At 31.1% G+C, this 130,164-nt stretch overlaps 10 protein-coding genes and 3 pseudogenes across 15 annotated transcripts; 10 read left to right on the forward strand and 3 right to left on the reverse strand.

Annotated features, from left to right (window-relative positions):
• Positions 1-1,739: 1,739 nt before the first annotated feature.
• On the forward strand, positions 1,740-19,492 carry LOC100816356 (seed linoleate 9S-lipoxygenase-2-like; annotated as a pseudogene).
• On the forward strand, positions 4,034-9,272 carry LOC100802685 (seed linoleate 9S-lipoxygenase). Its single transcript, XM_006585437.3, has 9 exons — positions 4,034-4,251; positions 5,033-5,337; positions 5,421-5,673; positions 6,112-6,396; positions 6,500-6,585; positions 7,081-7,185; positions 7,317-7,666; positions 7,840-8,103; positions 8,247-9,272. The coding sequence occupies exons 1-9, from the start codon at positions 4,065-4,067 to the stop codon at positions 8,995-8,997; spliced, it is 2,586 nt and encodes an 861-aa protein (XP_006585500.1). The 5' UTR covers positions 4,034-4,064; the 3' UTR covers positions 8,998-9,272.
• Positions 19,493-24,374: 4,882 nt separating the features above from the next.
• LOC100815477 (seed linoleate 9S-lipoxygenase) lies at positions 24,375-30,202 on the forward strand. The gene is made up of 9 exons (XM_003531549.5): positions 24,375-24,769; positions 25,621-25,910; positions 26,000-26,240; positions 26,889-27,209; positions 27,464-27,549; positions 27,669-27,776; positions 28,122-28,429; positions 28,710-28,973; positions 29,313-30,202. Exons 1-9 carry the CDS (start codon positions 24,538-24,540, stop codon positions 30,064-30,066), a joined length of 2,604 nt encoding a protein of 867 aa, XP_003531597.1. The 5' UTR covers positions 24,375-24,537; the 3' UTR covers positions 30,067-30,202.
• A 23,013-nt stretch (positions 30,203-53,215) lies between these two features.
• On the forward strand, positions 53,216-57,854 carry LOX10 (lipoxygenase-10). The gene is made up of 9 exons (NM_001250409.3): positions 53,216-53,526; positions 54,361-54,647; positions 54,763-54,997; positions 55,267-55,587; positions 55,689-55,774; positions 55,882-55,989; positions 56,135-56,439; positions 56,527-56,790; positions 56,904-57,854. The coding sequence occupies exons 1-9, from the start codon at positions 53,289-53,291 to the stop codon at positions 57,658-57,660; spliced, it is 2,601 nt and encodes an 866-aa protein (NP_001237338.2). The 5' UTR covers positions 53,216-53,288; the 3' UTR covers positions 57,661-57,854.
• Positions 57,855-60,439: 2,585 nt separating this feature from the next.
• On the forward strand, positions 60,440-63,903 carry LOC106799750 (linoleate 9S-lipoxygenase-like; annotated as a pseudogene).
• Positions 63,904-67,069: 3,166 nt separating this feature from the next.
• LOC100816880 (linoleate 9S-lipoxygenase) lies at positions 67,070-72,116 on the forward strand. Its single transcript, XM_014779098.2, has 9 exons — positions 67,070-67,387; positions 68,711-68,997; positions 69,110-69,350; positions 69,594-69,914; positions 70,001-70,086; positions 70,199-70,306; positions 70,434-70,738; positions 70,827-71,090; positions 71,225-72,116. Exons 1-9 carry the CDS (start codon positions 67,150-67,152, stop codon positions 71,979-71,981), a joined length of 2,607 nt encoding a protein of 868 aa, XP_014634584.1. The 5' UTR covers positions 67,070-67,149; the 3' UTR covers positions 71,982-72,116.
• Positions 72,117-73,085: 969 nt separating this feature from the next.
• Positions 73,086-75,627, forward strand: LOC102668933 (linoleate 9S-lipoxygenase-4-like; annotated as a pseudogene).
• Positions 75,628-77,833: 2,206 nt separating this feature from the next.
• On the forward strand, positions 77,834-83,168 carry MYB107 (MYB transcription factor MYB107). Its single transcript, NM_001250815.1, is given in 6 exon segments — positions 77,834-78,026; positions 78,118-78,320; positions 81,193-81,277; positions 81,830-81,916; positions 82,686-82,974; positions 83,077-83,168. Coding segments are annotated over 6 exon segments (846 nt in total). The 5' UTR covers positions 77,834-77,876; the 3' UTR covers positions 83,109-83,168.
• A 2,757-nt stretch (positions 83,169-85,925) lies between these two features.
• Positions 85,926-89,542, reverse strand: LOC100817419 (glycylpeptide N-tetradecanoyltransferase 1-like). 2 transcript variants are annotated; one of them, NM_001317422.2, is made up of 2 exons: positions 89,497-89,542; positions 85,926-87,486 (listed from the first exon to the last, which is right to left on the reverse strand). In NM_001317422.2, the coding sequence occupies exon 2, from the start codon at positions 87,460-87,462 to the stop codon at positions 86,158-86,160; it is 1,305 nt and encodes a 434-aa protein (NP_001304351.2). In that variant the 5' UTR covers positions 87,463-87,486; positions 89,497-89,542; the 3' UTR covers positions 85,926-86,157. The 2 variants fall into 2 exon arrangements, with proteins under 2 accessions (NP_001304351.2, XP_025985174.1); XM_026129389.2 differs by lacking the exon at positions 89,497-89,542 and adding an exon at positions 88,542-88,689 and having other exon boundaries at positions 85,940-87,486.
• Positions 89,543-90,160: 618 nt separating this feature from the next.
• On the forward strand, positions 90,161-93,489 carry LOC100817948 (eukaryotic initiation factor 4A-10). Its single transcript, XM_003531554.5, has 5 exons — positions 90,161-90,333; positions 91,040-91,109; positions 91,204-91,310; positions 91,826-92,256; positions 92,662-93,489. Exons 2-5 carry the CDS (start codon positions 91,042-91,044, stop codon positions 93,295-93,297), a joined length of 1,242 nt encoding a protein of 413 aa, XP_003531602.1. The 5' UTR covers positions 90,161-90,333; positions 91,040-91,041; the 3' UTR covers positions 93,298-93,489.
• Positions 93,490-96,353: 2,864 nt separating this feature from the next.
• On the forward strand, positions 96,354-100,819 carry LOC100818486 (uncharacterized). The gene is made up of 2 exons (NM_001252988.2): positions 96,354-96,866; positions 100,525-100,819. The coding sequence occupies exon 1, from the start codon at positions 96,487-96,489 to the stop codon at positions 96,850-96,852; it is 366 nt and encodes a 121-aa protein (NP_001239917.1). The 5' UTR covers positions 96,354-96,486; the 3' UTR covers positions 96,853-96,866; positions 100,525-100,819.
• A 4,196-nt stretch (positions 100,820-105,015) lies between these two features.
• On the reverse strand, positions 105,016-109,315 carry LOC100819017 (casein kinase 1-like protein 2). 3 transcript variants are annotated; one of them, XM_006585440.4, is made up of 14 exons: positions 108,770-109,315; positions 108,628-108,668; positions 108,180-108,249; positions 107,911-108,059; positions 107,729-107,824; positions 107,534-107,604; positions 106,922-106,983; positions 106,761-106,824; positions 106,600-106,684; positions 106,379-106,505; positions 106,162-106,244; positions 106,017-106,080; positions 105,661-105,809; positions 105,016-105,532 (listed from the first exon to the last, which is right to left on the reverse strand). In XM_006585440.4, the coding sequence occupies exons 1-14, from the start codon at positions 108,843-108,845 to the stop codon at positions 105,239-105,241; spliced, it is 1,431 nt and encodes a 476-aa protein (XP_006585503.1). In that variant the 5' UTR covers positions 108,846-109,315; the 3' UTR covers positions 105,016-105,238. The 3 variants fall into 3 exon arrangements, with proteins under 3 accessions (XP_006585503.1, XP_006585502.1, XP_040874228.1); XM_006585439.4 differs by having other exon boundaries at positions 105,655-105,809; XM_041018294.1 differs by lacking the exons at positions 108,180-108,249; positions 108,628-108,668; positions 108,770-109,315 and adding an exon at positions 108,154-108,171 and having other exon boundaries at positions 105,655-105,809.
• Positions 109,316-109,732: 417 nt separating this feature from the next.
• LOC100819559 (probable phospholipid-transporting ATPase 4) lies at positions 109,733-116,622 on the reverse strand. Of its 3 annotated transcripts, none has more exons than XM_014779100.3 (11): positions 116,337-116,622; positions 113,699-115,642; positions 113,444-113,554; positions 112,845-113,121; positions 112,667-112,755; positions 112,455-112,542; positions 112,149-112,379; positions 111,713-111,838; positions 111,067-111,165; positions 110,691-110,882; positions 109,733-110,610 (listed from the first exon to the last, which is right to left on the reverse strand). In XM_014779100.3, the coding sequence occupies exons 2-11, from the start codon at positions 115,516-115,518 to the stop codon at positions 109,948-109,950; spliced, it is 3,696 nt and encodes a 1,231-aa protein (XP_014634586.1). In that variant the 5' UTR covers positions 115,519-115,642; positions 116,337-116,622; the 3' UTR covers positions 109,733-109,947. The 3 variants fall into 3 exon arrangements, with proteins under 3 accessions (XP_014634586.1, XP_003531605.1, XP_014634588.1); XM_003531557.5 differs by having other exon boundaries at positions 112,149-112,358; positions 116,337-116,621; XM_014779102.3 differs by lacking the exon at positions 116,337-116,622 and adding an exon at positions 115,966-116,309.
• Positions 116,623-130,164: the final 13,542 nt, after the last annotated feature.

Genomic DNA, 130,164 nt, shown 5'->3' on the forward strand with positions numbered 1-130,164 from the left:
CGTCCAATGGAAGAAACGAAAGGAAGAAGATGGAGTAAGGGTAAATTTGCAAAAAGGGGTAAAGGATAAAAAAAAGAAAAATCGATTAATTTAAAACATTCATTATCAATGTTCCATGCCACATTTTTTTTTAAGGAAAAAAGATAGCAAGAACTAAAAATATAACAACTAACTTGCAGATTCAAGTTACACATCAAGGCATTAATTGATAATTAGATTTGGCTACTATATATATCTAACCGCTCGGTTGCTTGAAAATGCAGGGATTTTTTTTATTTTTATTTTGTTGGAGTTACATAAATTAAATGCATGGATTAATGAATAAGAAGTTTGTTGTGAGCTGATACATGTGCACGTGATCATAAGAAATTAAGCACATTTTTTATTCAAGTTGATATAGTATCAAATCAAATCAATGCAACATTTTAAACAATTTGATGTTAATTACTGCTTCATTGTATAATTTCATTTTATTAATAACAGTTTCTGAAAAATAAATAAATACTTAATTAATTATACGAATTGCAAATTTTTATATGCTTAAATTATTTTAAATTCTCTTTTAATTAATAATTGCTTAAGTAATATTACATATATCCCTGCTTACATTCATTGTTTTTTTATTATTTGAAAAAAAATACTGAATAATATAAATATCTAAATGTACAATAATTAAAATAAGTAAAATATCTCATGTATGTACGTATTTAGGTTATGTATGGCCATACCTTTTTTAGTTTAAAAGCTACCTTTAAAGTTAAAGCTCAAAATAAAGAGCTTTAAAAATAAACTGTTTGATAATTTTATTTTTATTACTTTTTAGTTTTAAAGTCCCTTTAGGTTAAAAGCTGGTTGGTAATTTTTATTTATTTTTAAAATAAATTAAGAGTTTACAATAAATAAATAAAATTAAAATAAACTAATATATGCGAGCATTATTTAATGGGAAAGTTTGTGAAGACACTCAAATTGGGAAATCAATGGAAAATTCAGAAAATGTATTTTTTGTTGCATTGGAATTCGAATAAAGAATTGCTTGAATAAACTTCTTCACTTAAGCTATAAAAAAGCCCCCCTACCAACTTAATTTTGAGCTATTTGTTTTCAAATTTTGTTCTATAAAAATTAGTAACTTTATTTTTTTTCTAATTATTCAATGACCAAAATTAAATGAGGTCTTTCAAGTGGCAAGTTGTTTTTTTATCACTTCGTTCCAAACTAAATTTTACAATAACATTCCTTTAACTTGGATCCAGAAAAGTTTTTCATGAAAAGTGTTTGACATAAATGACTTAAACACTTTTGGCTGCTACTGGTATATTAGACATAAAATTAATTTAGTTAGTTACTAAAAGTTATTTGAGTAAGTTAATTGGTTACTTAAGTTATAGTTACTAGAAGTTATTTGAGTAAGTTAGTTATTTTCTATCTTTGTATAAATACATCAACTTTGTAATACTTTGATCAATGAATGAATTCGAAAATTATCGTTCATTTCTTTCATTCCTAATATGGTATAAGAAGTTTTTGCTTCCGAGTCTCTTGCTTCCTATTGAAGCTATTTATGGTTCTACCCGGTGGTGTAGATAGTGCTGTTAGCCCTTGCTTTGTGGCGTCGAGCCCTGACTCGATGGGGCGTGTTGCGAGTCCCACATCGGGTGATTCACATTGATGATTAAGTTCTTATATGTCTGGGTAGGCCACCCCCTTATGAATTGTTTTTTAAGGGGACCTTTCGGATGGCTAGTTGGTTCTTTTTTTTCTCTCATGGCCATGGATGTCATTGATGATTAAGTTCTTATATAACTGGGTAGGCCACCCCCTTATGAATCATTTTTTTTAAGGGGACCTTTCGGATGCCTAATTGGTGATTAAGTTCTTATATAGCTGGGTATGTCACCCCCTTATGAATTATTTTTTAAGGGGACCTTTCGGATGCCTAGTTGGTTCTTTTTTTTCTCTCATGGCCATGGATGCCATTGATGATTAAGTTCTTATATAACTGGGTAGGTCACCCCTTTATGAATCATTTTTTTAAGGGGACCTTTCGGATGCCTGATTGGTTCTTTTTTTTTTCTCTCATGGTCATGGATGCCATTGATGATTAAGTTCTTATATAACTGGTTTCTCATCCTTTCATCGTGTTTTCGACAAAGGCTTAGTTGCTGATGTGGTATTGTGGATGAATTGGCGTGGAGCGGTTGCGGTGCTCATTTATGCTACCGCATTGTGATACCTCTTCGAGCGTGTTGGTTACAATTTCTTGTCATTCGTCATCCAAGTTTTTTGCCAACAAACTTTGATGCTTGCTTTGGACTCTTGGAAGCCGTCGAAGTTGATCGAAGATTTCTCGAAGTTTTTATTTTGATCAATGTATTTCCGACATGTTTCGCTTTATTTCCTGTTTTCAATTTTTTTTCTTTTTTCTTTTATCTTTCTTCTTTAATGTTGATGTATTGTATTCTTCAAGCTACAAGTGTTTTCAACATATTCCAGCTTGTGGGGGGTATTAGACATAAAATTAATTTAGTTAGTTACTAAAAGTTATTTGAGTAAGTTAGTTGGTTACTCAAGTTATAGTTACTAGAAGTTATTTGAGTAAGTTAGTGTTAGTTACTATCTTTATATAGATACATCAACTTTGTAATACTTTGATCAATGAATGAATTGAATGAATTCGAAAATTATCGTTCATTTCTTTCATTCCTAATATGGTACTCTGGTAGTCGCTTTACTAGTTTTCTTGTTCCATATGCAAGCAACTCCTCTCCATTTTAAAAATAAAAAAAATAAAAATAAAATAGCATTCTCTGAATTCATCTTAAAATATTTTTTAAATAAATTTCAAACAGAAAATTGATTTTAATTATAATGTTAATAAAACATTCAATTTTTAAGGAAATAACCTAATTATTTATGTTCAAGCTTCAATAGTTCAACTTGATCGGGTGACTTTAAATATTTTTTTAATAATTCTCTTGATTGAATTTCACGTTCCCTTTTTTCTATTTTAATTTAAATATTTCTTTAAAATTCTCTTAATTTTTTTTCTCTTCTACAAACCAAACATACACCAGGGGTGGTCTGGATCGGGTGATTTTAAAGCTGAACTGCTAAAAGTGCTAATAGGAGGTGGATATTAACGTTTGACATTGTATCTGTTATGGACAAAGAGACATATATTTAAGAGCAGGGCAAAGTAGTTTATTGCATGAGTGGGGAAGTAGTTAGCTGCATGTAATACTTCCTCAGTACGTAATTGGAAGCTTTTTCTTTTTAGAAATTGATTTATTTTTATAAGATATTTTTAAATTTTTAGATGTATTAATTATTTTTTTATATTCTTATTTAATTTAATTATTTTTTCTCTAAACTCTAATAAAAACGATTAAGTGAATAAAAACATAAAAAAATGATAATTTTAGAATGATAATATAAATAATTAACAAATTTAATATAATTAACTAAATTAATCATTTTTTAGGAGATATAAATTAATTGAAATAGTCTTCTAATTAAAAACAAACGAAGTATAATGTTATGAGAAACTTAAAACTTGGTGGTTGTCGCTTCCTGTGACAAACGAAGTATAATGTTATTGCATTTAATTGATTTTAAGTGTTAGTCATATTCTACTTCCTACATCGTTTATAAAAAAAATTAATATAAAAATTGAATATGATTAACACTTGGAGGCGTCCATTAGAATGACGTGTTCCGTTACAAGACAAATTTGTATTTGAAATCACTTTTAACATGTAAATATTTTTTTCAAATCACCTATTTTGATATTTGCTCTTACCAAATTATTATATTCGTACAAGAGTCTATTTAATTAGACACTCTAACAAGTAAATAAATAAATAAATGAATAGACGCTCAAACAGCACTTCTGGATCTTAACATCTTAATCTCATGATTTATCATATTTATGACAGATGTATTCTTTAGAGTGGTATGTACTAAGACATGCATCATTTTGGTATCTATAAATATTACCTTAGATTGTATTATTGCTCACAACTCACTAGTCATATTCCGATCCGTAAGAAAAGATCGTTGCAATGTCTTCAATGATGGTGAAGGGGAAGGTGGTGTTGATTCGGAAGTATGTGCTTCAAACCATATCCAATGCCAAGGAGCTTGTTGGCAATGGCTTCAACCTAATTGGCTCATCAGTCGAATATGATATTACTAAATCTGTGTTTTTCAACTTGATTAGCCGCACCAAGTCATCCAAGGATAATTATTGTTAGTCCTCTCTCTCTCACTTCAAATCTTCAAAACAAATTACCAAATATATAAAAAAACATTTTTTCTTAATCTTAAATATAAGAAAATTGTTTTTCCACGTGAATTACATGCATCTACAGTCATTCCCACGCGAGAACTGTATTTTTTATATATGTGATATTTTTCAAAACTTTTTCTTTCTTTAGTTTTCTTTTTAAATTTTTTTCTTATGTTTCAAAAGTTATCCTATATATCATTATTTATAAATTTTTATATAATTAAAAACATTTTTTGAATAATTATTTTGAAAATCATATTTTAAAAAAATTCAACCAGTTGATACTTTAAAAAGTTTTTTTTACAAACAATAGGCTAAAATTCATTAATTAAATCATATCAAAGTAATGGATAATATTCTCATTGAAGTGATAGAATATGTAATTGAATATCACATGGTTAACATAGATTGCTACTAGCTTAATCGAAGAGATAAAATAAGTTGGAGTGTCAATGACTTTTTATATTAGTATTTTAATTTGTAGACAAATAGGAAAGTAATTTATGTTGATAATGATTTTTTTATTTTTGTTTTAGAAATGTTAAATAAGCATTTTTTATATATTTTGTATTGTAGATTACAATTATATATTTATTATGTTTTATAGATTTGTACATGCATATCATCTTAAACATATTGTATCTAATATAAATTTTAAAGATCGGATATGTATTATATTGTATCATAGCTTTATTTTTTTTGGAATTTTAATTATTTCATTTATTTGTATGGTTTTTGTAGCAAAAGATGGAAAGGAGGCCTGTTTAGAGAATAATGCTTCGGTGTTACGAAGCTTGGGAGGGAAAGAGGAGGAATTCGACATTTATTTTGAATGGGATGCTACTGAGATGGGAATTCCAGGAGCATTTTACGTAAAAAACCATATGAAAGATGAGTTCTTCCTTGTGAGTATGACTCTTGAATATCCACTTCCAACATGTGACCGCCACAAGGACAAAAACAGTATCATTCACTTTCTTTGTAACTCATGGGTTCACAATCATGGATGCTACAAAACGCATCATCGCATTTTCTTTGACAATAATGTAAGTCAAACGATTAATTATAGTCATGATGTACAATTAATAATTAATTAGATTCATGAAATTTATATGAACATATATTGCAGCCATATCTCCCTGGTAATCAAACACCAGAGGCATTACGAAAGTATAGAGAAGAAGAGTTGGATAATTTAAGAGGAGATGGAACAGGAGAACGCAAGGAATGGGATAGGATCTATGATTATGATGTCTATAATGATTTGGGCTATCTAGATAGTGATGAAAAGGATGATCACCCAATCCTTGGAGGCACCCTCTATCCCTACCCTCGTAGGGTTAGAACTGGCAGAAAACTCCTCAATGACAAAAATATTAATGGTACATTTAGACTCTTTTTTCCCCTTTTGTTTATCATGTTTTAATTAGTGAGGCTTAAATATTTTCGGGTCCTTCAATTCTGTTTTTGGTTTTTTAAATCTAAAAGTAATTATTTTTGTCTTATAATTAAATGATAGTCCATTGTTCATCTTTAAAGTTTTTTTTTTCTTAAAAAAAAATCATCTTACCATTTTAATTAGTCTTCTAATAAGACAAAAAGTTGGTTTTCTTCGAATTGGGAAGACAAAAATAATCAAATTTAAATTTAAAGAACCAAATATGAAAATTAGATTAATTAAAATGAGGTGAAAAAAGATAAATTTATGCATTACTTTAACAAAGAAATCGATTTTTTGCAGTGCTTCAAGAAATTTTGCTTTCTTGGCCACGCAATCTATGTTCTGAATGTTAATATTATTGATTTGAAATTCTTGAAAGGTGGTAAATACGAGAAACCTGCAGACAATGTTATTTATGTGCCAAGGGATGAAAATTTCAGTCTGGAGAAGACAACAGATTTCCTTGAATTTGGAAAGAAATCTTTATCTGGAAAAGTGGAACCCTTGCTCCTATCTTTATATTTAAAGCTCACACCGAACGAGTTTAATGGCTTTGAAGAAGTGCAGAGACTGTATGATCAAGAAGGTGGCATAAAGCTGCCTATATCGACCACTATGGGTACTGAAAATGTCCTTAAGTTTCCAACACCTCATGTAATCCAAGGTACCTTAATTATACATCTTAATTATAATTTGGCGGGCACTCCAACGTAACTATTTCCAAATGATCCAATTTACAAATTATCGTTTTCTTTTTGTATATATAGCTAGCACATTTGCATGGATGACTGACGAAGAATTTGCAAGAGAGATGATTGCCGGTGTAAACCCAAATGTAATTCGCCTTCTAAAAGTAAGTCCAAATTTTAATTTTATTGTTAATCTTTTTTTTATTATTATTTGAAAGGAAAAAGATTAAAAATTTCCTTAATAAAACGTTTCAGCACAAGGTGTACTCAACTAATCCTAAAAAATACATCAGTCCACTGAATGTAAAAATGGCGTAAAAATAACATCTAGCTAATGATATAAAAATTCATGCTAGACATCTACCCATAATTTTATTGTTAATGCATCATCTATTGAATTGTTTTTATTGTTATTGTCTCTTTATCTGATTATTGGACATGTTTAATTTCAAGAAAGATACACGTATAACGATTTGTATAATAATTTATACAATATTATATTTTTTTTTATTTATCTTTCTCTTTCATTCTATTATTTATTACATTTTAAATTTAAATTTATTTTTTTATCTTTTTTTTCTCTTAATTATATATTTTATTGTATAATTTATTTTACAAGTATAATTTCTCTTTAATTTCCTCATCTTTATCAATGGCAGAGGGAGGATCTCGCACCGCGAAGGAGGCTAGATTGCAAATGTAATCATAGTACAATAACAAAAGAAAAATTGGAGATTAACATGGGTGGGGTCACAGTAGATGAGGTAATGATTGATCATATACATGCATGTGCTTCACGTAAGATAATTGAAATGCATATTGAATGAGTTTTGCATTAATAATTACATAGATTTGGAATGATTCGATCTTTGTAAATTTGTGGAATAATTAACAGGCATTTTGTAATAAGAGATTATTCATATTGGATTACTATGATGCATTCATGCCATATTTGAGGAAGATAAACGAGCTAGATTCTGCAAAGGCTTATGCCACGAGGACATTCTTGTTCTTGAAAGATGATGGAACTTTGAAGCCACTTGCTATTGAATTAAGCAAGCCGCATCAATGTGTATATGTCCTGCCACATCCACCACATATGCGTCCATCTCCATTTCTACATTATTATTTTCCGAGCCAAGTGGTGTTGCCTGCAGACAAAGGTGATGATGGTACAATTTGGCTATTGGCCAAGGCTTATGTTGTTGTAAATGACACCAACTATCATCAGCTCATAAGCCACTGGTATATATGTATATGAACTCCGCTCCTATTTAGAGTTTCTTTCGATAAACTTTTTCATAAAAGACAACATGAAATAAGTATTTATGCATAATTTATATTTTTTTAGAAATTTATTTGTTTTTTTATAAGATCATTTTTTTAATTTTCAATATTTCTGGGGTCGGTGTTCACAGGTTGCATACTCATGCAGTGATGGAGCCATTTTCCATAGCAACACACAGACAACTCAGTGTGCTTCACCCTATTTATAAACTTCTTCATCCTCACTTTCGTGACACCATCAATATCAATGCACTTGCTAGGCAATCGCTGATTAATGCAGGCAGCATTATAGAGCAAACATTTTTGCCCGGGAAGTACTCTATGGAGATGTCTTCAGCTGTATACAAGAATTGGGTTTTCACTGACCAAGCATTACCAACTGATCTCATCAAGAGGTAACCAATCTTATTAAATTAGAAATATGAACTTGTTCAATTATGGGAATATATATAAGAAAACAAAATTATTCCATGCCCTTTTAATGATGACACAATTAAAATGTTAACATTTTGTTTATTTTTTCCTTTGCTTGATTTAGAGGATTGGCAGTTAAGGATCACACTTCCCCACATGGCCTTCGCCTTATGATAAAGGACTATCCTTATGCTGTTGATGGATTAGAAATATGGGATGCTATTAAGACATGGGTCCAAGAGTATGTCAACTTGTATTACTCTAATGATAAGGCAGTTGAAGAAGATACTGAACTGCAAGCATGGTGGAAGGAAGTTGTGGAGAAGGGTCACGGTGACTTAAAAGATAACGAATGGCCTAAAATGAAGACATGTCAAGAGCTTATAGACTCTTGCACTATAATTATATGGATTGGTTCAGCTCTACATGCAGCTGTTAATTTTGGACAGTACCCTTATGGAGGCTATATCCTAAACCGTCCAACTCAAAGCAGAAGATTGCTCCCAGAACCAAAAACCAAAGAGTATGATGAGATGGTCAAGAATCCTCAAGAGGCTTTTTTGAGAACAATTACACCAAAGTTCCAGACAGTTATTGATCTTACAGTGATGGAGATATTGTCAAGCCATTCCTCTGATGAGATCTACCTTGGACAGAGGGACACTCCAAATTGGACCTCTGATCAGAATGCAAAAGATGTATTTGAAACATTTACAAAAACACTTGCAGAGATTGAGAAAAAAATCTCAGAAAGGAACAACAACCAAGAGCTTAAAAACCGAACTGGGCCAGCCAAATTTCCCTACACTGTGCTTCTTCCTACCAGTGAACCAGGGTTGACTTTTAGGGGAATCCCTAATAGTGTCTCTATCTAAAGGAGTGTGTGTGGCGGCTTCCTTTAGTATTGTACTTGCATCTTCCAATAAAATATGCATGCTTATGAGCATGCATCGTTGTGTCTGTGTTTGTTTTAAGTTATGTTATATGTATTGCTTCAGCTTTCCATTCCACTGTACGTTAAGCCGGAATAAATAAGCTCAGTGGCAGATTTCCTGTTATGACCGGGAATTCTTTTTATTTGAGCTTTGAGTTTTCTTTTGTTCAAAACTTATTATTATTATTATTATTATTTACTTTTTCTTCTATTTTATTTTTATTACTTTTTTTTAAGGCAAACATATTTTATTAAGGAAATGAAAAAGACTTAAAATAGACTTGTACAGTCCTGCACAACTATACCAAAAAATCTTCCCAAATAGAAAGCCTTTCAATGTTGAGGGATTTGAAACAAAAAATATCATATTCCCTCAAAAGATATACCCCCAAAAACTACACTATCTTTTAGAATTGTTATAAGCATCCTAATGGATTAGTGCATCAAATGAAATCAAATGAAATTGTTCAATAACTTAAAAGAAAAATTGTTCAATAAAATATGTACATCAAATGAAATCATTCTTATTATTAATAATTATAGATAATTTTTTTACTTGCTCTTTTTACTCTTTCTTTTTTTTTTCTTTTTTTTTTTATTGTGCTATGCACGCTAGTTGCACTAAAGTCTCTTAAGTTCGATCATCATGGCTTTCCAAAATTTTGTAGCGGTTTACAGCATAACCTCAAAAGTTCAATTTTGAAACAAAGGTTTATCTTTGCTAGAAAATAGTGATTGGCTTCTGATGATGTTTTCCCTTGTTGCATTTAAACTCCTTTTTCGTACGTATGCATGGTGTGACGTTAAGGGTGTGACGTGTGCGGGTAAGTTGCAAAGTGGTGAATTATTCTTTAGCTTGTCTGAGAGAAAGCGGATACATTTTATTCTTTTTTATTTGGTTTATTTGTAACTTTAAAGTTTAAACTACAAGTATAATTCAATTCTTTGCTGAAAGTGATGACTTGTTCTTTCGCTTGTATGAGAGAAGGGGATACATTTTATTCCTTTTATTTATTTATTTGGTTTAATTGTAACTTAGCCTACACGTACAATTCTATTCTTTTCTCCCATTTACAAGTACTTTCATCCTTACAATATTTATATTTAATGAAATTTACTAATGCAAAAAATTAGGTATAACATCATATAGGAATTAGTGAAGGAAGAAAAGAAAAAAGAGAGATAGCAAATTTAAAACCTCCAACTGATATTTCAAGAAAACTATATAATAAATTAATATTTGTTCATAAAAAATATAACATGAAATTAAATAAATAATTAAATTTAGGGTATCAACTAAAAGTAATAATACTCTTTGAATTACAATGACCTAAAAAGATATTACATATATCAACCTAATTATTGTATTGAATTATTTGTGAGTAAGTAGTAATAATAATAGTAGTAAAAAAATAGATGAAATTAGAACAGAGACACTTTATTATAACAATAGATTCACTTTCAAACAAAAATAATAAATATAATGTACCAATTAAAAACATATAATATTTGAACTAAATGTCCTAAAAATGTACCCTTACTCTCTATTGACTTAATTGTGGTGTTGACGTTTTTATTTGCTGATAAATAGAGTATTATTTTTACAATAACAATGGAAAAATAAAAAATATCTTTCATTTTGTGTAAATTAATGACTTAAATATTACTGGATGAATTCAAAATGAAAAGCCTAATAGGAAATGAGAAGAAACTTTAAAAACTCAATTAAGGTAATTAGAACATAAAATACAAAAATCAACTATATATCTTATGTGTGTTATCAAGAATCAAGAATGTGAACCTTCCATTTCCCACGGAACATCTGATTCATTAATACTTTATCCTGACTGTTGTAAAATACTTGAACATTTCTCTCACGGAACATTTCTTCCGTACATATTTGTGGTCCATAAATAGGTTACATTTCTTTCTTGTGTTATCCTCACAACTCTCAAGAAAATATCCTTCCTACACAGCTTGAATTGAAGTAACTAATTAAAAATGTTTCCAGAGTGCTTGAAAAGGTTGTTCAGCAGAAGCCAGAAGGTGAAGGGGAGGGTGGTGTTGATGCGTAAGAATGTGCTTGACTTCAACAACTTAACGAGTGTGGTAGGGATTGTTGGCACTAGCAAAAGCCTAATTGGCTCAGCAGTTGATGGTGTTACTTCCTTAATGGGCAAATCTGTGTGTATCCAGTTGATTAGTGCTACCAAGGCTGATGGTTAGCTATCTCTCTCTCATGCATTAATTGTTCACTACTCTAATGGTTACTATATATATAGTCAAGGAAAACTTTTCACTCAAGTGATATTATTTTTTTTTTAATCTCTGTATACATTCTTTTAGCAAAGTACTATTACACATACACGTTAATGCATCAACATGTGATTGATTTTTGTGTTGTTTTTTTCCAACTATTCACTTAGATAAGGTTATCAAATTCAAAAATTTATGTAAATTAATGAGAGTTTCATAAACTTGACTTATAAACTCGTAAAAGTCTACTTGATATAAAAATAATAATAAAATATATATAAATAACATACTAATTAAACATTTCAACAATATAATAAAATAAATCAATAAATCATAAAATTGAGAATATTTAAATAATCAAGTCTAGTAATAATAAATCACTATTAGACAATAATTTACAGATGTTATAGTAGTAGTAGATCATTCTCATCGAGGGTTGATGTTATCATAGAAGAAAAATTTGATATTTTAAAAGTGAGAATTTTATATTTGAGAATAGCACGCTAAATGAAGGTATGTTGAATGTTAAACAAACAAAAAATAATAAAAAATAACTTACATTTTGACCTAATTTTTTTAACTTGTTAATTGGTTGACTTGATAATAAATTCGAGAGTTTATCGAATTTACTTAGAATTTATAAAATTTATCTAGAGTTTACTATAAAAAGAATTTACTCAAGAGTAAACTCGTCGATGAAAAATGGACTCATAAACTACTAAGAGTTAATTCTAGAGTCGAGTTTATTTTAAAACAAAGTTATATGTATAGAGTTATTGAATGAGTCTCATTAAAGGATGGATCGAAGACTACTATCTATTATATATGGAACACGCACACATAGAGCATTACATTCAACAGATCAATAATAATAACAGCTAAGAAACTTACCACCAATATTGTGACAAAACTGCCAAGAAAACAGATAATAATAACAAACTAGTGTTGTGACAAAACCACCAGAAAACGAACTTTTTTTGAAGTTTTAAAATTGTCAAAAAAAGACCACCATATTGAAAACAAAGCCATTTTGGTAATTAGTTGCGAAAAAAATACCACAATATTCATCAATCATCTCTCCTCCAAACTTTAAGTAAACTATGCACTTGAGCTCGTGTCTTGTGTTATATTGACCAATTTGATGTTTTTCTTACTAACTACTATTAACTAAAATTATTTGGTTTTAAAACAATCTACAAGGCACAAGGGACTTTTTGCAAAGATAGTATAGTTATATGTTAAAGTTACGAAACTACTATACTTACAAAATAAATTATTCAAGGATGTAAACTGACTTCTCACTTCTTGAGAGTTGATTTTGCTTTGGTAAAGCCAATTTCTGTAGTTTTTTATTGCCAAAAAAATTGTGGAATTTTAGCATCCTCAAAAAATTGTAAATATCACTAAAAACTGATTTCACAAAAACAAAATCATCTTATGAAAGTCAATTTACATCCTGCATGTATTTCAAGAAGTGAAGTTTGATAATTTCAAAACCAAACTACACTATTTTTTACAGAAGTTGTCATGGAGAAATTTTGACCCACTGGTCATCCTCTGACAGTTTTAAAATTACCAGAAATTATGAATTTTTTGGCGGTTTTTTATCACAGTATTGTATACTATTATCTGTTATTTTCTCATATAGTACCACTGGTTCATTTTCTATAAAAACTGCCACAAATTCACAATAGTTAAAAACAGCTCCATGTTAATAGTTTGTTTCAAAACAAACTAATTTCAGCAAATAGTTGGTAAGAAAAACTAGATTGATCAATATTGTGTCTAATTAACTGTTTTTAACCTAAAATAGAATCGATCACGGCGTTTAAAAAAATGTGTTCACGTTTAAAGAATTATTTCTTAAAAACTACTAAATACCTTTAAATTATTAAAAATTTCACACATAGATGAAAAACAAATGTCAAACATATTTTTTATTAGAATGAATTTTATCCAAGGAAAATATACTAATATAGATATTATAGGTAAACTCTAAGACGTGACCTTATGTATTTGATGAGAAACTGAAATCCTTTAATTTCTGGTTTTTTTCTTGAATAAGATATTGCGGGTATTTTGAGACTAATTAGATCAAAGATCAATGTGCGTGATTATCACTGATTTAAGAAGATCTTAAATATGATGAAAATTAAATATAATTTTTTTAATAAATAGATTGTTCTCTATGAATATAAAATATCTTATACCATTATACTAACTTTTTTGGATTTTTTTTCTAGCCTATTTATTAAAAAAAATTATTCTATGACACACATGTACACATTCAAGCATAAAATCAATTAAATCATACATCTTAATATACTAAAGTTCATACTATTTTAATAATCGTTACAATTTTACATGTCATGCATCATCGATAAATTTAAAAATTTTACATTAATATGATATGTTTTATTACACTGTTACCATTAAACAAATATTGCTAAATCACAGAACAATGTTAAATAATTTTGAATTTTTTGTAGCAAATGGAAATGGGATAGTCGGAAAGAAGGCCTATTTGGAAGGTATTATTGCCTCGATACCAACTTTGGGAGCTGGCCAATCTGCATTTAATATTAATTTTAAATGGGACAGTGACATGGGAATTCCTGGAGCATTTATAATAACAAATCATATGAATGTTGAGTTCTTCCTAGTGAGTTTGACTCTTGAAGACATTCCTAATCAAGGAACCATGCACTTTGTTTGCAACTCATGGGTTTACAACTATGAAGATTACAAACAGAATCGAATTTTCTTTGTCAACGAGGTAAAACTATTTACACCTAGCTAGCAAGTATCCACACACACACATATCATAAAATGAAAACATTACTGTTTTTGAATGTTTGTTTGAAAGCATTTCAAGGTTTTCAATCGTCATATGCACCACTTCAAAGAAATTTGTTTGTCTGTTTTGATACGTCTTGCTAATTTGTTTCTTGCATTAATTGTTATTTTATCTCAAATTATTTAATTAAATTACAATTTTTGCAGTCAATAAACAACAAATGCTATAACTTGGTATGAAAAACTGATTCTCTTTCTTGTGTGAATAGGAGAAAATGACTAACACAATTAACTAATTGGGTAAAATATTCAAATTAAAAGAGTGAAACGAGTTCGAATAACTTTAAGGATAATTTTGAAAATAATATAAATTATATATTAATAAATATAAAGTTATAACCTATATCTACCAACTTTTTAAATTCTTGTAAAATAATTAAAAATGTCTTATAGAGAGACAAAAGTAGTAAATAGTACTCCATTCATTTCAAATATTGATACTTTAGCATTAAAAAAAATTCCATATTAATTATTTTTTTAAAAAGTATTAAAACATCTATTTCTATTTTTCCTTCTAATAAATATTATTTTCTTAAAATACTTAATTATATATTTATTTAAATTAAGAAAGATAATAAGAATATTTTAATAAAAATGGTTCTAAATAAATATTATTGTCTTGAAAAGCTTTTTTTTAATTCGTGTGCAAAAATCATAAATATCAATGAAAATGGAATACAGGAAATAGTGTTGTTGGATTTGCTAGATCTTTTATTTAATAATGAACATTAAATAAATATATTGCAGACATATGTTCCAAGTGAAACACCTGGTCCATTAGTGACATATAGAGAAGCAGAATTGCAGGCTCTAAGAGGAAATGGAACAGGGAAGCGCAAGGAATGGGACAGAGTTTATGATTATGATGTTTACAATGATTTGGGCAATCCTGACAGTGGTGAAAACTTTGCTCGTCCAGTTCTTGGAGGATCTCTCACTCATCCCTACCCTCGTAGGGGAAGAACCGGTAGAAAACCAACAAAGAAAGGTTACACAACCTCTATTTCTTATATATAATCCTAATTTGCTTCAGATTCTTTTATTAACAATATCTAAATAAAAGACTCCAAATTTGATAGGATTAATCAGTGTAATAATGATTTTTAAATTATTAACTAATAAGAAATTGTAAACAGTAAAGATTAAAATTTAATTACAAAATCATGAGTTTTTTTATAAAAAAAAGTCATATATATTACAGTTTTTTTAATAAAGGGAGTGCATTAAATTAAAATTTTAAAAGATTATTTTGATATTAAAAAATTATGAATTTTAAAATATTTTGTAAGGATATAATGATTTTAAGATTTTTTTAAAAGACTTTTATGATTAAATTTTTTTTTGTTTAGATTTTAATCAATTTAAAAAATATAAATTCATAAGATTTGAAAAATCATTATAGATTTTTAATATTTGAAAGTATTTCGTATATTTAAAAAAAATATTTAAAACTATTGTTAAAAATTAATAAATTTTTCTTACCTAACAATTTAAATAATAGTAATCTATTGTTAAAAATATTTCGTATACTTGAATTTATACAAGTAATTTTAAACTTATAACAAATTAATTTTTTTGACATATTTACAAATACAATAGATTACTTTCTCTTCAATTATTAATCATATTAATTATATAAAAAATATATATTACAATATCTATCAATAACATAAATATTTATAATTATCTCTATAATAACGATTTCATCAAATAAAAAATATACTCAACAATTATTTCAAACCTTATTTATATATTTATTTTTTTATACATAAGTTAATTTCTCACGTTTATTAAAATTAGATATTTTTTATATTATATATATATATATATATATATATATATATATATATATATATTTATGTGTGTATAAATACTTAATTTACAATGTTTTAAATTTAAAAAATTGAAAAGATCTCTCATATTATTAAATGATGACACTTCTAATTTGCATGAATATGAGAACATAATCGCTTTATATATTGAGAATTTGTATATCCACATAGGTCAATGTTTTCATCGATGCTTAAGAAATTTTGCCATTTGTAGTTGTTGTTGATATTATTTATAGTATTATTTGATTTTTTTGACAGATTCCAAAAGCGAGAAACCGGGACATGTTTATGTTCCAAGAGATGAAATTTTTGGTCACTTGAAGTCATCTGACTTCCTTAGTTATGGGATAAAATCTTTATCTCGAAGTTTCTTACCTGCAATCAAATCAATATTTGATTTAAAATTCACACCGAATGAGTTTGGTAGCTTTGAAGAAGTACGTGAACTCTGTGAAGGTGGAATTAAGCTGCCTACAGATATACTTAGCAAAATTAGCCCCTTACCAGTGCTCAAGGAAATCTTCCGCACTGATGGTGAAGATAATCTCCTCAAGTTTTCAATACCTCATTTAATTCAAGGTATATTATATATAAAGATTTATATATGGTTTTGAAAGTTTTGCGTACGATATTAATTAATCTAATCGTATATCTAGGGAGAGGATTTTTTTTATGTAAAGATGATAGAACATTAAATTTTAACTATAAATGTATAATCCAAATCTATTGCGTATCATTCTCGGATAAAAATAACCTTCTCATGCATGCGGCGGTGCCAAAAATTTGATGCATTTGTTGAATTATGTTATCCAATCTGACAATTATTGTCTTTATTACTTGGAGCAGTTAATAAATCTGCATGGATGACTGACGATGAATTTGCAAGAGAGATGATTGCTGGTGTAAACCCTTGCGTGATTCGCCTTCTACAAGTAGGTTCCATTGTTATAATCTTAAGTTTCCATGTTAATAACTTTGTATTTGTATCACATTGTTAAGGAAAAATCATTGTCTGACATCTTTGCTCATGATATTCATATTCTTTAATGAATGATAGGAGTTTCCACCACAGAGCAAGCTAGATCCGTCAGTCTACGGTGATCAAACGAGTAAACTGACTGAAGAACACTTGAAGATTAACCTTGAAGGACTAACAGTAGATAAGGCAATGATGAATATATATGTTTCATTCCAATAAAACACTGAGAATTTATGCACATTTCCAAATATATACTCTTTCTATAATACACATTTAATTTATTAAGACTTATAAAATAATGTGAGGCTGTCAACGGGAATTAGATCTACGAGTTAGTCTCACGTAACGTGACGAACTAATGTTCGAATTCCCGTTTAAGAGAGATATCTACATATCTAATGCTTGAAAGTTCTCCAACCAGGATTTGCCTGTGGAGGAAAAACATACATGATTTTGTTAGTCCTGACATAGTTGAGTCCCAGCAAAGAGTGTTTACGGAACATGTTGTTAGCATTTTTCCATTTGCTAAACTATTTTATTAAGCCATATTAATTATCTATTATTTGAATCCATTAATTAAACTTGATATGGTAACATTGAATTTGTGGAACAGGCAATTGAAGGTCAGAGACTATTCATATTAGATCACCATGACGTATTTATGCCATTTTTGACGAGGCTAAACGAATCAAAATCAACAAAGGTTTATGCTACCAGGACAATCCTTTTCTTGAAAGATGATGGAACCTTAAAGCCATTGGCCATTGAATTAAGTTTGCCACATTCAGGTGGACAACACCTTGGTGCCGATAGTAAAGTCATCTTGCCTGCAAACCAAGGCGTTGAAAGTACAATTTGGCTATTGGCTAAGGCTTATGTTGTTGTTAATGATTCCTGCTATCATCAGCTCATAAGCCATTGGTTTGAACTCTTTCACTAAGATCATCACAAACCATATTTTAATAGCTGTATATGAAGTGATCTTAAATTCCTTTTTTTTTTTTTTTTTTATATGCGGTCACAGGCTGAATACTCATGCTGTGATTGAGCCATTTGTCATAGCAACAAACAGGAATCTCAGTGTTCTTCACCCTGTTTATAAGCTTCTATTTCCTCACTATCGTGACACAATGAATATCAATGCACTTGCTCGACAATCACTAATTAATGCTGATGGCATTATAGAGCAATCCTTTTTGGGTGGCAAGTATTCTATGGAGATTTCTTCAGAAGCTTACAAAGCTTGGGTGTTCCCTGACCAAGCATTACCAGCTGATCTTATCAAGAGGTAATCTATGTGAACATGAATTGCGTAAATGGTTTTGTATCTGACAGCTTTTAAATTACAGTTGCAGTCGCAATTTTCTTGCAATCCTTGCTATTATAGACAAATTGGTTTTGTTGCATTTCAGTTGTAGAGATTCCAATTACTTTATGGTTGAAATCGTGGTCACGGGCCCTTTTTTAAAACCTTGTATCTGACGCATTCCTAGTTCATGCAGGAGTTTTATGAACTTGAAGCATGGAAAGTCACAGGCTTTGTTATCTTGTTTTAAAAAATTCAAATTTTTATTTTGTTAAAATGAGAGCCATGAGTATTGATAGTAAGGCATGTCAAAAACTAACTTTCTTAAAAATTAAAAACATAAAAGTAACATTTCTTAACTGTAAAAACACAATTTCTCTTTGATGACAACCAAGCTATATAAGATAGTTTTGTTATTAATATATATATTTTTTTTTTGTATCGATTAAGGGGAATGGCTACTGAGGATTCATCTTGTCCCAACGGCCTTCGTCTTGTGATAGAAGACTACCCTTATGCTGTTGATGGACTGGAAATATGGGATGCTATTAAGACATGGGTACAAGAGTATGTTTCCTTGTACTATGCCACAGATGATGCAGTTAAGAAAGACTCTGAACTCCAAGCTTGGTGGAAGGAAGTTGTTGAGAAGGGTCATGGTGACCTGAAAGACAAGCCTTGGTGGCCTAAAATGCAGACTCTTCAAGAGCTTATTCAATCATGTTCTACTATCATATGGATTGCTTCAGCTCTCCATGCAGCTGTTAATTTTGGGCAATACCCTTATGGTGGTTTTATCCTAAACCGTCCAACTCTTAGCAGAAGATTGATCCCGGAAAAAGGAACTCCAGAATATGATGAGATGGTGAAAAGTCATCAAAAGGCTTATTAGAAAACAATTACGCCAAAGTTTCAGACTCTTGTTAACCTTTCAGTGATAGAGATATTGTCAAGGCATGCTTCTGATGAGATCTACCTTGGACAGAGGGACAACAGTCCTAATTGGACCTCTAATTCAAGGGCAATAGAAGCCTTTAAAAAGTTTGGAAAAAAGCTAGCAGAGATTGAGACAAAAATCTCAGAAAGGAACAATGATCCAAATCTTAGAAATCGAACTGGACCAGCCAAATTGCCCTACACTGTGCTTCTTCCTACCAGTAAACCGGGGTTGACTTTTAGAGGAATTCCTAACAGTATCTCTATCTAAAGGAGTGTTTCAATAACTGATGCATACTTATGTGTGTATCATTGTATGAGCTTCATTAAGTAATGTTATTTATTTGTTGGGATAAGTGTGTGCGCAAAACTGAATGTATCTAATTAAGTCATTTATAATTTTAATTTTAATTTTTATTTGTTATAAGATTATTATAAATAAAACATCAATAAATATATGTGATGGTTTTTATTAATTTCTCTTTTTTATTTCTTTTTCTTTTCATTATATACACCCCAAAAAGGAGTGTAATTTACTTTAATTTTTCCATTGTTCTATATATTGCTCATTGTAATCTTTGCGCTGCCATGTTGTCTTTAATTAGCAAATTCGGCAAAGGGATACGTACCCAAAGGTCAATGACAGGGATGCCTCCTCGAGCGTTTGAACACATTTGTCTTTAGTTAATAATATAAATTTTTATATTCAAATTAATATAAAAAATTAAACTCTTTTGAAATGCTAATAACTAAATAAAAATATACTATTAAAAAATTATGAAATACCTTAAAAGAATTGGTAGATGTCTAGTGGTCACTGATCAGCATCTAGATTGAAAGTATGAGATGGAATACCGAGAAATGAAATGATATTTTATTATTTTGCATTAAATAAAATAACAACATAATAGAACAACTTTTGGATTTGCTTGAATATTTTTTTTTTATAAATAATTATATGAAAAGAAAATAAAACAAGATAAAATAAATTGAACTTTTTCCCTAGGCTAAAATCAATATATTCACTTCGATTGAAAAGATTTCCATATATCTGAGTTGTCTAAAAGTTAAGATATATAAAATGATTTAAACTTATGAAAAAACTCAGCAGACATCTGATTTTTTTACTTTCTTCTTCTATTAGTGTTTTATGAATAAATTAAATTTATCTAAACAAACCTTTTGATGTGAAATTAAAGTTATCATACTTTTGTAATTCCAGACCAGGTAAATTTTTTGTTAGGTGAAAAAATACAACATTCTGAACCGGGTAAATAAGCATTCAATTGAAAAGTTAACTTGGTGAACAACTTCTATTCACACTCTGAGAGATAGAACATAACACCATTCAAAATTGTGCATAACACCGTTCAAAATTGTGCTTACAATGCCTCTTGGATTTTAACTAACGGAAACTTTTGCTTCTTACACGAACCAGCTGATAAGGTCGATCGCATCTAAGATCGATGCACCACTCATTTTTGCTTATATGAGCTGATTATTATTCATCATTTCCCCTAGTTATATTTTTTAATGCATTTACTGCATTAGTGTTGCTTTGCTAATAATTTTTTTTTATAATTGCAGTGTATTAAAATTAAACAACTATTTTAGTTTTTCATAAGTTGTACTCAGCCTAGTGCGAGGAACACGTGCATCCTTAGCTTTGAACCTGGAAATGAAAGACGTATAAAACAAAGTTTTATTTAAAGAATTTTGTTAAATGCTGACCTAGTAATATTAAATAAAATATATTTAATTACCTCTTAAAATATTACATGTTTCATAGTTATTTTAAAGAGCATTAAAGATTTTATGTTTTAAACGAATTAATTACTATTTTAAACTTTGAACTTTATTTAAATTTTTATTCGATTCTTTAACTATTTTCTTCAGTTTAATTATTTAACTTATATTTTTATATGAAATTTATCTTTTCATTAACTTTTATTATAACTGAGTTCTTTCATATAGAAAACTAGATTATTTCACCTCCATCTTTCTCTTTCTCTTTCTCTTCTCTCTCCGAGCACCGCCAACAAGCTTTTGTTCATAATTCTCTCACTGTCTTCATAATCATATAGGCTCTAATTAACTTCTTTTATTTTATTAAGACTCTCTCTCTCCTATATTCCTAATATAATCACCGTCTAAACATTCATGCTTTCTGCTAGAAAGACCCACACCAATAACCTTTACCAGTTATACTTCTCCAAATCAAAATTAAGTGTTTATTTAGATTGGTGATGATTTGAATTTACCAAGATTTTTGGAAGCAAATAATAGTTATTTTGGTGGTGAATTCATCTTGATTTTGTGTGTTTGGTCCCTATATTAAAATTAAAAATGTGAATGCATTACACATATAAGAACCAATTATAAAAAATACACTAAGGGGGCAAATTAAAGAATACATGTATAGGAATCAAATTAAAATGTAAGAGTATTAGAGACGACCTCATAACAATAGGAACCAAACATTTACACTCACGATTCCTTGGTAGAAAAAAAGAAGAAGAAATACATGGATAATATGATGGAAAAAAAAAAGATAAATGAAAATAGATGATAGATGAAATAAAAATAAACATATTTGATTTAGCAGGATTAAAAAATAGATAAATAGTTAAATAAAATAAGAAAAAAAAACCTTATGGTGTCATTTTTTTCTTTCTCATTTTTCTCAGACACTCATTTTTGCTTATTTCTTTCTTCTCCATTTTATTGCTCCTTTAATTTACCATAAAAAAGGTTACAGTGACGGGCTTAATAACTTTTTACCATAGGTATAGAAATTAAATCAATAACTTTTTCCCACCTGATTTAGCTTACATGTAGGATATTTTTTTATTTAGAAGATGAAAATCAATATCATCTCAAAGATAAAATAATTAAAACTTATACTTCAAGCTTATTTAAAAGAATATTTACTATCAATCTTTATAAAATAAAGAGAGCCTTATCTGTTCTGTTAATAAAAAACCAACACATGTTAGTAAAAAATCTAACACGTTTAAAGTAAAAGAAATCATATTTACTTTAAATCTCATATAATTGGGCTGACCCTGATAAAAATAGAATATTTTTAAAAATTACAATAAAATATAAAATATATAAGTCCCGCAGAAAAGTATAAAATTTGCTCCAATTTCTCACCTTTCATCCAAAACAAAAGAGAGTCTTAAGGACCTAATAGCGCAAGGCTGATATATATTGCATAGGGTTCTTTAAATAATATTATCCTTGGAAACGGTGCCGGTCATATTAATGCATCAATGCTCAGACCAATTTGACATATTAAAAACATTTCTTGGAGTCCTCGAAGACCAACTGCAACTACAAGCGTGCGGGACTTGTTTATTTTTGGATCGTACTGTATGATTTATATAATTTTTTTGCATTAAAAAATATTTTCTTAGTATTAGATTCAATAAAACTTCATTCTTGTTTTGCACGTGATGGCTTTCCTAATTGTAGGTCTGTGAGTTTTCTAATCGATCTGTGGGCAGTGAGCTAGCCTCTTTTATTTTAAAAATATATATTTGATGTCCTCTAAGATTTTATAACTTATTGTTACAAAATATTGATATAATTGTTAATTGATAATCAATCATTTTAGTCCCAAAAACATATTTCATCATCAGTTTTTTAAAGATGGTTTATCTGTTATTTTAATTCTACCATTAAAAAGCTTTAGTTTAAATTAATGTTTATGCTTACAAGACATGTTACTTACTTATATGGCAAATGATAATGTACATGTATATAATATGTTACATGAATGACAAGATTGACGTGTTCAATTTAAACTTATTTAAAGAAAAAACTAAAAATTTCTAAAAATATTTGAAAATTGAATCAATCCGATATTTTTTGAATTTGTATACGAATAATATTATGATCAATTGGTCCATTTCAATTTCTGGTTTATGTCTTTGGAATCTATCCAAATCGATTTGAATTGCATATGATTGTAAAGTTATGCCATTTAATTTGTTTTTATTTTTAATTAATCACTCTATACAATACTCAAGTATGCATTTTAGTACTGTTATGCCCTTTTATGATTTTATTTTTTCAATAAAAGAAAACTGAAGTAATGAAATGTATACGAAACTAAGCAATTTCTTTCAGAATTGTAGTTTGTTGTTAATAATAAATATGTTTTTTATTCTTACATGCTCAAACAGGCTTTGTTAACCTTATTTGTTGAATTATGCGTTATGCGAAAATAATTAAACATATTATGAATGAACCTTGTGGAGTCGACTCTTTAAAGCTTCCACTCTTTTGATAAATAGTAGGTACTATTAATTAGACAAGTTCTTCTATAAGATATTAATAATATAATTGTTGTCATGTATTTTTTTTTTCTTTTATAAGATATTAATAATATAATTATTGTGTAAATGTCAAATTCAAGCCTTGGATTATGACTCAATTAATTACTAGCAGGTTTTACAATATTGCGTCAATTACAAAAACCAAAATAAATGTAATAAATTGATATAATGATAGCATAAATAAAAATATTGATAATTGAAGTATATCAATAAACAAAAATAATAGTGAAATATTTATTGACAGAAATGAAAGTGTCATAGTCTAAATCTAACACATGTATATATGAAATAATATTATATAAATTTTAAACTTTTTAGTGTTGTAACTTTTTCTAGATTAGACAATTAAACCGTATAGGTGATTGGTTAGATGGTATATCTCTAATATTTCAAGTAAGGTTTCTGACTCTTCTAAAAAAAAGAAGAAGGTTTCTGACTTCAATTTTTGTGTTTGAAAATAATTTTCATAAAGAGAGATAATCTCTTTATATTGTATGGATATAAATTTTTGACACAAACAAAATTGTTTTAAAATTATAATTAACCTCTATTAATTTAATCCTTCAATTAATGCAATTGATCATGACGTTAAGTTATTCTTTTAAAATTTTTGTGATATTAAACAAATCCTTTGAGTGTAAACAGACACAAGAAAAATTAACAAGATTAAACTAATCAATAACTTTATGGATAACATCAATATATGATATAATAAAAAACACCAATAATGTGTTCAAATATATACATCATGTTCCATATGTTTTTAGCAGCCATATATTATAATAATCAACCTTGGCTGCAACTTGAGGTAAAAGCATGTTCAAAGTTACATCTCTTAATTTCCATCTATAAATAAACCTACTTTGCATCGTTACAACTCACAAATCACAATACAAAGCGTCTCTTACGTACTTGCCAAAGAGGAACAAAAGTGTTTGAGTGTTGATAGCATCATCAAGAAGAAGTTGTAAAGATGTTAGGGCTATTTGACAAGAGCCACAAGATCAAGGGCACTGTGGTGTTGATGCCCAAAAGTGTCTTGGACATTAACGACTTGAATTCAGTCAAAAATGGCGGAGTTGGTGGCGTTGTCTCTGGTATCTTTGGCGCCGTCGCCGACGTAACCGGCCAAATAGTTGATACTGCAACTGCCATCTTTTCCCGGAACGTCTCCTTCAAGTTGATCAGTGCTACCTCCACTGATGGTTTGTTTCTTATCTCTTCCCATTGTTTCTCTCTGCCATGCTTAGTTGCTTACACTTTTTTTTTTTTAAGATATTTCTAACCCATCACTACTCTTAAAATATAAATTAAAGAATTAAGAAGTCAAATCAAACATGTTTTTAGAATTCTAATATTTTAAAAATGAAAATAGCTTTTAAAAAATAAAAATAAAAAATAAAAACAGAAAATGAAAATGTCATCATCCGGTTAGAAAGTAAGCGCATTAAATTTCAATGAGATTATTTACTTTTATATTTTGTTAAAATTCATAAAAATTAATTATAGTAATTTTTTACTATACATTAAACTTTCTTTTCCGTAAATTTTTCACTATTTTAAAAAGTTATAATTTTTAAATTTAATTTGATCATTTTATCCTAAATATAAATTGTTTGTTTCTACTCATTTATTTGAGTTACATATCTTTTTATAAGTTTAAATTGAGTTTAATTTCCATTCATTATCAATGTAAATATTTTTTCTTGTTGAAAATTTATTTAGATATAACTTTTAAAATGATTATTATTAAATTTAATAGAATTTTCATGATTGGATAATAATATGAAAGAATTTATATTCTTCAATTCATTTTTTTGTCTTTTATTTAAATTTAAAAATATTCATAGATATTTGTCAATTCTATGCATATATACAAGTTTCCCATGTAACGTTTTTTTTTTCTTTTCATGATCAGGACAGCTTTCTGTCAATAGTTTATAAATTATGTATAAAATTATTTATGCATGTATCACTTTTTAAATATTATTGTTTGCTCAAAGACACTCATCTTTTTTCATTTTCTTTTTGGTTTTATTTGTATGTTTTTCTGTAGCAAAGGGAAATGGGAAAGTTGGAAACGAAACCTTTTTGGAGAAGCATCTTCCGACGCTACCAACCTTGGGAGATAGAAGGGATGCATACGATATTCATTTCGAATGGGATGCTAACTTTGGAATTCCAGGAGCATTTTACATCAGAAACTACACCTATGATGAGTTCTTCCTTGTCAGTGTCACTCTTGAGGACATTCCAAATCATGGAACCATTCACTTCGTCTGTAACTCATGGGTTTACAACTTTAAAGACTACGACAAAAAGGATCGTATTTTCTTTGCCAATAAGGTAAGTGTAGCTCCATTATTTATTTATATATGTAGTCTTAATCATTTTTTAAATGAGAAAATTATTTCATGAAATTAAATGTATTGTAGACATATCTTCCAAGTGCAACACCGGGTCCATTAGTTAAGTATAGAGAAGAAGAGTTGAAGATTTTAAGAGGAGATGGAACGGGAGAGCGCAAGGAACATGAAAGGATCTATGATTATGATGTCTACAATGATTTGGGTAATCCAGATGAAGATGTAAAGCTTGCTCGTCCAGTTCTTGGAGGCTCCAGCACCTATCCTTATCCTCGTAGGGTTAGAACTGGTAGAAAAGCCACCAAGAAAGGTTAGACTTTGTCTTTTCTTTTATCATGTTGTGATTACTTAATTTAATAAGGAAATTGATACAGGGGACCAAGTTGTTGGTCGAAATCTTTTGAATAAAACAAATAATATTACAATGTGGTTGGTAAGAAGAGAAAGAGAAGAAATATATTTTAATGGGGGAAAAGAATAAGAAGGAGAGGTCTCATTGTTTATAGTTTAGTCAAGAGAAAGAAGAGACATTGGTATAATTTGAACAAGAGAAATATATGGTATACCTTATTCGGTTTATAAAGAAAAATAAGAGAAAAATCACCTTATTTGATTTGTAAAGGAGAAAAAAATAATATAGTTTTTATATTTTTATAAACTATAATAAAATAATGAAAAGATGAATAAAATTTTAAGAAACTTTCGTCTTCACAATTTAAAATTTAATTATAATCACTTTTCTTCTTTTTCAAAATTTCTTAATATTTGAGGATTTAAATCGTAAAGGAAATTAAAAAGAAAAGTCATGTATTATTATTTGTGTGATTTTGTGATATAGACTTGACAAAAAGTAACTTTTTTTGTGTGGTTTATTTTTTGGGTACGCAATTTGACATGTTCTTCTGAATTTTTTTGCTGATATTTCTGCTAATATTATGAACTATTCGATTCTTAACAGATCCTAAAAGCGAGAGACCAGCAAGCGAGCTTTACATGCCAAGAGATGAAAAATTCGGTCACTTGAAGTCATCAGATTTCCTCACATATGGAATAAAATCATTATCTCAAAAGCTCTTACCTTCGCTCGAAAACGTTTTTGATTCAGACCTCACATGGAATGAGTTTGATAGCTTTGAAGAAGTAAGAGACCTGTATGAAGGTGGAATTAAGGTTCCAACAGGTGTTCTTAGCGACATTAGCCCCATACCAATCTTCAAGGAAATCTTTCGCACTGATGGTGAAAGTGTCCTTCAATTTCCACCACCTCATGTAGTCCAAGGTACCTTAATTAGAATTTAATACTCACGCACTAGTTAATTAACAGCTTAAAGCAAATTTTATATTATCAATTAATTAAAAATCACTTTTAATATAATTTTTAAAATAATTATTAATAAAGTCAACAAATTAAAACTCATCATACATATTGATTTGTGATCATATAAAATTATTATACTATCAATGTTAACCTATTTCTTTCAAAATAATTAATCTCATTTGATAATTAATTATTTTCTTTTATGGTTTGAGCAGTTACTAAATCTGCATGGATGACCGATGACGAATTTGCAAGAGAGATGATTGCAGGTGTAAACCCAAATGTAATTCGTCTTCTTAAAGTAAGTCCAAAATCCAAATATTTTATTGTTAATTAATCAGTGAATAATGCTAAAGTGTTTATAATATATTGCCCCCTATCTGACTATTGGACATTTTTTCTCATTTTTAATACTGGCAGGAGTTCCCCCCACAAAGCAAGCTGGATCCCTCTCTCTATGGTGATCAATCTAGTACAATAACAAAAGAACATTTGGAGATTAACATGGATGGGGTAACAGTAGAAGAGGTAATGATATACATGCGTGCTAGCTCCACTATAAAATGCATATTAACTTTTTATTAGCCATAATGATTTTTTCTATATTCCCTACAACAACTTATTCTTTTGAGGAAAATATAAATTTCGACATGACTGGAAACATATGGGGTACATCATATATAGCTGATGCAACTACACGGATCACATGAATTAATATACTAAACAGAAAAAATTAAGCAAGGGTTGAATGAAAAAAAGTGTTAAATACATTAAATATGTTAGAGATGATAATATAATATTGAAGTGATATTGTTTGTGATTCAAATTAAGCTATGAAACAAAGTGATCACTGAATTTAATTTTTTGGAACAGGCACTTAATGGTCAGAGATTATTCATATTAGATTATCAAGACGCATTCATGCCATATTTGACAAGGATAAACGCACTACCTTCTGCAAAGGCTTATGCCACAAGGACAATCCTGCTCTTGAAAGATGATGGGACTTTGAAGCCACTTGCTATCGAATTGAGCAAGCCACATCCAAGTGGAGATAATTTGGGTGCCGAGAGCAAAGTGGTCTTGCCTGCAGACCAAGGTGTTGAAAGCACAATTTGGCTATTGGCCAAGGCTCATGTTATTGTAAATGACTCGGGCTATCATCAACTCATGAGCCACTGGTATGAACTTTATTTGCTAGCCAGCAACATTTGTAAACATGCTTACTATTATTAATTACTATTTTTAAATGCTTGAGCTTAATAATTATATCTGTACTGTAAATGTAAATTTTCTATCAATAAAGAATAATCAATATTATATCACCTTTAAAGTAGTTATTATAATACTGAACAAACTTACATATGTGAAGGTTTATGATTCAATCTGTTGAGCAAAAGTTTAATACTATAAGTGTATACATTGTTTATTCTAATTGTTTTTTTATACTTGGGGTTACAGGTTAAATACTCATGCAGTGACAGAGCCCTTCATCATAGCAACAAACAGGCGTCTCAGTGTGCTTCACCCCATTTATAAACTTCTTTATCCTCACTATCGTGACACCATAAATATCAATGGACTTGCTAGGAATGCCCTAATTAATGCTGGTGGCGTTATAGAGGAATCATTTTTGCCTGGACGGTATTCTATCGAGATGTCTTCAGCTGTTTACAAGAATTGGGTTTTCACTGACCAAGCATTACCGGTCGATCTCATCAAGAGGTAATCTTACTGAATATAAAATTACTATAAGAAAAAGATAAAAATAATGTATGCCCTTATAATTCATCAAATCATAAATTTTTATTATCTTAAAAGTTATGTCTATTATAATTTTTTATTGGTTGACAGTGTAAAATAAATGTTGAAAGAAAAGTAAATATAGGATTTTAAGTTAAAAGCATTTAAGATTTGAAATGTAATGTGGCTTATAATAGAAGCATGAACTTGTTCAATCGTGGGACTAAAAAAATAGAAATATACCATTCTAATGAAGGCATAAATTGAGAGAGGCTAGCTTGTTGAATTTGTCAATAACATTTTATTTTGTGCTTTATTCAGAGGAATGGCAGTTGAGGATCCATCCTCTCCCCATGGCCTTCGTCTTGCGGTAGAGGACTACCCATATGCTGTTGATGGACTAGAAATATGGGATGCTATTAAGTCATGGGTCCAAGAGTATGTTTCCTTGTATTACCCAACAGATTTGGCAATTCAACAAGATACTGAACTCCAAGCATGGTGGAAGGAAGTTGTTGAGAAGGGTCATGGTGACTTAAAAGACAAGCCTTGGTGGCCTAAAATGCAGACTCGTCAAGAGCTTATTCAATCATGTTCTACTATCATATGGATTGCTTCAGCTCTCCATGCAGCTGTTAATTTTGGACAATACCCTTATGGTGGTTTTATCCTAAACCGTCCAACTCTTAGCAGAAGATGGATTCCAGAACCAGGAACCAAAGAATATGATGAGATGGTGGAGAGTCCCCAAACGGCTTATTTGAGAACCATTACACCGAAGCGCCAAACCATTATTGATCTTACGGTGATAGAGATATTGTCAAGGCATGCTTCTGATGAGATCTACCTTGGGGAGAGAGACAATCCTAATTGGACATCTGATTCAAAGGCATTAGAAGCATTCAAAAAGTTTGGAAGCAAGCTGGCAGAAATTGAGGGAAAAATCACAGCGAGAAACAAGGATTCAAATAAGAAAAATCGCTATGGACCAGTTCAGCTGCCATACACATTGCTCCTTCCTACAAGTGAGGAAGGGTTGACTTTCAGAGGAATTCCCAACAGTATCTCTATCTAAGGAGTGTGTGGTTACCTTTTGGATCAATCTACTTTCTAGTAACACAAATAATGCTTGTCAGTGTATGTGTGGTTATTTTGTGTATATTTGTACCAGTGTATATTTGGAATTATGTGCTCTTGATTTGAATCTTTAACTCACTTTATTTGTATTTAGTTCGTGTTATGCTTGATATATAGATTTTTTTTTTTTTTTTACTGATAGCACAAATCTTTGAGTATTAATAACGTACATAAGATAAATATATCTTTTTTCTTAATACAATTTATTTTATATACTATGATCAATTAAAATTTAAATCTTAAATCACTTAATTAAAAACACAACTTATTATAGAAAAGTAGAATTAAGTAGATACGTTTATTTCAGTTTGCTGATGAAAGCACAACTAGAAAAAAAAAATGCAAAATAGCCACTGAATATTGAAACACCAAATATTTCAGTTGTTAGCAACAAACAATTTGCTATTTTTAGTTCAGTGTTTTCTATGTAGTGAAGTAATCCTGTTCAGGTTATCTAGAATTATTATGGCAGAAAATTCTTTATGCATGTAACTCATCATATTTACATAATAATATATCTATGATAATATATGACTCTCTTAAGTTTGAAAACTGTATTTATTTCTTGAAAGAAAAATATTTTTAAGATAATAAATAAATTTTCACTAAATAATTCTATTAACAAATAAATGTTTAAAAGTAAAATATAAAATTCATTTTTGATTGTTAGTTTTTTTTGTCAAACAAACAAGTTTATAATTTTTAACTTAATTAAGAATAACAAATAAATATTTAAAAGTGAAATATAAAATTTATTTTTGATTGTAAATTCTTTTTAATCAAATAAATAAATTTATAATTTTTAAGGTAATAAAAAATTATTTAACACTTAAATATAAATTACGATAATAATTTTGATAAACATATTCATTTTAGTTATAATAAAATTATAATTCATAAGATAATAGAATAACTTTTTGATAAAAGTATTTTTGATTTAATAATTAGTTTGAAGACCTGTTTAGATAAACTTGTGCATAAGCACTCATGAGAGAAAAAAAAATGAAATAATTTTATCTACATACTAAAAATAGCTTATATGTATGAATTATAAATATTTTTTTAGAGAAAACTTATATGAGAAAAATTTTATAAATTAATTTACACAAAAGTTAATTTTTTTCTCCTAAAAAAACTTGTCCAAAGTTATAAAGAATACTAAACACTTAAGTTGGATCTACAGCATAAATAGACTTTGTGCTAAAATATAATATAAATTTAAAGTTGGTAAGCATCAGGTATATTATGTGATTATTTTCAAAATTTAAGTGAAATACACTGGTAGTGTAAAATGAAAGTTCAAATTTTACATTAATATCTAATTTTAGATTATAATTAAAATTTATTAATTATTTTAAAAGTCATATTTTGTCTTAAATAGAGATGATTTGTTTTATATATTTAAGACTCAACTTTGATAAATCGTTTTTTAAAAGTAAGTGTGTTAATTTAATTTGGATTACAATTTAAAAAATTGAGTTCAACTTAAGTTTAGTTAAACGTAGATTTCGTATAATTTTATAAACTTAAGTTTAATTAAAAATTTGGATAATATTAACTGAAAATACTTTCAAATGTATAATTTTATAAAGTTAAGTTTAATTAAGCTAGAACAAGTTCAGACCATCCATGTGCTGGGTGGTATAATTAATTACTATATAAAATATGTATGTATTTTATAATGTGATATTAATATTATTTAATTACGAGAAAAAGTTACTTTAAATTTTATTATGTTATTCAATTATAATTGATTATGTATGATAAGTTTATTGATTTTTATAATAATTACTTTAAAAATTATATTAACGTGATTTTGTAATTGAATGAAAACTTAAAAATATTTTAATTAATTAACTTTTAAGCATTTTTAAACTGATAATATATTATTATTACTTTTTTTTGAAAAAATGGTGCTAGAGTACTATAAATTAAAAATAAAAGAGTTTAAAAGAAGTATGCTTAACATAAAACACATAGATCAATTGATACATGGTTATATTCGTTTATTTGAGCTCAAGTTTTAAATACATAATATAATTTATGTCAAACACTTTTCATGAAAAACTTTTCTGGATCCAAGTTAAAGGAATGTTATGGTAAAATTTAGTTTGGAACGCAGTGATAAAAAACAACTTGCTACTTGAAAGACCTCATTTAATTTTGGTCATTGAATAATTAGAAAAAAAATAAAGTTACTAATTTTTATAGAACAAAATTTGAAAACAAATAGCTTAAAATTAAGTTGGTAGGGGGGCTTTTTTATAGCTTAAGTGAAGAAGTTTATTCAAGCAATTTTCTATTCGAATTCCAATGCAACAAAAAATACATTTTCTGAATTTTCCACTGATTTCCCAATTTGAGTGTCTTCGCAAACTTTCCCATTAAATAATGCTAGCATATATTAGTTTATTTTAATTTTATTTATTTATTGCAAACTCTTAATTTATTTTAAAAATAAATAAAAATTATCAACCAGCTTTTAACCTAAAGGGACTTTAAAACTAAAAAATAATAAAAATAAAATTATCAAACAGTTTATTTTTAAAGCTCTTATTTTGAGCTTTAACTTTAAAGGTAGCTTTTAAACTAAAAAAGGTATGGCGCCATACATAACCTAAATACGTACATACATGAGATATTTTACTTATTTTAATTATTGTACATTTAGATATTTATATTATTCAGTATTTTTTTCAAATAATAAAAAAACAATGAATGTAAGCAGGGATATATGTAATATTACTTAAGCAATTATTAATTAAAAGAGAATTTAAAATAATTTAAGCATATAAAAATTTGCAATTCGTATAATTAATTAAGTATTTATTTATTTTTCAGAAACTATTATTAATAAAATGAAACTATACAATGAAGCAGTAATTAACATCAAACTGTTTAAAATGTTGCATTGATTTGATTTGATACTATATCAACTTGAATAAAAAATGTGCTTTCTTATGATCACGTGCACATGTATCCGCTCACAACCAACTTCTTATTCATTAATCCATGTATTTAATTTATGTAACCCCAACAAACAAAAAAATAAAAATCCCTGCATTTTCCAGCAACTGAGCGGTTAGATATATATAGTAGCCAAATCTAATTATCAATTAATGCCTTGATGTGTAACTTGAATCTGCAAGTTAAATAATAGATTTAAATATTTTTTTATTCTTGTAATTTATTTATATATTACTTTTAATTTTTATAAAAAAAATATTTTTACTTTAGTCCTTATGATTTAGAGTTGTTATATTTTTAGTTCTTGCTATCTTTTTTCCTTAAAAAAATGTGGCATGGAACATTGATAATGAATGTTTTAAATCAATCGATTTTTCTTTTTTTTTATCCTTTACCCCTTTTTGCAAATTTACCCTTACTCCATCTTCTTCCTTTTCGTTTCTTCCATTGGACGACACACAGCACCACTGCAAGCCGCCGCCATAACCTCCACGACTACTGTGACTATGGCAACATGAGGGGTGCCAAATCAGCCGGGCCCCCGTCCTTTTTCAAATTAGTTTTTTTATTAGGTAATTAAAAAAATATTAGATAATTATTATGCTTGGAAATTTAAGTATGTAAATTATATTATTTAAATAGTAATAAAATATTTTATTATTTATGTAATATTTGTTCTGCTTTTATAATATGTCGTTTTTATTATTATTAGGCATAAGTCCTTGAATTTGGGGTTTGTATATTTTTTAGGCCCTAAAATTTAAAATTATTTTTTCTCTTATTTTTTATAAATTACTTTTTTTAATCTGTATAATAAATTGACATTTTGTGATGATTTTTAGTTGAAATAAATTAATTTTTACTTTTTAATTGTTCGAATTTGTATTTTAAAATTATCACAAAGTGTTAAAAATATTCTAAAGTGTCAATTTATTATGTTAAAAATTTTAAAAATCAATCAAATTTCAGGACAAAATGATAATTAAATCTTATTATTATTACTTTAAAAGTTATAAATAATTATCTATTTGTAATCAAATAATTCTATTAACCTTTCTTAATGAGTCAAACTTTACAGACACCATATATAAGATTGACTACTTAAATTTTCAAACAAATCAACAAACATCCATCTTTCGATCCTAGTGGATAGACCTAGACCCACGTGTTACAACAAATATTTTTCTTCTTCAATTTTTTAACTTTCTAAAATTAATAAATTATTTACTATTTTTCTCAAAAATAATTTAGTGAGTAACATAATTTAGTCACATTTAGTAGGTTTTTGGAATATGATTAATAAGAATTCTTGTACGAAAAATATAATTAACATAAATACCAATTTGGTGAAACATGGAATTGGTTCTTGTCATTTGTAGTTTAGGGTCTTTAAATATATGTTTAATATCTTCTATGTAAATATATTTTTTATTATATGTTTTCAAATCATTTTTAAAAAATATATAAATATTTTATATGAATTTTAATGCTTATATATTTTATTGATTTTGGTCGCCTAGTCGTTGGAGCAAGAGTTTGACACTTGTATCTTCTTGAATGCATGTTACTAATGTATATTCTAAGATTCAGTACAGCTATAGCTGATTCCATAATTACATTAGGGGTAAAAGCGTTAAAAATTGGAAAGACTTATAACAATGAACATTTATGTTACACTAGAACTTAAAACCTTAAGGTCTTAAGGCTCAAATTGATGAATTTTGTCTTCAGATACATGATACTTAACTTTTTTATTTTTATTTAATACAAATATGCAGTTATTCACATTTGTACACCAACAATTCTCCTCTCAAGCTAGTGAAGGACCATGTAAGTCACTAGGTCACTGAGGCAATGGTCTTAGGTCTCTAATTTTTTAGGATCTCAATATTTTTATGCATTTTTAAAGAAATATTTGTCATTAATTTTAATTATTAAATGATAAATTAAGTTATAGTATGATATATTATTTGGTATTATTTTTATTAATAAGACTACAAATATTAAATATAGATGTAAGTATTATTATAAATAATTTAAGTATAATTTTCTTATTTATTTAAAAAAATTAAGCAAATTATTTTATATCTATTTTGCATCCTACCTCTTTCCTCTCTACAAATATATTATTGAAATTAATATAGAGTTTATATTTTGATGAAAATATTAGTAATGAGATCACACATTCACCTGAAGAATCTTTTCGTATTGAGTATTTTTTATACATATTAGATCAATCAATTAATTCTATTGAGACACGATTTGAACAATTTTTACAATATGAGACTATTTTTGGTTTTTATTTGATTCCAAAAAAATTAAAGCTTTAGATGAGGATGAATTGAAAAAAATATTGTATTAATCTTGAAAAGTTTTTAAGGTTTAATGAATACTCTGATATTGATGGTCTTGATTTATTTTCAGAATTGAAAGTACTAAGAGAAGTGTTAAGAGAAGAAATTAGCACACCAATAGAAGTATTTAGTTATATTAAAACTTTAGATTCTTTTCCAAATATTTACATTGCATATAGGATTTTATGGACAATTCCTGTAACAGTTGCTACTGCTGAAAGAAGTTTTTTAAAATTAAAATTGCTTAAATTATATCTAAAATCAACAATATTACTAGATAGATTGAATGTATTAGTTATTTTATCTATTAAAAGTAAAGTGTTAGAATTACTTGATTATAAAACTCTAATAAATGATTTTACAGCTAAAAAAGCTAAAAGATTAATATAAAAATTGATATTTTATATAATATACTAAGTCTCTTTAAAATTCTTGTAAAGAAAAGATTTCTTTAACATTTTCGTCTTAGACCCCAAAATGTCTATATACGACCTTGAGTTAGTGTGAGTTTTTTTCCACATGATAGTTTTTTCCAAAAGTCATTTTTAATTTACAAGTATTCAATAATAACCCTTAAAACTTCAATGATTATCTTAGTTCGCCTTCACCAACATACTCTAATATCTTGCATCAGAACACCTGTGAGACCCACTACCTAACCTCTATAAATGGAGTCCTCTATTAGAAAAAATTTTGTTACAATAAACCTTTATATAGATAGATTCATTACCATTTTCTTATATATATATATTTTTCCCATAAAAAAACAACTCACATTATTTACATTTTTTTATAATCAACTTAAAAAGAATAACTTTCAAAAAGAATCTAGGTAACCGCGATCGACGATCGAGGTGTATGTGAACAGACCAAAACGTGCTTTCTTCAATATAATTGTCATTATCATGACTTATTATTAAGTAGTTCTTGTCGCTGCAAGTCAGCAACTGGCAACAAATTTAAAGAGCCAAACATATGAACGCGTCTTACATCGATTTCATTAAAAAATTTATTTCACGTGACACGTACAAACAGCCAGGTAAGGTTTTGAAACCTAAATATATTTTTTAGTTTATTCATCAAAAGAAAATATTATTTTTTGGATACGTAATAGATTACATAAATATAGTTGTTATTACTATTAGGTATAGTGTGGCCTCATCGTGTGTTCGTCTACACTAACTGCACATTTTTCATTGTAATTTTGTAACTGATCTGTGCATTGGTCTTGGCTAAATTTATAAAGTTTGATTGGGTATTATATATACTATAATTTTAAAAACTGTACACTTTTATTCTACTTTTGAAACTTTTCAAAAATGCTAGACCTATTCTTATATGTATAATATTTAAAACAAAATATTACTATAAATATTTTTATACTGTCAATTAATAAAATAATCTCTTCAAATATACTTTTTAAGAAAATATAATTTTTGTGCGGACTTTTTAAGAAAATATTATCAACTAAAGCTTTCCTTATATTTTAGTTGAACTCTTTTATAAGTGTCGATAAAAACAAAAGAAATGGATTGCAAAACCTCTCTACCGACCAAGAGCCTATTCCTTTTTTTAAGTCATTTCACTTCTTTCATCTTCTATTTGCAGAGTCTAGTGGCCCCTTATTTATTTATTCCGTTGATTTGCTTTATATCTTTCAAAAGACAAATTATTTCTTTATCTATAAGAATGAAAGATAGATACATGGTTTATAACAACCTATGCATATTGCTTAATTGATCTAAATTTCCTTGGTAGAAGACAAATCTCTGATTAGTCATACCGTTACACTTTGTGTGAAAAATGTGAAAGGGGAATAAAATTACAAAAGGACAAATTAAAGGGAATTTTTTTCTTATAACGATGTATTTTCTCTTATTTATTTATTTATGAAAAGAAAGTACATTGTGAGGTCCGCATATTTTAATTTTTTTTTATCAAATATAAAATCTCTTCATTTTATATAAAACAAATTCCTTTAAAATATATAGGTACGGATCTAAACATGCAAATCAATTTAAATGACATATTTAGATCAAACAGCGGAAATTAAATATTACGAGCGTACCTCCAGTCATTGCAAATCAAACGCGAAGCGGCACACACAAACCTGAAAGGCAATTTTGTTCTTCCAGACTCTCACTCACTCTAAATAGATGATGTATTTTTTTTCTGAATAGAGAAGTGAGTTTGGTGATACAAAATTGAGAGTACATCATCCTATTTATAGAGTCTGTCCATCACAGAGCTCAACTTGTTATCAGAACGTGAGATAGAAGTCATCAGTACGTGAGATAAAGGATGAGTACGTGATTTGTTACTGAAGGTGGTTACAAATATATTGCAAATATATGAGTTGAATGTGGATGAAAAATGGACCAGATTCAGAAATAACTAAATTTTTCAAAATAATAAAATATAAAAGAAGCATGTGGAGCGTGAACGTGGGCTTCCAACATTCTCTCACTTGGTCCATTTAACTCAACATCAACCGTTATAAGAAACATAATATATGAGTCTTAACGATAGGTCCTCTGATGATGAGTAGTATCTTCCATGTATCACAATATATCAAGTCTCTCAACACTAGCTCTCAACTTTAATGAATAAACCATATGTTTATTCTATATCTAAACCGAATGATTTTTCTCGAAATAAATAAATATGTGCACAAAACCATATGAGAAAATATCTAACTAAATAAGAGTTTCATTGAAAATAACAAATGTACGTACAATGAAATTACATCATGAAACCAAGTCCCATTTGTACTACATGATCCTTAAAATTCTTTGGTGGCATGCCTTTAGTTAAAGGATTAGCAATCATAAACTCAATGTTGACGTGTTCAATGACCACTTTCTTTTCTTTAACACGTTCTCTTATGGCTAAGTACTTGATGTCGATGTGCTTACTTCGACTTCCACTTTTGTTGTTTTTAGCCATAAACACCGCATCAAAGTTATCACAATACAACTTTAATGGCCTAGAAATAGAGTCCACAACTCTAAGGCCAGACATGAAACTCTTCAACCATACACCATGCGAGGTAGCCTCAAAACAAGAAACGAACTTAGCCTCCATAGTGGAAGTAGCAGTCAAGGTTTGTTTGACACTTCTCCAAGATACAACTCCACCGGCTAACATAAAAATATAACCAGATGTTAATCTTCGTGAATCAACGCAACCAACAAAGTCTGAGTCGGAGTAGCCAATCACTTCCAGACAATCAGTTTGTCTGTACATGAGCATGTAATCTTTTGTTCCTTGAAGATATCTCATCACTTTCTTTGCAGCTTTCCAGTGGTCAATACCTGGATTACTTTGATATCTTTCCAAGACTCCAACAGCGAACGCAATATCAGGTCTAGTGCAAACCTGAGCATACATAAGGCTTCCAACTGCTGAAGCATATGGAATATTTTTCATGTGTTCCCACTCAAAATCATTTTTGGGGCATTGACTCAAAGCAAGTTTGTCACCCTTCACAATGGAAGCTACACTTGGTGAACAATCTTTCATATTAAATCTCTCTAAAACTTTGTTGATATATGTTTCTTGAGACAAGCCTAAAATGCCTCAAGATCTTTCTCTATGGATCTTTATGCCTATGACATAAGATGCCTCTCCCATATCCTTCATATCAAAGTTCTTTGAGAGAAATTGTTTCACCTCATATAGCATACCCTTATCATTAGTCGCAAGCAGAATATCATCTACGTATAATACAAGGAAACAAATCTTACTCCCACTGACCTTCTGGTATATACAGTGATCCATGACATTCTCTTCAAAGCTAAATGAAGAAATGACCTCATGAAATTCTAAATACCAGTATCTGGAGGCTTGTTTCAATTCATAGATGGACTTATTAAGCTTGCAGACTAAGTGTTCACCAACACTATATAAGAATCCCTTAGGTTGTTCATATAAACCTTTTCTTCTAGATCACCATTCAGGAATGTCATTTTCACATCCATTTGATGTAGCTCAAGATCAAAATGAGCTACTAATGCCAAAATTACTCGAAGAGAGTCTTTCTTAGATACAAGGGAAAAAGTCTCTTTGTAATCGATTCCTTCTCTTTGAGTGAATCCTTTAGCAACAAGTATTGCCTTATGTCTCTCAATGTTGCCTTTTGAGTCTTTCTTTGTTTTGAAGACCCATTTACATCCGATGGCTTTTACACCAACAGGCAACTCAACAAGATCCCAAACTTGGTTAGATGCCATAGAATCCATCTCATCCCTCATAGCATTATACCACAAATTTGATTCCGTAGAACTCATGGCTTATGAAAATGTCTCAGGATCATTTTCGGCTCCAATGTTGTAGTCTGATTCTTGTAGGTACACTACATAATCCTTAGGAATTGCTGTCTTTTTTATTCCAGTAGATCTTCTTAATGTTGTTTGGTCATTTTGCTGAGGAACTTGTTCAACTGGTTCTTCACCAGTTTGTTCAATATCATCATGTTGTTCCTCACAAACAACTTGATCTACATGATCACTTTCAACAGCTTATGGAACTTCAATCACTGGTTGTCTAACACCTATTTTAACTTGAAGGGTGAGAATGACTATCAACCTATTACTTGTCTCAGAAGGTTCAACTTTATAGTGATCCCTTTCAGAAGAAATGTTCTGAAATTGATCACTCCCACTGATCAAGTCATTTTCAAGAAACTTTGCATTTGATTCCACAATCCTAGTGTTGTGAGATGGACAGTAGAAGTAAGTAGAGATACATATATCAGCATATCCAATGAAATACCCAGTAATAGTCTTAGGGTCTAGTTTCTTCTCTTGTGGATTATAAATTCTTACTTCAGACGGGCATCCCCAAACGCGTATATGTCGCAAACTTGGTTTCCAACCCTTGAATAACTCAAAAGGTGTCTTTGAGACAGCCTTGGTTGGAACTCGGTTTAATATATACGCAGCCGTCTTAAAAGCATCAATCCACAAAAATTGAGGAAGCTTTACATTACTCATCATGCTTCTCACCATGTCTAATAAGGTTCAATTTCTTCGTTCTGCCACACCATTCTGATCCGGAGAACCAGGCATAGTGTATTGGGCAACAATCCCATGTTCTTGAAGAAATTTCACAAATGAACCTGGTGCTTGTCCATCCTCTGTGTATCTACCATAGTACTCCCCACCTCTATCTGATCTCACGATCTTAATTTGTTTTCCACATTGTTTCTCAACTTCAGCCTTAAAAACTTTAAAGGCAGTGTTGTGAGATGGACAGTAGAAGTAAGTAGAGATACATATATCGTGAATAATCATCTACAAAGGTTATGAAGTATTTCGGACTATTTGCATCCATGTCTGGACAACATATGTCTGTATGTATGATTTCTAATAAATTAGAACTCCTCTTTGCACCCTTTTTAGACTTGTTAGTTTGCTTACCCTTAATGCAATCTACACAAGTCTCAAAATCAGCGAAATCCAAAGTACTAAGTACTCCTTCATTTACTAATCGCTTGATTCTCTCAATAGAGATATGTCCTAATCTTTGGTGCCACAACATAGAGGATTCTTCATTCACAATACATCGTTTTAACCCAACAGAAACGTTCATAGAATTATAAGTAGCGTCGCTTTTCAATTCAATCGAATAAAGACCATCAACCAATTGACCACAACCAATAATTTCAAATTTATTTAGTAAATTAAAACAAAAGTCTGTAAAATTAAAATAAAATCCCAAAGGTGCAAGTTTAGAAACAAAAATTAAGTTTTTACAAAAACTAGGAACATAAAAACTTTCTCCAAATGTAATTTAAAGCCACTACTTAAAACTAAGATGCATGTTCCAATGGCCTCTAAATGCGAGCTCATCCTACTCCCTGAGTAGATGCACTGCTCACTTCCCACTGGTTTCCTTAGGCTTTTCATACCCTGCAAGGTATTAGAAACATTGATTGTAGAACCAGAGTCAATCCACCATGTATTATGATTCACATTAATCATATTAGATTCATAACAAATGAAAGTAAATGATGTACCTTCTCAAACCAACTTTTAAATTTGGGCCAGTCCTTCTTCATGTGTCCTTTCTTTTTATAGAATAAACACTTTGACTCGTTTTTAATTGTTGGTTGAGTTGGAATCCTTCCTTTATTGGTGCCTACAGACTTCTTCCTATCCTTTCCATAAGTAGAAGTAGTCAAATTTACCTTCTCACCCTCTTCCATTATCAATCTCTTCTCTTCTTGAACACACATGGTCATCAATTCATTAATAGACCATTTATCCTTATATGTGTTGTAGGATATTTTAAAGGGTGTATACTGTTGAGGTAGGGTGCACAAAATGAAATGTATTAGGAAGGATTCAGACATGGTAACTTCCAGGGTTTTCAACTGAGCCACTATGTCCCTTAAGCGCATGATATGTTCACACACACCTCTCGTTCCAGTAAGCTTATTGGAAGAGAATTGCATAATGAGTGTGCTAGCAAGCGACTTCTCAGAGGTCGTAAACTGTTCATCAATGACTTTCAACAGATCTCTGACCTTATCATGCTGGTCAACTGAACCCCGAATACTAGCGGATATGTTGGTTTTTATGAACATAACGGAGAGACGATTAGATCTCTCCCACTTTTCATAAAGGTCAACAACATCAGGTTCGCTAGTTTCAGTAATAGCCGGTGGCTCATCCTTCCTTATAGCATAGTCAATATCCATCCAGCCCAAATGAAGGAGAATTCTTTCCTTCCAAACCTTATAATTATCACCTTTCAATATGGGAAGGTCACAAGAAATATTCATAGATTGTGAAACTGCAAACAAACACACATGTTCATTAAGAAAATTTGAGACTAAACAAATGTCATGTTTTACCAATGCAAATCATGTCTCAATATATGAATCTAGTGACACAAAACTTGTATGTGGACTAAAGTCTTACTCAATTAAATTTATCATGCAACTTTACGATAAAACTATTAAATCATGTTCTTTTCCTTAATTCCTGTGGGTAAATTAAAAAATATAATTTAATATTTTATCCTAATTAATCATATAAATACAACAAAATTCTTGTGGGTAGATTTCATCACATTACATATGATTAATCACAATTAATATTTCTAATGTGATTATAAATTTAGTATATAATTTTACTCAATTAAAGATGTTGTGACTACTCTCTAATTTAATAAAATTATATTAATCACTTAACATTAAAAATAATCTTTGCATAAACATACTTAATAATGTAAATGTGCTCAATATTAAATCATAAAAATTACATGTATACCAATTCAAAATAACATTGTACGTATATCCATTCAACATGTAATAAACTTTAAAGAATCAAATCCAATGCAGACCAGTATTTAACATAATATTGCATGTTCAACATAACTTAGAGACACACAATTTTAAACTATTTGTGCATAAATGATTTATCCTTCAAAAGTTATAAATATACATGAACTGCACCTAATAAATAAATAAATCACAATAGCTTAGTGGCAAAGGGAGTTATGTCATGTTGTAGGACAAGGGTTCAAGACCTATCCAAGGCAGATAAAAGATGGTACCTGAGGTGGTTGTAAATATATTCCAAAAATATGAATTGAAAATAGACTAGATTAAGAAATAACTAAAATTTTCAAAATAATAAAATATAAAAAGGAAGCACGTGGACGTGAACGTGGGCTCCCAACAATTCCTTCTCGTTTTTTTTTTCTAAAACTGGAACAGTGACTCAGGTTTGGCCATATCTCGTTTGCCTCGTGGCTACTTCTTACCAATTTTTAAATTGTGATATTCGACAAATGACAACTTTGATCAATACAGCCTTTAAAAGAAATTATCTGGATGCAATAAAAGATTAGGAAAATAAGTCACATCCATAACAATTGATTAATTTTCCTTATAAAGTTTCATAATTATTTTATTCCTGTGGATGATATGGGTTGGACGTGTGCTCGAATTGGTTTTGCAATTGCATGGACCAACAAAGACGTGATTCATTGATGTTACTATCATTTAGTTTAGGCCAAAAAAAAAAATCAAACAAAATCTTGTGACTAGAGAATTGAGATTGATTTTAACCAATCGCATCATTGGTGATTGAGATTTCTATAATTTTAGATTCTCCCTCGCGCAGCATGCTCACACAATTTTTTATTATTTAAAATGCAGGATACTTTCTTGTTCAGGGATTCTTCTTGTTATAAGCATACTTGAAATTTTCAAAGCTTTTCCCGATAAATATTAAAAATATATAATTTTTTAGAATAAATAATTCATTAAAAATATAAAAAAATTTATATGATAATTTTATATTATTATTCAATTATAAATCACTATGGATCATAAATTTAATAATTTTATAATAACTATTAAGCTTAATTATATTTTTATCTTTTATATAAAATAATTGTATAATTTTAATATTTCAATTACACGAATTAAGTTAATTGTGTGATATTGATCGCTTCATTAATCTTTCATAAAATATGTAATAGATTTTACCGATGCAACACCTGGAGATGAATGCACATACTGAGATATGGGGCAATTGCCTGCACAAAATAATTTTTTTTACTCAAATATATATAATAATTTCATTGCCCCATAAAAAAAAAGCGTTGTCTCCTAAGAATTTTTGTAAAAAATAAATATAAAAATTATAAAAACTAAAAAAGAGATTAATTTAATACTAATTTTATTATTTTAACTTCTAATGTTTACCACTTCTCTATCACTAAACACATCAGATTTCAAAAAAAATAATACCGTCGCAAATAAAGAAAGAGATTAAGAGGCTCACAAGATTATGTATTTTTTTAAAGAAAATATTATAGATTATTTTCTTTTCTCCATTCAAGAAATTTGTTGGATCTGCCATTGCGTGGAACTAAATAATTATATGTCAATCAGGTGGCTACTAACATGTTAATTATTTGAGATATCCTGACGTGATTTAATTACAGTCTTTATTTGTCAAATATTACAATAGTGAGGTATCATAATCAAAGCCGCAATTGGATTTTTTTCCCCCATTAATTTAGAATTAAGGATTTTTTTTCATAATGAATAGTATTATTTAATTTACATAGATTTTATTTTTATAAAATTTTATAGATTTCAGAAATCTTGCACGTTAGCATATAAAATTAATTTTTTTTTAAAAAAGAATAGAAAATTCTACACTTAGATTCTCTAAACTCTAAAGTGACGTACATGGAACTTGAACCCTCTTAAAATAGTAAAATACTACAAGATTTCACATAATCCATATGATTTTCTTTTTAAACTTATTTAAAAATTATAGTAAAATCAGAATACTGCGCACTTCCATTCTTGAAAGAATTTTAAAAGGTTAAAAATAATTATTTATGTAAAGTCAAACAAACGTCAGTAGGGCCGGTAAATCTTATTTTTAAAATAAAAAACTATTTCACAAAATTAGTGATCACTGCACAACAAATAAGTGTGAGACAACGCTCTATAGTCTATAAGTTTTTTATTTTTGTTTTTGGTAAGCAGTCTATAAAGTCCATTGCCCAGACTATATGTAGTTAAACAATATTTAGAAGTTATATTCGATGGTGATTGAACAACTAGACAATATTTATAATGATTTTGAATATTAAAATTTTCATAGTCCAATTAACCAAAATCAATATTTTTTTCCATAAAAAGAATGAATGTTTCTTTCTAAGAACATGCTTACAAAAGTAAACTTTGAACTTAAATATTTTATTCCCTTCGGTCCGAGTATTTTTATAAACGTTATGGGCTTGTTTAGTGTCTAGTGATTAGAATATACTAGGCTCAAATTTAAATTTTATCACTGAATTTTTATTATTTTATAAATTTTATCATCCAAATTTTATTTTTTTAAATTTTATCATCCAAAATTTTATTTCTTCATATTTTATTACTTGGCCATGAAAAATGAATTATTTTGATTTTTAATATTAGTTGTAATTTTTATCTATATACAAAAATGAATTTTTACATCGATTATAATCATAACCGATTCAAAAAATTATTTTTTTTACATTAATTATAATTACAACTAATGTATAAAAATCTATAAAAATGATTTTTATGTTATTTTGTTATCAATACGATGATAGAATACATAATAATAAAAAAAATTTGAATAATTATAAAATGTTAAAAGTTAGATGATAAAATTTATAAAAAAAAATAGAACGATAAAATTCATAATTATGAAAGTATGGTGATAAAATTTACTAAAATAGAACTTAAGTAATAAATTTAATAAAATAATAAAAATTTGATGGTAAAATTTGTAATTAAACCAATATACTAATTATTGGATATGATAAAATAATTATTCTATAAATTGCTGTAATCAATTACTTGTTTCGTGCATTAAGAAAATATGATTTTCTTTAAAAAAAAAGTATGATTTACTTATCCTATCACTGTAGGATAACACGTGCGCATCATGAAGCTAATCGTGTGGGGTTTGCCTTGAGGTCTCATCAAGTTAAAGAGTTAAAGAGTTCAGTAATTCTCTACTCCTACAGCGTCCTTGCTTTGGGAATATTATATTGGGGGTTTCATACCCCCGTATTAATGTTAATTAGGTTCTAGTGGTTTTTGCCTCCCCGTAAGCAAAAAAAGATTTTGGATTATGAGCCATTTATTTTTTATTCCTAAGGATGAGACCTTGTTTCTTGGATGTATGTATCTGTAATAAGTTCTTACAGAATGTAAAAGTTGTGAAGATCACGTCTACTTTCTTGATCGGTTAATAAAGAACGAATCTAGAATTTTTACATCATTTTTTAGCATTTACAATATAGAAAATCAAGTTCTTACAGAACGTTAAAAATTGTAAACTGCCTATATTAAAAACTATTTTTAATTTGCACGTATGGTTCTTGATTAATGTATTTCACTGAAGCACAACCTGGTTCTGTACTTAGTGTCATATCGGAGTTGCGATAGTGGCCTACAAAGTATTTTATGTGGGCATGAAAATAGATAGAGTCATAGAGAAATACTAATGTTGGCATGCTTCCTGGACTTGGTTATTTTGGGAGAGTCCTTGTCAATTAATCTTAAATGGATTGAAAAATGATTATGTTGGCATGTTCTACCCCTTGCCTTGAGTTATCAGTACCCTTTAATTTGTACTCAACTTGGTACGTATTAATTTTTTTTACACAGTACTATTAAATTCTATGTTGCTTATAAAATTTTATTTTCACATATAAAGTCCAAGCAGAGAAATGTAATTTTTTTTAAGAGAACAGACAAATGTAATTATATACTGTATATTACTGATAGAAAAATACTGAATATTTTTTAAAGAGGAAACCGCGCCATTAAATAGGCTTTAGAAAAAAAACTCATGTTGATGTAGTGCATTAATTTTGGAGTTTGAACAACTTTCCATCATTCCATGCATCTCCACTGACAATACTAATTAATTGATAGACAAAGGAACACGATATGTATTTTAGTTTAATGGTGTTTTGTGTTGATACCTTATTACAATTCTTTAGACGTTTTAACCTTGTTCTTATCTTTTCTCTCAATTTCACTGATAACAAAAACTGGTTTATTTATCAAAATAATATAAATTTTAAAAAATTGTTAAAATGATATATTTTAAAAAAATATTATTATTTTAAGGAACTTTTAAACGCGTGTGTTGTACATGTTTAAGTGATACCATTTCTGTTGCAATAGTTAGACATGTATAGTACTAAAGTTAAAATTATCATTTCTTTTTAATAGTGAGTAATAATCCTTTTTTTATTTGTCTACTATAGAATATAAAAGATAGATTAAGAAGTGGTAACTGTGAAATTTGGCTTTAATTGATAGTTAAATTTGACTAAGAATGATTAAAATTATTCTACTTTACTGTTATTTTTAATAGAATAATGAGGTTTATAATGTCATCTTAATTCTTGACCAGCAGAATTCAAAAGAAGAAAAATTAAAGTGTTTTGGAGAAAAATTGATGCAAAAATTTGAAAAAAAAATTAAGATTGAGATAATTCACTTAGTGCACAAGACAAATCCAACGCGTTTCCTAGCTTAGTGGCCAACTCAAGCTTAGCGCGAAGAAGACTCTTGAAGAAGCCTAGAGGCACACTTAACGTGCATTTCACGTTAGCTGTGTGATCGTCGTCATACTCGTTAAGTCTATGTGCTGTTGTGCTAAGCGCGTGATCACCACAATACCCGCTAAGTTCAGAAGAACGCGCTTAGCGCGAGGTCGCATGAATTTTAAACTACCTTAAGCCTATAAAAGGAGTAGGAAGCACCAAATTTTAAGCTGCCTTAGACATTTAAGTTGAGTTTGTATCTATCTAAAGTATAAACAAAGTTCATGTGGACTCGACACTCATACTTCCATTTACTTTACTACTTGAAACAATTTGATGCACTTACAAATGTAATAACTGTTAAATATGACTTATTTTTTATAATAAAAATATATTGAAAATATCTTTTAAAATATTTATTTAGCAGTTATTTTTGGCTTAAATGATAGAAATTGATATTATTTATGACTTGCAAATATGGAAAAGAGGGATTAAAAGTGAAAAAGATCCTGAAAATATAAAAAATATGAATAAGGAAGATTTTTTGCATCAGGCCAAAGTTCACTCCAACAACTATAAAAAAGAGTAAGGCAAGGAGAAAACACACCACCCCGAAGACTCAGAGCTCTCTAATGAATACATCTTAAGCTTGAGTGTGTCTAGTAGGAGGAATCTTTCTTTTTCCATCCCTTCTCTTCCATCAGTTTCTAAACCCCTTTTCAAGTGTAAGATCCCTTGTGGCTATGAGAGGCTAAACCCTTACTTAGGGCCTGACAGACCTAAAAATCCAAAAGATGTATTGTACACTTCATATTTATCAATGCAAACAGGTATTTTCTTTCCTATTATCCTTTCTTACTTTTAATTTCATGCATCATTCATCCTTACATCATCTTTGGGGGTTAGGTGTTCGACAGAGGGTAATCCTTAATAGAAAAACAAGAAAGGTTTGCATACATCTGTTTTAGGAATTAGTCGCTCGACAGAGGTAGGGAATTTCTAATAAAACTAAAAGGAATGAGTATCTTAATAAAATTATTGCTAGACATAGAGTGATTTCATTAACAAAGCAAACATCTAGAATTAGAACTTTATACATTTTATCTATTGAGTCTTTGCAAAGACATTTGGGAGATAGATAGGTACGATACGCTTGTTATCCCTGAGACATCAGGGACAAGTATTCTAAGAGATATGGGTAGGAAAAAAATTCATCAAATTGATAGAAATAAATCTAAAATAATACATCTTAAGCAAATAAGGCAGGCTAGATCCTAACATTATCACATTCTGAATTTATCATTCTTTATCTTTATCTTAATCTTTTATTTCTCTTGTCTTTTACTTTTCTTATCTTATCTTTGTTTTATCTTTATCATCTTTTAATTTAAATCTTTTATCTTTTCTATTTTCTATTTTTATCTTTAAATCTTTCATCTTTTCTTTCAAATCTTTATCTTATCTCCTACCTTTCTTTATTTATTATATTATTTTCTTATGTCTTGCTTGTAAATTGAATTTGCATCAATCTAAATACAAACAAAGTTCTTATGGATTTGACACTCGGACTTCCGAGTACTTTACTACTTGTGACAAATTGGTACACTTGCCAACAAGTTAACAAAATGAGTTAACAAGAAGTGTAATTACCACTACAATTTATGTTAAAATTACTTTTAACTTTCTTAAAAATATGAAATATATTTAATAATTAAGAAAAAAATAATTGAGAAGGATAATAGTTAATGTTATCTTAATCTATTTTAAAAAATAAAAACATTTTTTATAAAGTGAACAAATAAAAAGAAATAAGTAAAAAATAATAAAATAAGCTAAATCCTTATTAAAGAAAGCATTTTTACAAGCCTATTAATCAAATAATGGATGTTAACTTTTCGGTAAGTGCACCAATTCGTCTAAGTAATAAAGTAAAACGGAAGTTTGAGTGTCGAGTCCACATAGACTTTGATTATACTCAAAATTTGTGTTTATCCAATTTTCAAGCAATTGATGGATTGATTTAAATATTTATAACATTTGACATAAAATTAAACTAATTAGCTAGCATGTGCAAGACGAGAAAAACAAACACTCTGAGCGGTGAAGTGATGGTTGATGCAAAATTATAGGTATGTTTGGGCTTAGTCTACCGAAATTACTCTTGATGCAATGTCAATGATTTTTCTTTATTCAATATTATTTCAATTATCACCTACATTTACTCGTATACTCTAACCATGATTCCTCACACGAAAGAGCCTAATTTACCTAGTTTTTCTCCTAATCCCTTAAAAGACAAATTCGGTAAATTGCATTATAACTAGAGATGCATAAAACAAACTAAATAACATCATTCTATCCCTAGAGATGAATTATTTAGATTTTTTTCTAGTTCTTAAGAGATAAACATTTTTCAATGCATAAACCCTAAAACATAACATGAATATGGATGATCAAGCCACAAACATGAAAATAAGCACAAAAAAAAGACAATGAAACTAAAATAACATTAAATAAATAGTAAGAATCATTACATCAAGAGTGTTTAGTTGTTAAGCTTCCAACAATGGATGGTTTAACCTCTCATTGTCATGAGAGACTTATAATTACAAAAAGGAATGAAAATAGGTGAAGAGAGTGGAGAAGAATGGAGAGGAAGTGGAAGTGGAAGCTCCTAATGGTTGATTAATTTCTCTTCCAAAGGAATGTGCCCTAGTTTTTCTTTGTGTGGGGAAGAAGAATGAATGCCTCATTCCCTCCTTTTTCCTCACTTAAAACGCAACTGAATTTTGTTTTTTTTTTTTCATGACCTCGCACTAACTGTGAATGCACGTTAAGCGAGGAATAAGTGACTATGCGTTAAGTATACAACACGCGCTAAACACATCTTCACATGACATCCGGCTTTCCCTGGTGGCTTTTTTGTGCTAAGCGAGGGCTATCCGTTGAGTAAGAGTGACGCGTTGAACGATAATCTCCAGATTTGCAATTCTCTTCCATGCCTTCTTCTATGTTTGTACATAAAATACACCACCAAAATAATATAAATTTACCAGTTTAAACACCAATTGAATAAAACTCAGAAGATGTCAAAATCTTAATGATTCACACCAAAAGAAATAATAAAAGAAAAAAATTTGATAATTTATGTATAATTTAATTACAAAATATATTTATGCACAAGAGTTATCAATGGAAACTCTATATTAATTAGACAATTAATATTGTGGCCGGTGCTCATTTGACCAACAAAATAAATCTTTATTTCCAAACCATGCTTGGGTCATCCTCACACGCTAATCCTAAGCTGGAAAAATGCATTGAAAAGATGCAGTAGATTAAATAATAGTTCAAACTTCAAAGTAATCGAGCTAACTAGGTATTTACTAAGTTCGAAATAATATTTTGATCTTATCCATCGATAAACTATATAAGATCCACAACCTAAAACATACAGCTAGTTAAAAAATTCTTATATTTTATCTACAAACCAATGAAGTTAGAATATGTGCAGCCTTCGTGTGATCATATATTTTAAATTCATGGTTGTAAGAACATGAAGTTAAAATATATGCCACCTGCAAATCTGAATAAGTAATTTATGAAAAAAAAATACCACGATCACATACAGTTTTTTTATAACAAAATCGTACAGGATGGTAACTTTTAAAGATTTGTGTTCTATAATAAAATATTATATATAATTAAATAGGAGGTTAAAAAATTGAACCAATACGCATGAGGTATAATTCCTTTTGTTGACTGCGTGCTCCTAATCGATATATATTGTATCACAAGAGCCTTTGGCACACTTACATGACACATGTGTATATCAGTAAATATTAGATTTAACAAATAGTTGGGCCAGAGATTCGAAGATTGTTCTCCATCTTGTCCAATAAGATTGTAATCCAGCCCCAATATATTGTGAAAGATCGATCTTTGGAACACTCCATTCTTAATTAACAAGCAGTGACCAGTGATCCTTGGTCATATATTCCTGCAGAGAAGCAGATAGACGCTCAATGTTGATAACTTTAAGGTTACTTTTGGAGAATATAGTAATTTTTTTTCTTATCAGATTTATCATTTGGTGTACTTTTCCTCTTTCGTCTTTTTACACTGTGTTTGATTCAGAAGTAAGATAAGAAATTTTATTAAAGGAGAAGGTAATTTTATCAGGTTTAGTTAAATTAAGGAAATAAAAGAAGAAAAGTCACCTTACTTGATTACTAAAGAAACAGAAGAAATATTATTATTATTATTATTATTATTATTATTATTATTATTATTATTATTATTATTATTATTATTATTATTATTATTATTCTCAACCGTTAATTTTTAATCAATAATTATTATTCTTCTTCTTTATCTTCTAAAGTATGTTTTCTCCTTAGAAGAGGCAATTAAATCCTTTTTTTTTTCTATTCAAACCATAGCCATTCTTTCTCAAACTAAAAATATCAACAATAGACTGGAATTTATTTCTGAATATATATTTTTCTTTCATATACAAAATTCAGATTGAGACTTTATTTTTTAGAAAAAGATCTAACAGGTATGACTTAGACTAACTATTTTATAAAATACTTTAAAGTTATTTTTTAATTAAACGTTTTGTCCCGTTTATCATGAAAACAAAATGGGGTTCCAAACGAAAGATTAAATTATAAGGATGATTTCGGTGCGGAAGCATCTTGTCACGCGTTGTATTGTATGAAAGTTACTAAACTTAGACTAAAGTCTCAATAAATTTTATATAAGATTGTACAAGTGTTTTAGATTTGATATCTATTGTAATATTTTTAAATCTAAAAAAAAATATTTTTTAAATTCTCCCACTGATAACTAAACAAAACTTATGACCGAAATATTTAAGAAAAAATATTACATGCATCGATGCTGTAACGATATTCTTTTTACATTATTATTTAATTTCAAATCTTTATGTATAACAAGTTTATTAATTTGTATAATAATTATCTTAAAAGTAATTTATTAAGTCATATATTAACACTGTAATAATTTTTGCAATGAAAATGTATGCATATGAAGAGCATATTCAAAAGAAAATATTTGATTATTTTTTTAAAATGCATTAAGAAAATATCTTCTTTTTTTAAATGCATTGATAATTTGTTTTGACTTTTCCTGATTTATTTGATGTATATACTCTTGTCTGGTTTGAGCTTCACTTCAGACCCTGTAGTGTGACACAATTACACAAGTAAAAGAAAAACATTGCACAGGAAAATATAGAATTAATTTAAAAAAGAAATGTTATAAAATAGTTTACATTTATTATTGTGCATATATTAATCATTTAATCTCACAGTTTACACCCAATTAAGTATGTCTCATTAATCATTATTGTCCTTAAACATGAACCTCTTTTATTAGTATGTTTAAACAAAAGGGAAAAAAAAGGGCTAATAATAGAGCAGACATAAGAGGACCTTTCCATTGGCGGAAGAGTTAACTATGTAGCAAATGAAAACATTACTTAAAACAAAAAAAATTAATGATGATGCAACCACATGCATATATTAATCATGTTATACCAGAAGAGGAGCTATCAGGAAGATCATGTTTGGCACGTGGTCTTAAAAAATTATCATTACCCTTCTTTGATCTGAGCTAGCATCTTACAATTTGGCCTTATAAATACTCATCACTTTGCTCGTGTTCCTCACAAGCCACAGGCTTAATCTTCTCTAGTTAAAAAAAGAAAAGCGTGTAACGTTGTTACTTGTTGAAAGCAAAGATGTTTCCAGTTGTGTCGGGTATCTTTAACAGGGGCCAGAAGCTAAAGGGGACAGTGGTGTTGATGCGTAAGAATGTGTTGGACATCAACGCCCTCACCTCTGCTCAAAGTGCCACTGGTATTATCGGCGGCGCCATCGGTGCCGTCGGTGATATCATTGGCACCGGAGTTGACACCCTCACCTCCTTTCTGGGCAGATCAGTGGCCCTCAAGTTGATCAGTGCCACCAGTGCTGATTGTATGTTCTGTTCTTATTACTCATCATTCACTACTCTACACAATTTCCTTATTTGTTTTGTTTGAGTTCTGACTTGGAGACATTAACTGATTAGAAAATAAAATGAAGTGAAAAGAAACATAATAAAAATGTCTGTCTTTATATTATTTGGATAAGAAAGATTTATTAATTATTTTTTACTTTTTATTCAGTTTTAAAATATAAGTATTAAATATTTTTGCATACTCTTTCAGTATAGTTGTAAATAAGGTGATTATTGTCTACCGGCTATCTTTTAATCTTCATCATCTATATATAATTGTGTTATCCAGATTTATAGTTCTATATTATCATAATAAAACAAATTTTTACTTTATATGTACCTTGTATGTGTAGGTATTATCTAATTAATACTTTTAAAATATTCTATTTCAACGCAAACAAGAAGAAATAGGAATCAGACGGTAGGAAAAAGACAAATAATCCCTCCCAGAATCTTGTTTTCCTCATTTTAATTTCTGTTTACTATTTAATAAAATTTTCTTGTATTTTATAATAAAATATATTGTTTAGAGCACTAAAACTTTGACATTTAAATGAGAAAATGAGTTGTGTGATTTACCTAGTCGACTTCATCTAATAAGTGCTATTTTTTTTTTTACTGAAGTCTAATAAGTACTACTGACAAAGAGCTTTTGTGATGTTGTAATTAAATTGTACTTGAGTTGTAACAAGAATAGCAATATGATATGAACGGTTCATGTGAGAAACATTAATTGACAGTCTGACATATAACTGTAATTGACAAATGAACTTCAATAATTGAGAAATTGACATCATGAGAAATTTTTGTAGCAACCGGAAAGGGAAAGGTTGGAAAGCAAACTTTTCTGGAAGGTCTTGTTGCTTCCTTACCAACCTTGCGAGCTGGAGAGTCTGCATTGGATATTCACTTTGAATGGGACAGTGACATGGGAATTCCTGGAGCATTCTACATAGAGAATTTCATGCAAGTTGAATTCTTCCTTGTGAGTTTGACTCTTGAAGACGTTCCTAACCATGGAACCATCCACTTTGTTTGCAACTCATGGGTTTACAATGCAAAAATGTACAAAAACACTCGTATCTTTTTTACCAACAAGGTAAACCATTATTCACCTAGTAAAGTAGTAATTAATTTGTTCAATTTAAATTGTATTTCCCAGAAAATGACATTATGCATCAATGAGAAAATTTGTTAAATCTGAATAAATGTAGACATACCTTCCAAGTGAAACACCGGGTCCACTAGTGAAGTACAGAGAAGAAGAATTGAAGACTTTGAGAGGAGATGGAACAGGACAGCGCAAAGAACATGAAAGGATCTATGATTATGATGTCTACAATGATTTGGGAACACCCGAAAAGGACAATTTGGCTCGCCCGGTTCTCGGGGGGTCCACCTTGCCTTACCCTCGCAGAGGAAGAACTGGTAGAAACAAATCTAAAAAAGGTAAGGCTTTTTGTTCTATCTAATTAGTTTCAAACCTCTTTTTTCAGTTCTCTTGTGATATTATTTATTTTATGATATCTTAGCAAAAATGATGCAATGAAATTAGCCAAACATTATGTCACCATTAATTAGGATCAATTTGTTTTGCCAGAACTGAGATGTTTTCTGCAAAGCAAACATATAACAACTTTTGCTGATCTGAAACAGTTCCCTATCCTATGAGTTCTGAAATTACTGTCATTAATGTTGCTATTAAATATCTTAAACAGATCCTAAAAGCGAGATTCGCAGCGACTCTGTTTACATTCCGAGGGATGAGTCATTTGGTCACTTGAAGTCATCAGATTTCCTTGCTTATATACTCAAATCTGCATCTCAAAATGTGATACCTCAATTACAATCTGCACTTAGACTACAATTCAACCAGCCTGAGTTTACTAGCTTTGACGACGTGCGCGGACTCTATGATGGTGGGATTAAGTTGCCTACTGATGCACTTAGCAAGCTTAGTCCTATACCATTGTTCACTGAACTCTTCAGAACTGATGGGGAACAGGTCCTTAAGTTTCCCACACCTAAAGTAATTCAAGGTAGTACATTAAAAGCATATTCCTGATCCTAGCAATATTTATATTCATAAATAAACATGGTAAGCTGATACATCTTTTGAAATGTTTTTTATTTGGAACAGTGAATCTGTCTGGATGGATGACTGATGAAGAGTTTGCAAGAGAGATGATTGCTGGAGTAAATCCACACATTATTAAGAAACTTGAGGTAAATTTACTATTGAACTGTTAAGTACATAAAACTATAAACATTTTATCCACTTGTTAAATTTGCAGTTGATAACCTTAACTCATTGCAAATTATATTTATTGCAGGAGTTCCCACCAAAGAGCAAGCTAGATAGCCAACTTTACGGTGATAATACCAGCACAATAACCAAAGAAAACTTAGAGCCTAACTTGGGTGGACTCACTGTAGAACAGGTAAATTCACATTTTTTTTTTTTTATTTTCTTTACTTATACAGTACATTGTTTTGAAGAATTCTACTGTTACTTTGCTGCAAAATCGATTTGTTTTGATACGATTGGAATGAATCGCAAGGACTAAAACATTTTTGGTTGAACAGGCTATCCAAAACAACAAATTGTTCATACTAGACCATCATGACACACTAATTCCATATTTGAGGAGAATAAACGCAACTGAGACAAAGGCCTATGCTACTAGAACCATCCTTTTCTTGCAAGATAATGGAACTTTAAAGCCATTGGCCATTGAACTAAGTAAACCACATCCTCAGGGTGATAATTTTGGCCCTGTTAGTGATGTTTACCTTCCAGCAGAACAAGGTGTTGAAGCTTCTATTTGGCTACTTGCCAAGGCTTATGTGATCGTAAATGACTCTTGCTACCACCAGCTTGTCAGCCATTGGTATAAATTTTGCAAACTAGATTTATATAATCAAACTTAGTTTATCTATTTTTGAATTACTCTTTAATATCTTTACATGTACGACAGGTTAAACACTCATGCAGTTGTTGAGCCATTCGTGATAGCAACAAACAGGCATCTTAGTGTTGTGCACCCTATTCACAAACTTCTTCTTCCACACTATCACGACACAATGAACATCAATGCCCTTGCTAGGAATGTCCTGGTGAATGCTGAGGGTATTATAGAATCAACATTCTTCTGGGGAAAATATGCTTTGGAAATGTCTGCTGTTGTATACAAGGATTGGGTTTTCCCTGAGCAGGCACTACCTGCTGATCTTGTTAAGAGGTAATCCTTACAAGTTATAAGCACGTATCTAAAATATTTAGATCCTAGTTCTTTTCATTACTTGAGATAAAAAAAAATGATGTTAATGTTATTTTTCTTTGCTTGTTATCCAGAGGTGTGGCTGTTGAGGATTCATCTTCTCCACATGGTCTTCGTCTTTTGATAGAGGACTATCCTTATGCTGCTGATGGATTAGAGATATGGGCTACTATCAAGTCATGGGTCCAAGAATATGTCTCTTTCTACTACAAGTCAGATGCTGCTATTGCACAAGATGCTGAACTCCAAGCCTTTTGGAAAGAACTAGTAGAGGTTGGCCACGGTGACAAGAAAAATGAGCCATGGTGGGGGAAGATGAAAACTCGCCAAGAGTTGATTGAATCTTGCACCACACTCATTTGGACTGCTTCAGCCCTTCATGCAGCTGTTAATTTTGGACAATATCCTTATGGTGGCTATATCCTTAACCGGCCAACTCTTAGCAGGCGATTCATGCCTGAGATAGGGTCCCCTGAGTATGATGAGCTTGCTAAGAACCCTCAGAAGGCATATTTGAAAACAATTACAGGGAAGAGTGATGCCCTTAAAGACCTTACAATTATAGAGGTCTTGTCAAGGCATGCTTCCGATGAGTTGTACCTTGGACAGAGAGATGGTGGTGAATTTTGGACTTTTGACAAAGAGCCATTAGAGGCCTTCAAGAGGTTTGGAAAGAAGTTGGCAGAAATTGAGCAAAAGCTCATCCAAAGGAACAATGATGAGACACTGAGGAACCGATACGGCCCAGTGCAGATGCCCTACACATTGCTTTATCCTTCTAGTGAAGAAGGGTTGACTTGCAGAGGCATTCCTAACAGCATCTCCATCTAAAGAGGTTTATGGTTGTGTTGCAATTTAAATAAAAGATGAGGTGTAATTCCTTCATTCCCGTGTATAGTTATTATGTATGTTTGGATGCTTTGATGTTTTGCTTTAATAAATTTTCTCTGTTTCTACTTTGTACCATGCTAGATTTACAATATGAAGTGAAGCTTTCATGCATGGAAATAGTAATTTAAAACACCAAAGCTTGTTGCAAAACTAGCAATGAATTCATATTATGATGTTGCCCAAGTTAACATCATAATATGAATTCATATTGGAAGAACTTTCCTCATCTCACGATTACCTTTTCAAAACTTCAATTCCAGAAGCATTAGGCAAGTGTCTGAAATTTGGTGTACTGGATCTCTCACACAACCAATTCTCTTAGGATTCCAGACGGTTTGGAAAATTCGATTAGACTAAATTCTTTGTTCTCAACAATAACCTTCTCTTAGGAACAATACCTCCCATAAATGGGACGAATATGCACTAAATTGATCAAGCTTGACTTGTCCAATATAATAGATTAACAGGAAGCATCCCAGTGGAAATTGGCAGGCTTGGGAGAATTGATCAATTTTCTCAATTTATCATTTAACAATTTGGAAGGAAAGATTCCATCTGATGGTATCTTTACTTTATTTCAGTTTCAAACTTGTCATTCTTAGGGAATCCACAACTCTGGGGAACAATTGCAGGCATATCCTTGTGCTATCAAAGGAATGGTGGTGTTAGTGTTAACTCGTTGACAAGTGTATCAAATCGTCACAAGTAGTAAAGTTCTCGGAAGTCCGAGTGTCGAATTCACAGGGACTTTGTTTGTACTTAGATTAATGCAAACCCCAATTTAAAAGCAAGAATTTAAAGATAAAATTAGAAGATAAAAGAAAAGATAAGATATTTAAAGATAAAGTTAGAAGATAAAAGAAAAGATAAATGATAGAAGATAAAATATTTAAATTGCGATAAAGATAACTACTTCTACGAAATAAATCTAAATCTACTAAATCTAAATACTTACTCCTAGAACCCTCCTGGAACCCAACAATAAAAATAGGGAATAAAATCTATATATTAAAATCGCTAAAACCTGACAAGTCTAATTAGCCTAGATATATGGATTCTGGATTTGTCTGTTATCAATACCAGCGAACTAATTCTACCTCACATCTATCCATCTACTTGCCCCTGATGCCTCACGATGACAAGCCTACCTTAATTACCTATCTTCCAAATGCCCTTTGCGAACACTCAATAACTAAGATGCATTAAGATTACATTCTAGATGTTTGCTAAAGCATGGGCATTGGGGCATTAAGTCATTCTAACCCAATGATTTCTTTCTTTTATTGTTCTATTAAGCGTTACCCTCTCCCGAATGGCCTAACCCTTAAAACCGATTCACGCATTCATTCTTTATCCCTAATTAGGCTTTACCCTCTCCCGAGTGACCTAAAGACTAACAGAAAATAAAGTTTGAAATGCAGAATAAATAAGAAAGAAAGCAGGTAAAAGAACCTGGAAGAAAAACTCTCTAAAAGATAACCCGATAATTTCTTCCTTTTAGTGTTCTGTTAAGCGTTACCCTCTCCCGAGTGGCCTAACCCTTAAAACAGATTCAAGTATTCATTCCTTATCCCTAATTAGGTTTTGCCCTCTCCCGAGTAGACTAAACCCTAACAGGAAGCAAGTTTCGAGATACAGGATGTAAAAAGAAAGAACGGTAAATAAATAAAAGAACCTGGAGGGAATTCCTCCTTTTATTGATAACTCTTGAAATGCTCCATACATCTTTGGCTTTTTAGGCCTGTCAGGCCCTAGCTAGGGGGTTTAGCCACTCATGATCATGAGGGCTTTACAATGAGAGGAGGGGTGAAAGAATAGGTGCAAACTTGGGCTTGGACCTTCTTCAAATTTTCTTCTTTTCTTCAATTTTTCTGCCCTTTTTGCTTGTTACATCTCCAATTTTTATATCTGCAACCAAAAATTCAATTTAATTAATTTTCTAACTTTTAATCACAAATAACTGCTAAATAATTAATTTCAGGTCAATATTTAATTAATTTTCTACTATTAAAATACAATTATTTAGCAGCTATCAGTTAGTTTCACAATCTTTTGTTCTTTATAGTATTACTTTTTGCATCTTCATATCAACATTGTTGTCAATAATTTGCTGTGTAATTGGATATGCAAGCGTCTTAAAGTAATCATCAACTCTCAGGGGACTGAGGCAAGCAAGAATCCACAACATACCAGTCATGGTGATGCATTCACAATCTGGAATGAAAAATATGTATGAATGTGTGTGCGCATGCAAGTCACGAAACCAGGTTCTGTTCTTTGTTTGTTCATTAATTATTTCTAAATTTTCTTTTGCTGTGTAGTTGTGCTTATTAGTTTGTTATTGCCTGTTTATCCTTTTGCTTCTGATACTTCTGTTTTATTATTCATGCTTGGTTTGAACACGCATTCAACTTTGGGAATGATGTCTCAGGCCTGTAAATGTAATAAAATAGACGGAAAAACCTAAATGTTATGAGGGAAAAAAGAAATTAGAGGACGTTTACCGGTTGTAGAAAAGTTTAGGGACAAAGGCTCTTTGAATGGTGACTATGGGCTAAACTTAATCTTACAAAACGAGCTTGTAAGATCATGTTTACACCTCAATTATATACATTATTTTGATCATATCACTAGTCGATGTGAGATATCCAATATATTCTCCTCACATCAAGGACTGAACATCTCAATTCTCAAGCGTGAAATTTACAGGACCGAACATATGCCGATGGTTCGATAATGGCTCTATAGAGGGTTGTCCGATAAACACAACAACAATTATTAGGACATGCTTTGATACCATCATTAGGAAAAACCACTCATCTCTTCATGCACAATAATGAAAGAACACACAATAGAATTAAAAAAGCAACACCATAAATAAAATAAGAAAAAAATGATAAATTTATTTAAAGTGGTTTGATCTCTCAACTTTCATGCCTACATCCACAACAATAATTTATTTAATGTGATTCGACATCTCATGTCTACATTCATAACATAACTTTGTTTAACGTGATTCAGACCTACATGCTTAAATCACTATTGTAATTGCATCACGATGTGAGATTTCCAACAAAAACCATACAAATAATGAAAGTTCAGAGAAAAAAAAACATGTTACTTCCCTACCAACCTTGGGAGCTGGCCAGTCTGCATTTGATCTTCATTTTGAATGGGACGGTGACATGGGAATTCCTGGAGTGTTCTACATTCAGAATTTTATGCATGTTGAGTTCTACCTTGTGAGTTTGACTCTTGAAGACGTTCCTAACCATGGAACCATGCACTTTGTTTGAAACTCATGGATTTACAATGCAAATAAGTACAAAATGACCGCATTTTCTTTTCAAACCAGGTACACACAATTCATCACCTACGTACCAAGCAAGCATGTAGTTTTGTTGAATTTAAAATTGAATTTCTTTAAAGTTGCACATCATCGATGAGAAAATTCGTTACATATAAATAAATGTAAATATTGTAGACATACCTTCCAAGCGAAATACTGGGTCCACTAGTAGAGTATAGAGAAGAAGAATTGAATACTTTGAGAGGAGATGGAACAGAAGAGCGCCAAGAACATTACAGGATATATGATTATGATGTTTACAATGATTTGGGCGATCCTGACACCAATGACAGATTGGGCCGTCCGGTTCTCGGAGGATCCGACACGTTGCCATACCCTCGGAGGTGTAGAACTGGCAGAAAACCATCTAAGAAAGGTAAGGCTGCTAATCTATGCCTTTTTCAGTTCTCTTGCTGATCTAAACAGTTCCTATCCTATGAATTTTAATTAAAATTATTGTTGTTTGTTGATGTTGTTAACATACATTTTACCAATATATATCTTAAACAGATCCTAAAAGTGAGAGTCGCAGCAACTTTGTTTACATTCCGAGGGATGAATCATTTGGCCACTTGAAGTTATCAGATTTCCTTGTTTATACTTAAATCTGCAGCTCAAAATGTGATACCTCAATTACAATCTGCACTTAGACTGCAATTCAACTAGCCTGAGTTTACTAGCTTTGACGACGTGCATGGACTCTATGAGGTTGGAATTAAGTTGCCTACTGATGCACTAAGCAAGCTTAGCCCTATAACATTGTTCAAGGAACTCTTCCAAACTGAAGGCGAACAGGCCCTTAAGTTTCCAAAGCCTAAAGTAAATCAAGGTATATTAGAAATATACTCTTTCAATATTTAATTTCAAATAACAAAGTAGGCTGATTAATAAATCTTTTAAAAAATGTTCTTATTTGGAGCAGCGGAGCAGTCTGCATGGATGACCGATGAGGAATTCGTAAGAGAGATGCTTGCTGGTGTAAATCCAACCGTTATTATGGCTTCGGGTAAATTTACTAGTAGTACTTTACTGTTAAGCAACTACAGAAAACTATAACATTATCCACTTGTTAAATTTGCAGTTAGCTAGCTACAAAGTAACTTACCCCATATCAAATTAAATTTATTGCAGTTGTTTGAGTTCCCACCAGAGAGCAAGCTAGATAGACAGCTCTACGGCGATAACACTAGTACAATAACCAGAGAACACTTGGAGCCTAACTTGGGTGGCCTCTCTGTAGAAAAGGTAAATCCACATTCTTTTTCTTTTCTTTTCTTATACAGTAAAATTACTTCGAAGGAATTCTCTGCAAAATCGATTTGTTTTGAATTTTTATATGATTGAAATGAATTACTAGGACTAGAATAATTTTGGTTGAACAGGCTATGGAAAACAGAAAATTGTTCCATCTAGACCACCATGATACAATCTTTCCATATTTGAGGCGAATAAACGAAACTGACACAAAGGCCTATGCTGCTAGAACCATCCTTTTCTTGCAAGATAATGGAACTTTAAAGCCATTGGCCATTGAGCTAAGTAGGCCACATCCTGAAGGTGATAAATTTGGTCCTGTTAGTAATCTTAACCTTCCATTTGGCTACTTGCCAAGGCTTATGTGGTCATAAATGACTCATGCCATCACCAACTTGTCAGCCATTGGTATAAATCTTGCTAATCACACTCTTACTATCAAACTTAATTACATTTTCTATATTTATGAATTGTTTACGAATATCTTTACGTGTATGACAGGTTACACACTCACGCTGTTGTTGAGCCATTTATCATAGCAACAAACAGGCATCTTAGTGTGGTTCATCCTATTCACAAACTTCTGCTTCCACACTACCGTGATACAATGAACATAAATGCAGTAGCACGGAATGTCCTGGTGAATGCAGAGGGTATCATAGAATCAACATTCTTGGGGGGAAAACATGCTTTGGAAATGTCTGCTGTTGCATACAAGGATTGGGATTTCCTTTGGAGTTCACTACCTAATGATCTTGTTAAAAGGTAAATCCTTAACAAGTTATATAAGCACGTCCCTAAAAAATCTAGTTTCAAGGTCTATCCGTTAATGTAAGATAAAAATGACAAAAGTGATGTCAAATAAATACTTTTTGATGTTAATGCTATTTTGCTTGCTTGTTATCTAGAGGACGGGCTGATGCGGATCCATCTTCGCTGCACGGTGTTGTTCGACTTCTGATAGAGGACTATCCCTATGCTGCTGATGGATTAGAGATATGGTCTGCTATCCACTCATGGGTGGAAGAATATGTCAGTTTCTACTACAAGTCAGATGTTGCTATTGCACAAGACACTGAACTCCAAGCCTTCTGGAAAGAAGTTAGAGAGGTTGGTCATGCTGACCAGAAAATTAATGCAAGGTGGCCAAAGATGCAAACTTGTTCCACTCTCATATGGACTGCTTCAGACCTTCATGCAGCTGTTAATTTTGGGTAATATCTGTATGGAGGCTATATCCTTAACCGACCAACCCTCAAAAGGTGTTTTTGAAAACAATTACAGGGAAGAGTGATGCCCTTAAAAACCTTACAATTATAGAGGTCTTGTCAAGGCATGCTTCTGATGAGTTGTACCTTGGACAGAGAGATAGTGAATTTTGGACTTGTGATGCACAACCATTAGAGGCATTCAAGAGGTTTGGAAAAAAGTTGGCAGAAATTGAGCAAAAGCTCATCCAAAGGAACAATGATGAGACACTGAAGATGTCCTACACATTGCTCTATCCTTCTAGTGAGGAAGGTTTGACTTGCAGAGGCATTCCTAACAGTATCTCCATTTAATTAAGGTTTGACTTGCAGAAGCCATTCCTAACTAGTTAGTTGCGACAACTAACTAGTTAGCAATTACCTTTAAAATAACAACTCTATTTTGAAAATTTAAAAATGTAATATAAATAAATAAAAGTCATCTGAAACATTCGTTAAATCAGACTCTAAGCAACTTACTGATGGCTTGCTTTCTTGTCAATGGTCCACTCAGAATTTGGATCTATTGATCTGCAGAATTGTAAAGAAGCTCTCAACCATATCCCTAACTCTTTCTTTGAGTTTTTCTTCTAGACAAGTTAATCGGGTCGCTCACTCCTTTCCAAGAATGTCCAGATTTTTTATTACTCCACAATGTCTCCAGCATATACATTCCCGATTGTATCATACTCTTATTATTATGAATGAATGAAATAATATGAGCTTCTTTCTTGAAAAAAATTAATTAATCATTATAATAGGAATTAGATATGCACGTCAATAATCTATGAAAAAATTGATAGGTTAAAATAAAAATTTTGTCCTTTTATTTATATTTTTGGTTTCATCTTTTGATAATTTATTACACTAACTAGGTTAATTTGATAAAATATATGGCAAACTGTGAGAGTTGCTACATCATTGTTGTATATTTTCCCCCTGTTTATCCAAAAAAAAAAACTAGCTAAAATTGCTGTATATTTTTTAGTGTTTTAAATAAGAAAATATTTATTTTTAGTTTTTAAAAACATATACTTTTATTTATTTTTTAATTGATAGAAATCAAAGATAATATCAAGTTTACAACACTCATACATCTTACTCAATCAATTGAGCTATATCTCTTTGATATATTTTTTATTTTTTTTAATTAATCGGATTATTAATAGACTTGAAGTTACATTTGATATATTTTCATTAATAAAAATTATAAAGGAATAGTTTACAATTTATAATTAATTAAAACATTTAATATATTTTGATAGATGATTTTAATTACTTTTTCGTACATAAATGTTTTTACTTGCTTTAATTTTTTTAAAAAAATATATTTTAATATGATTAATACTTTAACACACTATCAATATATGATGAAAAAGTGTTAGAAATATTTATTAACGCGCTTTTTTAATATTATTTTTTATTATTAAATAATTTTCACTTCGGTTTTACTTAATAACTTAATGTTTTTTATTTAATAATACAAATATGTTTCAAACGCGTTGTCGATGTTTTTTATATTGTTCATTTCCATGAAGTTTAATTTGGCATTTAAAATTTATATTTTAATAAGAATTTGAGTAAAATGACCTAAAAACCAAACTAATATGATAATTATAAAATTTCTCTTAGTAATATTCCTGTTAATTACCACCAAAAATGTGTTGTCTTGAAACATTTAATAACGTTTTAATTTTGATATAATTTTATTAATAATAAAAATTGTCTGATTTTTTTATATTTTATTTTAAATATTTGAACATTTAAAATTTCATTTATCATTTTTTAGTATTATTAAATGACCCAAAATAAAATTCGTAAAGTTTTCTAAAAGTTAAGAATAAAATGCACCAAATTAATTTGTTGAAAATAAAATTTGTCAAAAATTAAAAAATTGAGAGTAAAAAATATAATTAAGCATATTTACTTAATTATTTCTCTTTCCACATTTAATCATGTGTATAAAGGGATAACCACATGCACACCTATAATACGCACGGTGAGTACTTTAGCGTAAAGATAATCTTTTTTTTTTTTTTCTATCATGATATTGGTTGGTAAGATATTTTATTTTTTCTTGTTCGAGATAGTGATTAATCCGTGAACACATATAAAATGAGTATTTTTCTCTCAACAAAGTTTATTACATTTTCAAATATCAATCAAGATTTAAATTTTAGATCACTTAATTAAAGGATACAAATTATTATTACTTGTGTCCATGGTTGTTAAACTCGCGATTCTATGTAGAATCGTGGAGACTCCATAAACTTGACTCGTAAACTCATAAAAGTTTACTCAAAAGGTAGCAACAGAATCCACTACCCAAAATGCAGCAACAAAATCCACTATCCACCCTTGATGAAGCCAAAATTTCAATTAACAGATAATTTGTCCATGTTCGGGGAACCATCTTAGCTTTGCCAGAATTCAATACTAAGCATTGTTTCAAACTTTCAAATAACAGAGATTTTAATTAACAGATACTCCCTTAATTTAGCAACAAAACCCAAAACTCAACACTACAATGAAACTAACAATAGTCTTGCCAGAATTTCAATTAACAGATACTCTCTTGATAAGCATTGTTTCAAACATTCAATTAACAGAGATGAATTAACAAAGAAGCTTTGAGAAAGAAAACACCTTAGCGTCGTGGAGCAACGCTTGGAGCTAGGTCATGAAATGAGGACTTTTGACGAGTAAAGGCTTTCAAGTTTCAAACAATGACGAGGACCACCATGACGCGATTAACTCAGCAGTCTAGCATGGCAGCACGACAGTGATGATGACAACCACCACGACACGAGTAACTTAGCGAGAGTCATTTTCAGGGGTTAGTAGCTTGAACAAGGCAAAGTGAGTGAGTAGAGAGAATCACGAGAGTCATTTTCGGGGGTTGTTGTACGATGCTATTTTGGGTTTCCGTAAACTCGTGGACTCAGAGTAGACTTGCGAGTCTACCCAAATTTGTCCGAGTCTATGCAAAATCGGACGAATCTATTCCAATTTCGATTCTACTTCCGATTTAACTCGTCAACCCTTAATAGAATCGTAAAATCGTATGATTTTACGATTTAAATCGAGAGTTTAACAATCATGTTTGTGTCAATTATGGTTGGTAAGACAACCATTTTTATTTTTAGAGTTTTATAATCATTTAAATATAAAGTTTTAAAATCATTTTTTTTTAAGATTTATACCACGTAAATTGTTTTATATACATGCATTCTAAAAGTATTTTTACAAGAAAATTGTTTTACATCCCAATTTACAGGAAAGAAAAAAAATAGTAAAAGTAAAGAAATACAAGTTTTTATGATAAATGAACTAAATCAATTATCTAAACAGCCCTACACATGGTACCATGTTTTTCACGGGTTGTGAGAATGAAAATATCGGATAAGATCAACGAAGTACCCTCTGAACAATGAACATGATGTTAATTTGGCTCTATAAATACTCTGCACCCCTTTGCTTTTGTTTTTCACAAGCCACGGGCATTTCTTTCTTTATTATTATTATTAGCTAGTCTTAAAGAAAAAGAAGAGAGTGTAACGTTTTTTGTTGCAAAGAAAGATGTTTTCGGGTGTAACAGGTTTGATAAACAGGGGGCATAAGGTGAAGGGGACAGTGGTGTTGATGCAAAAGAATGTGTTGGACGTAAACGCCCTTACTTCTGCCAAGAGTGTAGGTGGTATCGCGGGCGGTGCACTCGGTGTTGTAGGGGGTGTCATTGGTACCGCAGTGGACACACTCACTTCCTTTTTGGGCCGATCCGTGGCTCTCAGGTTGATCAGTGCCACTAGTTCTGATGGTTACTAACTAACTTTTCTCATTACTCACTTCTTCTCATACACACACCATCATTAATTCACTAACACAATGACATTTTTTTTTACAATGGTGTCGATGAAGTTGATTGTGGAACTGATGATAAGTTAATGACGACTCTTTTTTCTTCTCAGAAATGATCCATGACATAAGAGTTGATAGGAAGAAAAAAAAAATAGATGTTGGAGAGAGATAAAGAGATCGAGGAAAAAAAAAGAGAGAAAATGATTAATATAAAATGTGATGTGATAAAAAAAAATTAAAAAAAATAGAGATGGAAATGAGTTGAGATAGAGTGAGTGAAATGAATATCATTATTGAAAAATTTATTTATATATATATATAAATTTTTCAGTAATGAAGTCTAATGTTATAAATGAGTTCAGTAATAAATTAATAGATCATACTTGTCAGTTGGCTATTTCATACTCCACAATACTTCTGTTTTTAATTTGTTATTTTTTCTAATGGTTTCAATGAAGTCTGAGACATATAGAACCCGATTCAAACTATTCATTCCCTTGAACTTAAAGATGGCTTAATAAAGAGTTTTTAATGAACTAAAACAAGGTTTTTCTTGTTCTCTCATTTTAAGAAGAGCATGATAATCGTACATCACATTTTAAATTGGGTTATTATATCTGTACACTTTTTCTTCATCTCACTCTTATTTCATTTTTTTCACCTCTTTTATTTTCCCATCACCATTTGTGAGTGAATGTTATAGTAATATTTTTCTTTTAAGAAAAGGAAAAACAAAAATATTATTTGAAGGAAATTTAATTACGACCTCAACTACGGTCATGTGTGTTAAATTAATATCTTTCTTTATCATTTTTTATTTTAAGATAAAAATAATTTTTTATCTAGATCACAGTATCTTTTATTTGAGACAATTCTAGATAAAATTATATATATATATATATATATATATATATATATATATATATAAAAGTGATATTTTAACAACTTTTTCCTTAAAAAAAATTGTTATATATGTATATAATTTTATGACAATCTAAAATCAGTTTTTATAATCAACGGTTTATAACTATAAATTGTACCTCTAAAAGTGTGTTAGATACTTAGATTCATACACAAGCCACTTGGATGAACGGAAATGAAGTAGGAGGAAAAAACAACTTACACATTTTTTGTAATTGAGCTGTAAAAGACTTGATTTGAATAGCTACATGATTAGTCATCAGAAGTGTTACATGACAATCATCCTTGCTGAAAATTGAAAATCAACTTCAATAATTAAGAATTTGACGAGTGCAATTTTTTTTTTTCTTATTTTCTGTAGGAAGTGGAAAAGGGAAAGTTGGAAAGCAAACATTTTTGGAAGGTATTGTTACCTCCCTTCCAACCTTGGGAGCAGGCCAATCTGCATTCAATGTTCATTTTGAATGGGACACTGACATGGGAATACCTGGAGCGTTTTACATTGAGAATTTTATGCAAGTTGAATTCTTCCTTGTGAGTTTGACTCTTGAAGACATTCCTAACCATGGATCCATCCACTTCCTTTGCAACTCATGGGTTTACAATTCCAAAAAATACAAAAGTGACCGCATTTTCTTTGCAAACAAGGTAAACCATATATATTCACCCTAGTAAAATAGTTAATTTGTTGAATTTAAATTGTATTTCCCAGAAATTGACATCATGAATCAAAAAGAAAATTTCTTAAATATAAATGTAGACATACCTTCCAAGTGAAACACCGGGTCCACTAGTGAAGTATAGAGAAGAAGAATTGAAGACTTTGAGAGGAGATGGAACAGGAGAGCGCCAAGAACATGAAAGGATCTATGACTATGATGTCTACAATGATTTAGGTGATCCTGACTCCAATGCCAGATTGGCTCGTCCAGTTCTTGGAGGATCCACCACCTTGCCTTACCCTCGTAGGGGAAGAACTGGTAGAAAAAAATCTAAGAAAGGTATAAGGCTTCTGTTCTAAGACTCAAACATTTTTTTGTGATGTTTACTTTATGCTATTTTAGCACAAATGAAATGCTAAAATGTGATCAACATTTAATAAGTTGTTTCTTGGAAACTCAGTTTCTATTTTGTTGTTGTAAATGTCTTTTGTTGTGTTGATCTAAACATTTTCTCTGCAATGATTCAAAAATTATTATTATTATTAGTTGCCAATATATATGCTACTCTTATAATCTTACCAGATCCTAAAAGTGAGAGTCGCAGTGACTTTGTTTACCTTCCAAGAGATGAATCATTTGGTCACCTGAAGTCATCGGATTTTCTTGTTTATATACTTAAGTCTGCATCTCAAAATGTCATACCCAAATTACAATCTGCACTTAGGCTACAGTTCAATCAGCCTGAGTTTAATAGCTTCGATGACGTGCGAGGACTCTATGATGGTGGAATTAAGTTACCTACTGATACACTTAGCCAGCTTAGCCCTATACCATTGTTCAAAGAACTCTTCAGAACTGATGGCGAACAGGCCCTTAAGTTTCCAACACCTAAAGTGGTTCAAGGTATATTTGAAATATACTAATATTTAATTTCAAATAACAAAGTAAGCTGATTAGTAGATCTTTTGCAATGTTCTTACTTGGAGCAGTGGAGCAGTCTGCATGGATGACTGATGAAGAATTCACAAGAGAAATGATTGCTGGTGTGAATCCACACATTATTAAAAGACTTCAGGTAAATTTACTATTTTACTGTTAAGCAAGAACAAAGAAACTAAAAATAGTTGATTCACTTGTTATGTTTGCAGTTGATAACCTTACCTCATTGCCAATTAAATTTATTGCAGGAGTTCCCACCAAAGAGCAAGCTAGATAGCCAGCTCTACGGTGATAATACCAGTACAATAGCCAAACAACACTTGGAGCCAAACTTAGGTGGACTCACTGTAGAACAGGTAAATCCACATTCTTTTTATCTTTACTTAGACAGCAACATTTCTTTGAAAAATTCGCTGCAACATCGATTTGTTTTGATATGATTGAAATGGGTCGCAAGGACTAAAATTATTTTTGGTTGAGCAGGCTATCCAACACAACAGATTGTTCATACTAGATCACCATGATACAATCTTTCCTTATTTGAGGAAAATTAATGCAACCGACACCAAGGCCTATGCTACTAGGACCATCATTTTCTTGCAAGATAATGGAACTTTAAAGCCACTAGCCATTGAGCTAAGTAAGCCACATCCTCGGGGTGATAATTATGGTCCTGTTAGTAATGTTTACCTTCCGGCAAACCAAGGTGTTGAAGCTTCTATTTGGCTACTTGCCAAGGCTTATGCAGTCGTAAATGACTCTTGCTTTCACCAACTTGTCAGCCATTGGTATAAATTTTTCTAATGACATTCTTACTATCAAACTTAGTTTTTCTATTTGTGAGTTATTTAATTTATATCTTCACATGTATGACAGGTTAAACACCCACGCAGTTGTTGAGCCATTCATCATAGCAACAAACAGACATCTTAGTGTGGTTCATCCTATTCACAAGCTTCTGCTTCCACACTATCGTGACACTATGAACATAAATTCACTGGCGCGAAATGTCCTGGTGAATGCAGAGGGTATTATAGAATCAACATTCTTGTGGGGAGGATATTCTTTGGAAATGTCTGCTGTTGTATACAAGGATTGGGTTTTCACTGAGCAAGCACTACCTGCTGATCTTGTTAAGAGGTAATCCTTACAAGTTATAAGCACGTACCTAAAATATTTAGATTCTAGGTCTATTCATTACTTAAGATAAAATAAAATTTGATGTCAAAATAACTTTTTGATGTTAATGTTATTTTCTTTTGCTTGTTATCTAGAGGTGTGGCTGTTAAGGATTCATCTTCTCCACATGGCCTTCGTCTTTTGATAGAGGACTATCCTTATGCTGCTGATGGATTAGAGATATGGGCTACTATCAAGTCATGGGTCCAAGAATATGTCTCTTTCTACTACAAGTCAGATGCTGCTATTGCACAAGATGCTGAACTCCAAGCCTTTTGGAAAGAACTTGTAGAGGTTGGTCATGGTGACAAGAAAAATGAGCCATGGTGGGGGAAGATGAAAACTCGCCAAGAGTTGATTGATTCTTGCACCATCCTCATATGGACTGCTTCAGCCCTTCATGCAGCTGTTAATTTTGGACAGTATCCATATGGAGGTTACATCCTTAACCGACCAACTCTTAGCAGGCGATTCATGCCTGAGAAAGGGTCTCCTGAGTATGATGAGCTTGCTAAGAACCCTCAAAAGGCGTATTTGAAAACAATTACAGGGAAGAATGAGACCCTTACTGACCTTACAATCATAGAGGTCTTGTCAAGGCATGCTTCTGATGAGTTATACCTTGGACAGAGAGATGGTGGTAATGGTTGGACTTCTGATGCACAGATAATACAAGCCTTCAAGAGATTTGGAAATAAGTTGGCTGAAATTGAGCAAAAGCTCATCCAAAGGAACAATGATGAGACCCTGAGGAATCGATATGGCCCTGTGAAGATGCCTTACACACTGCTTTATCCTTCTAGTGAGGAAGGGTTGACTTTCAGAGGCATTCCTAATAGTATCTCTATCTAAAGAGGTGGCATGGTTGTGTTGAATCTTAAATAAAGGATTAGAAGGGATTCATTTCCTTCATTCCCCCTATGTATGGTTATTGTGTATGTTTGGATGTTGTGACGTTTTGCATTAATAAAAACTGCTATGTCACTACTTTGTACCATGCTAGATTTGAAATATGAAGTACTTATTTCATGCTTCAAAATAGTATATTTAAACCACCAAAGATTGTTACAAAACTGGCAATCAATTCAAATTATGATGTTGCCTAAGTTGACTTTGGCAAAGCTCGAGTTCTGTCCAAAAAGAGATAGACCAAGTGCGTAACTGTGGACATGAAATACATGATCATATTACGCATTACTGTATAGAAAGGAACTAGGTGTTTCATGTGTTCTGTCTTCATTTAGGAGCACAGGTGCTGCTTTTGAATAAAAATTAGATACAATCTACATTGGGGAAATGAATACAATAATTCCGATGATGGAAACGAAAATCCAATTTATCAATTGTTGAGTGTTGGGATTTTGGCAAGAGTATCAAATTGCTCAAGTAATAAAGCAATAAATAAGTATCGTCTTCACAGAAACTTGTCTGATAAATTGATAATTCTTAATAATTTGGAATTGAGATTAATTAAATCTAAATAACAATATGTATAAAATCAAGAAAATCAAGGAAAGTAAGGGAAAGAAATATTGATTTGAAGATTTTGTTGAAAATAACTCAAATTAAATAAGATTGCATCAAAATAAAGATTAAAAAGCAAAAGGATGGAGTTTTGGAACTATCAAACACTTGGCATGCACAATAAACAAGGTTTCAATCGATGAGAAGGATCACCAGGATTTAACTTCATTGGACTTCCTAACATGCAATCATCACAAATTACTATTCAAATAAGTTTATATTATCATCAATTCACAAATTTATTCAAGTCTGAATCCCTTGATTATACTATCAATCCCCCGAATTAGTGTAAACAAGATACTTGCATTAAGACAAAGGGTTTTAACGATGACCAATCATCTTTCCCTTATCCTTAGGCATAAAATCGATTGGTTGTCTTCTTTAGTTTGTAATTCAAAGGAATTTTCCAATTACAATTGAAATTATAGAATCATGTTAGAGGGTGATCGAGCCACTAGTATAATAAACGAAACCAACACAAAGGCCTATGCTACCATAAATATCCTTTTGTTGCAAGATAATGGAACTTTAAAGCCATTGGCCATTGAGCTAAGTAGGCCACATCCTCAGGGTGATAATTTTGGTCCTTGATAACTGCGAAATTTGAGTTAATTTGATAGTCAATTTTGGCTAAGAATGATTGCAATTTCTTTACTTTACTATTGTTTTTAATAAAATAATAAAGAAATTAATATCTTTGTAGTTTTTTATTAACAAAAATTAAAAGAAGAAGTTTCAAATGCTTTGGAGGAAAATTGATGCAAAAATTGGAAGAAAAAAAGCGTTGAAGAAAAATTGGAAGAACTGGACAGCTTGCTTAACACGCAATCCAGGCTTAGCGCGCACCCTCGCTAAGCGGAAAAGCTCAAGGCTTAGCACGAAGAAGGCAAACGAGGAAGCCCAAAGGTGCGCTTAGCACGAAAGCCCGTACTCAACGTGAAGCCAGCGTGAAGAGTAAGCTACCTTAGACCTATAAAAGGAGTAGGAAGCAGAAGGAAATTAGGATACCAATCCCTACACTACCCCGGAGACTCAGAACTCTCTAATACATCCTAAGCCTGAGTATCTCTAATAGGGGAAACCCTCTTTCTATGCTCATCATCTCTTTCTCTTCCTTTATCCATCCATCTTCTTCTATTCATATCAACCTCTAAAGTGTAAAGCCTCTAATGATGCATTGAAAAATTGCTATTTTTTAAAAAACTGAGAAAGACTATCTAAATGAAATTATTACTAGAAATAGATTGATATTCATTTAGTCTATTTCATGCATAATCTCATCTTAATGCAATTTATTATTTTTATCTTTATAAAGAAATTTGGGAGAAAAAAATAGATAAATTAGGCCCCAACATATTTGTATTCTAGAATATCTTTTTATCATCACCTTATTTTTTACTTTTCTTATCTTTAAATTTTTTATCTTTTTAAATCTCGTATCTTTTCTTTTAAATTTTTATCTTATCTCATACATCTCTTTATCTTCTATTTTAAATTTTTTATCCCTACTTATAAATTGGGTTTGAATCTATATTTTATTACTTAAGACAATTTAGTACATTTGACAATGAGTTAACAATCCTATTAATTTTACCTTCTGGTAGAACGAGGTATTGAAGCTTTTATTTGGTAACTTGCGAAGGCTTATGTGGTCGTGAATGACTCATGCCATCACCAACATTTATGCAGTCAAACTTAGCTTACCTATTTATGAGTTACTCTTTAATAGCTTTACATGTATGACAGGTTAGACACCCATGCAGATGTTGAGCCATTCGTGATAGCAACAAACAGGCATATTAGTGTGGTTCACCCTATTCACAAACTTCTTCCGCAATATCGTGACACGATGAACATCAATTCACTTGCAAGGTTAGTCCTGGACAATGGTGATGGCATTAAAGAACAAAATTTTTGCGGGGACGCTGTTCTATGTAAATGTCTTCTGTTGCATACAAGGATTGTGTTTTGAGTGAGTAAGCTATACCTGCTGATCTTGTTAAAAGGTAATCCTTATCTTACAAGTTAAAAAAATGCTCCTAAGGCAAAAAAAAAAAGTTTCTATGATTCCTATATTTTTAGTCAATGTTTATCTTAGTTCTTGCATTTTAAAATTGATGAATTCAGTTTTTCATTTTTATTAAAAAAAATTGTGAATTTTGTCCCTCTCTACAAACTCTGTTAGTGAATATACAAATGTGGCAAACATTTTGCTGATGTGTGTGATTGGTGATATGATTTAACAATAGTTTATAGCGATTTGAAATCATTTACCACATCAATATGCTCACTAAATTAGTAGGGACTAGGGAGTTACTAATTTACCTATTTTTAGTTAACATATAACTGAATATATCAATTTAAAAGTACAGATACTAAGACTAAGTTTGACCAAAAAATACAGGACCAAAAGTATATTTTCCCTAATCTTTTATGTTAACTAATATTTCCTTGATTGTTATCTAGAGGAGTCTAGAGGAGTGGCTGTTGAGGATTCAGCTTCCTCACATGGCATTCGTCTTCTGATAGAGGACTATCATTATGCTTCTGATAGTGAACTCCAAGCCTTTTGGAAAGAACTCGTAGAGGTTGGTCATGCTAACAAGAAAAATGAGCCATGGTGGCCAAAGATGCAAACTCGTGAAGAGTTGATTGAACTTTGCACAACTCTCATAAGACAGTATCCATATGGAGGTTATGTCCTTAACCGATCAACCCTCAGCAGGGGTTTCATACCTGAGAAAGGCTCCCCTGAAGGCAAAGAATCAGACCCTTACACTCACAGAGGTGTTGTCATTTATCAATGCATGCTTCTGATAATTTATACCTTGGACAAAGAGATGGCGGTGGTGATAGTTGGACTTCTGATGCACAGATGAGAGACTGAGGAATCGATGTGTCCCGTTGAAGATGCCTTACACTCTGCTCTATCCTTCTAGTGAAGAGAGGCATTCCTAATAGTATATTCATCTAAATTCTCAAGAGGTTTATTATCATTGAGTTGAATCTTAAATAAAAACGAATCTAATTCTTTCATTCCCCTATGTATGATTATCGTGTATGTTTGTGGATGCTATGATGTTTTGTATCAGAATTCAGAAACAAAGCTAGATTTGCAGCATGCAATGGAACTTTATTTAAAAATTGGAATAATAACTATTATCTTTGTACTCTGCTGTTCCATGCTAGACTTGTAACATGAAATGCAAGTTACGTATGTGGTTTAATAAAGCTTGTAAACAAAGATGACAATGAATTATGATACTGCTGAAGTTGGCTATGGCAATTGGTCAGCGGTTTTAGAGTTTTTTTTTTAATTAAGTGTGAGAGTGATATGTGAATTCGAATTAACTCAAATTCGAATCAAATTGTCAGCATATTATCAATCGTGTTGGACTTTTGTTACTCTGTCATTATAAACTTTATCATATGTTAACTAAAACTTAAAAAATTCAAAAATGATAAAGATAAATTTCAGATTTTTTTTCCGTATACAATACTGTATAATCTATTTCTGCAACTTAATAAATACAAGACGAAAATATCACTTGAATAAGGCACGATTTAGAGACAATTTATTTTTTTCTTATTATGCATAATTGTTATTAAGCATAATTTCTTTTATCCCAATTAAAATATTCTATTATTTAAAACATATTTTTATACTTTTAGGTTTTCAGTTTAATCTTTGGCAGTCTTAAAAAATCTATTATAAACAATTTTAAGAATTAAAATGTAAATTTTAAAAACTACAAAACTCACTTATTAATTATAAGAATTAAAAGAAATAAATTTAAAAATTATAAAAATTAAATGAATAATAAAACTTGAAATAATTATCTTAAAGTATGACCGAATAAGTCTGAGAGTGCTTGCAATCAGTTTCAAAAACCAGATGGTTGATTCCTTTTTGGATGACCCAAGTTAGAGCTGTAGCTTCAGCTAGTTCCATTTTGTGTAGTAATAAGAGCTGAGACAAAGCTAGCTTGTGAGCTTGTTCCAGTAAGGCTGTGTCCAATGCACTAGAGAAGCTCTCCATTGGGTAATGGTCAACAATGGGTCTAATTATGTTCCAACAGCCACAATAAGTCCAGCCAAAGAAAGTCTGCCAGTCTCATCATATTTAACCACCCGCCAATTAATTCTATGGATAGTTTTTTAATAAAAGTTCTATTTTATTATTTATTAATTTAACAACTTTTATTAATATTAATGAATTAAATAGTTACTTCTTATATATAAAATTAAAGATAATAATCAATTTATCTACAATATATGATGTATACTATTAATAAATTATATTTAAATTCTTAAGTTTTCATTGCCTTCACTTGTTTACAATTTTGTATTAAAATTGTGTTTGATAAATTATTTTAGTAGTTTGTGAGTTATTTTGACTATCTTATAAACTAGTTTAACCAAAATAATAAAATAAGTTTATAAGCTGGCTCAAAGGTTATAAATTAGCTTATTTTAGTTTTTTTTTAAGAATCGGCTTATTTTAATTAAATTGACTTACAAGCTAATTGAAGTATTTTTTCTTCAAAATAACTCGAAGTGACTTTTTTTTCCTTTTTTTTGACGATAACTCGACGTAACTTTTATAAATTATTAGAGCTACTTATTAAATATACTCTCAATTTTTCATATGTGTGCCTAATAATTATTTTAGTGGAAATTATTATTATTATTATTATTAGGAAATGTTATACTATTATTTTGCAATTGGAAACCTAAAATGTAATACATAAAGGGATTGGTGGATAGGATTAGATTAGTTTTAAAGAGAAAAATGATTCAAATAAAAAAAAGTAATTCATCTTATAATTGATTTGATTTAAAATATAAATTAAATTTAAGTTTGAATTATATTTTTTTATTATATATTAGTACGAAGTAATTTTTTCATAACAGAATTTATTTCATATTTAAAACTAATAAAAATCCTAAATTATTTGATTAAATGACACAAAAGGCTACAGCTACATGTTTTTATGAAATATTAAATAAATGATATTACAATTTAATTAACATACTAATGACCAAAATCACATTTCTCTCTCAAAGAAAAAACATATGACAAGTGTTTTTTTGGCAAAGCAACAAAAATTCAATTTAATAAAACGTATATATACAAGGGAGTGAGTATCGAGTGAGGAAGAGTATCTGAAACTGAAAGCGAAGAAGTAGAGAACAAAGAAAGAGAGAGAGAATTGAATGTGAATGGGGAATCAGAAGCAGAAGTGGACGCAGGACGAAGAAGATGCTCTCATCGCCGGCGTTGAAAAGCACGGCCCCGGAAAGTGGAAGAACATTCTCAAGGATCCCCAATTCGCCCCTTTCCTCACTTCCCGTTCCAACATCGACCTCAAGGTAACACCTTTTTTTGTGCTTCCCCCTCTTTCTCATTACATTAGGGTTAGGGTTAGGGTTATGGTTCTTACAATTGTTCCTCCCTCTTCAGGATAAATGGCGCAATTTGAGCGTCAGCAACGGTGCTCAGGGCTCCAAAGAAAAATCTAGGGTTCCCAAGCTTAAAGCCCTCCCTGCTCCTCCTGCTCCTACCGCCACTCCTCAGAACGCCGCTCCTGCTCTGCAAAACGCAGCATCTGATGTCACTCCCCCAGATGCTTCTCAGAATGACCAAGATGCCAAAAACCCTCCAAGGTATGCCAGTAACACTATATATGTATTATGTCCTTTGTCCATTTAATCCTATTAACATAAATTTGCTGTTGTATTGCCAATTTACATAATTGCATTGTTCTTCGCATTCATCAACCCCCAAAAAAGAAATTATGATTCTTAGGCAGCTTTTGCTTTGGCTTATAGGTTGATAGACAGTTTACTTGTTGAGTCCTTTTTGCGTTGTCTATGATGATGATAATGATGACTATGTTGCGCGTGGTATGGCATAAGATATGAAAATTCCATAATTTTTAAGGTTTAATGAAACCTTTTGTCCTGCTATATGTGGCTGTCGCTTTCAATCACCCTTCACAAAACGCTTTACAAATCGAATCAGTATTGGTTACGTCATGAATCGTGGCGTATCAGTATTGGTTACGTCATGAATCGTGGCGTATTTGTGCATCATAAACAATGATAACCGATTTAGGGTTTTTTGTATTTCCTTCTCTTCTGGACAACAACAAAACTTCTTTTGGTCTGTATATATGGCGGGTGTTTTCAACCCCCTACACAAAAAGCTTTACAAATCAAATCAGTATTGGTTACGTCACAAATCGTGGCGTATCTGTGCATCTTAAATGATAATAACCGATTTAGAATTTTTTAAAGTTCAATGAAATTTTTGGTTCCTATATATGGCACTTGTTATCGACCACCCTACACAAAAAACTTTACCAATCATATCAGTATTGGTTATGTCATGAATTGTGGCACACCCTACACAAAAAACTTTACCAATCATATCAGTATTGGTTATGTCATGAATTGTGGCATATCTGTGCATCATAAATGATGATAACTGATTTAAAATTTTTGGATTTCCTTTTGTTTTGGACAACTGTAGAGCTTCTATCTGAAAGGAAGAACTGAAGAAGTTACGAAGGAAAAAAAAAAGGGATATGTTGCTTAAACCAAATGTAAAACGTAAAAGTGTATATAATCATAGTTGTCAATAGCGGCCGCTATAGCGGCGGAGCAGCCCCCATCCGCGACGGGCACATATGTAGCGGAGCGGTTTCGTGTCGCGGCTGGAGCGGCTGCTATCGCAACAGCACGAGGCAGAGCGGTGCGGGTTCTAGAGCAGTTTTTCGCGCCGCTACTTCGAAGCCTCCCCCTTTTCCTCCTCCTCCGCCACCCTCCGTCCTCCTCCCCCTCACGTGCCAATGCTCGCCATAGGGGGAGAACCCCAAGGTTGTGTAGTTGTAGAAGATGTGTTTTCCGGGGAGGAAACGGGGGCGTTGGCGAGGACGACATCGTTTTTGGTGAAGCATTCTTGGAATAGGGTTTGGGAGGAGACGACGACGATGAGGCGGGAGCCGAACCATAGGGAGATGATGTGGCCATACTTGTTGGAGAGGGCTCTGAAGGTGCGTTGGAGGGGGCGCTTGAGGTGGTGGAGGTTGCCGATTATGGGGAGAGATGGTGGACCTGGTGGGAGGTTTTGGAACTTTCTGGCTTGGAAGAGAAGCTTTAAGAGGAGAAAGAGAAAAACGCAGAGGAGAGAGTAGGACAAGGAGGAAAGGATCTCCATGCTTTTTTAGGTGCCACAGGACTAGGTCTATCACTTGTTGATGATCATCACCTTTTATAAGATATATATATTCAAGTTTTTAAATTTATGAGAGAAAAAATAATAATACTTGATTGCATATTATATGAAGATTAATATATACTTGGGGGCGGGGGGAAGTGTACCCACGCCAGCAAAAAAATTAATTTTAGTTAGGTAACATCTATTGTAAGCTATTCAGCAAAAAAAGAAAATCTATTGTAAGCTTAATTGTCATATGACTTGAGTAAAAATGTTTTGAAAGATAAGACGAGTGTACATTTATAAAAAGGTTAATTAATGTTATTTAATTTTATTAATTTAAAATAAAAAATATAATTATTTTTTTAAAAATTATTAAAATTTGATATCATAAATAAAAAATCATTAAAAATAAAAATAAAAAAAATATTTTAAATAAAATAAAATAAAATAATTTATATTTAAGTACGTTATTTTTTCTTATATATTATTTAGTAGGAAAACTAAAAACTTATATGTAACCGTTGGTGCAAGTGCTACAAACTCAGTTCTTCTCAGCATAATTATTTAATTTGTTTTGGAGGGTATTTTATCATTTTCAATAAATTTTTCTACTTTATGTTTTGTAACTTTTGTTTAAGTAACTATGTTTTGAGTTATTTTTCTGTTTTTGAACTTATATATATATATATATATATATATATATATATATATATATATATATATATATTAATTATTTAACATATATAAAAAAAACATTAGAATAGCGGTCATCTTACGATCCGCCATCCCACTTTTGGGATCGGCCGCTCTGCCTCCGCTCCACTACGCTGGTATTGACAACTATGTATATAATGATATTAATGACAAAAAGTTATTTAATCCCATTACCCTACATGTCTACTAAAGAAAAGACTTGGAAGAATCTACATGCTTAGCAAAGAGATGCTATAAAACATTCTCATCTGATAACAAGTCAAAGGAGAGAGGTCCTAACTCCAAACTCTGGCATTCCACTGACTGCAGCCAAAAACATCAAATATTAGATGACTGCTGAAGTTGAAATTTGAATAGAATATGTTGTCAATTATTATAAATGTACGTTCAGAGATATGTTACCCACTTATCAACTTTATTTTTTTGATACAGTAAAATGTGATGTTGCAGAACTATTCATTTAGCTACGGTTTACACTTCAGCATTTCTACTTGACTACCATTAGTTATTTTCTTATAAATTTGATGATGTGACAAGCTATTTGTTCCATCAATTAAGATCATATTCTGAGGGGATGTTGTACTTTTGGTCTTTTATCAGGTATAATGCAATGATTTTTGAAGCTCTATCAGCGCTGAAAGATAGTAATGGATCTGACATGAATGCCATCATTAAATTCATGGAGGTCAGATGAATATCTTTATTACCTTTATGTTTCCATAATATTTTTCAATGATATATAATAAGGATTTTACATATCAACACCAAGAATGGAAATGCAGATCACTTTCCGTATATACTTCTGTGATCATTGTTAAGCTTTATAGATCTAGGATTGAGTTTCTGCTGTTCATTAGGCTTTCTGATTTACCAGAGCAGTCTTATTCGAGAGTAATAATAAACATTTTTTTTCTCTCAAATGATAAATGGTTCCCGCCGGCAACAACAGACATATTTGTAAATTTGTAACTTATCCGTGTGTCATCTTCACTTTACATTTGGGTATTTAAGATCAATTCTTCAACTCCCAAGTTTTACTTGGAGATGATAATGGTTCCATTATGATCTTGTAAAAGTAGTATGTTGAAGCCCTGCACCTTTTTTTATGGGGGAGAAGGGAGTTGGAAAATTAATTTGATTTGGATTGTCTATTGTGCATATTGTTCTTTATATTTAGTATTATCATTTTTATTTTAGAATTTTAGAAGTATGACAACCACTACATGTAATACTGCAGCAAAAAAATCTTCAGGTAAACCAAAATTTTAGAAGGGCATTAAGTACAAAGTTGAGGAGGCTTGTTAGTCAAGGGAAACTTGAAAAGGTAATCTAGTTCTCTATATGGTGATTTTACAGATGTATTGTATATTATAGTTAACGGTGAGACTTGGGACAATGGGACAATTGTGAGGTTGTTGTCTTATGACCTAAAAGGTTACTGTTTTAAATCCTGGAAACAATCTCTCTGCTTGTGAGAGTAAAACTATGTATATCTACCCTCATCACTACTCAAACCCAACCAGGTGGAAATCTCATGTATGGGCTTTCTTTTTTGTATATTATATTTATTTATTCATTTTTATTATTTCAACTTGTAGACAGCATGCTCAGTTTTATCATTGAAGCACGTTACTTGGTTGGCATGGCTTTAATGCATGTGTAATTAGTTATTGAATCATTGTTGTTCTGTTTTATTCTTCAAGAGTAAGCACCCACCTCCTCCTATGCTCATCAATTTTATTCTCGTATTTCTAAGTTGCTATTCCCTTCAGACCTTTTGTTAGTTCGCATATGCACACACTTTTGCAAATTGTAATAATCATTAATTGACTATTGATATGTTTATGTATTAACGAGCAACTAGTAATGAATGTCTACATGTATTGCACATTTTTTTTTACACACACATCACTCTGTGGTACTATGTATCTGGGCTTCCATTTTTAGGGCTCTTTCTGTTCATCTTCTTTCAATGGGCTATAGGCCCACCTTCCTACAGGGACATTGCACACAAGCAGAAATTTCACATTGAAGTTGAATGATCTTGAAGCTTTTTTTTATTCTAGAATTTCTCTACTCTTTACCACCTACAGGTACAAAATGGTTACAAGGTGAAAAAGGAAGCCTCCTCGGGGACAAAATCACCTTCACCAAAACCAAAGGATGTCCGGCCACCACAACCACAACAGCAATCCCCAGCTTCTGTCTTAATGACTAATGACACAATAAAGGAAGCTGCGGATACTGCAGCCTACAGAGTTGCTGATGCTGAAAGTAAATCATATCTGGCTGCAGAAGCAGTAAAGGAGGCTGAAAAAATATCATTGCTGGTTGAACATAGTGATTCAATGTTACAGCTAGCAAAAGATATATATGAACAATGTACTATAGATAAACGATCTTTCCTGCCTCTCATTTGTGAATTTTTTAATCTTTTATTGATTATTTTTAACTACCATTGATCGTGTGGGTCTATTCATGCAGGTTCCCGTGGTGAAATTATCCTCTTGGCTTAAGATGGTCTAAGTAAGGTCTATAAATAGATTCGTCCTGATGTTGGTTTCTAAATGTAAAATTTTGTTGATACAATGAAATACTATTTTAACTTTTATTTTGGTTGTATTTTATCAGATTCCCTTAAACATTTGTATTCCTTAAAATTGCATGGAAAGTCATGTTTATAGTAATATCATTGGTCCACCAAATCTGGCCAGATTTTGGATCCAAAATGTAAGCAATAGAAACTCATTTATGTTTTTTTTGGCGATGTAATACAGATCATTCATGTCTTGATTCTTGACTCTAGTCTAGAACTCGATCCTTCGTATCCAATTTTTTTAATTAAAAGTGAAATTTTCACGTAACTAAGGGCCATGTTAAAGATGAAATATAAATCATCGATGTGTTTTTTATCTAATAGTTTGAAGCTTTGAGGTAAGGCTTAATGTCATTTTTGGTAATGTTGTGCTTTTCTATTTTGGTCCATTAAGTTTTGAAAGTCTTGATTTGGTCTTTTATGTTCGTGAAGGATTTCATTTTGGTTAATTTTAGTAGAAATGTTAAATATGTTAATAGAAAAGTGTGGTATATCTATTAATTTTTATTGGGATGATGACATGACATGGTCATTGAATCAATGTTGTTCCAAATAATGATATTTTGGTCTTTTAAGATTTTAAAATGGTTTTAATTCAATCCATTGGCTTTTTAAATGGTTCTATTTAGATCATTTAGGGAGGCATTTGGTAAACGAGAATTTTTTTTTTTTTATGTTTGCGAATGAATAAATTTATTTGGTTGGTCATAAATGTTTTTGGAGATATTTGTATAAGTTTCGTGAAAATCAAAAAGTTATGTAATATTTTATTAATTAATTTAGTTATTTATCACATGAAATGATCTAAAAAAGTAATGTGATATTTTTACTACAGCTAAAAAAATAGTTAATTCAGGAAAGTTAGATTCTTATCTCTTTTCATGAGAAAGTTTTTATGGAATTTAGCTAAAATATTTTTTGTGAAACCTTTCCAAGGAATGTTATTTTTTAAAGTAGTACCAAATATGAAAAATAAGGGTCCTTTGAATGGTTGTGAGTTGTTGATTTTTGAGTTTCAAATGTAATTTTCAAAATAAAACGTGTTTGGCAAAAATGATTTTTAAATCATTTTCAAAATATTTTTACACTCATTTTCAAAATCAAGAAAAATATTTTACGAATTTGGTTTTTAGTATGATGACACTTTTTGTTATCACCAATGTTATCACCATCACCACCATTACCACAACCACGACCCCCAACACTTTTATCACCACCATCACCACCACCAGCATTGCTACCACCACCAGTGTCACCAAATGTCAATGTCATCGTCATTGTCACCACCACCACAAACAATACCACCTCCATCACCGCCACCACCACATTGTCACCATATGTTGTCACCACCAACACCACCGACATTCCTACCACCATTATCACGACAGTCAATGTCACCGCCACTATTGCCACCGTCCTGTCATTGCAACCACTACTGATATCTTTATCATTGTCATTGTTGTTGACATCATCACCATCAACATTGATGTCATCATCATTGTCATTACCACTATACAAAAACTCTCTTAAACTAATTTTATTACGTTAAGAAACTTTCAAAATAAATTTATTTGAAACTAATTATATTTTTTAACTGGTTTAATTTTTAAATCTAAAACTAAAAACTATTTGTTATTTTTAAAAATTTCGAAACTAAAAATTAAAAATCACCCAAAACGGATCCTAAGTTTTTGAATTTAAGATTCCCAAGTAACTAAAGTTCTCCCCTAACGTCCCTTAAGTTTATGAAAAGTTTCATATTTGTAATGGCAATTCCATTCATGCATACTCAATGTCTACTTCTGGTAACAAATGATTTTCTTTTTTGCCCCATAATGATCATATCTTTTTATCCTTTGATCTTCTACTTCAAATACATGTGAATTGACCATGGGTAAGTTCAACAACCTAAACATAAGAGTACCAATTATCCCTAAAATAACAACAAATCGAATGACAACACATCTTTAGCCATCTACTACAAATTAAAGAGTTTTGTTGCGTCACAATTCTTCTTCTCTACCTCATAATAACCATGTATTTAAAGCAGTAGATTAATATTGTATTAGGAATCAAAAATAGGTTGTGGTGTCAAGTGTATCAGGGTAATTTGACAATTAATTCTCCAAATTGACGACTTTTCCTGAATTATGAATGTCCTGGTCTAGTATTAAGTTTGTTTATATTTTGTATTGTGATTATTGTACCTAAATATGAAATTATCTAAACTAATTTGAAGTACTTTGATGTAATGTGATAGTTTTGGTAGAAGATCATCTATTATCATCTATTACCAATAGTATACACTGAGTTTGTGTATATGGAATTGATAATACCGATATGAAACTTTTTGTAAATTTAAATAATCAAAATAGAATCATTTAAAAAACTAACCGATGGGAAAATTTATTAGTTCCTTTTATTTATAATAAAAAGATAAGATAATTTTATATAAAGAAACGTACAAATTTAAGTTTGTTATATTGAAAACTAATAACCAAAAATGCACGTTAAATATTGAAAAACATGAGGGGGATGCTACGACGTTGTTGGCAATCCAATAGGTCACATGCTCAAAGATACACCAGCACATACATTCAAATTTAAAAGACATCATCGTCAGCGCAAAAAACAAAACAAAAAAAGGAACACAATCATTAATCATATGCTAGGAAGAAAAAATAATGCTACAAGACAAAAAATCAAACTTAAAAAGACATAATCGTCGTCAGCACAAAAAAAGAAAAGGAATTAGTAAACAGGAATTGTCAATCCTTAAGTTATACCAGTTTGTGGCATTACCGGCATTCCAGAATTGCCTCCAAGGACTATGTAAAACTTGTTTGTTCGAATAGTAAAGCAAAATTTAAGGTCTAATCGTTGATCACCACATAATTTGCAACCATACAATGTCTACAGCAAAACCATTATAAATCCCAATATAGCAAGACAAATTTCCAAAATTTAGACTACAGAAGCACAAGCCCAAGCTCTGATGGCTTCAATGCATGCCTTATTCGGTAGTTGTAAAGATAATAATGAAGTTTCCCATCACCTGGTCCAAACTTCAGTTCCCTCAAGAAGGTCTCATTCTGCATGACATCTAATGCATTGAAAACATCATAATCCTTGTGTTTTGCGACAATGAGAGCATCATTTATCAGCTGAAGCAAAGGAGTTACTGTGGAAACATTATAAAATGAATATGCTGCTTTCAAAATTTTATAATTTAGGTGGCCAAGGATAGAAGAAGGAAGTGTGTAAAAACTACAAAAGTCCGTGACCTCGTGAGTTTCCGGACTTTCAACCAGATAACTGTCAATAACACCATCCCTTGGAAGAAGCCAATGCTCCACATCGTTTTCATCAAAATCAGGTGCAACAACAAAATGACTCAAATAATTTCTAATTAGCCTGGTAACTGCAGGAACGTCATGAATTTCCATCTTCCTAAACCCTGGGGTGATTGTTGATTCTGGTAGCTTGTAAAGCTTGATGGTTCGACTCATTGTCATTCGTGCACCAAGCCGAGAAAAACCAACATCAATTAGCTTCTTGGGATTCAAAGATCTGTGCCAGTATTGACAAGTTGTTATTGGTGTAGGGAGAACTACTCCAGCAGTGTAGGCTGCCTGCCACATATTTTCCAGATGCACCCTCCTGGTGACCTCTTTGATCATGACAGGAGCAAGCCTCTTTGTTCGAAGCTTCTTATGGACACACAGAAAATTGATCTCTGCCATATGAACAACCTCATCACGAACTCGGATTCTAGCAGGAATACCTGTTATAAAGGCAACCATCTTCTTGGAACTTTTAACACGGACACCAATATGCCAACTCTTGAAATAACCCGGAGGTTGCAGAGCCCAGCGCAGAAATTCCTTTGAGTAGTTAAATCGAAACATATTCTCATCATCCTCAACATAATTATGAGCAAGAAGGTTGTATACCTCATCACACGTCTCCTCAGAGTTTATGTCACAAGTAACCCATTCATAGTGGTCAGGAAGGTTGTATGGTTCTTGTTTGACCTCAGATAAGGGGGTTGGAAGTTCAATCGGGCCTTCTGGCAAACTGGAGTCCCCTACATCCTTGAACTGCCCAACAGGTTGGGTTTCCCAAAATTTATGTCTTTTTTCCAGAGAGAGAGATTCTTGAACTTTTTGGGCTAGATTCTCCAATGCAAGATCACTTTCAACAGGTGCATTCCCATCTGGGTTGGGATTTTGTGTTTCTTCGGGTGATCCAGAGGAAGGATTGCTATCAACCATTTGAAATGCTTTCAGAAAAATAGTCTGAAAAACAAAATAAAGATTTTTTAGTAAACAATTGGTAGAAGAAAGCAAAATTTTTCTCTTAATCCCCACAAGTTCAGCCATACTAGATCATCGCCTTGTGGCCAACTATGCCTACTTCTATTCACATCAATGAGAAGAAACCAATAGTATAAAGTATAGGCTGAATTGTAATTTTGGTCCCCCTAGTTTTCTAAATCCATGATTTTTGTCTTGTAACATTTGGTCTTCCTAGTTTTATAAATTTGCGATTTTGGTCCCCCTAATAGATTATTAACTAATAATTGTGATTATTAGAGATATTAATTAATTATAAATTAAATAAAAATTATTAATCATCAAAAAACTTTAATAAAATACTGTTAATCTTAGGTGTTGCTGCAGGTGGAGTTGCGTGCAACAATGGAGATAGAAGGGGTGTTTGCGGAGAAGAGGAGGAGTACAGTGCTATTAATAATTTTTTATTTAATTTTTTAATAATTAAGGATTTTGATTAATTTATAATTAATATAATAACTTAATTAATTATAATTATTTGTTAATAATCTATCAAGAGGATCACTAATTTATAAGATTAGGGGACCAAATGTTACAATTAAAATCCGGAAAATCAAAATCAAGGATTTGAGAAATTAGGAGGAGTAAAATCGCAATTTAGCCCATTGTATATCATATAAATCAAGCTTGATCTCTATGATACAATAATAAGCCAAGATTTGTTGCAGGCCAGAAGAAAAGAAATACAAATATCTACAGGCTATCTCACATTCTTATTTCAAAGGGACTAAACATACAGCTTAATTCTTATAGAAACTCTGGTTATTGCTGCAGTATTCTTTAAAATGCGAGGTACATTTTGAAACTGTATGTTTAGGAGAAACAAGCTGCCATACTATGAAATGCATATTGGATGGAATAAGAGTTGCACTAATTGATAATGATAGTAGTGATTTCCATATAACCAGTTAATTACTTCTGCAAATATTAAACAGCAAGGGCTATTTTGAATTTACTTTGTACAGCCTCTATACAAGGTCCTTTGAAGCAAAGCTTACATGTTTTAGAGTGACCTATTCTAGTTGGAGAATTGCTACTTCAGTGGAACCAGTACAGAATGAATTAGCTTTGGCCTTCGGTATTCAGAAAATAGAATAATCAACTTGAAATTCAGCAAGTGAAATCTAGTACAGACCACAAATAGAACTGCGTATGATAACAGAATGCAAAAAAAAAAAAAAAAAAAAAAAAGAGAGTAAAATCTCCAATAATCGTCATTATTAAACAGAATTAATATTTTCAACATTCAACACTAAACAACAAGATCCATTATAATCCAAAGAAAACTGGGTTTGGGATTTGTGTTTGCTATCAACCATCTGAAAAATCTGCAGAAGGGTAATCTGAAATACAAGATGGAAATAAATTTGATAGAAGAAAGTAAATTTTTCCATAGCCGCTGGGTGGCAGCAAAAATTTTAGAAGTGATATGCATCTATATTTCCTCTGGGGGCAAAATACCTATCCAAAATTAACCTAACCAAACCATATTTAATCTGTTGAATTTCGAAACAAGTTCATTCCATTTGTAATAAAAACAATTCTATATCTCTATTTCTTAGAATTTGGGTTTGTATTTAATTCAACCCTAAAAGTTAACTCATAGAGTGAGAATTATTCCTTACTTGTTATATATGCACTATTTTATCTATAACATTAGTGAATATGGGATTTCCAACACTATTTTCAATAAGGAAACCTTTAACTGACATCTTTGGGGCCACGAAACAAGAAAGTATGTGAAGAAAACATAACCAAACAATGAAGTTTCAATATCTATGACTATCCGATTATGTAAGCAAGTTTCAAAAACGTCAAGGGAGTGAAAACGAGATATGCCACAGATCCAACAGTAATAGTTATGCACATCTGATATATAAGGAACTTGCAATGAGTTTTGAAATTGAAAGAAATAGGGTTTCGAGTAAAGTTGTTAATTGAGAGTGATTCTACCTGAGACTGAGAGCAAGAGAGTGAAGAAGAAGATGAAACTGCGGGCGATTTTGTGAGATCCGATGCTCTCTCTCACAATTCACAAAGGGGTTCTGTACGTTGGGCCATTGCCAAACCCATCCAACCGGCCCGGCCCAGCCCATCATTAACATTTCCAAACGGACATTTATTTGCTGCACTCTCATTTTGTTTTTCTTCAGCAAAAGATATTATATTAAGCACAAGAAGTGCAAAGAAATACAAACAGGGCAACAACTAGAATCTTAATATATACACATGTCCGTAGCCACTGTCATTACCAACAAAAACTTCCCCAGCCTAGATAATATTGAAAGTGTTTGCACCAGGGAGAAATGAAAGAACTACCCCTACATATACCCTTATATAAGTCGTCATGCATACATATCCAACACAACCCATGCATTCCATACAATCATGTGTATCCTTATGATTATAGGATTAGATTAGATTGTATAAATATTCAAACGAACTGCAAGGAAAACTACCCTTCTTTTTGTTGCGCAAACAAATTTACTTATAATATCCTATCCTATCCTATCCTATATTTATTTCATTATCAAATCAAAATAAAAATACAAAAAAGGAATAGAAAAGGATGTTTTATATATTGATCCCATAAGACATCTGAAAGGGTAAATGTGGAAACCTCCATTAATTGTTTTTGGTCCCATTTTTTCCTGTTACCCTTTCGAATATAACACTCCCTCTTCCTCCCTATTCGCCTCCCTTTAACTCCACGGTGCAGATCCGAGGAGTTACCCTTTCTTTTCTTTTTTCTTTTTTCTCTTTCCTCATTCTACTTAAAACTCCCACCAGGTATCTCTCTCTTTTATTCCTTTTTAATTTCGTAAAACACCTGTTCTGTTTCTCTTCTATGAATCTGGTCTTGATCTAAATTTTTTTCCATCGACCCAAAAGTTTTTGATTCGTTATTTCGGTGTTATGTTTAGTTTCCCTATTTAAAGATCGTGTTTTTAGATTTAATGGATTGTTGGGTATTGCTTATTTGATAGATTGATTTGCTTCTGGATAGTGCTTAAGTTTGAATGATCACTTTATTTTTGTGCTTTAGTTTCACGTTGATTTTGGCACTGTTTAACTGAATCTTGGAGGAGTAGGCAAAGTGGGTATTTGACACTGAAAGATTTGTTTTTTGGTATGGCATGTATCCTTTTTTGCCCTTTTGAATGTCTTCTCCATACATCAAAGAGAAAGAGGAAGTTTAATGTTTGCAATTCTCTTCCTGTGTCGATTGCAAGTTTGGCTCTTCTGTCACATGTCTAGTGGAGGATGTGTTTTTTTATTTATTTTTATACATGGTTCAGATCATGCGAGTACTATCTCTTCCAGATTACTGATGTGCTGAGAAAGTAGAAACTTCTAGTGGATGTATTATTGATTTGGTTATTTGTATGATTTTTATTCTTGTGTTGTTTCTGAACGATTTCTCTGTTATCTGTTTCAATTTTGCTGGAGTATTTGAATATATAGTCACTTTTAATGGAAGTTTTGCTTTTTGCAGTGATGGCAGGTTTGGCTCCAGAGGGAACACAATTCGATGGTCGCCAATATGATGCTAAGATGAGTGAATTGTAAGTTCCTCTACCGTATTCCTCACTTGTTGAAATGCTTTTATTCATATACCTTTTTTCTGTAAATTTGATTTCTTGCAAATTAACTACACAGGCTTTCCACTGATGGGCAAGAATTCTTCACCTCTTATGATGAAGTGTATGACAGCTTTGATGCAATGGGATTGCAAGAGAATCTTCTGCGAGGCATATATGCTTATGGTATGTACTGGCATATTGTGATCCCCTTATTTTAAATGTTTATTCATATCTGTTACAGTGCCGATTGCTCTGAGAGACTTTAAAATTCAGTTAAAAATATTAATTATATAATTTGTGCTGGACTAACTGAAATTATTTGTGATTTAATTAAAATATCATAAAGATTTGTTTTTGTTATTATATCGGCAATTATTAAAAAATTGGAAATGATTTAGGACATGCTTGATAATTCACATGTAAAATGAGTATCTACTTTTTGTCATTGCATATATGACTGCAGCTTTTTGTATTTTTAATTTACCTGTGCATCAAAAACTATTTATGACACATACTGGAAGACAATTAAACAAAGTGGACCTACAAGAAATCAATATTTTTTGGTAATTTTAACTGTTTTGAAACTTCTTACATATTTCATGAGGGTATTAGTGATGCACTTCAAAAAGAGTAAGTGTTTCTCTTGCTTTACTTTATCAAAAAAATAATGTATGATATGTTTTATTATTGTTTTTAAGGTTTTGAGAGGCCTTCTGCTATACAGCAAAGGGGAATTGTTCCTTTCTGCAAAGGACTGGATGTGATTCAACAGGCTCAGTCTGGAACAGGAAAGACAGCAACATTTTGTTCTGGAATTTTGCAGCAGCTTGATTATGGATTGGTTCAGTGCCAGGCTTTGGTTTTGGCACCAACAAGGGAGCTAGCACAGCAGATCGAGAAAGTTATGCGAGCTCTTGGTGATTACTTGGGAGTTAAGGTCCATGCTTGTGTTGGTGGGACAAGTGTTCGTGAGGATCAGCGCATTCTCCAAGCTGGTGTCCATACTGTTGTTGGCACTCCTGGGCGAGTGTTTGACATGCTGCGGAGGCAGTCTCTTCGCCCAGATTGCATAAAGATGTTTGTTTTGGATGAGGCTGATGAAATGCTTTCACGTGGTTTCAAGGATCAGGTTTGTTGTTTTGATTAGTTCCCACATTTTCATATTTAGTGCACTAATTTATTCTTGGTTGTCTGTCCTATACTTGTTGACTATCCTACTTCTTGTGTTGGTAAATATTCTGGCTGTTTGAAGCATGGATTTCCTTATGTTTATAAATCAAAAGAAATAATTTTCACTTTTGAAAACCTGTATGCTGTGATACATTGTGTTGATGTGAATTTCCATATAATTATTACATCCAATCTTGTTTAATGTGCATGCATGACATAGATAGGAGGGGGAGTTATAAGAAGAAATACAATATTTATTTATCTGGACAGGATACAAGAATTTCCCAAAACAATTTCTGTGAGAAATGTAACAGTTTATGTTCTTCCATGCTTGACATTGTGAAAATTTTGGTTGGTGTTGCAGATCTATGACATCTTCCAGCTGCTGCCATCCAAAATTCAGGTTGGAGTGTTCTCTGCTACAATGCCGCCAGAAGCCCTTGAAATTACAAGGAAGTTCATGAATAAGCCAGTGAGAATCCTGGTAAAGCGTGATGAACTGACCCTGGAGGGTATAAAGCAGTTTTATGTCAATGTTGACAAGGAAGAGTGGAAGCTGGAGACATTATGTGACCTTTATGAGACTCTGGCTATCACTCAGAGTGTCATTTTTGTGAATACCAGGCGCAAGGTGGACTGGCTCACTGACAAGATGCGAAGCAATGACCACACAGTCTCTGCCACCCATGGTGACATGGACCAAAACACACGTGATATTATCATGCGTGAATTCCGGTCCGGCTCTTCTCGAGTTCTCATTACCACGGACCTTCTGGCCCGTGGTATCGATGTGCAGCAAGTGTCTCTGGTCATAAACTATGATCTGCCAACCCAACCTGAAAACTATCTCCACCGCATAGGACGTAGTGGTCGATTTGGAAGAAAAGGAGTTGCTATAAACTTTGTCACGACAGATGATTCCAGGATGCTGTCTGATATTCAGAAGTTCTACAATGTGACTGTAGAGGAGCTGCCATCAAATGTTGCTGATTTACTCTGATGAGTTAATGTTTGTTCTCTGTTAAGTCATCAGGTTCTTATTCTATTTGGCAAGTATTATTTGTGCTCATTTTCTCTCTATATATTTTACCCATTAGAGATCAAAGACATGTGATCTGATGCTATTTGTATTGGATTCTATAAATTTTGTTTAATCAATTAATTAGCAGGTTGCTGCTCAAGCCTGCATTTACTTTCTTGTCTCCTGCATTTCTTTTGTGTAACTCTAATTATTTTCCCTTGTAATTCATAATCACGTGAACACACCCTGCAGTTACGAATCTTGCTTTGAACAGAGAAGTTTTAAATCAGATTTCAGTTAAATATGTTTAACAAAATCTTGAAGAAAATTCTTAACCGTATTTTTAATGAATAGTAAGGCAAAATTTTCAACAGGTTTCATTTTTTTAAAATTCAGTGTTTGATTTACAGACATTTTAATTATAGTTATGAGCAAAATATTAATACTTCATTTGTTTTCTATTATATGATATTTAAGATTTTGACACAAGAATTAAGAAAAACTATTAATTTGTAGATATAAAACATGACGTAACTTCTTTATTTATTCTTTATCTCTTTAGTTAATTATTTACTTTTATTATATATTATTTTCATTAAGTATTAATTAAGGATTGTCTTAAAAAAAATATTTAATACAACATTAATTTTATAAAATAATATTTATTTTAGAATAATTTTTTTTCTTTAAAACGTGATATAATCCGACGCTGAGGGAATATTAACTTGATATATGGCATAGGAGTTGTTCTTAAATCTTAATTCTGCTAGCGTGTCAACTTTGTGCAAGGGATACTTCTCTATAAATTTATGTGAACCAAAAATCCGATTGGTCAGTTTGATCACCGATTTATTTGATATAAATACTTTAATGTTATTTATTAGTATTAAATGTCTACGCGATTCTCCTTATCATCATAATATTGTTTAAATTTAATGAATTTGAAGATGCAAATATATTTTTTGGGGATTTCAAAATCAAAATCCCTTAAAATATCATTTTTATTTTTTTTAATAGGCAGAAGTCTAAAATTACTTAATGCATCAAATTTGCTCAAGTGAAATAAGAAAAGAATCGCACTAATTAGATCTCACTTTTCAACTTAAAAATGAGGTATGTGTAAGAAGGTTGTAAGTACTTCTTTAGGTTAGAAGTTTTCCCTATTTCGAAATGTGGTATTTATCTCTCTAGTATAAAAAATATTAGATTACATATAAAAATCTCCCACTAACATAAAAACAACTAAGGACGATAAAAAAAATCTTTTGTTTTAAACATGAAATTTATACAATTTTTTCATTCAAGTATATTTTATACAAGCATAAAAAAAAAGTAATATTTATGAACCATATACTTCTTTACGTTTTGCTCCAAATTTTGACTCAATTATAAGTAACGTATTCCAGCAATATTGCAGTAGCACTGCATATTTGGTTCAAATTGAGAATAAAATCATGTTAAAGACAGCGCAAAACCCACGTCAGAGGCTATACATTGTAAAAATTACTTTCAGAGCTGAATTATTGAAGTTAAGGTTGAGAAAGACAGCATGCGGATTATCTTATCAATTAGTACTTCACGTGGGACAGTTACAATTAGTTTGAAGAGGATTGCTTCAATGTTAGGTGCTGACACTGATAATACTAATAACGAATATTACTATGCACTTTCGACCAAAACCTTGAAAATAAAGTTTGTATAAAACTCTAAGAAATAAAGTAACTTGCGGTATTGAAATTAGTCTTGGCTAACTATTTTGTGCTATGAAAGAACAGAAAACTAAGAAATTTATTAGTTTCGTGTGCGAATTTCCTTTGTTTTGATACAACAATTTCATTTTGGCTGGTAGCTATACTAATAAACCATATCAAAGTTATTTTTCTTAATATGGTTTAAAATGCACTGGAAAACATTTCCCATGCCTTTGGCTTCTTTCGTGATTATTTCAAGATTTTTTTTCTTTGATAGATAGATATGGAGAGACGCAAAGGGGAAAGGAGTTAAGGTTTTCCGTCTAGATTGCTGATTCCAAAGACACAAACATGTGTGAGCTGATCCATAAGAGATTAGGGTACTATTTAAGATGTGAGTGTGGACCCAATTAACTAAAAAATCAGAGTGTTTTGATTTTTTATGAACGGAGATTGGTCTTAGAATTTTAGTAAAAAAAAAAAATACAACCGAAATGGAGGGATGCTCCTCTGTCACACCTCCACTTTATTATATATGAACTTGAATGTCCTATCTCCTCATTGCCCATGTTTTTTTATCCCCTTACATGCATAACATCAAATTCAAATGCTATCAATTTCTCTGTGAAAATTTGATCTAAATTCCCAAATTGCTCAATCAGTGAAAGATACATTAGTCAAAATTATTTGGAGAAAATAGGACCCATATTCATTTAAGAGCACCGGCAATCTATTAATTGAAATAGTAAAGTTGGCTTCTTCATCTATCTTCGCAATTAATGTTTTTGTAGAAATCATTAGTAGCCCCAAAATTATAAAAACTTCCTGTGTTTTTGCAATTTTACAAGTTTAGCTAAGAGGGTGGCACATTAATTAGTATTTTGTCAAAAAAAATAAAAGAATTACTCCTTCCCTACCAGCTACTTCCATGCCATAACCAATTTGATCACTTCCATGTGTAAAAGTTGGTCAAACCCAAATACTTCATACAGTTATGCCATGTTGAATGAATCCTTCTCTGTTCCACTGACTCCATTAATGAAAACGAGAAAACAAACTAACATTATTGCATTATCATCTCCAACTGTCTCCTATTCAAAGATTTTATTACATGAAGTGTTTTTTTATTCATAATATTGGTGTGAAATATATATCCATTTTTTTATGATTAATCTCTGCCGTGCAATCTGGTTGATCATCTTTAGTGAGATATTACTTCTTAATTATGTTTTTTTCTATTTATAAGACTCAAATTCAAGATCTTGTATAAAGAGATCATATATAGTATCACTCGGACCAATGTCTTGTTGGTTGATTATATGAAGTGTGGAAAGAGTAATAAACAACACCAATAAAATACAACTACAAAAAAGCAAAACCAACCGACCAACAACCTACCATCTCTTCTAGCTTCATTCTTTTCTTTCTCGCCTTAAAACTACAACCTTAGTTCTTCATTATTGTGATTGTTTCCATAATGGAGTTCAGATCAAAATCATGCAGGAATGAGAGTCTGCAGATTGAAAACTACTGTGGAGGAAGAGTGGCACCAACAAGCATGCAAGATCTGAGGTCTTATAGTTACAGTGCAACCTATGCTGGTTCTGCTTATCCATACAAGATTGGTAAGGAAAAGGAAGTGAAGGTGGATAAAGGGAAAAGCACAGTTTGCAATAGCAAAGTATCAAAAAGTTGGAGCTTCAATGACCCTGAGTTGCAGAGGAAGAAGAGGGTAGCTGGCTATAAAATATATTCTGTGGAAGGGAAAATGAAAGGCTCACTCAGGAAGAGTTTGAGGTGGATCAAGAACACATACGCCCAAGCTGTTCATGGATGGTGGTGAATGGTGATTAATTGGTATGTAGTTATATACAATATAATAATATACTACTTTTTTTTACCCTTTTTTTGTTTTCTGATATGATTTACTTGTTTTGATATGGACTCTAAAGCTATTGAAATCAAGTTATACCTTCCTTAAAAATGTTGAAAATCTTCTCATGTATTGAACTACGTAACTTATTGGTATCATCCTCCCAGATCATCTAAGCTTTCAGGGAGGCATGATCTATAAATTTTAGCAAGTTGCAGCTGAATTTCCTATTAGTAATGCTATTGGTTTTGAACTAGAATCTGGTAGATAAGATTGCTCCGCAATTTTATTTTGATTGTCTTAAATAGAAAACAGAAAAAAACTAAATAGGTTTTGGGAATTGTGTGAGTGACTCTTTCTGTGGATAAATTATTAGATAAATCCGAATCATAAGTGTTTGTGATACCAGTCAATCTCGTACATGTAGTGGTGATTTTTAATTTTTTTTTTAAAATGATAAATTTCGACTATATGTAATGTAGAAATTTATAAAAATTACTACTTTTGATCTTTTATATAAGAAATAAAAAAATAACATTTTTAGAACACGATAATCTTAAATTATGTAATAATTTTTCCTTCTTAATTTCCATTAACAAAGTTCTGGTCCACTTTATCATTGCCAAATGGAAAGCAAGATGCAAATATTAATTTAAAGTTTTGAAATAAATTTGATTTGGTCCCTAGCAGCCATTATTAGAGTGGGAGTTTAAGACACCATTCCAAGCTGTTCAGTTTTCACCAGATGTCATTAATGCTTATTTCTCTAGTGTTATAGGTGCATGGAAAGCAGACTATACAATTATAACTAGGAAAGAAAGAGTATCAAAATTTTCAGAGGAAAAATACAAAGACATCAGTAAAGGCAAATTAGTTAAAGAAAGAATTGGTTGTCTTGCATTGCATGTGATACCAATATAATCTCAAGAAATGTTAGGACAAAACTAACGCATCAACATGATCTATGTAAACTAAAATGAAGAATATGCAAAAGTAAAAATTGTTTGAAGACAGAATGAAAATGGAACTTGCATTGAAGAGCTACACTTGATTGGCCTTGAAGTAGTGACACAAAGTGACACATTCTAATGTCTCTCCCTCATTATTATTTGGATATGTAACACCACGTATTTCGTCAAATAAATAAAAATTAATAGAATTTTTTTAGAAATTAAATAAATAAGAAATAATATTTTTTGTTAATCAAAATAAGGGTTTCATAATATTAGAAAATAAATAAGAGTAAAATAATATTTTAAAAAATAAAGAAATGTTTTAATTGGTTATTTATTCAATGAAAGATTAAAATAGAATTTCTTTTTATAAAATAAAAAAATAGAATAAATAATAGGCGAGTACCTTAACTATAAATAGAAACATATTAAGTTCATTTTTGTATTTTACAATATGTCTTACGCTTTCTTTTCCTCTCAAAGTCATTTTTTCCTTCTTCCTCTTTCAAAATCTTTTTTTTTCCACATACACTCAAACCTGACTCATTAAAATTACGATTTCAGACTCATTAACCGTTGGATCGTTGTAAAATTTGGACACCACATTTGAAACTCATTTTCGCACATTCCCACCATTGGATTTGCAAAATAATGTCTTTAGAGAGAAAAATTCTCCTTGCACAGAGACGGTGAAATTGAGGTTACAATCTCTTCTCCTTCTCTCTAACACTTGGAAACCCTAGTAGAACAACCAAAAGAAAAACTTGAGGAATCTTAGGAAACCGCTAGAGACGTTGCTATCTCTGCTGGACTACACACGTGAGTCTGCTTAGATGTAAGGGATGAGTTACTCACGCTTAAGGATTAGGATGAACATATGTATGGATCCCTAGAGGATCAATTTTGGATTATTTTTGGTTATTTTATGAAATTCAATTTTGGATTATTTTGGGTTGTTTTATGAAATTCAATTTTGTTCTTATGCTTTTAATTGCAAATTGACTGTTTGACAGACCAATTGATATCCCAATGCGAAATTATTGTGAAATTGATGTGTTCTTGAGTGTGAACCCTAGAAATTGAGGCTTTTTCTAATTAGCATAATTTCTAAAATGACCTGTGTATTTTATTATATTATATATTTGAGTGTTGTAGCAATTTGTTTCTAATCATTCGCAAATTCTCGAGACTGCATATTTGTTATCCTTGTGCGTAAATCAGATATGTCAAAGGTAGACATTGATTGGATATTGTTTTGTTGATTTTATAGGCAAATAGATAGTAATAAGGAAATTAAGGACAATGACTAATCTTAAACTTGTTAGTATCTTTGCCATATTATTTATATATTATAAAGGCTTGAAATTGATTCATGTAAGGATTAGAGAATCTATATTAGTATTTTATTTACAGGTCGTAAGTATATATTCTTGTTTGTTTTATTCATATTTTGAAATGTACTTATATTATATTATATTATATATATATATATATATATATATATATATATATATATATATTAGTTAGTTAATTGAGACTTAGGGATGTATATTAATGTTTTATATGTACTATTTTGATTTGGTTAGTGCGTGTATACTGCATAGATTTTATATTATTATTAATTAATTGACACAAAAGATGTCATAGTGTTGCTATGATATGATTTTGAAAATTATTTGAGTCGATGTATATGATTCATGAGGCATGATAAATTGTTATATTGAGATCATGAAATTATGATTGAGATTGAGTATATGTGACAAGTTGAGGATGTGTTAATTTGTAAGATACACGTGGACATGTGATGGTGGATTGTGACATTGTAAGATGTTAAATTGTAGACATGAGATATGGTTGTAAGTGTTTGGTTAATACTTGATGAAATATTACTTATGTTGTGAATTATGAATTATACAATAACTCGACTAGTGTTTACCTTAAGAAAAATGTTTATGCAGAGGTGTTAAAAAAAGTGTAGGATTCCAAGTTAGGAATCTGAGGTGTTAAATTGTAGCGCAGTGTATTAAACGTGTTTGAAAACAAGTGTGAGATCGTGGGTATTGTATAATTCATGAGCAGTGTCTGCGTGCAAAAGTTATTTTAGGAGTTAGACCTGAATTAGGAAGGTGAGGCCCTAACGATTTTTTGAAGTCTATGCCTTGGGGGTAAATACACTTGGTTTAAGTACTACTTTAAGCCTATATTGATCCCATATGATTAGAGCATTCTCACAAAACAGAGTGACCCTGACTGGTCGCCTTATGATTTTACTTAGTGAGAGTGACCTGGCATACTCATTGTGTGATTGTCTTGTTATCTACTCCTAAGCGCCCTAGTGTTGTTTTTCATTGACATGATATCACATTGCATATAGGCTGAATCTTAATATAATTTTTGCATAACGCCTGTGAATTGTTTACTATGAAATTGGTGAGTGTTGTTACGTCTTGAACCGAGTGTGTGATTCGTGTGTAATGTGATTGGTGATGAAAAAATGAATTTTAAATGATAAAGTGGTGAAGTGGCGTGGATTGTATTAAGTTGAGTTAGGTGATAAATATTTCTATAATGTATTTTGCTTATGTCTTTGTTTATTCGTATTTTATTTAGAAATGTGATAAACCACTCCCTATGTATTGTTTGTGTTTTGATCCTATGATGATCTCGAACCTTGTGTTCGTGAGAGCAGATGACTAAGTGGATGACTTTAAAGAATCTTGTGCAAGAGGATGCTGGGACACAATTCTATGATAGGATGTGACATTGTGACATGTGTTTCTGTTTCAATTGCATAATGTTCTGACCATCTTATTTTATTTTATTTTATTTTGCTTCTTAATTTGAGTTATTTTGTAAACTTGAACAACCTTGTTTTGAGCGGTAGATGTTTTTAATAAGTTTTATTTGATAATAGTAAAGTGAATATGACTTTTTTATCCACGTGGATTTGTTTACGTGATTTGAATAAAATTAATTTGATTAAATTTCGCATTTTTATATGTTTTTCTTATTTATATATATGTCGAGGTAAAGGATGCCATAATATTAAATAGAATATTTAATTAGAATATATTAGTAGAAATACAAGCATCATTGTCGCATCTGTCTATTCGCATTTCTATTGTACTATTGTTAACCAAAAATTTGCTAAATAAATATAAACATATAAAAATGTTTAGATAGTCGAGTCAGTCTCTCTTTGGATGAATTACACTTCCAATTCTTCCTTCTTTTGTCCTTCTTCCTCTCTCTTCTACCAATAAACATCATCCAAGATGCACTTTCTATCTCATATCAAATTGGGTATTGTAAATAGGAACAGAGGAAGTATATGAAGACATGAACTGCATTTATTTTAACCTTTATTCTCTAAAAAGAAAACTTGTTATTGCTCATGTCCACTTAATACACATACACCTTGATGCACAAGTGATCTTATATGGGTTATGGGATGTTGGCTTGTTCCTTTATCAACAGGTGTTTGTAACCATTCATTATTCACTATACATCACATGAATACATGTCTTTTCTAAAAAAATTCTAAATTTCTCAATATCGAATCCTAAAATTTTCTCTTCACTCTAGTGTTGTTATCCCCTTATGAACCATAAGCTGCAATTAATTAATCCTAAAAAAGTTGTGCATTTTATGTTTGCAAAAGAAAATTGAGACCACAAATGTTATGAAAATTAACAACTAACAACTAATTAAAAATATAAAATTAAAATACTATGTGCAATTATCACAACAATTGAAAGAGTAAAGTGTAGGCATGACAACGGGGCGGGGGCGGGTTTTGCTTACCCCGTCCCCGACTCCCCATCTCCCCAAACCCAATGGAAGTGTAGATTTATTTCATTTTCGTCTCGCCACACTTTTGACATGCTTATAAAATTTTATAAAAAAAATTATTTTTTTATAGAATGAAAAATACAATTTTAAATAACAATCATAACATATTTTTAGAATGTATATGACAATATAAAATTCAATCCCAACAGTAATATAAAATTCAATCCAATAGTTTTATGTTTTAGTGTGTTATGTATATGTAATGATATTTTTGTAAATTAACTATTAGCGGGACGGTTCAGGATGGATTTGGATCGAGTATTAATAACCTCATCCTAACCCTGAACTCGACTTTGGATATTGGAAAAAACTCAAACCCAATCCCAGTCAACTCGGATTTTCACGTTAAAATCAAAGCGGATCTGGGACAGGCCCCGTGAGTTCGGACTCATTGTCGTGCCTAGTAAAGTGAAAGAGAGAAAACTCAAAAGTGTAGATTATAGAACAGTGATGTTTTACTTTTACATGACAATGGTAAATGGTGGATTTACGATCCTCGGTTAAATTAATTTTTTCTTGATATGAAAATAACTTATTTAAGATGAAGGAAGAAAATGGAAGGAAATTGAAATTGGAAAAACTTGGGAAGGTTGAATGAGGAGGAAGACAAAGTGGGTGGAATTTGGAATAAAAGAGGGAATATTGTATAAAAAAAATGTAAAAGTGGAGAATAATTAATGGATGTTTTTGTTATAGATTATAGTTAAACGGTTTAAATAATAACTTTTTATGTAAAAACTAACCATAAACAATATATCACTAAAAAGGCCAAGGATAGTGTGCGTACCCCTTTTGAGGGAAGCACGGTGCGGCATGGTGTTTTGGAAGGAGTTGCACCGTGCGACAAGATATTAAATAATTAACGGTATCTTTTAATACTTAAGTGTATCTTTTAAGATAATTATTATAAGATTTAATTATAAGATTTAATTACTCAGATTATATAATTTAATTATTCATTTAATTTATATAATTTTTTAAAACTTAAAAGATACACTTAAAGTATTAAATAATTAACGGATAGTTTACAAATATTTGTATTAACCGTGTAAGTTAAACTTATGAGTACACTTAAAGTATTAAATAATTAACGGATAGTTTACAAATATTTGTATTAACCGTGTAAGTTAAACTTATGAGTCCAAGTCTTGAAGCTTTTGTATATGGTTATTTGAGTTTTCACGCAATTCAATCTTAATTGCTTATTAATGTCAAGTATTGAACAATTCTAATAGAACTGCCTGTATTATTTTCCTTTATGGAAAATCCAGTGAAGCTTCGATTTCAAAGTTGTTATAAAACGGCCTAATTAAAAGAATGCGGAGAATGAAGAGTTTAATGCGTGAAAATTTGAATGATACAGATCGTAAAGGTGTAGTAACTAAAGTATTGAATAAAAGCTTTTTGATTCTTTTTAGAGGATAACAACTTCTTGTTAAAATGACTACCGTTGAAAATTTAAAATGCCGTATTTTCTCACTCATCCATGATCCATCCCGATTTCTTCTCTAAGTTTCTATTTTCACATAGCATAGGTGTGAGTTCGATCTCACTGATTGTAAGTTTTTTTTTAGGAGTTATTTTGGTTAACAAAAGAGGAAAATAATTAACGCAAAATTTAATTAACAAGGAATCGAACCCGCACTACTGATTATACGGTTATACCTCGGCAAAAAAAGCTACCACCATTGCCTAGCAATTTCAGAGTAGTAAATGATTTTTTATTTTTTATTTTTATCATATATATATATATGATTTGGAAAATTTTAAGGAATTTAAATTATTTATTTATCTTGTTAATTTATATATTTAACATTTAAAATTTATTTCGGCATGTAACATTAAGTTAAATATTTTACATACATTGAAAATGATGATTTAGAGTTATTTATTTATTGAATAATTGTATGCATAATTTATTTGTTTATTTTTAAAATTTTTCGTTGATCAATTTATGATTATTGTACATAAAAAATTATGTTAAACAATATTCATGCAATGTTATTATTAAGATATTATGCAAATATTTAGCTTTTTATTAGAAATTAATTAGTTTTAGTTTATTTGGTTTTCTTCAATCTGCAATATTAAAAGTTTCATGGTTATATCTACCACTTTATCGTGCATGATTTGTTTCGCTCACGCACGTTGGCTTTTATTTTATTTTTAATTAATTATTTTAAAAGTTAATATATATATATATATATATATAATGAGATGTGATGATTAGATCACAATTTACAAGTATATAACCTTTTTTCTAGATAATGAAAGACCCTAGCAAATTGTGTTTGGATTTACTGTAAATATAAAGTAACACGACTAAGCAAACAATATAAAAAGAAAAATATACAGTGAATACATTTTAATTAAATTCATATATATATATATATATATGGTTATCAAACTTGAAAGTTTATATAGACTTGTGAGATTTCTATAAACTTGACCAGTGAACTCGTAGATTTATAAGAGTTTATTTCATATAAAAATAATAACAAAATATCTATAAATAACATACTAATTAAATATTTCAACAATATAATAAAATAAAACAGTAAATCATAAAATTCAAAATATTTAAATAATCAAATTTAGTAATATTATATCACTACTAGAAAAATAACTTATAGAGATTATAGTAGTAGTAAATCATTCTCATTTTGATGTTAGTAGAGAACAATAGTTTGATATTATTAAATATGATAATTTTTTATTTGAGAATTTTTTATTTGAAAATTTTTTACTTAGAGTTTATAGAGTTTACCAAAATTTACTAACTCTTATGAGTTTACTTAAGAGTACAAGTGAACTCCTAAACTTATAAAAATAAATTAATAAATTAACTCAAAAGTTTAATAACCATATATATATATATATATATAAACAAAAATGTTGGCCTTAAGACTCATCCAAGATCAGGCTTCTCGTTTTCGAATGTCTTTAAATGATCCATCCAGCTCATTGAGTACATCATATAAATTTCACCGATTTTTACAGCATATTTTAATGTTATCTTATTTAGACCCAATTTGTGGTGCCCCATAATACAAGCTATTTTTTTTTTCCTCTTTTATTTTCTATTAGTGTCGCCACTCCGACAAATACAACCGACCATATCACATAAGGATAAGAGCAATTAAAAACCAGTGGTTATTCAAAGCAATAATTTAAAACCTTGATATTAAAGCCTCACAACTCCGGTTCACATCTTGCTCACAAAATCTTACACTTCCCCTACTAATAGTTCGTCGATGATATGATATGTAGGCTAAAAAAGCAAGAAACAAACATGACTAATTATGGAAGCAATCAGAGAAAACGATTGTAAAGGTGAAGAAAAACATTTGTCAGTATAACACTGTATGAACAGAAGCCTTTTACAAGGCCAGTTTAGTTAGGAAGCTGCCTATAGACATTCTTTATTGTATACTTATGAGGGATAATTCCCAACTTGTTTGCAGCTTTTCTTCAACACAATGCATAAAGAGTATAAGCCTTTTAGAATTTACAAAGAAGAAAGGTGATCGAGAATTTGAGAGTGGTAGCTGCTAATAATGTACCCTCTCGTCATTGAAATGCAGGCTCTCAATACCCCTAAGAGTTGTCTCCAAATTCTTTATGTTGGATGTGTTTCTGCCAGAGGATGTTCGGTTGTGCTCAGATGACATGATAGCTGAACTTCTCTGAGCACCAGGGGCAGGGATTTTACGAAGTGCTCCCTGACTTGAATCCAGGATCAGAGAACGAGAGGCCTCGGTCTCACTGCCAACTACATCACGGTTGCCTGAGACAGCACCTCGCTTTGCAGTTCCACTTGACCAGAAGAAATTAGAACTTGACAACTGATAAACCATGCACAGAGATTGGTAAGTAACATGAAAACTAATTTCCTAATAAACAGAACTTTCTGCAAGAAATATGCTGTCATCATAGCACAGATAATAATCAATTCACAAATACATACACGCACCATAGCATCTTTAGATCCAGTTGAGTCATATGTAACTGGGCCTTTTTGTCTAGATAAGATTCCGTCATTAGCAATAGTTCCAGAGTTTCTCCTACGAGTAGGATCTGATGAAGACCAATTAGTAGGCCTACCATTACCATCCTCTCCACCTACATAGAAGTTGCCCCAGTAAAAAATTGCAAGAGTTACATATCAACAAAGCATGAAAAGGATGAGTCAAATGACAAACTATAAAGGACAAAAGGCATCACATAATAGCTGACAGATTATTGAATGGTATGACACCACAGTCTAACATCTCAATCAAGGTGAATAAATGATAGATCAAAGATGTGAAGCAAAAAGAAAGACTATACCTAACTGTCCGTCACCATTTGAAGCCAGTGGTGGCATGCCTGAACTTGGTCCAGCAGCAGGACCCTGCAAATGTCACTTCCACTAAAATAACCTAATCTCAACAATCAATCAGCTAATACAATAAGATAGCATGCTATCACTTACAATAGCACGGGCAGGGGCAGTGACACTTGAAGATTGCTGATATTTCAAAATGGTCCAATCAAAGACATAATCAAACTGGAATCCTGGTGCAAGAAGTCAACAACAAAAAAAGGGAATATAAAAACATAGCCATCTGGTCCCTAAAATATTTTTATCAAGGAGCATAGTACTTAGCACATCCCAGTATAAAATATAAATTGAAGAACAAGGCTCAAACCTTCACGAATGAAAAGGTCACGAAGAAGTCTTTTCAAATAAGCATAATCTGGTTTATCATCAAACCTCAGTGACCGGCAGTAATGGAAGTATGAAGCAAATTCTGAGGGATAGCCACGACAGAGAGACTAACAAAGAAGCAATCCACAATCAGACACAAATTTAAAAACAAAATATGGGCATATATGATATGAAACAAAAAACTTCATCACACAATCACACCTCAATAGAAGTAGAAACTTTCTTCTCACTAATCTTCTCATACTTCTGCTTCTTAGTACCAGCTTTCAATCCCTGCCAAGGCAGACTGCAGAACTACCAAATAAAAAAATAGTAGATGATAAAAATCATAAATTAAATAACAAAGGAGAGAGGCTAATTACCTTCCTCTTAAAAAGTACATAAGAACATATCCAAGTGACTCTAAATCATCCCTACGGCTTTGCTCTATCAAAGCATGAAAATGACATTTTCAGTTCCATATCAATGGTATTCAACAAAAAAATAAGAAAGGGTATTAATCAAAAGAGACATAAGAGCATACCAATTCCTAGATGAGTATTCATACTAGCATACCTAGCAGTTCCGGTCAAATTCTTGTTCTCTCTGCAAAAGATTAGAAGGAAGTCAAATTTACAGAAAATCATGAAAGTACAGAATGACAACTTAGAGCAACAAAAATCAAGTTCTATCTTGATCTTTACAAGAATAATTCGAAAGACTATGCAAATTGATGATATAGAAATAAAAATAAAGACTAATTACAAATCATTGCAGAGAAACTACCCAAACAACTCATGTAAGTAACAATACTGAGTCATGATTGATTAAACAAACACATATTCACAAATTGCAAGGACATAAAATGGCATTAGTATTTGAAACACAAAAGCATAAAAGGTTCCAGTGCAAGCCAACTCAGTTTCACATCTTTAAATGACATCAATTTTGAAGCTGCTATTCTTTTACAAGAAAACTCCCACTATATATTAAGTTATTCACATAAATAGCTAACAGCTTTATAACATCCAGATATAGGATTTGCCATAATAATAGATACTGGTCCCGATTCCTAAAAGTTGAAACCAGTTTGAAGTTCAACTTTACGAACCACAGTCAATAAAATCAGATAAAAGTAAAGATGTCATAAAAGTACCTGTAAGGAATATGCTGATGTGTAGTGGTGTCTCTATATTTCTTGGCCAAGCCAAAGTCAATAATATACACCTAAAAAGAGGAAAATTTGAAAAGGATACATCAATTACAGGAGATGATAGAAAAAAAAATAAAGTTGAAGAAAACCAACAACTAAGCACATACTTGATTGCCGTTCAAAAAAAAAAGCACATACTTGATTTGCACGCCTCCCTAAACCCATGAGGAAGTTGTCTGGCTTGATGTCGCGATGTAAAAATGATTTGGAATGAACAAATTCAACTCGATTTAGCTGCATACGGTTCAAGACATTTAAAGAAAATCAGTGGCAGTAAATAAGAATTAAGAAGGTTGTCTACACAATGTGCAAAAACCTACCATCTGATCAGCAAGCATAAGAACAGTTTTGAGAGACAATTTCCGACTGCAGAAGTTGAATAAATCTTCAAGGCTAGGGCCAAGTAAATCCATCACGAGCACATTGTACTCTCCTTCAACACCATACCATTTCACATTTGGAATCCCATCTGCCAAATAGAAGATGGCCAACCGAAATCATTTAAGCTGAGTGAGTGTGAGTATCACAAAATCAACAACAAAATAAAAATTTCCAAAACACACAAATTCATCAAGACGTGAGAGATTACTTCCTCCCTGCAGTATTTTATACAGCTTGGATTCATACAACAATTGAGGATGCTTGGTTTTGACACTTTCCTGAATCAAAACGAAAACAAAACATCCAATTAAACACCTCCAAGCCGGCAATCAATTTCAACTTTGCAGCAGAAAGAAACACAATAATTCAACTGTCGAGCACTTGAAGAGCAAAAATCGACCAACCGAGTCCAGTGTTAGAAAACAAACTAAAAGCACACCCAAAGATATTCAATATCCCATAGCTCCAATCTCACTCTACAACTATTTCTTACTATTCATTATTTCAATATCACTGAAAACATTCCAATTCCCGTAACTAAATTCTTCAACTTCTCAAATTTTCTCAGCAACCAAACAGAATATTTGAAATTAGCAAACATAAAAAAAAAACTTTTTTTTTTCAAATTAGGGTATGTCGTAGGTCCGAAAACTCACAAGCTTAACCGCAACCTCTTCATTAGTCTGAATATTAGTTCCTGCAACAACATAAGCAAAATTGATACACCAAATTAACGAACTATAAGAAATTCCGCAGTAAAAATGCAAAAAGCGAAAAGCAAGTTGAAGCAAAGCGCACCGAGATAGATCTCTCCGAAAGATCCGCTACCAATTTTCCGACCGAGACGGAACTTGTTCCCAACTCGAGGTTCCATTATTCGACGGAAATCCTACGAAGTTTGGGAAATTGAAATTGGGAATTGGAAAAGGCGAACACGGACTCGAGCTACGACTTCAAGTAGGTCATGGTAGAAGAAGAAGAGGGCAAAATTGGGAAATAGGGAAAAAGCGGAGGGCAAAATTGGAAAAACAGAAACGGATAAAAGAAAACGGAGACGACGAAGAAGAGGGGACAGAGAAAGAGAGTCAGAATGATCGTTGTCTTCACACACACGCTCTCACTTACCCTCCTCGCGCTTTCATGTTTTTGTTTTGAGTGTTGAAACGACGTTGTTTTGGATTTTTGTTTCGTTGTTTAGGGTTCGGCAGAGAGAACATAAATAATGAGAGTGAACTTTTTAAATTAAAATAAAAGTGTAATTCTCATTTCGTTTTACTGTTATTTCACTCATTTTCCGATGTGGTGCAAACGACGGAAAAGAGGGAGGGAGAGAGAATATTCGAATGCTTATCATTATTGTTATGCTTGCACAATTATTTAAAGTTTATGGGGATCTTGGACTAATGATGTCCTAGAATTTCAGTTTGTGCTTTCACCATTTGAAATTAGGAAGGCTTCCATGGTTCAAGTCAAGTTTATTGACATTGTAACGTTGGGTTAGGCCTCTTAATGACATTTTCCTACATAAAACTTGTATCCTGCAAATTTTAATTTGACCACGACAACTTAAATTATAGATATATACCCCTCCCCTCCACCCACCCAAATGAAATTAATGTACATGATAGAGTAAATATGCAAAGAATTTGAATAGTATAATTAATAAACAATGGGTTTCATCCTTTTTGGGAGAAAAATTGGGAACTAGAAGTTCTAACCAAATAAAACAACCCCTATCCCAAGGAAAGAAAAGAAAAATAGTAATACAACTTAACTTTCATTTTTCCAAGGTCAATTGCAATTGAATCACAACCATGTGGTAAGAGAATTACACACTGACACTTCTACGTAAATATGTTACATACAGCAGCTTCCATGCTTTTTCCGTTGAATGGGGACTTTAATTCACCCCCACTTAAATCAAACAACATAAGCAAACCCTAAAAATACCCAAAACTGTTAACTTATGTATAGTGTCACGATGGGGCTGAAATAGCCAAGGTAGATTGCTTCTTCTGCAGTCTTCCCTTCAGTTGCCTGATCTTTGCTTCCACTCTTGCAGTGAACCCAATCTTGGTTTCCTGTCTGGCCTTAGAACGTTCCCTTGTCCACATGTGTTGATCCTCAATATCCTTTTTGTAGTACTTGATTTCTTGGATAATGTGATGGTCCATGGGATTGAAACATCTTTGGAAGGATATGTGAGCAAAATAAGGTAGATTGCATGTAACTGTAACTAAAAGGGTTGTTACCCAGTAAATGGGTGCGGGACCAAGAGATTCAACCAGTATTTGGTAGGCACTCTTGGAATATTCTGGAGAGAGCATTCCATACAAGGAGAGAAAGATGTACCAAGTGGCTATGCTACCCCATACAAACAGGTGCTGAATCCATGTAAAGTGGCTCATTGTAAGAGCAATCTGACAGTTGACAGTCCAGATGATGCAAGTGAACATAGTGGTCCCAACAGCAGCCATGTCAGCTACCTGGCCATCCGCACGGAATGCTTGGTCATAGAAGATGGTGACGATGAGGAAGAAGATGATGAGGGAGGCATAGAGACCATTGCCCATCCACCCCAATATTCTATACCAGTCAAAGAACAAATTCTTGGGTCCTTGTTGATATAGTGCAGGAAACTGGAAAGCACAACAGCCAACAGCTCATCAATAGGTTGGATTATTCAAAAACACATTGAAGACATTTCAAGAGAACAAACCTGTAAACAAACTTCTGACGGAACATCTTGTTCAAAAACACCGAGTGAAATGACGGGTAACGATGTCAGAACAACATTGAACAATATCATGTACCAGTCATCATAAACCGATTGACCAGAGAAGCCAGTGAAGGCCTCAAAATAGAAGATGGTGAGACCAAATGTAATGTTCTTGTAGAAGAAATAACATATCTGCATGCATAACAGAATAGTTTAGAAAATAAATACACGAATCAATTCATTATAGAAAGATCCAAATTACTAAAAAATATTAGATGATTCTCTATCCATGCAAAGGATGCACAACACACAAAAAATTATAGGCAAGGCATCCAACGTGTGAGAATAATGATTAAGGTGATTATTAGTGAATTACCATTTGTGCAATTCTCTTGTAACACCAATGTCCATGGACTACCAGGAGCCTCTCCAAAAATCGAAATTGGGCAATCGCAAAGTCACTAGCCATCACTGCCTGGAAGGGAGTTGCAGGCTTGAGTCTACAAATTTTACATGATTCCAAACAGAAAAACACAATGTGCATTTTGTTGACTTGGAAGTATGAAAATGACAATTAATGAGCGTACATGGGCCAATTATAGTTTCTGACCGAATTCTACATGAGATTAATGATGGAAAGTAAAAATCATAATGGAACCAAAGAATGTGGCCAATTCAAAATATCTTACATGAAGTACAGCAACAAATTAGTAAAATTTAAATACAGATTAGCACTAAGATCACAAGATGGCTAATAGAAAGGCTTGACAAGAAGCCTGGTTCAAAGTCTAGCTCAAAAACAGAGCCAAAACAAGCAAAAAATAAGCATGAGGTTCTCTCACTGTAACTGTGTTATTTTTCAAAATATTATAACTATTTACACTATAATTTGGTTTTTGTATATGAAACATAACACATATGGCATTGCAACTTGCAATATTAAATGCTAAAATCAAACCATTCACAATGATAGTTTTATGTGACATCATTTTGCTTAAGAGCCAGTCATGTAAGCCACTGACCTGCATACCTTCAACCCCACTAATTCCAACACCAATATCTGCTTCTTGAATCATGCCAACATCATTTGCACCATCACCTATTGCTAGAGTAGTCTTCCCAGAACCTTGTTTCACTAACCTGGTTACCTGACACCAAAAGATTAAGGAAATAGGACATCATAAAACAGCACACAAGTCACAAGGTTATTTCTCAGTTGATATATCAACAGAGATTAGAAAAATGCTACCTACACAAGTGATGCAAAGACTATTTTGCATAACTAAACTCATGGATTTATCTGAATTTAACTTGATCTAATTTTTCCGATCTAGCTAAGATGGATCCATGTGATTAGTCATGCACAGATTTAACTCCAATAATCAACTACATAAATGCATCATAAAGTATTAGAAGAAAACCTAAAAATCACAACTGAAAAAGGTAAAAGGTCCTTACCAATGCCTTTTGCTTGGGAGACACACGACAGCAGATGACAGATGCACAATCAACAGCCAATCCCAAAAATAGGAGCTTCATATCATCTTCTAGAGCATATGTCAGAGTTTTCCCATCAATAATTAAAGCAAATGCAGCATGAGGATCCTTCTCCAGTTTTATCATTTGAGAACCATTGGTGATTTGATTTAAAATGTTGTCCTTGATAGCCTGGGGTGTTAAAACAAAGAACTAGGCCTAACATCAGATGAAACTCAAGGTCATAAAGTAAACACCTTTACTCTTTCTCAATGAAAAAAAAGGTACCTGTTTGACATCAGTGGCTACTGAATCTGTAACAGGAGTAGTTATACAGATCTGCTTCATACCCTGTCGAAGCAAACTGCAAGCAAATCTATACCAAGGAAAAAACAGTTTCATCAGACTTTTTACAGAGCCATTTTTGAACAAGTTAAACCTTAATTATTTAAAACAGAAATAGAATAGTTTCACGAGGTCAATATTTGTGGTAGACAGACCCAATGTTGATTGCCGTTTCCATCTTATCCCCTGTCAACACCCAGATCTTGAGACCAGCTTGAGCAAGATTATCAATACATTGGGGAACCTGCAGAGAACAAAAAATTGAATTAGGTTGAATATTTGAAGCAGAAAAAACAGCAATACATACTGACTATAAAGAATGATAAGGCCCACCCCTTTCTGCAGTTTGTCTTCCACAGCAGTAGCCCCAACAAGAATCAACTCTTTCTCCATCATATCTGATACCCGCTCAAGCATTGAATCTCTGTCTGCCCCAACAGCTGCTTTGGCTTTCTGAAATTCATTGTTCCAAGCAGTGTATTCTTGCTCATCAAGCTTTCTATAAGCCAGGGCTAGTGTTCTCAAACCAGCTTCTCCGTATTCATTTAGATGTCTGGTAGTAGCCTCCAAATAATTTTTTCCATTCTTTGACAATCGATCAAATATGATACTGTAAAACAAAGCAATAAAAGAATGGATGTCAAAGTTTAAAGAGAGATGTTGGAAATATCTCTATGAGAATTCATGTGGATGTGAGTGTGTTTAAGCAGGCTTCTTTCTTTGAAAGCAGGAAATTCGGTGATTATTTCGTATAATAGTGGTAAACAAGTTTAAACACCACAAGTTTGAATCTGATTTCAATTTCCTTTATTTTAACATAAATTTTGAGATATAGGACCTATCGGTGATTAACAACCATAAGTTCAGCTGCCAGTAATGAGTACTATAGGAATCACAGTATCAGGCAAGAATAACAGATTCTGCAAGCTAACCTGTCAGCTCCCTTGCAAAGAAGAAGAAAACTGCCCTCCTCATCACGCACAATCACTGACATACGCTTTCTTTTACTAGTGAAATCCAGCAGATTCAAAAGTTTGTACTCTCTGTAGAATTCACCCAAAAGTACATGAATAGAGGACACATTGTTTGAAAGAATTAAAAAGCAAAAGCAAAATTTGGAACTCCTTTGACGCGGAATGACCACGGAGGGGGCTTAGAAGAACATAAGAGTTTTTGTGAATGGTTACCTTTCAACCACTTGCCCGGAAGCAGAAAATCTTTCATGTATGAAAATACTTGACTGAGTCCTTCTGCAAAACGCAAAGCCAAATTCTCTTGCTGCTACAAGAAAAGCCCCTTCATCAGGTGACTCAGCTTCATATGTATAAACACCAGTCTCCTCATTCAGCTCAGGAATGGCAGTGTGGCAAACTGCTAATATACGAAAGAACATCAAAAGGTCATCCGCATTGGGCTCTTTCAACCAATTACAATTCATGAGGCGGTCATCTTCAAAACCAAATCCCTTTATGGCATGCTTTTGATCCTCATCTCCTTTGGAAGTAACAACAGTCTCCAGTTCAATTTCTTCAGCTTTTCTAACATCATCCCATGAAACGCGTGCTTTACTCTTAGGCATGGGGAAATTGGAGAGATCTGAATCCTGGTCCTCATGATCAGAAGCCATCTGCTTCGCTGCAGCAACTTCAACTTCACTGGAGCGCACACCATATGCAGTACCGGCAATGGAGCACTTCAAAAAGTCCATCTGGTTACATGTCAAAGTTCCAGTTTTATCTGACAGGATAGTATCTACCTGACCCAACTCTTCATTCAAATTTGATGTCCGCGCATCAGCTGGAGTCCCAGTTTCTTCATCATACATTTGAATGTCTTGGTTGATGAAGGTTGCCTGTAAAACCTTTACAACCTCAATGGAAACATAAAGTGAGATGGGTATCAAATATCCATAAAGAATAAGTGCAGTAATCAGATGACTCATTCCAGCCAGTCCAACTTTGTTGGGATCATACTGATATTCAATATTGTCGGGCCGTAAATACCACCACTTTGGGGCTTGGTACTTAGTCTTGAAGATAAATCCTATGGAACTAATAACAGATATCAAAATAAGGACAGTGAAGAGGGTGTATATGATATAATCCATCTTCTTTTCTATTGTGCTTCTTTTTGAAGGAGATTTTGTGGAATTCTGCATGACTTTGCTGTCATGACCAGTGAAAATGGCCACCCCATAGATGTAATCAGTGTTCCTGAGCTTAGAATCTCGGAGAAGAATTTGACTAGGATCAAGAGGATAAATCTGGCGCTCGTACTCTAAGTTTCCAACAAACGTGTAAAGATTGGGGTTTGGGTCTTCACAACGTATCGTTCCAGTGAAATCTTTAAAAACTTCATCATTATCTAGAGTCATGGTGGTCTCCGATGATCTTTTCACCTTCAAGTTGGTCTCACCATCTAAATTCATAGTCTCCACATAGCAAATCCCATCCTCATAACTCGAGGACAGGAGAAGCAAATCAGCTGGAAAAAATTGATCCTTGTTCACTTTGACCACATCCCCAACCATAATGTTCTGCCACGACCTGGGACTAAAAAAACCATCTCCTTTATGGCGATTAACCTTCCGGCGATTAACTTTGACATCCTGAAGGAACCTGCGCGAATCTTCCAATGCTTCCTTTGCCATACTAAGCCCCACAACAAATGCCAAAGGAGCAATCATGCTCAGTGGGCTGAAAGGCGAAATGGGAGAGGCTGACAGACATGCAGCCAAAAGGAAGTATATATTAGCAACCCTACGAAATTGTTCAAAGAGTGCCTTGGGGAAAAACGTAATAACATTGTACTTGGTCGTGGATATATCATTTTTGCAGTACAATACAGGCTTCTTGTCATGAAGTAGAGGCTGGTTGCAATACACAGTTCGCGAGAACCCGGGGCCATTAAGTGGATGAGGTGCCTCCTCAGTGGTAGAAGGCTTAAGGCAACCAAATGTGTAAAGATGGCTCCTCCGGAGCCTCGCCCTTATCCTCCCCCGTGTCATTTAACCAGAATTCAGCTCAACCTAAAGTTATATTTAACTTACTTAACACATACCCACCAACAAGGAAACCAAAATCTTTGGAACCATCAAACTGCCCCTTGTCCTCAATTTCTTCTCCTTAAACCTAACAACACATACACATACAAACAATTATTGCCTTGAGCAAATAAACACTGCTGACTGGATGCATACTATTGAATCTGCATAAGCATAATAAATCAAAAACGAAAATAACTTAATACTAAGAAATCTAAACTCATGCAAACATTAAAATGCGAAAAAAAAAAAACCATTCAGGCTAAAATTCAATTTCTGTGATTCCTCGACATCATACTTTTTTATAAAATAAAATAAAAATCTATAAACTAAGACGAAAATAATAACAATGACAATAATAAATTAATAATAAAAAAAGAGAGCAAAGAAACCCGAGATCCTGTTACACACTAGTTCCTTTCCCATGTATGAGAACTCCGAGAATTCAAATCGAGGAGCTAAACACGAAATGCAATGCTACATCACAATGTCTCGAACCAAAAAAAAACGCTCAAGTAAGCTGAAAGAAAGTGAAACCAACGTCTTTCACTTTTTTTAATTATTATTTTTTTTCAAAAATTTTCCTAACAACAATAATGATCCAGCTAGAGGCGTAACCAATTATCAACATTCTCAACAGTGCCAGCGAATTGAAGATTCAGTACAACCAAATCCACCAAATTGAATAGAAAAACATTTTCCAGTTTTCTCACAAACCAAAGCAGTTAGAAAAAGAAAATTCAAAATCACGAGAGAGAGAGAGAAGAAAAAAACGCACGCACCGAACGGGAGGGACCCGTTCATGTCGAAAAACGTAAACGAACTTAGCAATGCAGCAAAAACTGGGAAAGGAAAGAAGAGAGGGAGCAGTGAGACGCTACGCGTGTTGTATTGCTGGTTGCAGATCGAGGAAGGAGACAAAAAGAAAATGAAGAGAGAGAATCGTGAATGAAATCGAAAGGAGAGAGAAGAAGAAAAAAAAGTTTAGAGAGAGAAAGAGAGGACAGGGTTTTAGGACAAAGAGAGAGACTCTCAGTCTCTCCCTTTCCCTCCTCTGATGCCAGCAATTTCCGGGCCCTCAAAACACTTTTATATTTATTTTTCCCTTTTTTTATGAATTTCTCACCTATTTCCGCTCCCCAATGCATTTAGCTTTTTTTGGGTATGAGTTAGAAATAGAAGGGGAAATTGGGGTTTTTTTTGTAGTATTTATTACTATAATTTTTCTAATTTTAAATTGATTGATGATGAGGTGGCAAAGTGAAAATGTGAAGAAGGGGCATGTTGTCCTACGTGGCAACCCCTGAACTGAGACCAGGTAGCAATGGCGTTGGCAAGAAATGGAGTTACCACTTACCAGCTTTATCTTTGCTTGCCAGTGCCACTGACTGCCACGTAGCTCACAGACTGTTATATTGGCAGAAATTTCGGCGCCATCTACATGTATATATCTATTATTACATTAGGAGTTTTTTTTATTATAAATTTGGTTCTTTATATGTGATAATTGTAAATTTAGTCTTAGTATTAGACGTTCATCATAACTTGTAACAGTCACGTGTTTTACTTCTATTAGACGTCTAATAAAAATATGATATATAACTGTTAATGTCCAATAAAAGTTTAATATGTAACTATCAAAGCAAACAATTATTCGTTAAGGTCCAAATTTTAAAGTCGAAGTAAAATAACAGAATTGTAGAAAATTGAAGGAATAAATTTGTAAATCAAAATCAAATTTTAAAACAAATAAGAAGACTAAATTTATAATTTTATCTTTTTTTTTTTTACACAAACTCAAAAACATCACTTATATTTAACAAGCAAGTCTTTAGTTTAGTAAGTTATTAGTTTAAGTAATAGTGAATATGATCTTTTTAAATAATTTTTTGTTGAAATTTTGTAAATGAGAAAAATATGATTGGAAGACAAGATTTTAATAAAAGTTATTAATTTTTTTTATAAAGATTAATTATCAATAAAATTAATTGATATTTCACATTATGTAGTTAAATAAAAAAAACATCACTTTACACTGGCTTAATAAAAAATTTATATTCAATATAATAAAAGAAGAAGAAAAATCACGTTTGTTGAATTTATTTTGATTCTTTCGTATATGAATATGATATAACTATTTTTTTAAGGAGTATTTGATCTTAAGAAAATATTATAAATATTTATAAAAAATCAAATTCATTTATTATTAGTTATGAATGAAATAAAACACTTAATTAGAATCACTAGGATTGATTTAATAGTAGAAAATTTAAGTTGTTTGCATAAGGTCTTAAATTTTAAATTTATTATCACCATTGCTCATGTGTTGTACTAAACGAGAAGTATTAATCATATACTTTCTATGTATTTTAAAATGCATGTCAGTAAAAAAATGTATTTTTAAATACATAATTTAAATATATTTATTATTAAAATAATATAAATAAAATATAAGCATATATAAAGACTTCAGGTGTAGGGAAAAAAGGGATAGAGAGATTATATAGTAATAAAAACATTTTTATTGTTTTGGCTGTTAACTAGACATGGTGGTAAAATTAAGATAAAACTTTGATTTTAATAGATAACGTAAATAAATAAATAAAAACATCGTAAATAATTAAAAAATAAAGAAAGTAACATAAATAAATAAATAGCAAAATAACCTAAAATGCAAAAGGAAGTGCATAGTTTAGAAGATTATGAAAGAAAGCGAGGTTTTGAGGTGTAGAGTGAGGGTGGGGAGCCGGTAGTTTTTATAGGAAAAATATTTTTCTTTTATATTTTGAACTCAACATGTGTCATCCATTTTATTTTTTTACGAAGTCACTACCCTAAAGTCCTATACTAGTGAGGTTCACGTGACAAACTTTTCAGGAAAAAATTGGATTGTTGTTGTATTCTTCAAGCTCTTTAGTTGATTCATAGCTCATTATTTTGCCTATTTTTCCATAGGCTCGAAGCTGAAAGATCATGTACCTTCAAAGTTTTAAATTTTTCTAATTTATAGATTGATCTTTCACCTTTAATCTCAAGATTGGAGGAATATGTATCCTCCTGACTGAAGCTATTTTAGTTTATTTATAGTTAAGGCTGCGTACAATGCAAGGCGAACTAGGCGATTATCTTAGGCCTCAGATTTTTCTCTATTTTTACTATATAGAATTTGCAAGGCCCATAATATATTGACTATAATTATTGCGCAGCTTGTGACTATTTTAATGTCAGCGAAAAGGATCAAATTAATTGAAAAATTAAAAGCTAAGTCTTTGTTTTACCAATAAAATCAACAATGTTACCATATAGATTAAATGGATTAGCCATATTCTCCATTGAGGGGTAAAATATTAAAATTAATTTATAATAAAATTTTGATAAATGACTTGATTTGTGACTAAAAAAACAATAATTTATAATATCATATTATGATTTTATAAAAGTTTTGTCTGAGGTTAAAAAGTGTCTGGATACGATCTTGTTTATAGCTCAATCTTTAGTCTTTATTGTCCTTAGGCTTAACGTTGGAGAGTTATGTATCCTCTAGTTCTTTAATCGACTGTAATATACCGCGACGAATGCCACGCATATTTTTATAGAAAAAAATTGTCTACTAAGTTATTATTTTTTATTTTAACGAAATGAATGAACAAGGCACCACGATTTGATCCTTATTCTTTAGAGAGAGGGACGTGGACACAACAAAACTGTGCTTCGATCTGGACAGTTGGTACTTTAAAAAAAATGTGCTGTTCGAATTTGATTTGAAATTTGAAAATATTTGTAGATTAGGTTGTGTTGTGGTAGGTAGTAGAAGACAGAACATGTTACAGGGAGGGACAATATTTAAATTGTTTTATAAGATGATTATTGACTTATCAAATATCAACCGATCAATCAGAAAAAATAAACGTAAAAAAAAAAAGCAGAAAATAAAAAACAAATGGGTGACAAGGACCCACTCAAGGTGAGGACCGCCATGCTCCCATTCCATGCTTCTGCCACGTGGCATGGTGTTACAAATTTCAACTGAGATTAACATTCATTAATTAAGAATGAAAAAATGTCATTAAGAATGAAAATAAGTTCCATAATACAGGTAAAAAAGTTAGATCTTAGCTAAGGCCTAAGGGATGCTTTTGAGGATAATTCAGGAAATATTTAGAGTAACATCTGTTATAATATACTATATTATGTGTATAATTAGTGTTAGTATATGTCAATATATATTTCTAAAGAAATTTCCATTTCCATTACCAAGAAAGAAATAAGATAATAAAAGCCCAAATGTATGTTCACCGGTATTTTTGGCATACTGATAAGTACTGAACTCAAGCTTCAGCTAATGTTTACGAATAAAATAACAAAGAAAACCATTAAACCATGAGCCATGAGGCATATATACAACCAAATGTTGCTAACTATGCAATAAAGTGTTGGTGTAATGTTGTATGATGTAGAAACAATTTATTTACATAATAAAGTAATCTCTTACATTTTAACTATACATTATTTATTACTGATTTATTGTCTAATGACAAGCTATTAGAATTCCAATATACTAATAGGATTCATTAAAATCTATTTATTATATTTAATTTATATATAACAAATGTTAATTAGTGCCTTTAATTTATATATAACAAATGTTTACTTGAGTTTTTCATGGGTCCCATGAACTCTCTTCTCAAACTTTTTGGTTTTTTTTTTTTTTTTGCTCAATTTTTGGTGATTTTATTTGAGTATTTATGTCTAATGTTTTCCCGGCCTGAACTCCTTTATTTGCATGCGCGCAGACACACAAATACAGATTTTTTAGAAAAAATAAAAAATAAATTAGAATCGATCACAAAAACAATTTAAAATATTGCATTTGCCGTTTATTTTGTTTTTCTTTGTGAGATTGTAATTGCATATATTAATACTTAAGCTTGTCTTGTCTTTATCTAATAGAATTGAAATTGAATTATTATATTAATAAATTATTTTTAATATGATATAATATACTATATATAATTTATACTTTTAAATTGTGATATTAACTGACAGAATTTTTAAATTTTATTCACAAATATACTAAATAATTGTCAAATCTAGCTGTTACCTTATTGGTATTCAAACTTTAAATTAGGGTTGACAATTCTATTCATTTATTTATAAATTCATTAACTATTCAACTTATTCGCATGAATAAATCTAACCAGATAATCTAATTATGAAAATAAAACTAATGAATTAGTTGAATTGGATTATCATTTGTTATAAGAAGAATTATGAATACCATTCAACATTATTTAATTTATAATTCATTGATTCGGGTAGCTAAGGATATCATTGACTGAGTATATGAGTATAAGTCTTTTAGGATGAATTCTAAACTCTACAAACATTTCAGTAACGATATAAATAAAAACTAAACTTTATTTTATAATTTTTTTTAAAAATTAAATGTTTTTTTGCTCCGCAAAAAAGGATAATATATTATAACGGTACCAAACAAAAGAGAAAAGGATCCTCCTTACAAACGTTTGCAACATACACGGGTCCAAAGAAGACCAACTAAAAGGTTAGTCACTAAATAAATTAAATGTAATATATATACACAAATGAAGTGATTAAACATATATCTATATGTAAAAAAAAGAAAAACATCTATCTAAAAAAATGGTTAATGAATGAATCGAATAACTTTTTTTTATTAAACTGATCATAACTAATTTTTTATTATATTTTTACTAATTCACAAATGATTTAATAATTATTTAACCTATTTATTATAATTTAATTCAAAGTTATCTAATTCATCCGCTTCACACTTTATTTAATATCAAGTGGCCACTATGTATGTAGAATATCTAACATAATTTCATCCATCTTATTAAAGTGCTTTTTGTCATTCCTAGGCTAGCGTACTGTTTAAGGATAAAGGAAGAGTAAGAGATGTGAACTACTAGTTCTAATCAAAACCAAACTTTGAGATCTAAAAGCACAAAGGGGGCGAACCCACTTTTGTCTGTCAATAGGAAACTTATGGGAGAAAAGAATATTGATATGAAATATCGATGCATAGTTGCATATTTATATAATTGTATTCCACAACCGTTATAAAGAAAGAAAATTAGAATAGCGTTTATGATGGAGACTTAAATATTAATGGCATTAATCTTTTTAAAAAAAGTTTGTTAGCTTGTAGGTATGAATTTAGATAATAGTAACAAGAGTAAAGCTAATCATATACTCTCTCAATTCTTATTTATATAACCCAAATTTAAAATAATGTCTGTTTTTTTATAAAACTCAATCTATAATATTTCTTATATCAACTATTTATATACTAAAATATTCCTTGTTAAAAGAAGAAAAAGAATATATTAACAAATCACTAAAAGAGAAAAAAGTACTAATGACAATGATAGTTTTGAAAAAATTATAAATTTAAGATAAATTTATTTTTATCAATTAAATTAATCATTTTTATAATTTTAATGAATTATATAATTAGGTCTTATATATGGCAACAAAATAAATGTTTTTTTAAATATACTTTTGTATATATGTGTTGATAAATTTTGCACTTGTCAACAAACATAATCTCATAAAAATTCAAGGAAGAAGACAAATTTTCATTTGGAGGCCTTATATCTTCTTGATAGGTCCTTTATCATGGACCAATGTGTTAAATTTTTAATGTTCAGCTTGATCTAAAATATATGACTATAAGTATAATCAACACAAACTAATAATATGCATTAAATAAAATAAAATGTTATAGAAAGAAGAAAAGGACATTGAAAAAGGAAAGAGATATCAAAAGCAGAAGATGTCATAGGAAGAAGAGAATGTCATTGAAAGAGTTTATTCTACTAAAGAAAAAAGAAATGGTTGAAAACAATGTACTAACTCGTCGACCCATGAGCATCGTAGAGACTTAGGATATGAGGGTATTTACAAGTTTCAACTCTTATTATAACAAACAAGTTCTATATCTATAGAGTACAAATTATAACTAACCTTAGCCGCTACAAATTTCTACTAAATATTCATCGTTGATGACTTTGGTCTTCAATCCCTACCATTGATGACTTTGTCTTCATTTTTCACCGTCGATGACTTTAGTTTTCGATCTCTACCATTAATGGTTTTGTTTTCAATTTTCATTGTCGGTGGCTATTAATTGTTGTGCATACGTTCATTTGAATTACAAATAACATAACAATTATCTAATTTTCCTTAATTTTTGATTTAGTTTAACCTCAATTTAGTTAGAAAATAGAGTTTTATAGAATCTTAGGCTGTAAATAGAATTTTAATCCTTTTCTCCTAGTTTTTACTCTTTTTTAAAAAGGTTTTGGAGCACAGATTGAAGATGTCATTCAAGATGTCTCTCCTAGGGAGATATGCTCGTCCCACGAGAGTAATTATGTAGACAAGGCCACATGACAACTCAAGAGTGAAGAAGAAGTGTCAAGTCATCATAAGAACTCGCCAAGTGAGGAGAAACTCGACTAGTGATCAAAGGTCACTGAGTGAAGAAAAGACACTCAGAATTTCAATTGTCAAAGAATTCGTCGAGTGAGTTAAAGCTCGCCCCACGAGTAGACCGCACTTTGAAGTGATAAGATAAAAAAAGGCCTTGGACTCGATATAAAAGGACATTTTCTTGGGATTGCCAATGGGGCATAAACCTAGGGTTGTGTGTGACGATTGAAGCTCTCATCTATCTTCATCTTCCATTTCCCTTCATTTTCTCCCTTCCATTTATAATTTTGAGGCCTCTCATGACAATGAAAGGCTAATTTATCCATTATTAGGGGATTGGTGTACTAAGTTTACTCTTAGTAATTTATTCAATGTTTATTCTTGTTAATTTATTCAATGTTTATTCGTGTGTTATTACCTTAGCCTCAATTCTTTGTTTTTATTGTCATTGGAAAATGCTTGAAAACTGAGTTTTGAACAAGGAATCTAATGAATGTCTCATCTAGGGATGAAGGGATGTTTGTTAGTATCATTAGTGATCAACCATATGAACATGTCTCGTAGTTAAATTGTCATTGTGAAAGATTTTTTGTCTAAGATTTAAAAGTGATATCTAATGAGTGTTATGTCTAGGGATGGAATAACATTTGTTAGCCTTGATAGACCTTTGTTCTTGAATCCAAATGATTTAACTTGACTTGCTAAGGGATTAGGAGTTGAGTTAAGCAATTTAGGTTTTCTCACATGAGAGATCATAATTAAAGCATTACAGTAGGTTAAGGTCGCATTAGAGTGAATACTGGATGAAAAAAACCTTTATAACTATTGAGATTGTTAGCTTAGTCTAGCCAAATCTCCAACACTTCATTTAATTTGTATTTGACTCCTTTTGTCGATCAACTTTGTGTTTTTGCTCACCTTTTATTTGTTCTATTTTTATTGTTTTTAATCATCTTAAACAAAACCCAAATTATCTTTTGTCTAGTTGTTGAATTTGTTGCACAAATAGCTTGATATAAACAAGTCATTGTGGATATGATACTTGAACTTTTAATTTTATATTATTTGCACAATACTTAGGTTTGCTTGTCAAGAAAACAACAATAACTTTAATTTTCAATTTTTATCATTGATGATTTTATCTTTAATTTTTACCGTCAATAACTTTGATTTTCATCTTTTGATAATAATCCAAACACTAATTTTTGATATGATCGGAAAATGTCAATTTTAGCCATATGTAATAAAAGAAACATACTATGAAAAGTTTTATAGGAAAAAATGAAATATGAAAAATACAACTCTTTCGCCACGACACGAAATGACAGGCCAAGGTTGTTTTCATGCAAGTTTCTACCTTCGTTAATAAGAAATGAAGGCACCTAAAGTATCGCGTTTCCCACTAGCAATAATTCTAACAGTGAAGTCTCTCATGACTTTAGTGACGCATCAAGTTGGTCGCGGGTTCCACTCATTATTGAATATTGATATCCTATAATGTGTCTACATCTCACACTTCTCTCTAATCTCTACTTTTCAAGAATTTAAAGTTAGCAGATGCTCTAAATTTATAACATGGCATTTGCGTGGCTCAAAAAAGAAGGGGGAAAAAACAAACAGATGACTTTCTTTTGGGGTTTGGTTAGAATTAATTATATAACAAAATCTTTTTTTTTTATCATTGTAGAAACTTTAATTTTTGTTCGATAAGATTTTACTTGTATGTTTTTTCTTATAAATTTTAATTTGTTTTTTTATCATATATATCAGGTCGTAGGGTATGAAGTTAAAAATAAAATGGTTTTATTATATAAAAATATTAGAAAAGAAATAACTTGTTATAATAGTAGAATAATAATTTCTTTTAATGGAGACCGGAACAATTGTTTATTGGATTGAATCTTTCAATTTTTTTAAGTTCTCAACTCATATACTAGTGTAGAGGATAGAATAATCAATGTTAATTTTCTTATAAAACTAATATTTTTTTTGTTCTATGCAGAAATACATATTTCTATATTCAATTAAAAAATAATTGTGTCTATGTATTCTTTCTATCTTTTAATACTTTAATTATTATTATATTTTTAAAAACTAAAATACCCGCATAGTATGCAGACCTGTATCTATTTTTATTTATTTATAATTTCTAAAGATATATACATATAATTAAGAGAAAGAGAAAGGCTAGTAACATAATTTTTTAACACACTTTTTTTAGTATACACACCATTACTGATTGAAATTAATTAAAAATTATAAAAATTTTGCGAGTTCCAGGGTTGTTGACTAACAAGTACAGCACACACCATTAATCCACGCAAGGAAAATACTTAGATTGGTAAAAAGGGAAAAATCGTACGAGCAAACCAACAGAGATGTGCATAATTTTGTTTCCCCAAAAATACATTAAATTGGGCCTAATTGAAAGGAAAATAAGATGGATGTTACTTCCTGCACCCAATAATTTAATCCTGCAGCCCTTTTAATTTTTTTTATAGGCTAAAAATTGCTTTTTGTCCTTATAAATATCGAAAGATTTTAGTCCTGTAATTTTTTTGGTCCGTTTTTGTCCTCACAAAATTTGAGATATATTACTTTTTGACTAAGTTCAGATAAATCCAAACCTATGTGTCTACTGACAATGTACATATGTCGACATGTGTTATATTTTGATTCGCTATAATGGGGTGCATAGTACCTAGGCAACCACTCCCTCTCTTAGGCCTTTTCACCTTCACAAACCTAACAACCACACTCCCTTTCTAGCCTCTTCACCTTCACGAACCCCAACAACCACATTCCCTTTCTAGCCTCGCTGCCACCACCACACAACCTCTTCTATTGTGAGAAGTGACATTCATCGGCGATGATGTCGTGGTGGTCAGGTAATGCAAGGGGATGCGTCACCATCGACATGGAAGAAGAGGTAGCGACGACACAAATCTAGGAGAGTGCAAATTTGAGTGTGAGAGTGAGAAAGAGAGAACGCAAATCTAAGCAAGAGAGATAGTGGATCTGGGTTCGTAGGTTTTCACCATTGATGAGTTTTAGGGTGGTTGTTATTCGTGGAGGATTTAAGTTCGTTGGTTTGGTTATGGTGACACTATTTGGGTTGGTAGCTTGCGCGATGAGGTGATTGCTTGGTTGGAGGTGTAAATCTCGGTGTCGTTTGTTTCGGAGATGTGGTGATTAAGGTGTATCATTGTGGTGGGTGGGGCGATTATAATTTTTTCATTTTTATTTTTACAATTTGTGGTAGTTTTTAATCCCCACAAATTGTAATTTTAAAATTTAAACTAAACAGAATGATATGTTGGTTAAGATTTACACATATCTATACCCAAGCTAACAATAACATTTTAATTTTGTGAGAACGAAGAAATAGACCAAAATTTTTGCATGAATTAAATTCGAACATTTTAATATTTATAAGGATCAAGAACACATTTTAACCGCTTCTATAAGTCCATAATTTTTTGCTTAAACTAATTTTTTATTTATATTGTTTAAATTGGTTTTGCTTAAAAAAACAATTTTTTGCTTTTTTAAGAACCAATTTTTTTCTCTTTATTAAAGAAGTGGTTTTTTAAAAACACTTTTTTCACAATTACTTTTTTTAAATTTGACTAAAATATTTTTTTTCCTATAAATATTGAAATTTGAATTTGTTTGTGCAAAATTTTCGGGATGTTTTTTGTTCTCGCAAGATTGAAATGTGTTATTTTTTTGTTCAAAACTAAGCTTGAACGAATGTGAACCTAAGTGATATTTTTTTATTTTAATTTTAAAAAGAAATTTCTAGGGATAAAAAATTACTACAAATTGCAAAGTTATTTTTTAAAATCAAATCACAATTTGTGGTGGTTAAAAACCATCACAAATTGTAGAATTTTTTTTTTTGTTGTGCAAAAACCCATTTTTCCTAAACCCCAATCAGCCTCCACCAAACACCACCCTAGCATCGCCACCCATAACAACCATCAAAACCACCTCCATCAAACTAAACCGTACCTCAACCAAACAGCCACCACCTCCAACCCTTAAATTCCTAATCCCCAAATCAAATATAAACAAAGTAGGTAATTAATTAATTTTTAATTTTGTCAGAATAAAAAATATATCAAAATTTTTGTAGGGACGAATTACAAACATTTTGATATTTTCTTGTACCAGTCATTTTTTTTTTTGCACCCCGTAATGAGAGGGAAAAATCGAAAACACCCTTATGTATATCCTAGATAGATTGATAATCTGTATGGATCATATGAATTGTCAATTCGTGTGGATCAATATGGATTAACCATCCGTATATTATGTAAACTTATGTGATTTTTATTTAAAATTTATATATGTAAAAAAATATATTATTATATCAAAATTAGTTGTTACAAAATTTATTATATAAACTTATATGTGTATTAAATATACATTAAAAATTGTAGTGTTATATATAACAATATTAAATTTTATTGCATTGTTTTTGTTGGTTTAAATTGGTATTTAGGTTCTATTGCTTTACACATTCAATTTCATCATCTTTTGTCTCATCCTCTTGATAAATTTTCTTTATCTAAACCTCTTTCTCATTTATTTAACAAAAACATACTTATTTTGCTCCTTTTGTCTTCTCTCTTGGTGTGCTTTCCCCCTAAATCTGCATCTTATTAATTATCTTACATTTATGTGCAGCTACACATTTGAATTTAGAAAAAAAGCTTCCCGAGTAGTGAATGAATTTGAGCAATTAAACACTCTTATCTCTTAAATAGTTGTGTTTTTTGAAATAAATTTTATTAGATTTAATATTTTTTATGACAACATCTCTTCAATTAAAAAATATATAATTTATTATGTTACTAAATATTTTAAAATTAATTTTATTAATGTACATATCTTTATATACATACTAAATAAAAATATAAAAAAATACATAATTTAATCACACGAGTACTGTTCTTGGCTGTAATTAAACAACTGTTTTCTCCATCATTAATTATTGCAAATTTGTGGTATTTTTCATGAAGAGTAATGATATTTGAATATATATATATATTGTATTTTTCCTAGTATGCATTTGTTTGTTAAACTGGCCGGCAGGGTGATGGTCATAAATATACATGAGAAAAGTAGACTTTGAACCCTAACAACCAAAGAATTAATGTATCTTTCTGTGTGTCGGAATACATTATATATGATCAGAAAGAGGCATGAATAACGGTAAAAATATTAGTTTGGGATCTTTTTTCAAACTATTTATTAAAAGGGAGTTGTTTTCAAACTATTTACCGAGGGGGTATATTTTTATTTGCATTGCGTCAAAGCCAGACGCACAATTCAACGGGGAGATGACATCTGTCATTGAGTTGTGTTGTGTCAAAAGCTTTGCGCCATGGATTGCTACAACTGCAGTGGCGCAATCACTTTTGAACAGGCTATGTCAGCGCTTTCGATAGCATGTATTGTTACAACTACAGTGGCACAACCAATCTTGATTTTATTTTTTCTAGATCTTCACACTCAGTTTTATTTAATGGACGTTGCTATATAGTATTTCTGTCCTCAGAAGATAAAATGTTCTTATTAAGGTGTAATCCCGTTTGTTAAAAAAATTATTTAAGTATTATAAATATTATAGTGTGTCCCTCAAATGTCAATTACTATTATATTGTAAAATTGTTCACGCTATTTGTGGGATCAAAAAAAGAATCACTACCTAACTCAAATGTCAATTACTGTTCTACTGTAAAAAAAATTTAAAACAAATATTGATTGAATAATTAAGAAAATAGTGACAAAAAAAATTCCGATCCAGTCACAAAATTATTATTAGAGATAATTTTTTAATTATCTAATGTAATTATATATATATATATATATATATATATATATATATATATATATATATATATATATAATTCAAACTTAATATCACTATTTAATTTGAAATAATCTATATGGTGAAACTTTTTATTTTTTATAATATTGGTCAGGTCACTTAAATTCTAACTTTCACAAAATTTTCATATTTTTGTTTAATTATAAAACTATCATTTTAATTCTTAATTTTGTAAAATGACAATTAATAATATTTTTAAAAGAAATCAAGCAATAAACTATTTTACAAAATCAATACTAATTAGCTAATACTTATAAAAATTTAATAAAGATGTATTGTTAGTGTAAAAAAAACTAATTTCAATTAATAAAAAATATTATAAATAACTTTTAAAATAAATTATTTTAAAGTAAATAAATGTATTATATATAATGGTTTGCACATAGTTAGATGATATTAGTGTACATATTATTCATTTCACTTAAAATCAAGAGAATTTTAACAAGTAATTAATGTGTTGAAGTTACAATATAATTATGTGATGGTATTTAAGTTTTATCTTTGATGTAAGTAATTTTTTACCACATCTTTCTTATTTTTAGGTTGAATTCTAAATTATGAGATGTCTTAATTTTCTTTGATGAAACTGAGTGTGAAGATCCAAAAAAAAATAAAATCAAGAGTGATTGTGTCACTGCAACTGTAGCAACACACGCTGCCGAAAGCACACACTGACATCGCCTGTCCAAAAGTGATTGCGTCACAGCAATCCATTGCGCAAAGCTTTTGACACAACACAACTCAATGCCACATGTCTTCTCCCTATTGAATTGCGACCTTGTCTTTAGTGTAATGCAAATAAAAGCCGACCCCCTCGATAAATAGTTTGAAAACAACCTCCTTTTGATAAATAGTTTGGAAAATGACTCCAAACTAATACTTTTGCCCATGAATAGCAGGTAAGAAACTTGAGGTAGAATTCTAACTAATTAGCGTAACTAGCTGATTTGGCATTGGCAATTTGGATATGCAGTCTTCCTTCGGGGAAAAGTACGATGTATTTCTAAGCTTCAGAGTAGAGGACACCCAATTTAACTTCAGAAATCCGCTTGTTGGTGAACGTTTAACATTAATACTTGCTCTTCTCTCGTTTGTTGGTGAAGGTTTTGATTGTTCTTGATGGTATGGATAGTTTAGACTCCTTGGAGTCTTTATGTTCAGAGTTTGGTGACCAATATCGCTATAGCAGGCTCATCATAACAACAAGAAATAGGAAATTGCTTGATGGAAAAGTT

The sequence above is a fragment of the Glycine max genome, chromosome 8, assembly GCF_000004515.6.
Source record: "Glycine max cultivar Williams 82 chromosome 8, Glycine_max_v4.0, whole genome shotgun sequence".
NCBI classification, from domain to species: Eukaryota; Viridiplantae; Streptophyta; class Magnoliopsida; order Fabales; family Fabaceae; genus Glycine; species Glycine max.

Bases quoted from the DNA above. Each gene is read 5' to 3' on its own strand.
- LOC100819559 (XM_014779100.3), bottom strand. From the start codon at position 115,518: ATGACACGGGGGAGGATAAGGGCGAGGCTCCGGAGGAGCCATCTTTAC. The intron at 113,555-113,698 runs GTAACCATTCAC...TGAATTCTACAG, and splicing joins TCCGGGCAAGTGGTTGAAAG to AGAGTACAAACTTTTGAATC. The intron at 110,611-110,690 runs GTTTGTTCTCTT...TGTGCTTTCCAG, and splicing joins CGTCAGAAGTTTGTTTACAG to TTTCCTGCACTATATCAACA.
- LOC100818486 (NM_001252988.2), top strand. From the start codon at position 96,487: ATGGAGTTCAGATCAAAATCATGCAGGAATGAGAGTCTGCAGATTGAA.
- LOC100817948 (XM_003531554.5), top strand. From the start codon at position 91,042: ATGGCAGGTTTGGCTCCAGAGGGAACACAATTCGATGGTCGCCAATAT. The intron at 91,110-91,203 runs GTAAGTTCCTCT...TTAACTACACAG, and splicing joins GATGCTAAGATGAGTGAATT to GCTTTCCACTGATGGGCAAG. The intron at 92,257-92,661 runs GTTTGTTGTTTT...TTGGTGTTGCAG, and splicing joins CACGTGGTTTCAAGGATCAG to ATCTATGACATCTTCCAGCT.
- LOX10 (NM_001250409.3), top strand. From the start codon at position 53,289: ATGTTTCCAGTTGTGTCGGGTATCTTTAACAGGGGCCAGAAGCTAAAG. The intron at 55,588-55,688 runs GTAGTACATTAA...TATTTGGAACAG, and splicing joins CACACCTAAAGTAATTCAAG to TGAATCTGTCTGGATGGATG. The intron at 56,440-56,526 runs GTATAAATTTTG...CATGTACGACAG, and splicing joins CACCAGCTTGTCAGCCATTG to GTTAAACACTCATGCAGTTG.
- LOC100817419 (NM_001317422.2), bottom strand. From the start codon at position 87,462: ATGGTTGATAGCAATCCTTCCTCTGGATCACCCGAAGAAACACAAAAT.
- LOC100815477 (XM_003531549.5), top strand. From the start codon at position 24,538: ATGTTAGGGCTATTTGACAAGAGCCACAAGATCAAGGGCACTGTGGTG. The intron at 25,911-25,999 runs GTAAGTGTAGCT...AATGTATTGTAG, and splicing joins GTATTTTCTTTGCCAATAAG to ACATATCTTCCAAGTGCAAC. The intron at 28,974-29,312 runs GTAATCTTACTG...TGCTTTATTCAG, and splicing joins CCGGTCGATCTCATCAAGAG to AGGAATGGCAGTTGAGGATC.
- LOC100816880 (XM_014779098.2), top strand. From the start codon at position 67,150: ATGTTTTCGGGTGTAACAGGTTTGATAAACAGGGGGCATAAGGTGAAG. The intron at 68,998-69,109 runs GTAAACCATATA...ATATAAATGTAG, and splicing joins GCATTTTCTTTGCAAACAAG to ACATACCTTCCAAGTGAAAC. The intron at 69,351-69,593 runs GTATAAGGCTTC...TAATCTTACCAG, and splicing joins TAGAAAAAAATCTAAGAAAG to ATCCTAAAAGTGAGAGTCGC.
- LOC100802685 (XM_006585437.3), top strand. From the start codon at position 4,065: ATGTCTTCAATGATGGTGAAGGGGAAGGTGGTGTTGATTCGGAAGTAT. The intron at 6,397-6,499 runs GTACCTTAATTA...TTGTATATATAG, and splicing joins AACACCTCATGTAATCCAAG to CTAGCACATTTGCATGGATG. The intron at 7,667-7,839 runs GTATATATGTAT...CGGTGTTCACAG, and splicing joins CATCAGCTCATAAGCCACTG to GTTGCATACTCATGCAGTGA.
- LOC100819017 (XM_006585439.4), bottom strand. From the start codon at position 108,845: ATGGAACCTCGAGTTGGGAACAAGTTCCGTCTCGGTCGGAAAATTGGT. The intron at 106,685-106,760 runs GTAATTAGCCTC...GTAGTTCTGCAG, and splicing joins ATGTACTTTTTAAGAGGAAG to TCTGCCTTGGCAGGGATTGA. The intron at 106,081-106,161 runs GTAAGTGATAGC...TGACATTTGCAG, and splicing joins CTGCCCCTGCCCGTGCTATT to GGTCCTGCTGCTGGACCAAG.